The sequence below is a fragment of the Balaenoptera physalus genome, assembly GCF_965194825.1.
Source record: "Balaenoptera physalus genome assembly, chromosome: 16".
Taxonomy (NCBI): domain Eukaryota; kingdom Metazoa; phylum Chordata; class Mammalia; order Artiodactyla; family Balaenopteridae; genus Balaenoptera; species Balaenoptera physalus.
This window is the reverse complement of record NC_138898.1, coordinates 53,369,601-53,512,142: the sequence shown is the minus strand read 5'-3', so window position 1 is coordinate 53,512,142 and position 142,542 is coordinate 53,369,601. Positions and strand designations below refer to the sequence as shown.

The window sequence follows — 142,542 nt, the reverse complement described above, 5'->3', positions numbered from 1 at the left end:
AGTGCCAAAGGGTGACATTCTTTCTGGAGGAGGCAAAGAAGCTGTGACCCAGCCCTGACAAGTAGGGCTTGTAGGCAGAGGGAAGTTATCAAAAGAAGGAAGAGGGGTGGGTTCCAGGCTGAGAGAACTTCCCAGGCAAAGGCCTGGGTTTGTAGAGGGCCTTGGAGATTTGGCTGGAACAGGAGAGCTAAGAGGAGGGTGATGGGAGATGGATCTGGAAAAGCACTGGTGTTCTCACTGCTGAGGCTGAGTAGGAATGGTTAGTGTGGGGGCAAAGAGCAAGTCCTGACAGAATGGGATGGGGGAATGCTCTGTGTATTCTCCTGTTGTGAGCTCCACGTCTGCAGCAACACGACGTTTCAGCCACGTCGCCTATCTTCCTTCTGTGATCCAGCCAGGAAGGAATACTGATTCCCAGTATGGCTGAAGGCTCCTGACTCCATACCTGGCCCACGCTGCTCTTATGACCAAAATTCTCTTCAAACACACATATTCTCTCCATCTATCTATCTCTCTGTCTCTCTGTCTCTCACTCACACACACACACACACGCACACACACTCCATTTTGGAAATTTTATACAACTTTTATCATCTAGCTGGATGTCTTGATTCAAAGTCAGTCCCCTGAGATTCTTTTTTTAAAAAAATTTTTGGACAAACTCAAGAAATAAAACTGCCTTTGAACAGCTTTATGTTTGATACATTAAAATTTTCAATTTTTTTGATGTTTGCATTTTGTTTCTGTATTCTGGGGCTATAAATATATTCTATATTTTCTTCCAATATGTTTCTATAAGCATATCATCACATTTTTATGAATGATATGAAGTGCAGATATACTATTTTCCAAATATATTAGCTAATTATTTTCAAGGATGCTAACTGAATAACCTTTTCATTCCCCACTGATTTGACGTGACATTGACATAAGATACATTTATGTATATGTGTTAGGGTAAAATTCATACACATATCTGTTAAGTTTTGACCAGGGAAGCAGAACCTCCATGAGCAATATAAAATAAGGAATTAATTGTAGAGATCACGTTTTACAGGATTGTGGGAGTAAGGGGGAAAGTCTATGGAAGGCTGGCTGCCTCTTCATCTACAACTGCTAAAGTCAGAGAAATCAGAAAATCAGAAAAAGAGTTAAGGGGGAAGCAAGGGAGAGCGAGGACAAACTGGAACCACATCTGTCTCTCTCTGCCTCTACCCCTGATAACATAATGACTTGCAGAAGGAGCTGGTGTCCTTCACCTTGAATCTGCAAATGTGCCTGGCTCAGGACACTGAGAAGCTAGTGGAAGAGACTTGGTGAGAGCTGCAGGAGCCATGGACCTGCTGCTGACCAAAGGGGCTCAGCAGATCAGTGACCATGTGCATGAGCTAGTGAGGACTCATCCCTGCACTGACCTCAGAGCTTCATGGCTGCTGCTTCATTTAAACCTTCCTGATCACACATGGATTTCTTTTCAAGCCATACCAACATGGAAGGGAATTCTGGGGAACATCGTTCCCAATATATATATATAAAGAAGATATAACAATTATAAATATATATGCACCCAATATTGGAGCACTTAGATATATAAAATAAATATTAGCAGAACTAAAAGGAGAAATAGACAGTGATACAGTAATAGTAGAGGACTTCAATATCCTACTTTCAACAACTGATAGATCATTCAGACAGAAAAACAATAAGGAAATAGTGGACTTGAATAACACTATAGACCAATGGACCTAGCAGACATATACAGAACAGTCCATCCAAAACCAGAAGAAGACACATTCTTTTCAATGCACATGCAACATTCTTCAGGAGAGATTATACATTAGGTCACAAAACAAGTCTTAACAAATTTAATAAGATTGAAGTCATATCAAGTATCCTTCCTAACCACAATGGTATGAAACAAAATCAAAAATAGGAGAAAAATTTATAAATATGTGGAAATTAAACGATATACACCTGTACAACCAACCAATGGGTCAAAGAAGAAATCAAGAGGGAAATAAAAAACTATCTTGAGACAAACAAAAATAGAAACACAACATACCAAAACTTATGGGATTCATCAAAAACAATCCTAAGAGGAAAGCTGAGAGTGATAAACACCTACATTAAGAAAAAAGAAAGATCTCAAATAAACAATCTAACTTTACACCTCAGGGAATTAGAAAAAAGAAGGAAAAATAAGTCCAAAGTTAGCAGATGTAAGGAAATAAAGATTAGAGATAAATTTCAAAGACACTAGAAAGACAATTAAAAAGATCAACAAAACTAATAGTTGGGGTTTTTTAAAAAGATAAAACTGAAAAACCTTTAGCTAGACTAACAAAGAAAAAAGGGAGGAGACATTACAAGTGATACTACAGAAATACAAAGCATCATAAGAGACTGCTATGAAAAACTATACGCCAACAAATTGTATATAACCTATAGGAAGTGGATAAATTCCTAGAAACATACAACCTATCAAGACTGAATCATAAAGAAATAGAAAATCTGAATGGACCAATTGCAAGTAAGGTAATTGAAGCAGTAACCAAAGACCTACCAACAAAGAAAAGCCCAAGACCAGAAGCCTTCATGGGTGAATTCTACCAAACATTTAAAGAAGAACTAGCTACCACTCCTGTCATGGAAGGATGGTGTGTGAAAAATGTAAAAAGAAACTTGGTACTGTTATCACTCTAGATACATGGAAAGATGGTGCAAGGAATATCACAGGAAGTGGTAGAAGAGAGCTGGACAAAAATAAAGCTTTGACCTAAAAAAAAAGCAAGACTTGATCCACATGGAAAGAATAGGTCCTCCACTTGCAGAATTTGTAAAAGTTCTATGCACCAACTGGGTTCTCATTATTGCCAGTGCTGTGCCTACAAAAAGGGCGTCTGCACTATGTGGGGAAAAAAATTTGGATACCAAAAACTACAAGCAAACGTCTGTCTAGCTGTATTGAAGTTTCTGGCTTTCCATATGATTTACTTTTTGCTTTGAATTTTCAAGGCATAACATAGATGTTCAGGTTACAAAATATGTCTTAAAACAATTAGGTTTAATTCAGGGAAGTTGATTCGTATTCATTCTTCTGTTTTCAAGCAGTTCTGAACTGCAACAGTGTAACTAGTTTTCTGTCTTAAGTTGCTTTTTTTCCTTACAAACATCTTATTGAACTGGAATAAGTGGCGAATGTAATGAAAAAAGATTTTCCCAGTTCTATATGTACTTTTTATTTATCATTATATATTATTTTTATCCTTTCTCTCTACTTTATTTGTAGATATTGCAAAAGTGTGAAGGAGATTATTGATATTTGGCTCTGAACCTGGCATCCAGACATGTAATTCTTCCCTCATTCCCTGTTGGTTGCATAGTTCTCAGAATCAGCAGCCCCTTAATTAACTGCAGCTTCATAGGGAATTTAAATATCTGAGACCTTTATTACTGAATTGTTCCTTAAGTAATTAGCCCAGACCCAAATCAAACACAAGTTGTAGTTATGATATTTTTTATTTGTTCTTGAAGCCAAAGTGCCATTATCTTTCACATGAGAATGAAAACACAAGGGATACCCTGTATATGTCCACATGAATACACTGGATTTCAGAAAAATACATATTCCATACATTACCTTGAATTCAAACTGTCATGAAAGCCAGGATAACTATGTGCACCCATGATGATATGCAATGAATGAATCGCCACTCTTAGGGAAAGTGCTTTGATGCAGAAACCAAACTTTTTTTTTTTACCTCCTCTACTTCCCCCTCCCCTGCTAAAAATAAATAGAATTTAATTAATTAAAGAAGAACTAATGCCAATATTTCTCAACTTTCCAAACAACTGAAGAGGAGGGAACACTTCCAAACTCATTTTATAAGGTCAGCACTACCCTCATACCAAAGCCAGATAAAGACAGTATAAAAAAAGCCAATTATAGGCCAATATCTCTGATGAACATAAATGCAAAAACCCTCAACAAAATGAGAGAAAACTGAATTAAACAGCACATTAAAAGGATCATGCGGGCTTCCCTGGTGGCGCAGTGGTTAAGAATCTGCCTGCCAATGCAGGGGACACAGGTTCAAGCCCTGGTCCAGGAAGATCCCACATGCCGCGGAGCAACTAAGCCCGTGCTCTACAACTACTGAGCCTGCGCTCTAGAGCCTGTGAGCCACAACTGCTGAGCCCGCATGCCACAACTACTGAAGCCCGTGCACCCTAGAGCCCATGCTCTGCAACAAGAGAAGCCACCGCAATAAGTACTGCAATGAAGAGTAGCCCCCGCTCTCCGCAACTAGAGAAAGCCCACATGCAGCAATGAAGACCCAACACAGCCATAAATAAATAAATAAATAAGTTCACTATTAAAAAAAAAAAAGGATCATGCACCACAACCAAGTGAAATTTATCCATGGGATGCAAGGAAAATGAAACATATGCAAATCAATAAATGTGATATACTACATTAACAGACTGAAGAATAAGAATTATATGATCATCTCAGTAGATTCCAAAAAAGCATTGACAAAATTCAACATCCTTTTTATGATAAAAACTCTCAACAAATGAGGTATAGAAGGAATGTAGCCCAACATAATAAAGGCCATATATGACAAGCCCACAGCTAACATCATATTCAACAGTGAAAAGCTGAAAGCTTTTCCTCTAGATCAGGAACAAGATAAGGATGCCTACCTTCACCACTTTTTTTTTTTTTTTGGAGTAGAATTGCTTTACAATGTTGTGTTAGTTTCTGCTGTACAATGAAGTGAATCAGCTATATGTATACCTATATTCCCCTCCCTCTTGGACCTCCCTCCCACCTCCCCCATCCCACCCATCTAGGTCATCACAGAGCACTGAGCTGAGCTCCCTGTGCTATACAGCAGGTTCCCTCTAGCTATCTATTTTACACATGGTAGTGTATTTATGTCAAACCTAATCTCCCAATTCATCCCACCCTCCCCTTCCCCTGCTGTGTCCACATGTCCATTCTTTATGTCTATGTCTCCATTCCTGCCCTACAAATAGGTTCATTTGTACCATTTTTCTAGATTCCACATATATGTGTTAACATATGATATATGTTTTTCTCTTTCTAGCTTACTTCACTCTGTATGACACCACTTCTATTCAATACAGTGCTGGAAATCCTAGCCAGAGCAATTACACAAGAAAAAGAAATAAAAGGCATACAAATCAGAAAAGAAGTTAAATTCTCCCTGTTTGTAAATGACATAACCTTACATATAGAAAACTCTAAAGAGTTTGCCAAAAATATGTTAGAACTAATAAATGAATTCAGCAAAGTTGCAGGATGCAAAATGAACATGCAAAATTCATTTGCATTTCTATACCCTGACAATGAGCTATCTGAAAAAAGAAATTAAGAAACCACCCCATTTATAATAGCATCAAAAAGAATAAAGTTCTAAGGAATATACTTAACCAAGAACATGAAAGGTCTGTACATTGAAAACTACAAGACAGTGATGAAGGAAATTGGAAAAGGACATAAGTAAATGGAAAGATATGTGTTTATGGATTGGAAGACAATATTTTAAAAATATCCACACTACACAAAGGGATCTACACATTCAATGCAATCTCTATCATAATTCTAATGGCATTTTTCACAGAAATAGAAAAGGTAATTCTAAAATTCATATGAAATCACAAAAGACCTTGAAAATCCAAAGGATTCTTGAGAAAGAAGAACAAAGCTTAAGGTATCACACTCCCTGATTTCAAACTATATTACAAAGCTATTAGTAATCAAAACAGTATGGTACTGGCATAAAAACAGACACATAGACCAATGGAACAGAACAGAGAACCCAAAAGTAAACTCACACACATACAGTCAATTAATCTTTGACAAGGGTGCCAAGAATACACAATGGGAAAAAAATAGTTTATTCAATAAATGATGTTGGGAAAACTGTATATCCACAAGTGAAAGAATGAAATCAGACCCTTACACCATACAGAAAATTTAACTCAAAATGGATTAAAGACTTAAATGTAAAACCTGAAACCATAAAACTCCTAGAAGAAAACATAGGAGAAAACCTCCCTGACATTGGTTTTGGCAATGATTTTTTGGATTTGACACCAAAAGCACAGACCACAAAAGGAAAAATAAACAACTGGGACTATGCAAACTGAAAAGCTTCTGCACAGCAAAGGAAACAATCAACAAAATGAAAAGGCCACCTACTGAATGGGGGAAAATATTGGCAAAGCATATATATACTAAGAGGATAATATCCAAAGTGTGTAAGGAACTCACACAACTCAATAGCAAAAAAATAAATAAGTAACCCAATTTAAAAATGGGCAAAGGACCCAAGTCGATATTTTTCCAAAGAAGACATACGATATCCAACAGGTATGTGAAAAGATGCTTGACGTCACTAATCATTAGGAAAATGCAAATCAAAACCACAATGAAAAGAAAAAAAAAAACCACAATGAGATATCACCTCACACCTGTTAGGATGGCCAACAGGTCATCCTTTTTTTTTTGGCCTCTCTGCATGGCTTATGTGATCTTAGTTCCCTGACCAGGGATTGAACTCGGGCCCACGGCAGTGAAAGCACTGAATCCCCGAGGATGGCTAATATTAAAAAGACAAGAGCTAACAGGTGTTGGGGAGGATATGGAGAAAAGTGAACCCTCGTACATTGTTGGTGGGATGTAAATTGATACAGACATTATGGAAAACAGTATGGAGGTTTCTCAGAAAATTAAAAATAGTACTACCATATGATCCAGGAATTCCACTTCCGGGTAGATATCCAAAGGAAATAAAATCAGTATTTCAAAGATATATGCACTTCCGTGTTAATTGCAGCATTATTCACAATAGTCAAGATATGGAAACAACCCAAGTGTCCATCAATGGATGAATGGATAAAGAAAATGTGGTATAAATATACAATGGATTATTCAGCCATTAAAAAGAAGGAAATCCTACCATTTGGGACAATATGGATGAACCTGGAGGACATTATGCTAAGTGAAATAAGCCAGACACACTATGAACACAAATACTGTATAATCTCACTTACATGTGGAATATAAAAAAGTCAAACTCAGAGAAACAGAGAGTATGGTGGTGGTTGCCAGGGGCTGGGAGGTGGGGGAAATGAGGAGATGTTGGCCAAACGGTACAAATTTCTGGTTATAAGATGAATAAGCTCTAGGGATCAAATGCACAGCATGGTAACTATAGTTAATAATATTGTATACTTGAAATTTGCTAAAAGATTAGATATTAAGTGTTCTCAACACACACACACACACACACAAAATGGTAACTACAGGAGGTGATGGATGTGTTAATTAGCTTGATTGTGGTAACCATTTCACAACGTATACATATATCAAATCATCACATTGTACAAGTTAAATATATACAAATTTTATTTGTTAATTATACTTCCATAAAACTGGATGAGTCAATAAATAAATATTGTCAGGGAGAAAGAAGGGAGAAACAAACCAGATGGTCTGACAAAGATGAATCTGTTTTGCACATTTTGAGAGGTAAATTAATTAGCAGAGCAGTAAGTCTATTCATTCTGTCCCTGAGTAGGTCTACTTGAGGTATCAGAGAAAACAATTTCAGTTGTTTCTGGATTCTGAGAAAACCTGAGAGTCATGAGGTAGAGCATAGGTGATGGGACACACCTATGTGACGTCTGTCATTGTCCTTCCATCAGCACCTTCTTGGTTCATCCAGGTGTGCACCATTTCCCTCATCAGAATTTCTCCACAACCCCCTCAAAACAAGCTCCGACAGCACCACTTTTGACCATGAGGCTTTTTTTTGCCTGGTGTGATTAGCTGGATCCCAGTTCAGAATAATGGTTTTGTGGCAATATTTAACACTCTGAATCAAACAGTGGAGAGGGCAGAATGATCTGAAAACAATCACAAGTATTGTGAGAACATACCTTGCATTCAGTTTTTTAGTCAACTGAGGCCTAATTAGGAGAATAAGGGTCAAGGATCAGACTGGTCAACTCTCATTTATCAAGTGGCATTTAAAAATTGATGGTGTTTGTTTTATCTCTTATCTGGGTCAGAGTCAGAGGTGAGTTACAGGTACCCCATTTAAAAATATTTTTTAGCCAGGGTGGAAATTCTTGTACAAACCAGTGAAATCCAGAGTGTTAGGTGTCTCCTGAGAAGTCAACACATCATACTCTTAATAAGATATCAGTTACTGGGAGTTTGGTTTGATCACATGGGATGTCCCAATAACAAATGTAAAAAGTGGAAATTATTAACTTTTCACAGTCTACTTAAAGCTAATATTATACCAATCCATATAAAATGTAGGAAACTTGCAATTATATAGGCCATTTACCTCATCCTGTACTTTATATTATAGTTGTCGTATGTGTTATATCTACATAGTTGTCATATGTATTATATCTACATATATTACAGACCCCACAATATACATTTTGCTTTAAACGTTCATGTGTTTTAAAGAAATTGAGAAGAAAAAAGAGTATTTTATATTTATATACATATTTTCAGTGCTCCTAGTCCTTTCTGAAGATCTTTAATTTCACCTGGGATCATTTACCTCTAGCCTGAAAACTTCCTTTAGCTTCTCTTATAGTACAGACCTACTGGCAATAAATTCTCTTAGTTTTCACTTATCTGAAATTGTCTATTTCCCCTCCATTCTTGAAGAATATTTTCATTGGATGTAGAATTACGGGTTGGCAGGTATTACTACCATTGCCATTATTCCAGCACTTTAAAGTTGTTCCATTGTCTTCTGGTCTCCATTATTTATGATAAGTCAGCAAACTGTACAAGCTTGAACTGAAAGGGACAGTTCTTTAAATTCCCAACTTTCTACAGACAAGAAGCAGGTTGGCAGAGAACGCTATTCAGTTACAGACATGAACCATGTTTTATGGGAAAGCATGGATGATTCAGAAGCCAAAGCCAAAAGCCCAAGGGCAGAGCTAAGAGTCATGAAGAACTACTCCCAGGGCCTCTAGACAACACACACTCCCTGCTCCTGGAGCAGAAGGGGGCTGCACGTGTCCTTAGCGAGATTTCAGAAATGCTATGGACCAGTGCTTGCTATGTGTGGGGTTATCTATTGTGGTTATCCTGTCCCTTCCTCACCCTTGCATGTTGGGTGAGCAGGGTGAACTCTTTAGTTCACAGTTCTTCAGATCATGAGGAACTATGCCCAAGAAGCCTCGTCTGCATCTAAATCTGATTTAGTTGACCAGATCCTGGACCTCAAGTCTGGCTGATACCATAAGAGGATGAGACTTTGGGTGGGGAGTACTACGTTTGTTCCCTTTCTTAATTTTTTCCCCTGAAGTTAATAATAGCCTTTGTTATTGTTAATTGCCTTTGTACCTACCCAAACTTTCCAACTCTCCACCAGGTCAATCCCATTAGGGAACATATCAGTTCCTTTTTTTTTTTTTCTTCTCTTTTTCATCCCCCCTTGATATACCCATTTTCCTTTCTCAGGGATAGTTGCTCTCTAAGCACCACTGTCATCCTGGGATGTCCCTTTAACTGTCATCCTTGGAATTCCATTTGCCTCTCTCCTGGTTTGGATTCCCCGTCCTGGGTCTCACATCTTCCTCTTTCTTGATTTACATCTTGTTTTGGTGTAGCACATCCTCCAGTTGTTTCATCTGATTGAAAAGACAGCTCAGTGGCAGAGTGCATCATGATGACAATGTGACATTGTCAGCATTCCTGTCTCTTTTGTCACAGTGTTCCAGTGAAGGCTGCTCTCTCTATTTGGGGCACAGCTGCCATTCTGGAATCTCCCTTCACCAGCATACTGCAGATTCCCTTCTCTCCTCTTCTGAGTTTGATCTGTTTTCCACAGCCCATATTTCCTACTTTCTTGGTTTATTCCTTCTTTAGTCAGAGAACATCTTCCCCCCAGTGGCTTCCCAAAAATCATGCCTGGGGGGTAAATTTTCTGAGAACTTCCATGTTTGAAAATGTCTTTATTTCACTCTCACACTGGAGTCAGTGTCGTAGTTATTGCTTCTTGCTGACAAGTTTCCTTCCCTCCTCCTTTCTGCTAACAACCTCTGTCCTGTGGTCACATAGTGGCCACGTGACGAGCCTGGGCTACTTGTGGGACAGTTAATGTCCTTCCCTAGGATTGCTCACACTGAGTGGGGCAGAGGAGGAGCTGTAGCCCACTTAGCTGGCATTCCTTGAGGAAGGGACTCCAGTGTGCCTGGTTCCAGGAGTCATCTTGGAGACTGGAGAATGCATCACCACCAGAGAGTGGCAGCACATCCTGGGGCTAAGATGGAAGGCCATCTGCACCACCCTGGGTCCTGAAGCTCTTCCTTCAACTGGAGCATCACAGGAAGGTCCCATGAACTGGGTCCCATGAACCAGGACCAAAGGTCCCATGAATACCTGTTGTGTTCCATGAGTCTCAGTTGGAGATTAATCCTTTGTCAGTTGCTTCATTTGCAAATATTTTCTCCCCTTCTGAGGGTTGTCTTTTCCTCTTGTTTATGGTTTCCTTTGCTGTGCAAAAGCTTTTACGTTTCATTAGGTCCCATTTGTTTATTTTTGTTTTTATTTCCATTTCTCTAGGAGGTGGGTCAAAAAGGATCTTGCTGTGATTTATGTCATAGAGTGTTCTGCCTATGTTTTCCTCTAAGAGTTTGATGGTGTCTGGCCTTACATTTAGGTCTTTAATCCATTTTGAGTTTATTTTTGTGTATGGTGTTAGGGAATGTTCTAATTTCATTCTTTTACATGTAGCTGTCCCGTTTTCCCAGCACCACTTATTGAAGAGGCTGTCTTTTCTCCATTGTATATTCTTGCCTCCTTTCTCAAAGATAAGGTGACCATATGTGCATGGGTTTATCTCTGGGCTTTCTATCCTGTTCCATTGATCTATATTTCTGTTTTTGTGCCAGTACCATACTGTCTTGATTACTGTAGCTTTGTAGTATAGTCTGAAGTCAGGGTGCCTGATTTCTCCAGCTCCATTTCTTCTTTCTCAAGATTGCTTTGGCTATTCGGGGTCTTTTGTGTTTCCATAAAAACTGTAAAATTTTTTGTTCTAGTTCTGCTGTCACCTGCTTTTGAAAGAAATCCACATGACTGCAGAAGCCCTACTAGATGGTCACTCCTGAACATTCTGCAAGCTTTTCTTTTGGATGGTCACTCCTGAACATTCTGCAAGCTTTCCTTTTTAAATTTAAAAACAACAGCTTTTCTGCTGCTGTTTTGAAATTTAATTATTTTTTCAGTCATTATATTTTCTAAAAATCTTTATACACATTCTTTTAAAATTTCCCCTTATATCATGAGCATTTTCCACATTTACCCACTCTCCATGGAAATGTCATTTTTTATTAATCATATTCAAAGGAAGTTTTATTTACCATCATCCAACAAGTTTTGTTTTTGTTTTGTTTGTTTCTGCAATTATAAATAACCTGGCCACTGACATCTTCATGCTTTTTCTGTATTTAGGATTTTCCTCTTAGAATAGATTTCCAATGATGAATTCATTGAGTCAAAGGGAATAACTATTTTAAAAAGACTGACAAACCAATTTATGAAAGGGTTGTGCCAGTTACATGCCCACCAGCTGGGGCATTTCCCCACATCCTCAACTAACAGCATTCCAAGGTCAAGCTAACTCCACACAGCAGAACAGTATCTCCTTGCTGTGGCTTTGATTTGCATTTCTTTAATCACTGAGGCTGAACATTTCTCAAAAAGTCTATAAGCCAAATTGGTTTCCTCTTCCGAGACTTGTCTGTGTCCTTTGTTCTTTTCATCTTTAGGGGCTCAGGGTTTTTCTGATCAATTTCTTAAGCACTCTGGACAATAATGTTGTCATCATTTGGCCACATTTCCTGCAAATATTTTTCCTATTGTTTGCCATTTTATTTTGAAACCAACTTTGCTTGTATTTTTTTAGTTTATGGGCCATATCTCTTTTATTTTGTGTTGTCTACTGTGACTTCTAACATTAGAAAACGTGCCCCCTTCCAGGGTTGATAGATATCCACTTCTTTTTTTTTTTTTTTTTTTTTTTTTTTAGGAGAAACTGATAAAATATATTTAAGTCTCTGAATCCCTCTGGATTCCAATCTTCCTCACCTGTTTGGTGGCAGGAGTGAGGAAGGGACCTGGTTTCCTGCTCACCCTGCACCCCTGCCCCCAGCTTCCTGCTCAGTTGGGGGTCCACAGGCTCCGGGCCAGCGGTTGTCCAGGGGACACGGGTGCTCTTTCTCTAGTCACTGGAGTCATCAGGAGCCCAACCTTCCCCGGCGTCCCCACTTTCTGATCACCTCTCGACTTTTGTTGCTTGCTTGATTTCAAGGCAAGCCTTCTTAGAATTGGCTTTTAAAAACAAAGGCAGAGAAAACCGAGAAGGACCTGAGAGTAAGTGGTCGGCCCAAAAGAATCTGAAAGGCCTCTGAGATCCCGGGAATTAATCATCAGGTGCCTGGAGAAATGTGGTTACCCTGACGTTTTGAAACACTTTCCAAAGTTTATGATTAGACATTTTCGATTTAATTCTGTCTTGCCGTCTCCTGGACAGTGCTGGGCACCCAACGTGCTCAAAAAACACTTGCGGACTGAATGACCGAATGATTCTAGAATCCCTCTTCCCATACTCTGCTCCTCCCTCCCCGAGGGACCCCACTCGCCCAGACACCCCACCGGGAACTCCGGGACACAGCACGGAGGGGTCGCGGAGGAGGGACAGGGGAGGCAGGGGGGCGAGAGAAGGCGGGCCAGCGCTTGGGTGGCAGTCAGGAATTCAGGGTGACGACCCCTCCCCCTCACAGGGCTGATGGAGAAGCAAAGTGAGAATTGGGGGGAGGGGGTCAGGAGAGGAGGACAACGGACGGTGGGAGTGCTCGCGGTGTGTGTGTGGGGGAGCGGTGGGAGGAATGGGAAGAAGAGGGACAGTGAGGAGGTGAGAGACCTCCCCCGCCCCCCACCAGCATCCTGCCCGGCCCGCCCGGCGCTGCTGCCGGCGGCCACTAGAGGGCAGAACTGCGCTGACCAGGAGCTCCCGCGAAGGCCAAGGCAAGAGGGGCGGGGGTTGCCTGACACCCAACCCAGCCCCGGAGCCCGCGACCCCGGCCCCCACTACCCCCCGGGGCGCACCGTAGCACACTCAGGCCACGCTCGCACCCACTGCGCAGGCGGGGAGGCTGAAGCATGGCTCTGCCTCTTATCCTGCGCTCCCCACCCCAGTTCTGGAGGGGATCTGCCGGTCCTGGTCCCTTCCTCCGGCCCCAATCCGAACCCGCCGCCTGGGCGGGCAGTGGCCGCCGAGACCCGACTCCGCCTCTGACGTCAGCCCCGTGCCCCAAATAACTTCCTTCCGGAGCCGCTTCCGTGGCGGCCGCAAGTCCCGGACACGGCCAGCCGCGCCCAGGGCAGGGTCACCCGGGACGGTCATCCCGGCCCGGCCTTCCCAGAGCCAGCTTCCGCCCCGCCCACCCCGGCCCTCGGGCTCCGGGAAGCCCCACCCCCACCCCCCGCCCCCGGCCCAGGGGAGGAGGGTGCCGACCCGGGGACAGGAGGGAGGCAGGGGGAGGGAGGTCATGGCCACCTTGGGGCCGGTCCTGGGACTGCTGGGACCCAGTTCCTGGAGGGAGGGCCGGTGAGAGCGCTGGGGTCCGCTGGGGACCCCGCTCCGGACTCCCTCCCTGCTCTCCTTTGTTCCATAAGCACAGGTGACCTGGACTTTTCCGTGCCCATCCCCCCTCCCCCCAAAGTGTAAGCCCCAGTCCTGGACTCTGTTTCATTCACTGATGTCTGGTACATAGTAGATGCTCAATAAATATGAATGAACAAATGAATGAATGAAACAGGGAGGGTCTCATGGGCGGACTGTAGTCAGCTTATGTGGGGCCTGTGGTCAGTTGGGGGATGCGGTCAGCCATGGTGGGGGGTGGAACCCCATGCCACAAGCACCTAAATGGGGCAGATGCATCTTGGCCCCCAAACCCCAAGGTGTCTTAGGGTGAGGGGTCTGGCCCCTTGGGGTTCAGGGCCAGGTCATGGAGGAGTCGGGGTTCTGGGGTGCCTCCTTCCTGCTGAGAGGAACTGGGCGGGCCAGGCTGACAGGTCCAGCGGCATAGCCGAGCTGACACTCATCTCCAGCATATAACCCCACTTCATGGAGCCCCAAATGTTGTGCTAGTGTTCACGGAGCTCCTGCCACTGCTGTCCCCTGCCTGGCAGGCACTCCAGCCAGGCCAAGACCATGAGGCAGGTGCCGGCTGTGGCCCTGCTCCTGCTCCTGCTGCTGCTGCGGTTTGGTGAGTCTTAGAGGCTGCAGGGCCCCTCTCTCCTACCTGGAGCTGTAGCTAAGCACCCCACTCCCTGGCCAGGCCTGGGGCTGCAGCATGGGCCTCTCCTCCCTGCCCCAGGGGGGAAGGTTCCAGACGTCCCACCTCGGGGAGTGAAGTGGGGAAGGTTGAATGGGGGTGTGGATGCAGGCCCGGGAGGAGCCCGGAGGCAGTAACCATAACCCTGCTCCCCTTGCCTTGGGCAAGCACGGCCAAGCTCTGGGCTTGGAGCTTCTGCTTCCTCTCATCTGGGCCTCTCTCCCTTCTCCAAGGGCTGCATGGGTGCAGGATCTGAACTCGAAACCGCTGGCCTCCAATCCCTGGGCCACTGTTCGCTGGGCCCGGGAGGGGTAGCTGAGCTGCTGCCTGAGCCTGGGAGCCTCGGGAGGCTGGCGAGGGCTTAGCAGGCAGCAGGGGGACAGGGGTGCAGGCTCCAGCTCCCACCAGAGAGGGAGAGTATGGGAGGAGCAGGCCCTGAACCCCTGTCCCCTCTCCCAATCATGGGTCAGGGTTAGCAGGTGCCAGCCAGGGCGCCCCACCTGCAGGCCCCTCCCAGTGGGCGGGCTGCTCTCTGCCAGGGAAACTCTCCCGCATTCCTGGGCCACCTCACTTCCCTGTCCTTAAGTCACCTCCCAGGGCCAGGCCGGGTCACCCCAGGCTGCAACTCAGCCAGGGCTCCAGGCTTTCCACCAGGGGAGGAGGGCACCAGGGCGGCACCTTGGTGGGGAGGCCCCAGCCTCCCTGGGCTCCACAGGGCCTCCCCAGGTCTCTCTGCCTGGCCTACCTCTCCTGGCCTCCTGGTTCAAGAACCACAGCGTTCTTTGAGGGAGCCCATCTCCGCCAGGGTGTGTAACACCGTGATTGCTCCTGGTGGGTTGAGATACCAAGGTCATCGCCAAAATGGAAACAGCGGCCTGCACTTGGCTCTCAAACAGCTGTGACCAGAGGCCTGAACTCCTTCAACACTGTCCTTGCCCCTCATCCCTGGCTGTTCCCTCCTAGAGCCTTGGGTATCTCCTATCTATCCCCACTAGCAACTAGCTACAGGAGCATGAGGGCCCTGGGCCCAGAGGAGGGGCCTGACACCCCCACCAGCTCACTCAGCCCCTATAGGACGCCCACCCTGCAGAGCCCAGGTCTCCACATCACCCATTCCCGGTCAGCCATGCTCCCACAGCTGCTCCCATTCTCTCCCTCTTATACATTCCCCGGGCTCAGGCCCCATGGTTGTGGGCTCTGCCTTCACAGAGCTCCTGAGCCCATAGGTGAGATAAGACAACAATTCTACCCCCAGGGCAAGGTAAGCAGAGCTCTGTGAGGCCAGGCGGGAGGACAGAAAGCTCAGAAGAGGGAGCCAGGCTTCCCAGACAGTGCAAGCAAGAAAGGCTGCCTGGAGGAGGAAGCATTTCAGTTAGGCCTGATCTGGATTAGGACCATATAGAATCTGGATTTGTAGACACCAGGAGGAAAGGGGTGTTGTGGGCAAACATTCAGAGGCCGGAAGGCTCAGTCCGAATGAGAAGCAGGGTTGCATTAGGCTGGGGTGAGGAAGACTGCAGAGCTCCAACGGGGTGGGGGGAGGGTGTGCTGCCAGGCAGGGTGCGAGTGCCCTTGATCCTGGGAGCAGGCAGTGGAGGATCCATCTGCATGTGTGGGAGGGGGGATGGCTGTGGGGAGGATCTGGACAAGGCTCTGGAAAAGTCCCACAGGGAGGGAACAAGCCTGAAAGCACGTTAATGCCGCCGAGGACAAGGTGAATGGGAGCATCTTGCCAGCAGAAGCATCAGCCTTAGAAAGAGCACGGGGTCTGGTGTTATCAATCTAATTAAATCATATTATACTAAGATGAGGGGCTGGAGGGAACTGCCCTCCTGGGGGCATTTGCATTTTAAAAAGGCACCTCATTAACACAAATCAATGTCCAGGCAGAATTCCTGCTCCCCCTCACCCCCCGCTGGCCTGGGCTGACTACTTCCACCCTCACATTTCTGCTTGGCACCTCTACTTTGAAGAGTGGCCAGTCCTGCCTGTGCCTCCTCAGCCCCCTCCTCCTCCTCTTGCTCCAAGCACAGCTCCCCCCCACAACCGCTTCTTCATCCAGCACCCCCAGCATTGGGGAGTGCACCCCTTAGACTGCAAGAATGTGGGTCTCGTAAAAATCCCCAGGGTCCTTGGGCACCCCTTAGAGAGGCGTGGCTCAGCCTGGTCGTTTCCTGCCCCCAGGGCCCCTCAGCTGCCTGGGACTGGTTACCAAGAGGGGCTGGTGTATAGGGGGAATACTGAGGGCTGAGGTGGGGAGAGGCTGTCCTGAGCCCCCCATCCCAGCTCTGATCAGATCTGCCCCCAGTGAACCAGATATGCGAGTGGGGCTCTCTCTACAGGGCGGGTATTTCTGGAGTGTTGCTGGCACTGGGCTGGGGACTGTCGGCCTGGCTGGGGTTTCTGGGCTGGGGGGGTGGGTCCTGTCAAAGCCAAGTAGCAGGCCCTGTGCCTATGTCCAGAGACATGGGGGCAATGGATCCTGGGGAGATGGAGGCCATTACCGAACGGTCCCACCCTCACCCCTCCCCTGTCCCTCGCATGGGCAGGGGTGCCATGGCCCAACAGGGTGCCGTGGGCTCCAACTGCAAGCATGCTGGAATGTCTGAGAGACCGGTTGGCTCTTGGGAATCTGGAATCTTGGGAGGACTGACCCACGACCACTGGCTGGCCTCTCTCTACTCCCCAGAGACCCGAGTAGCTGGGCTGTCGCCCCAGGACTCCAGCCAGACATGGAGCCTCTCTCCCTCTATCTCGTCCATCCCAGCCCCAGGCTGGTGGAGAGGGGTAGGGAGGGAGACCCCACAGCACCAGGGCTGAAGGCTGGATGCTCCTCAGAGCTTCCGACCAGGACGAGTGTGGGGTGTGGAGGGAAGGCCCTGTGGGGACAAGAAGGAGTCCTCCTGCCCCAAACAGGAGAGTCAGCCCTGACAGGGTCCCCTCACTGGCATCTCCTGATTGTTTCCCCCTGTGGCAAGGGGCTTGTCTGCCCTTGCAGGTGAGCTCTGGCCCACAGGCCTGGCCTGTACACATCTCGGGGGCCAGACCTGTGGGGAACTGAAGGCCGCTGGCCTCTCCTGCCAGGTCCCCCTGTGGGCTGTCCTGCTGAGTCCTCAGGAGGTTGCGTGTGGAGCAGATGAGGGGCTACGCTGACCAGCAGTGGTGGGGGTGGCGGGGAGGAGCAGACCTCAGCTTCAGCTAAGTTGGCTGATCACCCTCTTTTTTCTCATTTCCAGGGACTCAGGAGGCTGAGGCATTAATTGGTAAGCATCCAAGTCCCCTGGGTCGGGGGATAGGAGTGGGCTTGTCTGAGAGCTGCAAGACTAATCAGAAAACCACACCCTCACACACCCCCGGAATGAGACCCAGAATGAATGGGCCGGGCACAGGGAATCCCACAGTGCGGGAAAGTTGTGGAGCCCAGGCAGGAGTGGAGGGGGAAGGTCTGACACACAGTGTAGGTGGCACAAGAGGGCCATCAAGGCAGGAAGCATGGAGAAGGGGGGTGGGGAAAGCAACAGAAAAGAAGCTAAATCTAAAGACAGATTTGGAAGACCACTCACCTACCCTACGTGGGACCCTCCCAACACCCACTGACCTTCTGGGAGCCCATTTGTCAGGCTCTGTGATAAGACCTTTACCCGTGTTATCTCACTCCCCGCCCCAGGTAGGTCTGATGTCACCATTTCACAGGTGAAAGGAGTGGGGCCCATGGGGGTGGGGGACTTTCCCACAGCTGGGAAGGGTCTGCCTGTGTCAGAGGCTGACCTGATGCCCAGGCCTCTGACTTGCCTAAGGTCCCCAAGCAGGTCAGGGGCAGGGAGGCCGGGAAGTGAACAGAATGTGAAAGTGTGGGTTTGGGGGTATGGAATCAGAGCCGATGGAACTGGCCCCAGTGAGCGCACCCCTGGCTGTGTTCCCCTAGCCTGCGGGAGCCCGAGGATGCTGAACCGGATGGTGGGCGGGCAGGACGCCTTGGAGGGCGAGTGGCCATGGCAGGTCAGCATTCAGCGAAATGGAAGCCACTTCTGCGGGGGCAGCCTCATCACAGAGCGGTGGGTCCTCACCGCAGCGCACTGCTTCTCCAAGTGAGTTGGCTGAGCCCCCACGCTCCCCCTCCCCACCCCTCGCCAGCACAGCCAGCCTCCCTCCCCACCAGGGGCGCAGATAATGCAGACAAAACAACACCTCCCACACCTACCCAACCCCGCAAAACGCCCAGCTTCAGCACCGCGGACAGCGCCGACCCGCTGCAGTGTGGGGCGCTCAGGCTGACCACCTATGGGGGGGGGGTTCGGTCTGCATTATCTGAGCTTTCCCTACCAGAGCTCCCTTTAGGTCCAACCTCGGGGCCAACTTCCAGCAGCAACCCCTGCTTCCCGGCTCTTGCTCCCCCCCAGCCCAGCTGGGAGGGGTCCACTCTCCTACTGCTGGTCTCACCAGTGAGGTGCTTTGCCAGACCTGGGGCCTGCCCCTGCCGATGCTGGCAGGCTCCTCCCATGCCCTGGCCCTCTTCCCCGTCCCCCTCCCACACCTCAAATATAAGACACTCCCTTTCTGGCTGGGACTCTGGGTACAGGTGGACTAGAGCAGAATGGCCTTAAGGTCACCTATGCCGTCCCTAACCAAAGGGCCAAGTCACCCAATCCCTACTACCATACTATGACCCACTTGGTCCTAGACCTTCAGGGTTTCCCAAGCATCTTGGCTCTTGCCTCACCACAGCTCTGCAATTCTTTTAAAACCTCACATCTTAAGTTCAGATGTTTGGGCTCAGAGGGAGCAGGCGGCTTGCCTAAGGCTAGGCCCAACCCCCAGATGCACCCTGGTGGGTGATCATCTCCTTCAACCCTCACAGCAAGCCTTTCAGGTGGGGACTGTAAGTGTCCCCATTTCACAGACAAGGAAACTGAGTCACAGAGAACTTGCTGGGTGACTTGCCCAAGGTCGCCGGGCTGGCCGGGGTATAGCTGGGAATTAAAGTCAGGAATTAAAGCTGCTTCAGCTTCTACCCCCTTACCCACCTCATCCTGATGTATGTCCCACTGGAGATTACTTTTTTGAAGACAATGTGCAGAGAGAGATGTTGGCACCATGGGGGGCCTAGAGGGAGCCCAACTCCTCCCTCTTTCCCGTCTCCATTTAACTTCCACCAACTCCATCTGTGAAGCCCTTGTGGGGCTGCCTCACACCAGCTCTCTGCTCTCCCACCAGCACCTCTGAAACATCCCTGTACCAGGTCCTGCTGGGGGTGCGGCAACTGGTGAAGCCAGGGCCGCACGCCATGTACGCCCGGGTGAAGCGGGTCAAGAGCAACCCCCTGTACCAAGGCATGGCCTCTAGTGCCGATGTGGCTCTGGTGGAGCTGGAGGCACCTGTGACCTTCAACAATTACATCCTCCCTGTGTGTGTGCCTGACCCCTCAGTCGTCTTTGAGACGGGCATGAACTGCTGGGTCGCCGGCTGGGGCAGCCCTAGTGAACAAGGTAATGGGGCAGGGCCAGGGCAGAATGCGGGACATGCCTAGAGAAGGCAGCGTGGGGGCCCCTCTGAACCAACAATCTTTTTCTGTTGATATTGGTGCACATGATCTCTACTCAAATGGGTGGAGTAGGTATGGGAAATGGGCAGCAGACTCAGGAAGAGGAGCCATGGGGAAGTGGAGAGTGGGGAATAGAAAGAGCCCAGGCTGGTGGGTGGGAGGAGGGAAGAAGGAATTCTGTCCCACAAAGCCCCCAGCCAGAAGAGAAGGTCTAAACGCAAGCGAGAAACGGGGAGGGACAGAGTTGTGGTTTTCGAGAACCCAGGGCCCCGGAGTCCTTAGTAAGACTGTCCACTGAGCCGCAGGCTGTGTCTCCCCTCCCTAGACCACCTGCCCAACCCCCGGATCCTGCAGAAACTCGCTGTGCCCATCATTGACACGCCCAAGTGCAACCTGCTCTACAGCAAGGATTCCGAGTCCAGCTTCCAGCCGAAAACCATCAAGGATGACATGCTGTGTGCTGGCTTCGCCGAGGGCAAGAAGGACGCCTGCAAGGTAGGGACCAGGGTGGGCCGTGCCAAGGCTGAGCCCTGCTCCCCAGGCCCCAGTCAAGGTGGAAGCCAGCCCACCTGGGACAAGGGATAAAGCCCCAGGAGGTGGGCCCATGGGGTCCAGACAGGGCTGTGCATTTGACCAGCTGGGAAAGCAGATTCCTGGACCCCACCCAGGGGGAGTCAGGCAGCAGGTCTGCAGTGGGACCCAGGAAACTGCATCTTCAACACACTCTCCTGAGGTGAATCAGGGTGGATAGTCTGGGGATGCTAGAGAACTGGGCACCCCAGGTCAGAGAGGAAGGACTGGGTGGCGGGGTGGGGGTGGGGGGGTGGGTCCTGGGCAGGGAAGAACAGATAAAGGGAGGCAGACAGGCATGTGTGCACCCATGTAGCTGCAAAGCCTGGCTCTTGGGCCTCCGTGGACTCTAACGGTACCTCTTCTTCACCTGCAGGGAGATTCGGGGGGCCCCCTGGTATGCCTTGTGGGTCAGTCATGGCTGCAGGCTGGGGTGATCAGCTGGGGTGAGGGCTGCGCCCGCCGGAACCGCCCAGGTGTCTATATCCGGGTCACCTCCCACCATAACTGGATCCATCGGATCATCCCAGAACTGCAGTTCCAGCGGGCTAGCTCGGGTGGCCAGAAGCGGGACTCCCGGGGCCAGCAGCCCCTCAGTCGGAACTTTGCACCCTTCCTGGCAGCCCATGCCATCCTCCTGGTCCTCATGGCCCTGCTCACCTTCCTCTGAGCTGCGCTCAGGCCAGTGGGCCAGTGGCGCCCCGGGGCCTATGGTGTACATTTGTAAATAGCTCTCCAATTCTCCCTACTCTCTAATGCCCACTTATTTCTATTTATGTTCACTCTCTAATAAAACCCCAACCTCAATGCCGGCTGCCTGGGTGTAGACCCTCCGGGAAGGAGGGGGCTGGTGCTGGGCAGGGGGTGTGGCAGACGAGGCTCCCCAGTGGAAGAAGCTACAGCAGGCACACTGGAGGCTAGACATCACCGAGTCCTGTGACACCTGTGGCCTGACCCCCTCACAGGGGCTTCCCTGCTCCCCCCCGCCTCAGCATCCTTGCCAACGTGGTCGTCACCATGAGTGTTGCCAAGGGGTGCCCTGTGCTGGGCACTGGGGGCAGCAACAGATACCGGCGGGGGCCCGGCAGAGGGTCCTGAAGGAGGGGGGCTCTGCGGGGCGTGGGGGAGCACAGCCCCCACTGCCTATGTCTGAATCACCCTGAACTTCTCTTGGCTGTCACACAGAGGAGGCAAGGCCCAGGCCACTCGGGGCCGTGGAGGTCGGCAGGACAGGCCCCCCAACCGAGATAGGCCAAGGCTTCAGCAGCTCCCTGGGCCAGGACCCCCTCCTTCTTCCTTCCGCAAAGTCTGGGGTTCAGGCCATCCCTGCAGCAGTCTTTAATGGTTTCTTCGAGGACCCCTGGGGAATTCAGGAATGAGCTGCGATCCTGCACAGAGAGCCTGGTGCTTGGCCCTGCCCCCAGGGGCCCCACCCCAGCTCTGCTGCCCCCTCTCGTCCTTTGTCCTGTCAGTAGCTCCACGCCATCCCCCTCCCAGTCCTCCTGTGATGGCCTGTGGCCACCAGGTATCTAGCAGGAATAGGTCTCAGAGCCCAGGCCCCAGCTCGCTCTGGCCCTGCCTGTCCTGGCCGCGATGGTGCGGCTGCCCACGGAGGTGGCCCCGGGTTCTCAGCCTGGCCCAGCGTGTCCACGGCAGGCCTTCTGCGGTTGGACGGTCAGCTCCCCAGTGTGGGCCGATTCCTGAAAGGCACCCAGCTTCCTGCCGTGCTCAGTGACCATGAACAGACGAGAGGCCTGAGAGGGCAGGGCCTCGCACACCACACACGCACACCCATGCTCACATGCTAGTACACGCACACACTTGCACACCCACACACAGAGAAACACACACGTACGTGAGCTCGTGCACAGGCCCAGCTGGCCCGGCAGGTGCTTGGAGAAAGCAGGCCTGGGTATTTATGGAACGTATCAATAAGCACTTAGCAGGCACCTGCTGTGGACCGGCCCCGGGGATGGAGTGGGGAACACACACTGAATTCGCCTCTGCTCTGCTTTGCCTGGGCATGTTCCTGCCAGGCAGGGAGCACTGCTTGGTGGCCCTCCAGGGACTGGGCCATCTGAGGGCTTCTTCTCCAGAGCAGAGATGGATTCTGAGTCCCGGCGGGGAAGGTGGGGGCGCGGGGCAGCAGGTGCACTGAGGCCTGATGGGGGGACGACCGGGCTGTGGGTGTCCTGAGAGTGGCCCCAGGGACAAGTTCTGGGTCATCTTGGCTGGGAGCAGGGGCTGGCCTGCGTCCTGCAGCTTTGGAGAGAGGCGACGCTGCTGTGGGGAATAGAAAGAGCTTCAGGTCCTGCAGTGATGGGGGTCAGAGGAGGTTAGGTGGCCCATCTGCCACGTCTGTGGTGAGAGGCCAGGATGGAGCCCAGGTGAGGGCCAGGCCCCCCTTGGAGGAGGACTTGCCACCCCGCCCCTGCCTCCTCTTCCTGCTGTCCTAGCTTTCTGAGTGCCCTGGGGTCCCCCATCACCCCACCATTCTCCTGCCTCTGCTACAGGGCAGGGGTCTGGTCAGGGTCCTGTGGGCCTAACAGGGAGGAGGGGCGAAGATGTCAGGGCAGCCCAGTGCTCCCCAGTGACGCCCCACCCAGCCGGGCTGGGAGGGCAAGGCTAGGGTCCTGGGTGGGTCCCAGGTGGTGGCCAGTGTGCGACCCTAGGGCACAGATCCCCCACGCCCTGGGCTCCCCAAACCCAGGGTGGACACTCAACGAGACAGCTGCAGGAGGGGAAGGGATACACTCGTGCAGAGACTAGGGGTTTAAAGGGAAGCAAGTTTATTCATGCTGTTCACAGTGCGCTCAGTGCTGTGAAGAAGGGGAAGGAGAGAAGTGCCCCCAGCTGTCACGGGTCCCCTCTCCCACCTGGGTGGGGCGCCGCTCAGACACAACTTTCTATGCTGCCCCCAAGCAGCGCCTCAGAGCCACCGCCTGGTGGGTGGGGGCCCCACCAGGGCCCCACCGGCTGCAGGGAGAAGGCTTTGGAGTGACAGCTGGCTGGCACAGACCACCAAGCCGTGGCAGGCGGAGGGAGCGGGGCCCAGCCCAGGGCAGGGCCCACCTTGCAGCAACCAGAGCGGCCGGCAGGTGAAGCCACAGGAGGGGGCCACAACCGAGCCTGGAAATCCATGTGCGCACACACCATACTGCACGCTCGGGAACATAAGGCTTAAGATCAGCCTGTGGGAGCCCCAAGAAGGAAAACCGCTGGGCCAGGACCCCAGGACCCCTGACCCCTTCTGGCCTCAAGGATCAGGGGTCAGCCATGGTCCTGACGCCAACACCTGGAGCAGGCAGGGGTGCAAATCAAAGCCCCCCCAAACCAGAGACACCATCCCAACCCAGGGGTTGTACACCAGTGTCCAGATTTGCAGTTTGTCTCAGGGAAGCACGGCTCAGTCCAAAAGTGCCAGAGTGGCACTGCCTCTGCGCATAGACACCAGCCCTGGAAACACGACAGACACTCCAAGAAGGCTGAGAGTTTGGGTTGCAGGAGACTCCGGCATCTTGGGGTCAAAGACATCCTACCCAACCTCTGGGAGCCAGAGCTCTCCAGGGAACACGGGGAACGGGAATTTCCTCAAAGCCTTGGCGTCCCGGGAGTTTCTGAAGAGCCACCACCAGGGGGAGCCAGAGTGGCTGTGGGGGATGGGGGCCCAGGGAATTTCAGAGAAATTTCTCTGAAGCTGGTGCTTCTGGCCAGGGAAAGAGACAAGACAGGTGCACACGCTTGACGCAACGAGGCATCAGTACTTTTTAAAAAGTCACTTGAAGATGATCTCCTTGGCCCAAGGATGGGGGCACGATACCACCAAGAGATGATGGGTGAGGGGCCGGGGGCTGGCCCGGCCGAGCGGGGAGACGGGCCTGTGCTGCTCTAACCTGCCAGTCCCAGGCTGGACAGTGACACAGGCGGCAGGCCCGGGGCTGCCGCGAGCCCAAGGCGGCGCTTCCGCAGTAGTGGCTCTTCCGTGCATTTTAAGACACTAACAGTTGTTCCGCTCATTCATAAATACACAATTTTATTTGCTATTTTCAGGGGAAACTTAGGCATTAAACTGTAAGCTGATAAAATACGGATACCTAAAAAAGTACAAAAGTATAAATATCCCCTTACAATAAATTTTAGTGAATTAAGTCTTAATATCTTTAAATTAAAAAAAAAAACCCCACAAGCCTATCTATTATGTCAAGGTCACAAATCAAACAACACTAAATGGCCAGCAGCGCCCCACTGGTACACCCCGAGGCCAAGGAGGGGCTGCCCAGCCCCCACACGCTCCACCGGGAGGACAGGTCACCAGGGCCAAGTGTGTCCTGCAGAAAGATTGCTATAAACGGATGAAGCCAAACATTTAACAACATACAACAGACCTTACAAAAGGAGGAGGTAAGTCCTAGGTGCTGGAGAACTTGGTTCATCAGGTAATATTGGCAAAGGAGAAGAGGGCACAGGCAAGAAGCCTCTGGAAGCGTCTGGAGCCAGACAGCGGTCGGTAGGCACAGCTCCCCTGGAAGCTGGAGGTCAGGAGGCAGAGCTGCCTGCCGGGCCAGGCCCCCCAGATGGACAGGCCCCACGACCAGCTGAGGAAGGTCTGTTCTCAAAGCATGCGGACAGCGGTTTTCAAAGGAATCCCGGTAGCTCCGTCACGTCAGGGGGCAGGGCCCGTGCAGCCTGTGTCCCCAGCGCCCCAGAAACGTCAGAGAGAACTGCATAGTTACACGAGAGAGCCGGCGAGAGAGAGATGTTTGTGATGTGCTGTAAACATCCAATTTCCAACGTGACCTGGAGTTTCAGCTCCAGAAGCCGGGTGGACAGGCCTCCCGCCCCGACCTCCACCCCAGGTGAGAACAAGGCACTGATGGGCGCCAGCTCCCCCTGAGCCCCAAGGTGGGTCAGACGAGGCAAAACTTGTACCTCCCTTTACATGACTTAACAGATCAGCCCAAAAGGCAGCAGCACTTTTAGGCATTTCTAAGAAGTGAAAGCACTGGGTAGTCTATCCACAATTGGAAAGAAAGGATGCAAAGGATGCAAAGGTCTCTCGCCTGGAAACTACAAATGGAGAAGCCTTGACTGTGCCAGGCCGGGTCAGGCCAGTGGAGCCCAGCTCTGAAGGAGGACCGGGAAGTAGTGAACACGCGGAGGCTGGGAGAAACCACCAACCGGTTATGTCTGGGAGGCACAGCAGACCCCCTGCCCTGAGGACCAGGGCCTGGTGCATGCCAGGGTGACCAGCAGGCACCCAGAGCCCAGGGCTGTGGCACTGCGGCCACTTCCTACCAGCAAGGCCCAGGCTCCGTTACAGACTGTTTATGTAGCACCAAGAACGCTGTCCTTTAAATGATCTTCGGTGATTAAAGGGTCAGTCAGGAGCGCCCTGCCTCAGGCCCGAGCGGCACTTGTGAAAACCAAGCGGAGGTCCCTACAGAGACGCCCGCCCAGGCAGCATGCCGCCTCTGAGTGGCGACGCCCGGCCTCGGACAGCTGGTCCTGTCTCTCACCACCCACCTCAGAGGCAAAAAAAGGATTCACACCCAGATCTCTAGAGAAATTGTCAAAAGCAGGTTTCTTCTCACGGCCAAGCTTCCTCGACATGGCAGATCATTGCATCTTGGGAAAAGGTAAAACGTCTCTTCAGTTGTCAACACTGTGTTCCTCACATCCTTGAACCCCGTTCTTGCAAAATCTGAAAATGCCAAATGCAGACAATGAGAACTCGGGCCTTGAATGGAAAGGCAGCCTGCAGCCGGGAGCTTCACGGCCCTGAGGCCAAGTGCCCTGCTTGGGGGTGGAGCCCACCGCAGGCCAGGGTCCGAGAACGGGGACCCTGCTGTGCAGGCCTAGCTTGCCCACTTCCAGGCCGCACACAAGGGGCAGGCCTCCCAGCTCTCCACCTCTCCACCCGAGCCTGACATCGCCATGCCTGGGAAGTAGTGAACCTGTGGAGGCTGCGAGAAACCACCGAGCGACCACGCCTGGGAGGCAGCAGCAGACCTGTCCTCAACCCGGCGCCTCTCAGGCCTCCTGAGACACGTGGCAGGGCTCCGGGGGGATGACTCCTCATTGAGGCCCCAAGGACCTCTGGGCAGCCTCTCTCTTGATGGCCTCCTGAGGATGGGAGGCTCCCTGCTCCCAAGGGTGCCAAAGCCCACCCGGCGGTTTAACTGCCCACCGACTCCTGATTTTCTCTCCAGCCCAGCTTGATCCCGGGCGGAAGACACATGTGTGCAACCAGGGCCCCCTGGGCCCCCAGCCCAACCTGCCCCTCTTCTTTCTTCCATGCCCCATTGTAAACCATGTCCCTTCCACCCTGCAGCCACACACCCAGAAACCTGGGCCCCTGGGATTGCCCTGTCACGCCCACATCCATACGTGCCAGCTTGCTCCCCACACTGCCTGGCTGGGGTCACATCTTCCGTAAATGGACCACCCCCCTTGAGGGTGCCAGCCCCCTCCTTGCTACAGCCAGACAGGACTCTCTGGGACACACACTTGACCCCACTGGGGAACCCTGCCAGCCCTCGGCCGCCATGCTTGAGCCTCTCCCTCCCACTCCTCCTCAGCACATCGGAGCCAGAGCAGCGCCCCCACCCAGCCTTCCTCGCCACTGGAACCATCCATGCATCCCATCTTCCCCCAAATCAAGCTGGGAGCTCCTCAAGGCCACAACCCCATGGGAGCCAGGGGAGACTTTGGAGTTGGCAAACTGTGCTATTTCGACACGTCAAGCATGGCTGCTAAGCACCAAGTAACCAGGACAGAAAGGCCACGCATCCCGGCCAAGCCCAACCGCGCCCAGGCCAGCACTGTAAGATGACCCTCCCTGCGATCCCACTGGCAGTGAGAGTGGCCTCCCGGGGGCATTTTCCACTTGAATTTCAGAGCTGAGAGAGATACGGCCCCGAGGACACTGTGTGTTGCTGAGCCCTGGACCCGGTGCAACGCGGGGACATGCCTGGAAGGGGCACGCCCTGCTCATGCCAGGCCCAGCTCACACGGATGCCCAGCCAGAGTGAGGCCCTGCGGGCACAGGCAGACTTCTCAGGCTCATGGCCAGTGACCACCGGCCCTGACTCCTGCTCACTGTCAGGGCGGCTGTCCAGAACCACAAGGCCCATCTCTCAAGTCCCCCGAGGGCTTGTTCAAATGACTCAAGAGAAGCCCAAGCTCTCCAGCCTGTCTCCTGATGCCCCCCCATCCCTGTGGTTCCCCAGGCCTGTCCCTCTGTCTCTGACAGCTCCGAGGCCGTCCAGGCAGCACTCCCTCTTGCCCGCTGCCCACTCCCCGGTAGGTGCACCTTCCACTGTGCTGGGGGAACAGCACCCCAGGCTGAAGGCCCCTCCTCAAGCCAGACAAGAACAAGCTCCTAAGCTCAGCAGGACTCGCCCGCTCACTGGGAAAGCCCAGGAGGCCCCTGTCGGAGGGACATGGTCTGAGGACGTGACTTGGGGTGAGGGTGGGTCCCCAGTCAGCCCTAGAGGACCCTGTGGCCCCCATGGCGCTAGTCCCAGCCCCAAGAGGGTCTGCCGCCCTATCATCGTGGCTGTTTGCAGGGAAAGCTGGAGTTTGGGGGGCCATGAAGCCGAGAGCTGCTCACTCAGTGGGAGCCCAGCAGAGCAGACGGCGTCCGAGTTCACAGGCCTCAGTGGTAGAAAGGACAAGGCCCACGTAACTACCACGCAGCCTGGCAGCGAGGTGACAGCACAGGAGGGGTCGCCCTGCCAGAGCCAGAGCCCCAGTGACTATCTCCTAACGAGGACAGAAGACCCCTCCCGGGACCTGTGACGGTCACGGCCCGTCTGCCCTGGAAGGAGCTCTCATTCGGGCTGCCGCCCACAAGAAGGCCTGAGCTGGGCCACAGGGACTGAGCAGGCTGTGCATGGCACAAGGCACCCCCGCCCCCCGCCCCAACCCAGCGGGCCCAGGGGCCAGGGCCACTCCAGGGCTGCCCTGCCATCAGCCCACCTCGCCCCTCCCACAGCCCAGACCCTGGCAGTCATGGCCACTGAAGCGGCTCCTGCCAGCAGATGTGAAGTCTGTAACTGGGGGCGGGGGGTGGGCAGTGCTGCTGAAAGAAGCCCCTCCTCCCTCCTGGAGGTTGGCTCCTCTATCCTTGCCCCCGCCCCAGCCCGTGCCCCTGGCTCCTACCACAGTTCACCATCAGGCCAGGCCAAAGTCAAGCTGAGCCCCTAAGGTGCAGTCACTCCAAATCGAGACGGGCCACAAACGCAAACTACCGCCTGATTTCAAAGACTTAGAGAAGAGCAAAGTAAGATGTGTCAGTGATTTTTTAGGTTGAAATGACAATATTATGCATGTAATGGGCTAACAGTATTAACATCAATTTCACGCATCTTTTTATTTTCTTAACGTGGCTGCTAGAAAGTTTAAAATGACAGATGGAGCTCGTGCTGCACATGCCCTGGACGGCAGTGGTCCAGACCAGGGCCCAGCAAACTTTTCCTTAAAGGGCCAGGTAGTAAATACTTCAGGATTTCCGAGTCAAGAAGTAAAGCTGAAGATATTATGCACTCATATAATCACCAGAAAAATAACCACTAAAAACGTAAAAGCCATTCTTGGTCTGCGTCCCCAGACCAGACTCACAGCCAGATGTTGGCCTCTCAGCACATGGCTGGCCACAGGCTCTTCCCGAGCTCCTCACCTGCAGGGCTTGGCGGGGAACCCCTGCATGACACCTGTGCCCTGCCCTCTCTGGGCCTCAACCTCCCCTGCGCAACGCGAGGGAGCAGACGAGGTGCTCCCTGCTGATGGGATCCTGGCTGAGCCACGGGTTTCGGACAACAAGAGGGGCCGGGAGGCAGCACGGACTTGAGGAGCAGCGAGGGGCTGAGGGGGCGTCCACGGAGCCTCCCATGACAGGGCAAACAGAAGGAGGGTCCCCCCAGACTCCTCTCCACCAGCACCCCTAGTCTGAGGCATGAGGGAGTAGGGGTGCCACGGGCTTTGGTGTCGGGATCAGGGCCCACTCTCTGTGGCACAAGCCCCGACTCCTTGGCCCTGAGCCCATGGGTGGACTGGTGACAAGGTGGGGAGACTGGCGGGCTGGGGGCTGCGTGTCCCTAGGAGGCGCAGGCCCGTGTCCCTGCTGCTGGCACCCATGGCAAGGAGGCCCTTCCCAAGCCTGACACACACAGCGCGCAGGTGCCTCAGCCAAGGTCCCAACCCCACCCACATGGGCATCCTCAAACGGGACAGACAGCCCCGCCCCGAGACAGACTGGCTCCAGTGCAGATCTATGCGCTGGCATCTAGCATGGAAGGTTCTCTGTCAACTACAGGCACGAGACAGACGCAGGGGAGGAGGGGCTGGGATCAAGGAGGCTAAGGTAGGTGGTCAGTTTCAAGGGCGCAGGCTCACCATGACATTTACACTTAATCTGAGTCATTCCCTTCGTGACCCGTGTCCTCGTCGTCACTCTGGCTCGGCACCGGCAGGCGGCAGGGAGGAGAAGAAGAGAGGGACCGTCAGTGCAGGGCGAGGCGGGAGGCAGCAGGGGGAAGCCCAACCAGACAGGCCAGGCCTCCATGGGGCAGCAGAGAGCACGGCGCTCAGGGCTGGACCTGAAGTTGTGCTGTGCGGCGAACTACAGGCCAGCCTCGTCCAGATCACACTGTGGGGGGAAGCACGACGTCCCTGGGCCCCGGCACTCCCAAAGTTCCAGAGTTTTCCTTCCCTCTGTGTTGTGAAAAACTGAACCTTGCCCAAACAGAGGTCTGGCCTTTGCCCTCAGCTCCTGGGAGGTCATGACCTCCAGGACACACCAGTCTGACCATGTGATGGGGGGAGGGGTCAGTTGGCCGGGGGACTGGAGACTGCAATCAGGCACATGGGTGATCAACTGTTGATCAATGGATCAATCATGCCTATGTGACTGAGCCCAGTAATATCTCTGCACACGGAGGCTGTCGGGGCACCCCTAGTGGGCGGTGCTCCATGCACGGTGCCACGCATCCTGACTGCACGAGGAGCACCTCTGCAACATGAGCTCCACGTCCGGCATACTTCCTGGACTCTGCCCCACACACCCTCCCCTGGCAAGTTTGAAACCCCCCCTCTTTCCGTACTTCCTGTAATAAACTGTAACTTTGAGCAGAACAGCCAGCAGTGAGTTCTGAGTCCTCCCAGCAGATCATGGAGTCGGAGAGTGGTTTGGGAAGCCCCTGAAGTTGGGGCTGCTGGTGGCCGCTCTCAGTGGACCGGTCCCCTCTCTGAGTTGCCCGACCCCCACCCGCTCTCTCCTGCCACTTCCACCTCAAAACGTGTGTGTGTGTGTGTGTCTGTGTGTGTGTCTGGCCCGTGCTGTGGGCACCCAGTGAGCAGGTCCACAGTAGTGGACTCACTGTCCTCAGAACATGAAGTACTGCTCCAACCAGGCTGTGCACAAGTGTCCCCAGATCCCGACCCCCAATCCAACCTCAACACTTTTCCATGGCTTACGGAGGCCCTGGCTGTGCTCCGCCTCCTGGGGAGCTCCTGCCACGTTAGAAGCCGCTGTGGCTGCCACACTCTAGAGCCAGGTATTTCTGGAGAGAGAAATAGGGCCGCACTTTCAATGGCAAAGGGATTTGGGGTCATGAGTGGAGTTCTGTCAGCACAAACGCATCCCTTCTGCAGCTGAAAAGCCACCCGAGGGACACGAGCTCAGGCAGTTGCCCTGGAGGACTTAGCTATGAGAATTTTTCAAGTTCAGAAATAAAAGTTTCTAAAAATAAGACAACTTGCAAAAGAGCCCTGCAAACGCTCAGAGAGGTATGGCTCCTCGTGAGGCTGGGGGCTCCGGGAGGTGGGGTTGCCTCCTACCCTGACTCAACAGGAAGCACGTCCCCAGGCATGGCACCGGGACCCGTTTGTTCCCGGCCCATTGCAGGGACCTGCACCAATCCCCACGACAGCCTGTCCTGGGCAGCGGCGGAACAGCCCAGACCCTGCACTTGCAGCTGCAGGCACCCTTGCAGGCCAGGGGTTGGGGGTGGGGTGGGGGCCAGGATGTGAGGACTCTGGAGGCCCCAGGGCCTGGACAACTGCCCAGTCGTGCTGGGGTGAAAGAGCTGCCTCGAGCACCAGTGGAGGACGGCCATTGCGGGAGGACCAGCAGGCGAGGTGAATCTGCCATCCATTCCCAAGCCCACGCCTCCAAGGAAGACCCTGAAAGGCTCACAGGGGCAGTTCTAGGCAGGTAGCAGCCAGGGTGGCACCAGCCAAGAGTGTGAGGAAGGCCTGGAGCTCCTGGTTTAATGTCGTCAGTTAAAACCCCTCTGGCCTTGCCCACACTCACTCAAAACACCCTCTGACAGCATGTCGGAGCCTTCCACCAGGGCCACCTGTGGGCCCAGGACACACAGGCTGGCCGCCACAGAGCCCCTGGGTCCCCTCAGAGCCGGCTGTGGGGCTGTCCAGGCACCACCTGGCTTGAAGGTCCAGAAGGCCTGCCCAGGCTGATGCTGGACTCTGCAAGGACAGACACATCTGGAGTCACCGACCTCAGGAACAAGCCCAGAGGAGTTGCCACTAGAACCTGTCACCTCCAGGCAAGGGTAGCAGCTGCTCCCTGCCACGAGGCTGCCCTTGCGCTCCTCGGGAGACAGAAGGGCCAGACGTCCAGCAGGGAGCCGGTGCAGTTCAACAGGAACTGGCCTGTGCCAGGCCAAGGCAACACTCCGTGGAGTCTCAAAATCACACAACCTGCCGTATCTGCTCCATTTACAAACCAGCACGACTCCCAAGCCTGGGATGGGTGTATCCGAGGCGGGTGCCACCAGGAGGCCCTGCCCTCCAGCCTCGACGTCCCCAGTCCCCAGGAAAACAGCCAACAGTGGCATCACTCAGAAACGTAGCCCCCACCGGCAGGACTGGAAGACAGCAACACTTCCAGGAGCAGGCTAGCGGGTTAGAAGAGGTGAGGGCGGAAGGCCTGGGCTGTGGGAGCCGCAGCGTGTTCAACAACCCCACGCTCCACCACTCGCATCCCGTGGACGTCCGTGTCCTCTGTTCCAGGACTCTGCTTCTGATATGCCAGGCAAGAATTACGTGATGATGGACAAGCAGCATGAGGCGAGCAGGCCGCCAGGAAGCCTGCACGGCCAGGAGCGCCGTGACGACAGTAAGAAACAACACAGCAAAGGAGAGAAACCCAGCCCTGCAGAGGGCACTCGGGCCGCAGCCTCACCCACCTTGGCCTTCTCACTGGGCTCACTGGTCGTGCCGTACGGGGAGTTGTGCAGCTCCTTGGAGACCACGCAGAGGAACTCGGCCTGGTCTTCACTCCCGTAGTTGTAGGAAGAGCCAATGCTGACCAGCTGGGAGGAGAGAAGGCCAGCGGGATGTGGGCAGAGAGCCTCACACACTTGGCTCAAGACCAGCCCCCCACCAGGAGGGAAATAGCCTGCGAAGACCCCCGGCAAAGACGGCCAATGCTCAGGGAAGCTAAGGGACAGGATTCAGCCAAGAGACTTTTAACAAACTTACTGAAAATAAAGTCCCTGAACACCCACGCTCAAGCTCGGACGCAACCGTACACACACACCACGTGCAGGACAGGCCTCCTGTGCCAGCACGTCCAAGCTCCTCTCAGGTTCCTGGCTGGGTCCCGGGGACGCTGAGCGACCCAGGGAGGGGAATGCGATGCTGGAGTGGGCACCAAGCGGGCCGGGCCCGAGAGCAGGCAGCGGGGCGGTGGCACTCTGCTCTGCCCATAAGTTGTGCCCTCCGCACGGGCTCTGAACACACAAGTGTGAGCACACGCCCGCACACATGTGAGGGCGAGCCCCTCCCCAGGGAAGCCAGGACCAAGCCTTCCTCCCACTGGGGCTACTGACTGCAAAGGGGCATAGGAGGGCCGCAGCAGCTCCGACAGGCTCAGGGAAGGGCCGGGGGCAAGAGAGATGCCGGGGCTGTGGCTTCCCACGCCTCAGCCGAAATCTCAGTCTGGGTGTGTCCACGCCCATGGCCCTGCATCCCCGGGCCTCCAGGTCACCACTACGGCCACACAGGAGCTGAGGGCCGACCTGCCTGCTCCAGCTTAGCCCCAGAGCCACCAGGGACTTTGTGTTTAATCAAAAGAAAAGCACTAAAATTGTAGTGAGCTATCAGTGGCACAATTATCGAGGCAGTGCCTGAAAGGCCCTCCATCTTTGCCTTCTCTACTGATGGAACTGCCCACGGAGGAGAGGCCAGGGGCGGGAGCACCACGTGCAGTGACAAGGACACGGTGAGCACCGCCGAGCGAGGGAAGTGTGCAGAGCGGTGCGGCCCGCTCTGGGAAAGGAGAGGAAAGCCCCAGGGCCAGCGTGCCCACCCTGCCTCTCTGGTGGAGTGAAGTGGATGGTTTCTAGAGGTCATGGAGGGAACTGATCAGACCCCCGAGAAACTCATCCCTCCCACCCTTCCCCCAAGGCTAGGTAGGGTGCCCACCTGTCAGCCTCTGCCAGAGATAACACTCTGGATGCTGGGGAATGGGGTCCAGGGAGTTTGTGTTTTGTGTACACATACAGGTATTTGTTTTCCGAAACATGGGATTGATCTTGCAGCAATGCTGTTTTGTAATTTCTTTGTAAACCTTAGGCTTTTCATTGGGGGTTAGATGGCTACCAAAGCGATAGTGAAATAAAGAGTTGAGGAAGGGGAGAAAAAAAAAAAAAAAAGGTCTGTTCTAGGAACAGACTGGAAGGCTGTTCTAGGTTCATAAATGCCTCTCGGAGACAGGCCCGCCACCTGCGGACCTCAGGGGTGCCTGGCCCTGGATGCAGACGGAGCAGCGCGTATGCAGCCACTCATAACCAGGTCTGCCCAGGGACCACATCCTCACGAGGTGTGCAAGCCTCTCAGAACCTGGCTCTGGCCTTGTCACTGACCACTAGGCGACTCTGGGTTCAGCCCCACCACCTCGTGGGGTCCCAGGCTCCGGCCCCTCTTCCCCTGCAGTTCCGGCTCCTGTTTCTGGGAAGTAGACAAGTGAACAAACATGACCCTGGTTCTGGAGTTTCTCCGGCATGAACAGGGGGAGCACGTCCCCAAGGGAGGAACTGGGCAAAGCGGGTGAGACTTGGGGAGAGAGGAGCTGCTCTTTGCTGTGGGTTTGGGATCCGCTCGGAGGAGCTCAGGACAAAGCCCCTGAGCTGGTCTCGGGGAGGAAGTGCCCATGCAGGAGGCACAGGAACCCCTCTCCCTTCCACAGGAGCCACAGCGAGGGTGACCTAGTTCACGGATCCTGAACCGGTGACCACAGCTCCCGTCTCCCCAGCCCTTTCCTAGGCTGCACACCAAGGGACAAAACGAGGGGCGGTGGGAGCCTTCCTTTCCTTTGTGAGCCTGGCGTGACTGTGCTGGGGTCAGGGAGTGAGGAATGCAAATGCAACCACGGGACCCCGCCTGGACACCCTCCACACCCCCGCCCCAGGGCAAGGGCAGGGCATCAGAGCAGCCCTGCTGGCTACGTCTCCGGGTGCAGAGTGGGACACAAGTGCCGACTGCACCTTTCATGACATTTCAAGAGGTTGCCAAGCATTCTACAGCCTGATTCATTATTTCAAAAGACCCATAACAAAGGGTAGCCTTAATTAGGAGGGATGCCAGGGAACCCCATGATTTCCCACCGTGGACAGAAAGCTGGCACCAGAGGACGCTCTCAGGAGCCAGAGGGGGCGGGCTGGGGTCACAGACCTGGTCTCCGCCCTTCACGACCAGCGCCCGGGGCTCGGGCCGGGCAGGGTCATAAGCCCAAACCTCAGAGTCTCTGCCTAAGACACACAAACAGCGACAATGAGCTTGTGGGCAAGGTATCACCCACTCAAGAGGACATCCTTGCCGTGTTCTCAGGCCCACAGGTAACGGGCTGCAGTTCCCCAGGACGAGAGGCAGCATGCCCACAGAAACACCAGAGCGCTGTGGACAGAGGGCAGTGGGTGGGCGGAAGAGACTTGGCTCTCACCCCTTCTCACAGCCATCCTAGCAAAAGCAGAGCTGAGGAAAATGAGGGGCATGGCTGAGCCAGAGTCAGCAGCACTTTCCAATCAAGGGCAGGACAGGGGGCTGGGGGGCTGCAGAGCAGCCCCAAGGGGAAGGGCATCTGTGCCAACGGCAGCACAAAGGAGCCGGAGCCCCATCTGCTCGGCCAGCACAGAAGGGCCAGGAGGGGCCAGGGCGGACACGGGAGGGGACGGGTGGTGGGGTCAGGCCAGGAGGCACTCAGGATATTGACTACACACACACACACACACACACACACACACACACACACACACACACACACACACACACGGACACACGGACACATGGAGATGTCAGAGAAAAGCACACAGAACAGTCCTCCCACAAAAGAATGGGCTAGACTAAGAAAAATAACTGCAGAGAGAAGACTTGGGAGGTGGGACCCTAAGAACAACTCTTGCCACTCCCCCCATCACCCGTGACCAATCCAGTCGGGACTGGTACAGCTGCTGCTTGTGAGAGGTGCTGGAAACATGATGGGGACCCATGCTTCCATGAACTGCAGGCCGCCCAACACCTCATTACTGGTCCCGGGGGCCAGCTGACCTGAGGACCCGAGCAGAGCCTTTATAATTAAAAGATCCACTGTGCTGCAGGCTCAGGGGGTACTCTACCTGCTCAAACTTCCAGCCGTCGGACATGGTGGAGACCATCTGCGTGAGCTCCTCCTCCTGACACTGGAGCACACGGTACACGTGCTTCACTGGCACCTGTGAGAAGGGCCACAGGTGAGGGCAATGCCTGTGCCCCGCCCCCTCGCAGCCCCACCCCACGTGCCAATCAGGGATGGCGAGGGGGGCCCTGGGAGGCTGACGGTTCCCTTCCACCTCTGGGGCCCAGGTCGTGATGCCTAAAGGAACCCCAAAGGCATCCACCGAAGAAGCAAAACAAACATGCTGGAACAGCTGCCGTTTTCTGCTTTCCCATCCACCTCCAAAAATATTTCCATTTCTGAATTCCAAAATAAAATGAGTCATGTTCCTGAAATCCCAAGAGCACCTGTGGCTAGATGTGAATACACGATGACAGCCATTCCTGTGCCTTGGGGGAACCACACAAAGTCTCTGAACTAAGGGGGTGCCTTGAGAGCCAGGCAGGACCAGCCTCAGCCCTGCTCCCAGAAAAAAGCTCTCAGACACGCACAGCAGCTCGGACAGGAGCCCGTGGATCTTCCGATCCACTCACCCACCCGACCTTCGCTGAGCTATGCTCCAAGCTCGGCTTCTGGCAACACCGCGGGGAGCACTGGCCAAAGGCCTGTCCCAATACAGCTGCCGCTCCAGCCGATACACAACGCGTCAGTGACAGGGTCACAGCTCAAAGTACACTGGTCACCACACAGCCCAAGTGCTTTCATCTGTGAAACAGTGGAGGACACTGAGCGCTGCTCAGCCTGAGCCTGCTAATCCCCTTGCCAGCCTGTGAGGGGGCCTCTCCCACATCCACCATGCAGAGGGGACACAGGCACAGAGGGCTGGTGCCAGCCCAGGTCACAGGGTTCGTAACCAGGGGGGCTGGGCGGAGGGGAAAGAGGCCTCAAACTGGCCAGAGATGACTGGGGAGCTCGTGGCCACATCTCCTGCCCCCTCCCCAGGCCCCTCCCGCTGTCCCGATGGTCCCGTGGCTCCTGCAACAGGGAGAGGGCGGGGGCTGTGTGGTGGGCGGTCCCAGCCTCCCATGCCATCGCCCCAGTGTGCCCTCCCCTGGCCCCTGACCAGCCACTCGGAGAGGCCAGGCTGTCAGCAAGCCTCTTCACAAAGGCCAAGAGCTCCAGCTCAGGGCCTGCCGGGCGCCCAGCGGGAAAGCCCGGGGTGGGTGGGGGGCAGTGAAAGGGTTTTAAGTGGACGGAGACTCTTCATGTAGTCTGGCATGAAGCTCTGAGAGAAAGTGCACTTCACAGCAGCCTCCTGGCAGAGGGAACCCACCGGGCAGGGCCTAGCGCTCTGCTAGCAAGTGCAGAGCCGGCACCGCAACAAAGACTAATGCCTAGACCCTCTGGCACCTCCCTTCGTGGGAGGTGCTAGACACAGCCCACCTCAAACAACACTGGCCTAATGGGTAGCAGAGTGGCCGTGCTGGCCCTGGCACTGCTGACTGTGGTCAAGTGCAAATGGGTCCCACATGGAGCTCTGCACCACTGGGGACACAGTCCAGCACAAAGAGTACCTACTGAGCCCTTCCTTCCTGGTAAAAGCCAAACTCTCATCATGCCTACACACACCTACAGGACCCCCACCTCATCCGTCTGTGCCCAGCTTGCCGCCAACTCCCCTGTGCTGTCCCTCCAGCCACGCTGGCCCCCTGAATGGGTTGAGTACTCAGCTACCACAGGCCCTTTGCACTTGCTGTGCCCTGTCTGCAATACCCTCCCCGAGACGGCCACACACTCGAGTCCCACAGAGGCCTCCTGCTCTCCCTCTGCCCCCTCCTCACCCTCACTGGACCGTCCTCCTCAGCAGCTGCTCATCGTTCCCCACTGGAGTGGGGCCCCCGAAGCACGTGCCCTGCGTGCCGGCCAGGGCGCCAGCTGGCAGCACCGTGGGAGGTGTCCAGAGGGCAGGCCACAGGCGCCAGGACAACTCCAGAGGAAGCCGGTCAGCAAGGAGGGAGGGAAGCGAGCCGCGCCTTTACGCCAGGCCTCGGAAGGTTCCTGCACCTTAGTCACCGGTCTCACCTGTGATGTTCTGCTGTCTCGTTCTCTAATTTTGTCCTTTACAAGTTTTATTAGTGAGGTGATATTGTAAAATTCTGCTTCCTCCAACACCCCTAGAATAAAGAAAAACAACTATAATTCCCACCAGATCAAAGAATAAACGTTGTGCCTCTGCCCCTCAGTGGACCGGTGGCCCATTCTCAGCCCAGCCCACTGGAAGCCCCCGGCCCCCGTCCTGCCATCCTACAGACTCTGCAGACACCGCTGGCTCTCAGGGCCCCAGGGCGCACACGGAGAAAGGGCATATTTGTGGACACACGTCTGGCCCGCGTCCTTCCAGGTGACCCTCTGGGTGCTGAGTTCACGCCGGGTGCCCGGGACGTTTCTCGAACAGACCCCCTGCAGAGCCTGCGGCCGTCTGTCCTGGGCTAGCGGCCGCCTCACATGGGTCCCTGCGTCAGTCAGAAGACGGCTGGTTGAGAGGCTGCTCAGCTGCGGGAGTCCTGCCAGCTTAGGAACCCTTTCCTGCCGTTTGCAACGTCCCCAATTTAGGGGCTCTGAACGGCCAGGAAACTCTGAAGAGCGGATCGGAGGGGCCCTGCCTCGGGGGCTCCTCGTGGGTATTCCAGAAGGTCAGGTGCATGCCTGCTGCCACCATGCCTGGTTGTCCCGATCAGTCTGCACTCTGCACAGCGGGTCCCTGCGCTAGCGGCACCGGGAGCTCAGAGCCGTGGACTCTGTCTGACCCTCGAGCTGCAGCCTAATGAGGTCTCAGGGACTCAGCAGAGCGGGGGGTGGGGCAGCCACCGCCCAGGCAGACATCTCTCTCTTCAAGGCCCCAAAGGGAGGTGCACCTGGCACGTCCCATCTCAGGATAATGCGGGGCAACGTCCTATCAACCCTTCCCTTTGGATCCAGGGGTGGGGACTGTGGGGCTGCGAATAAGCCCCGGAAGCCTCAGGATAAGCGCTTTGGCCTGAAGGGCCAGCCTTCTACCATCCAGATGCTCCAGGCGCCCCTCGTGCTCTGAGAGGCAGATGGGAAACGGCACCCGTGGGGGCCTTTCTCCCGAAAAAAAGCACTGCGTCTGAGGCTGATGGAAGATAGGTGAGCGAGGCCGGGCGGCAGGGGCTTGATCTGTGGCAAGTACCACATTTGCTTTCTAAGCAAATCACGCTGGGAACAGTTTGCCTAGAACTGTACAGCTGCACACACAGAACACACGTGTGTGCACGAAAAAGACGCTGCAAAAGAAGATGCAGACACGCAGTCGGAGGAGCAAGAGGGCCCAGAGAGAAGGAGGCAGCGGGCTCAGCTCAACAAGCAAAGGGGAGAGAGCCCTGGGCTCTCAGCACCACCCGGACCCTGAGCTGGGAGCCATAGTACGGCAGGCATCTGGAAACGCAGGAAGAACTCAGAGGGGGTTCTGCCAGGGCTGCCCCAGAAGGAGAGCAGACCCGGGGTGACCGAGACCGGGGACCCCCAGGAGGCGGCGGGCCCCAAGCTGTGTGAATCAAGGCAACCATAGAGCAGCGGGCACCAGCAACCAGACGCCTGAAGGAGGGAATGGGTTGCAGTCCCAACCGGCCCCCACCCAGCTCTGGATTGTCTCAGCTTCCTGGAGGAAAAAAAGGGGAAGAGGCAGGACCGAGCAGCCCTGTTGCCTCTGAGATAAGCATCTGTGAGGGATGGAGCTGGAGAGCAAGGGAGGGCCCCCCCCACCCGACCCCGGTCCCGCCTGCGACTCACCTTCCTCAGCAAGGTCTTTGTTAATGACCAGCTTTCCATGTCTCAGGTAGTTCAGCACAGGCCCAAAATAGGTGGGGTCTCTGTCGATTAAATAGGCACCTGTTTCATCCTACAAAGAACAACACACCAAGGTGAATCCCAGTCAAGAAAGCACAGTTCCCACAGCTGGCCCGCAGCCCAGCCACAGCTAAAGGGGGTTTTGGAGGCTTGTGGGCTCTACGCGTCTAACACACAACTGGAAGGATCAGCGTTTATGGCGCTTTAGGGAACCCCTAAGCAGCGTCGCCTGCTTCCAGCCACCTGCAGCTGTTGACCCTGATCTGTCACCACTGCAAGTGAAGCCAAGTTTAAGCTCTGTTGCATCAAGGTGACCTCCCTATTTACTCTGAGGCAAGGAGATTGTGTACAAGGCCTCTTTCCTCACAGCTCCAATAATTCCTGAGGGCGAGTTCATCCTTTTCTCATTTCAGCAACCGTCCCACAAGAGTAACCTGACACACCTTCCCCCATGGGATGCTCTCAAAGGCGGGACTGATGCCAACAGGTCAGCATCTGAAGGACACCGTGACCCGGGCCGCCGCTACTCCTTTCGGGGCTCCTCGCTGGGCAGGACTGGGTAGTCAGAGGCTCATGGAACACAGCTTCATTTTCTGCTGCCAAGTGACCCTAGAGCTCCCCTGAGACTGCTGACCACCGAGGAGGCCTCCCCCACAGCAGCGCCTCCCGGGGTCCATCTACAGAAGGCGCTCCCTCCACACCTGGGCAGGCCCTGCTTAGCCCCCATGGGCCAGGGCCTTTCTGAGTGTTAGGGACCCTCACTGCCCACGGCACACAGCGTCAGGCATCTTGGCAGGGAGGTGGCGAGGTGGAACCCCCTGAACCTCTTGGACGTGGTGAGCCCACGGTCCCCAGAGCTCACTCCCACTGGGAGGAATCTCAACCGTGAAGCGGAGTGCTGTGTTAGGGCCCCCTTCTCACTCATGAGCATCAAATCTGGAATTTCGTGTAATAAACCTGGTGGTTTCACGGGTTTCCTCCCGAGTCCACAAAGCTGTAAAAACCTGCTCTCCTCAGATCAAATCCGGATGTGGGGCCAGCGGGACCCGGAGCCTCGCTGATGGGTGGGCAGGCCCCGCTCAGCCTGGAGCACCTCTGCCCCTTCCTCTCTCCCACAGGCCCTGGGTGCTCAACCCAACCTCCTGCCTCGATAGGCCACCGCCTGGTCCCCCCATGGGCTTCCTAGCCCCCAGGGCAGCATCCAACCACACACAGACCCCCAACTTCATCTAAGGAAGCACTGGTCAGATGTTGTCCCAAGGGACCCTGCCTCCCGGCCTGGCTCCTCAGCCCTTTCTCCAGACTCCCTAGACCCCTCCTCTTCTCCAAGCAAGGCCAGAAGACCCCTGGGACAGGTTTCTGGAAGAATGATGCTTCAGCAGCCTCCCTACTGGTGAAAAACAGCCGCCATTTCCTACAAAGGGGCCGAGGTCTGGAAAGAAAAGGATGGAGCTGCCGCAACACGGAATCCAGGGGCTCTTCCCTGCACCTTGCCGATGAAAAGAGCCCAAGCGTGACAAGTGCAGATTGCCAAGCTCAGGAATTATTCATCGGCTCACTGCTACCTCCACAGACAGCTGGCAGAAGATCGAGAAGGAAAGATCAGACAGGGACTGGGCTCATCTCCGCCCTCAGGACACCCCAGGGAGCCTCCCTTGGCACACGGGGCTGAGGTCCCACGACAGGGCTCAAGGCCATGCCACCGACACACTGGGTATCTCGCTCAGCACTGGGAGTGGGCGGGAGAGGAAAAGGAAGTGACCCAGGCCTCCAAAGCCTGGAGGGATGGGGGATGGGACAGAGAAGGAGGGAAAGGAGGTGAGCCCACAAAACTGTGGTGGTGGCACGCCCAGGGCCAGGTGAGAGGGCCACCGCCCAGATGCAAAGGGACCCCTGACCAAGCACTGGAGGGCACTGGAGAGCCAGCGATGGGGCTGGGCCTCCACACACCAGGCTGACCCGGAGAAGGGCAGGGGCGGGAGGCCGCTGAACAGGGGTGGCTTTTTCACTAAAAGGCCACGTGGCCAATGCTCCGAAGGAACTCCTGCCGAGGCCCAGCCCTCAGCTCGGCGCACATCAGGCCAGGCTCGTGGCCCCATCTTAGGGTGCCTGAGGTGAGGCCCTCTAACCCCGGGGGGCTGAGGACTCCCCAGGAGAGACTGGGGACCCAGCACCCAGGCTGGCAAATGCAGAGGCAGCAGCAAGGGGTTGGGGGACAGCACGCCCCCACCAGCCTCCCCAACATGCTCCCGCCCATACCCTGTGCTCAAAGGCAAGTGGCCTCCATGCTCAACTACCCAGCCATCCAAGGGAGGGGCAGGCCCGTCGCTGTGTGGGGACCCCTGCCTTCATAAAAGGAGCAGCCTCACGGATACTTCCAGAACAAGGCCAAAGAGTCCAAGGCGTTTGCTGCTAACTGGGCTGGAGCCCAGGCCCAAGGGTGGAAGAGCAAAGAGGACCCCACCTGCGTCTCAGGGTCTGGAACCTAGGCTTCGTATCCACCAACAGACGTTCCTGGTGGCCCACCCGGAGAACAAGAGAGGCTCTGGTCCCTGGAGATGCCGGGAGCACAGCCGGGAGAGAGCTGGCACCACAGCGAGGGGGGCACAGAGCCACAGTTGGCGGGAGCACGGAGGTCGAACCCCTGGGGTCCAGGCTCACGCTCGGCTACTCAAGGCACATTGCTCCTCTCTCCAGGCCTCAGCTTCCCCATCTGTCAAATGAGATACTCAGCCAAGAGGAGGCCGGGGGCCCTTCTGGCTCTAACGGTCTGTGTCTAGTCCAACATCTCTTCAAGGTGACAGAGCTGGGCTCGTGACCTGTCCTGGGGGCTGGGACAAATTCCAAGGCAGAGGAAGCCACATGCTCTGGCCACAGAGATGGGGAAGCACAGAGCCAGGAGACTGAAGCACACACCTGGCCGGGCCCTCAGAGGCCTGCGCCTTCCACGCCTCCTCCCCGGGTAGGAAGCGAAGGCAGTGCCTCCAGTGACACCCTCCCCACCCCCCCACCCCCACCGCACAGTCCGTGGCTTATCTTAAAAACCCATGTGAAAACCTAGAGGAGGCCATCCTGGGCACTCAATCCACACATGGGTTTAGAAAGCTGGGGCCGAGAGCACCCCAGAAAGAGAGGCCTGGGTGCTGGGCATCCAGACCTGCACCAGAGCACTGGCTGCCCACAGCTGGGCACCAGCTCCCTGGGTGTCCCAGGACGCACTGCCTGAGCCGGCCTCCAGGGGACTGGGGAAGCTGGAATGGACTTCAGTTGGGACCCTTGTCACCCCATGCTTCTCCCACGTGGTGTCACCAGCTGAGGGCAGGAAGCTCAGTCCAGCAGCTGCCACGCTGGCCCCAGCAGTGTGGCCTTAGCACTCCCTCCCGGGAGGGAAGACCCACCCACCTAGACCTGGAAATGCAGGCCCATGGGGTGACCCTAAGATACTGAAGGTCAAGTGGCCATCCCCTAGCAGTGACAAGCCCGCCCCTCCAGCCCCGCCACTGCTAAGCAGACTTTAGGAGGCTTCATGGCAGCTTCCTCCATGGACCCCACAGGGCTCTCTGGTCCAGTTTCTTCCCGTGGATTTGTTTTGATCTGATGGGCTTCATTAAGAAACAAGGACGAGGACTTCCCTGGTGGTCCAGTGGTTAAGAATCCACCTGCCAATGAAGGGGACACGGGTTCAGTCCCCGGTCCGGGAAGATCCCACATGCTGCGGGGCAACTAAGCCCGTGCGCCACAACTACTGAGCCCGCGTGCTGCAACTACTGAAGCCTGCATGCCTAGAGCCCACGCTCTGCAACAAGAGAAGCCACTGCAATGAGAAGCCCGCACACCACAACGAAGAGTAGCCCCCACTCACTGCAACTAGAGAAAGCCCACACACAGTAACGAAGACCCAGCGCAGCCAAAATTAAAAAAAAAAAAAAAAAAAAGAAAGAAAGAAATTAAGAAAAAGAAACAAACAAGGCTGAGACTCTAGGGTTAGGAGAGACTGGGCAGCAGCATGTTGGGGCGGCGCTCTCATCCTACAAGGAGTGCCAGGGCCCCCAAATTCCACTGGGCTTTATCTTGGGCAACAGCCCAGAGGACCGCAGACTGACTCTCGTTTAGAGGCACCCAGGCAGGAGCTCTGGAGGAACGCCGTCTTCCAGCACCTAAGCCCGAGCAGAACTCGAGGGTGTACGCGTGCCGGCAAGGGCTGCCTGCACACTTGACTGTGACCAGGCTGCGACTGACACGGGCGCCAGGGCCCTCGGCATCTCATGTTGCTTGTGTTTGTAAGTGGCCCTGGGGCCTCCATCCTAAGGCAGAAATAAAGAAAACTACAGAACACAGAAAAAGAGAAAATACCAAAACATCCCAAATTCAGAAGTCTCAGGCTCGCTTATGCAAAAGCATAGAGAGAATGGTCTCTGTGACACCCACACCAGCAGCGGAAGGGGATGTCCGAGGCTCGGCCACCGGCAGCTGTGGTAACAGCACCCCATCCATCACCTGCTCACGGGAGAAGAACCTTGTGATGTGCACTTGGCATGGTCACACTTACAAAAGGCAGCAAGACACGAGGATCTCTCTCCTCCCTCCCTCCGTCCTCTCCTCAATTTATATAACAAGCGTGTGCTACATTTATATAGTGGCAAGGCTTGAGGTTTTTGGGTTTTTTTGTAAAACAGCCAGAATTAAGATTGCTTGCTTGACAAATCATTTTTCTCTATTGACTATCCCCACTTCTCACTGAGTCTGCATTTGACCTACTTGTGAGGTGCTGGCTTTTAAAATATACATCTATCCTAAAGGCATAAAAGAGAGAAGTGCTGGACTTGGCTCTTGAATATTTAATGGCGGTCATGCCCGTCAGGTTACACACTGTTTGCTGGGGGCTCACTGATGGCCAAGTTGGCCGAATCCCACTCCAAGGGGGCCCAGCCTCTGAGGCCGAGCTGCTGGGCTCCAGGGAACTGTGAATCCTGCATCCCTGAGCCTGTGCCGCAGAGGGAATGCCCTGGCCACGGCCAGGAGCACCCTGCCCGCAGTCACTTCTCTGAGAGGAGCCTGAAGGCAAGACAGGCCAGAGCCCATGTCACATGCTCTCTGAGGAGACCCCTGACCTGCAGTCCCAAAATGGACGGAGGCAGAGAAAACGATCCTGATTGGAAACCCGCGCAGCCCCACCCCGTCCACTCCCTTCTGAGCAGCCCAGCAGCCTCACCCCTCGGCGCTGGTTAGGAGGCAATGCTCTGACAGGGCCGCTGAGGTTCTCCCGCCCGCCTGTGCCTGGCCCTCACGTTCAAGACAGATTCGAATGCACTGCCCGGCGAAACATCGTGGGTCCAGGGCGGGCCGCCAGCCCCCTTGATAGAACCATGCACATGGCCTTGAAAACGGCCATAAGGAACGAGGGTCGAGGAAGTCAGGCTCTCAGGCAAGGCTGTAGACGGAAATGCATTCTGTGGTCAAGTCTCACTCCAGCTCCGTGCATTCTCTGGAGAGGCCTGCACCTGGCTCCTTTCTATCACCTTCCCAACTTCCACAAACACACGAGGAAATGGAACACAAGAAACGCACGGCCACTGGAGACTAGAAATGCAAAGGGTTGAGTATCCCAAGCTAAACGCAAGATGTATTCTGTCAGATTTCCCCATTTGAAATCTAAACGCAAAAGCATAGAATTTTCTGTACACAAACATTTGCAATCAACATAATTAGAAATAATTTTCACTCTGAAATTATACATTTAAGTGATTCTGTTTCACTTAAAACCTTCACCTCTGCCCTCTTTTCTCTTTTGTTTTCTACAGTTTGTCAAATCCTTGACCTAGAAGAGGCCTTAGACATCACCAATTACAAATGAGGAAACAGAGGCCCAGAGGCCCAGAGACTAGAGGCCTGTCCAAGCAGCAGATGTGCAGAAATGTGCTGACGTGTGTGGGAGTGCTGGCTGCTTCTGACTTAGCTTTCCCCATATAAGACCCTACGATGCCCTGTGTACACCTGGAGATAGGAAACCCTCCAGCACACACAGGGAATAAAGGAAAAGCAAGGGCTCTGGGTCATTCCCACCCTCAGATCTCAACCAGCACCGAGCTCTCAGGGCCCTGACTCCCGGGTGCCTCCCAGTCCTAGAATGTGGCTTAGAAACAGAATTTAGGGTGACATAGAGGACTCAAATGAGGCTAAGAAACAAATGCAAGAGGACGTGTGAAAGGACCCCAGCACATGAGGCTCCTGGTTATTCTCGTAGAACAAACGTGCTTCAAATTCACCTAAGGTGGCGGGGGGGGGGGGGGTCCCACCAAGCTCCACGAACAAACGGAGGTGGCTCACAGGGACCGTTCAGCTCAGCAGGACCAGGGCCTTCTTGGAGCAGATGCCACATCAACTGTGCAGACAGAAACAGGCATCGGGCCACCCCAGGGTGTGGGGCAGTCGTGGGCAGGATGTCGTGGGTGGACCTGCCAGCCAGAGAGCCACCCGTCCAGGTCACAGCGCTATGAACATCTCTATCACAAGGCAAGGGGGCAGCCATCTGTCCGGATTTCTCAGGTACTTCCCTCCCTACAGACACTCCAGTTACAGAACACCTGCACATAAATCCCCTACAGATGCCACACTACTCAGCTTGGTGGCAAGAGAGAGAGAGAGAGAGAAACTAGGAAGTCAACTTGACATGGAAACAGGCGGAAACCACGTCCGCCTGGGAGAGAAGCACCAGTAGGAAGAGCCCAAGGTCCCTGGCCGCAAACCTCCCCACAGTGGTTCTGCAAGCCTGGAGGCGAGGCCCCCTCCAGGCCCAGAGTCTCCAGTCCCCTGGACGCCAGTCACTCAGCTCAGGCAGGCAGGACATTCTGCAGCCAGGACGCCCCGCCAGGGGTTCACACCACGCCCGCTGCTCCCAGGGGTGCCCGAGCCCTCCCCAGCAGCTGCCCCACAGCCACCGCCCTGCTGGCTCCAAGGCAGCCTCTGTTCTCTTCCTACGCTCGGCCCTGCCGGCAGATCCGGTGCAGAGTTCCCCCTTCCTTCTCGCTGGGGCTGAAGAGCAGGCCCACAGCTCCTCTGCACCCTCGCCCACCTCCCCTCCTCACCGAGGACTGCCTGGCGCCCAGGACTGCCTGCCTCTCCGTTACCTGTTTCGAAAAACCTACCTTGGCCTATGTAGTGGCAGTGATGGGCTGGCCCAGCTCATCACCTCCAGAACCAGCCCCAACGGAGCCTGACTTGTAACACCAGGCCAGGATCCTGGAAGCCCAACCACTGAGGAAACTAAAACCCACAGAACATAATACGGATGACGAGGAGAGATGAACGGTATACACCCCCGCTCAGACGCCTCCCTGATGCCACAAGCCCATCGTAGACACACATGGAGGATGGTACTGAACTCTGGAGCTGTGTTCTCCAGGCTCGAGGGCATCAGGTTTCTTGTACAATAACTCGATGGCTGCCCAGGAAGCTGTGCCCCTCCCCCTTGGCACAGGCTCCAGTGCCCAGAGTTGGGAACCGGCCCTCCAGGGCCTGTCCTAAGAAGTGTCCGTCTGGGACGCAGGGGGCACTGAAGGGCCCGGCTTCCACACCCCACCCTCTGAGGCCGGCCCAGCAACCAGAGCTACCTGCCAGCAGCATGAGGTTTGCGGCAAATGAGGGAGCGTGTAATAAGTGACTAACAGGAACAAAAACAAATTCTGAGGGGGACAAAAAAGCATTCTTGGTACATTCTTTCTAAAAACAAAGTACAAAAGTAAAATAAAGACTACTCAGAGCCATCTCTAATTCCTGCAACGACCCAGCACCAGGCACTGTGTGGGGGAGGGCTCATATTCCTCAGCTTCCTTAATTCCCACAACTCCTCCTCTGTGACTCCGCTCAGAGAGGTACATTAACTAACCCCAAATCGCAGGGCAGGTTAAGTTGTGGGTGGAGTCAAAGTCAGGCCTGAGTCCAAAGTCTAACTTGCCCACCATGAAAAATGCCCCGTACCCCCAACACCCACATCCCACCAACTCCAGACCGGAATGTGCTGGGCGCTCTGCAGTCTGGGGAGAGCACCAGTGCTCAAGGTGGCCTGCTGGCACCCTGGCCACACAGACCCCTCCCTGGGTGCCACACAGAGTCAGCTCCTCTAAAGGACTTTAAAGACTCCTGGCCCAATGAAAGCTGTCCTTGAGCATCCCTGGAAAGCAGCCATGTGTACCCACTCCAGGGGAACGCAGCCACAGACAAGCCATAAGGAGCTGGCATCTCTGGGTTCCCATAAAACTCTATTTGCAAAACCAGGCAGGTGGACCGCAGCTTTCTGACTGCTGCTCAAAACCAAGACCAGTCACTGTCCCGCTGGCCAAGAGCGAGTGAAGGCTGCCCGTGCGGTCGGGGGAAAGAGGAACTGCTCTGCAGTTGACGACCACTTCCTCCCAGCCACCCTCAGACGGCTGACGGCTGTGTCCGATGCCCCAAACAGCTCTCCTCACTAAAGGCAAGCCCTTCCTCAGGGCTTCCCTGCTCAGGTCCGAGGGGCCCTGTGGAGAGGTGACCATGGCATCCACGGCGAGCGAACCCCCACTGCACTGGGCCACCACCTGCCCAGGGCCTGAGCCAGGCGTGGGGTCAGGGCTGAGAATACGCTCGGAGCCAATCCTCAAGCAAAGCGTGAGACGAAATGCACAGTGGCTCGGGACCCCCACTCCTGGCCTCAGACCGGAGACCCAGCCCTCTCACTGGAGCTCACGATGCTCTCAGCCTTTCGCCTCTGACTTAGTCACACGGAACATAATCTGCCGTTTCACTCTAAGTAATCCCCACTTCTCCTGCCAAGCAGCTTAAAAGATAGTCCTTCCACCCACACCCCCATCACTTAGCCCTGTCCATAAAACTCCTTTCACTCACTATCTTTCTAATCCTGAAACTCTAGCCAACACCAAGTACGCTGGGGGTTGGCACAGGCAAAGAACTGCAGAGGACATGGCATGTCATCGGAAGCACCTCGACGGCCCCACCCCTCAAAGACCCATCTGATGCCACCACATCTGCAACCCCAAAGCCAGGACAACGGCCCTGTTGAAGGGCAAAAGCTCATGTGAAACACAGTTTTCTCCAGGCCTGGCTCAGGTGCAGAGACTGAATGCCCCCCCACCCCAAATCCTACTTAATCTGAGTGGTTTCCAACCACCAAGTAGTATTTCCTGTTTCCCTTTTATTCCTAAAGTATCTCCACACTGAAACAGGGACTGATTCAGCTCTGAACAAACTCTAATCTGTTTTCAACAATGCCACTGGGCCAGGTACCATGGAATACAGAGAGATATAACCCAAATGAATCACATGTCGAGTATTTACAAAGCACTTCTGGGAAGGAGTGTTACACCTGGCCTGCCCCTGATGGAACAGGGGAGAGAAAAATGACCCAGGATAGCAGGTGAACAGATGCCGAAATGAATAACACAGACACAGCCTCACTGGGGAAGCACCAGGAGGAAGTGAGAATTCACACTTGGGCTATCTATAGAGAGAACTTCGTGGCAGCAAGGGCCCCGAGTCAGAACTGGAGACAAGAGGGTAAGGGTTTAGCGGCTTGGGGCACCGTGGGCAGTGGGTCCCAGTTACAGCCCAGCTCCCCACCCTCCCTAACAACCTGTCGGCTATTTAACAAAGCACTCCTCCAGAAAAATGTCCTGACACCACCACTCCCACAGGGCTTCATGACTGAGCTCCCCGCCAGACACTGTGCGTTTAACAGCAAGCTCCAGGTACTCTCCCAGTGAACTCCAAACCCATCAGGCTCCTGAAAGATTCCAGATCTTCCACTTCTTGGAACTCCTCCCCCTGATCTCCCCACCCAACCCCGACCCAAGCACTACTCTGCAAGCCCAGGTGCTCAATGAACAGGAGACAAATGCCCAGCAGGAAATCTTTCACCAGGTGTGTCCAGCCCTGTGAATATCTGTGAGGTATGCTTTCATCAATCTTAACTATGAGGTCAGGGCTTGGAGATTTTTACATGTGATTCCACATCCTGTTTCTCTTCCATCACATAATTGCTAGCATCCCACTCTTCCAAACACCCCTTTCCCTCCACCCTCATCCTCAGATTCCTCACTCAAGGTTTAATGATCTAGGAGTGAATCTCTGGGACATTCTTTCATCAGAACCAAAGGGGGAAAAAACTGAGAAGAATGAGTACCTTATACATTTTCTCATTTGAGGTAAAACACTCTACGACCATGACTAATGGGAATTAGCATTACTCTTTCTGGCAAATTCACATCTGTGGCTAAAACTAACCCATATTTACTATCAACTATTTTATGAGACAGAAACTGTATCTGCTGCATTACCTTTATGTTCTAAATTTCAATTTTACAATTGGGAAATCAATGTGGTTAAGTGGATGATGGTGAAAAAAAGCAACTTCAACATAGACATACTCTGATAAATTACCCTCCCCAAAGGACTACTATACAGTAAAGCATAATTTTTTTAAGTAGTCTTGAGACAGTAAAGACTTAACTGGGCAAACTATAGTTAATCAGCTCTGAATAACTGTCTCAGTGCTGAACAGACAGCCATTGCCTCAAAACAACCCAATGGACAAGAGCAATGTAAAATCGGACTCAATATACAAAAAAGAAACGCTCAAGTAGAAATGCAAGTGAATGACCACTAAGGTCCACTGTTTAAACAGAAAAACAAAACAGTAAAACATACACCCACGCTATAAAAGGAAAATCATAGCTAACAAAAGCTTATTTCTATCCTGGAGATGACTATCATTTTCTGGGAGGTCAATTCTCTAAGAGTGGAGAGCTTGGTCAAATGAGCAATGGAAACAGCTGGGGGGGTGGGGGAGGGTACCGGAGCGCTGGCATCTCAAACCCTGATTTCTACCCATGACTGGTGGTTTTGTGGTAACTCGAGTTCTCATTTCCCGATCATAAGGTCATGCCACACAGAGGATGGTCTGTGTCAGGCTTCTGGATCTTGAAGACGGATCTGAATCTTTCTGGGAAGCCTATGCCTGGCAAATGCTGGGCTGGCAAGGCACAAAGCCAAGTGCAATTATGTAGGCTCGAGTGAAAGACACAGGAAAGTTAGAATAAGGTTTGTGAACTGCCTAGGATAAATACAGGTAACAACTATTCTTCCAACAGAGCCTTTTATGAGTTTCAATGCTGTTCAGCTCCAGAGATATTCTTCAGCCACACAAGTCTTGTAAAGGTAATAATTAAAATAGTTTCTAGTACCATCTGCACAACAGTATGAGCATTTAATCTGATGAAAGGCAATCAGCAAACCAAGCTAGAGATTCCTATCCTTTTGAGAGGGCAATAGGAAAACTAGGTTAATTAGAAAGTAGATTGAAAAAGATTTCCTATTTTGCCCTTCCTTAACACCCCTAAGCCACCCCTTAATATGAGCAACATTCCGTTTGAAAAATCACTCTATGGACGGCACTTTCTGAGAGTGCTGAGTGGGTGCGTGTTGCGGCTGAAAACGATGGAGCACCAACTCTCTAAATGCAAGTCACTGGGAAAGGCAGGCCACCCGTGTCAACCCCCCACACCATCGTTAAGTCAAACGTCTGGAATGTGAGAAGATGAGAAGAACACCAGGGTTCTCGGATTCCAGAGCCACTAAGTACACTGGGACGGAGAAGAGGTGTTCTCACACCAGAGGCAAAACAATCTGCGGAGGAAAAGAAAGTAGATCCACAGCAGAGTCTGGGGTCTGCGAAACCTCCTCCACCGAAGAGCAGAGAGGGCGAGACAGAGAGACACCCCGACGTGGACTGGCTGGGGATCTTCGAGGGTGGTGGGCGCCAGGGCGCCATCCTCTCCTTCCCCGGCCCAGGACAGGGAGTCGGGGGGCTCGGGTCGAGCTGGAGACGAGGGGAGCGCGGGGCTCGGAGCCGGGGCGGGTCTCCTCAGCGTGGGGCAGGGGGCGTGCGGCGGGCCGCCGACCAGGGCGGCCCGAACCCTCCTGGCTGGCCCGCGCGGCCCTCACCTTGTCCGAGTCCAGGTCGGGGTCGGCCTGGCACAAACGGTACAGGAAGGATTTCGGATCCCGGCACAGCGTCTGCCGAGTGGTGAGGAAGTAGGTGCCGCCGACGTTGAGCCGGACCCACTTGGACACGCTGCCGGGGCGCTGGGCTAAGGCGCCGAGCCCCGCGCTACAGCGGCGGCACAGGCTGCCCGCCAGCCCCGCCCCGAGGCCGCCCGGGGCCAGCGGCAGCAGCTCGCAATGATTCTCCGCCATGATCCCAGCAAGCCCCGCCACAGCTCCTCTCTACCGGAAGCGTCCAGCCTTTAATACAGTCCTCCGAGCTCCGTCCCGCCCACAGGTCCGCCCTCGTAAAGCGCCCACCCCGACGTCACGCGGGAGGCGGAAGTTCAGGTCCGGAAAAGCGGCCGTCCGTGCCACCTTCCGGCCGGAGCCCGGCGCGGCGTGGTCCGATGAAGCCAGTGCGAGCGGGCCGCGGCGGAGCCGGGCGTCGGCCTCTAGAGGGGTTCGCTGGCCTCCGCCGGGCACCTGCGTGCCCGGACGCCCGGTTCCCAGCCGCGAATCCAGGTCATCCGACCCGAGCCCCGGCCAAAGGAAGAGCTACGTCAGCGAGCGTCTACACTCTACATGCTTTTTTATTACAAGACTACCGAGCATACGTGGAAAATTCATCATCCGGCAACTACATCTAAAGCACAAATATTTGAAAAAAAGAATAAACAGATTCATTAAATTATGATATGATTAAATCATCGACCAAATAGAAAATTTATATAATAAAGCCAGAAAAAAAGTTGTAAAATATAGTTTACAATAATTATTCACATTCAAGGCTGTACATCAATACATACAACAACGTGGCCCCGAACATGAATTCAATCCAAATAATTCATATATTAGATTTTAAATAACACAGACTGAACTAGAGGCCAACAATAGCCAGCAAATAACCTTATATAAGAATAAAAATACAAAAGTGTATATCCTAATATCATTGCATTATTTGTTTTCATAAGTTGTTTTTTTTTTAATTTTTGCTTTGCCTGTACATCACAGTTACAGCTACAGACCAGGTAGAGAATATTATACATGTTCTAACTGACTGCCACCAACCTGAAAGACAGCTAACATACTACTGATTCATCCTATTTTGTGTTGTTAAGGAACAGCTACAGCAGCTCTAAATATTGCAAAAATTTGATTGCAATGTCCAAACTTATCATGACAGAGGCTTTTCATCAGCAAAACGACCCTTATTCATAGTCACTCAGCCAGATGGGTTAGACTAGGGTGGATCACACAGCTAAAAAACATTTGCCTTTTGTAAAAAGTTCTCTGTACATAAAGTTTGGGATTTCTTCATATTGAAGAAATGAATTCTGGGGGAAATTCAGGTATACATTTAGGCTTGCCCACCACGCTGTCTGAGCTACAGATAAAACTGCCCTTTGCTGGAACAGCTTCCGCCCCAGACCAGTTCTCCACAGGCAGCCTAATTTACAACCCTGCAATCTTGGGCCAGCAGCCTGCACCCCTCAGAGGCTCTGGGAGTGACTCCTGCCCCGATTTAAGGCACTTGCCATGTAGTCTGCCTAAGAGGCAAGGGCCACACCCACTTGAGTCACCATCAGTTCATGTTAGGTTTGGATATGAAAAGAAACAATATGTAAAAACGCATATGGCACCATCTCCAAGAATAGTACCTTCACCATGTTCTCATAGTGGCTGCAGCCTCTGCCTCATTCTGTGGACCAACCTGGGGAGAAGGGGATTTGGGGTGTCAGAGGGAAGGTAGGAAACCTACTTCTGCACAATCTGGCCATAATCTCTGGCATAGCCAAGTGGCACTGAGCATGGCACCTAGAAAAATCTTTCATGCATGTTTCACCTCAGAATTGACAGACCCCAAACTGAAGTGGAGAAATTAAGAATGAAACCAAATTTGGGTGGTCTGTACTTCAAGACAACTAGGCAACCTGCAACACTGTGGGCGAGGAGAGGGGAGGAGAAATCATTAAATCCTTGTCAGCCAGGACAATCACATTCTACAATGAAAAAGCCTGGCCAGTGTGCTCTACTGAACTGCTAAGACCTTCTGACTAAGTCCCGTGATTTCAAGAACATGGGGGCAAACACACTTCTGTAAAATCTAGTTGTCTACATGGTTTCTTTTTCAAGTAGAGCCTTTGCTCTTTTACTGATTCCAAATGGCCCAATGTACTTTCTGAGTCTATAAACTTAATTACAACTCATCCACTAAGTATGTGGCAAGGTCAGTTCAACACTTTTTTATCTCTGCTGACTGTGCAGATGCAAATTCAGTACCATTGTGGACACAAAGTACAAGACTCTGTAAATATCACCAAGCACTTGAAAGCCATAGCAGCAGGGATGGGAAGGTAACATGCAAGCACAACCAGGTTCTTTCAATAAAATAAGGAAATCGGCTTTTGGAAAAATATGTCACAAATGGCCTGCAGTAATGACAACATTTTAGCATTAAAAAAAAAAAAAAAAGAGCAGTCTTATTCAAACATTCTTGGGAACACACAGCTTACCAGAAATTGATTTGTTCAGGATCTGTAGGACACAACTAAGAAAGTTCTGTACTGGAACTCTGAACATCTAAGCATCAGATCAAGACAGAGGAGAAGAGAGACTATACTAGCTTTAAAATGAACAAACTCTTTGACCCCAAAATACCACTTCTAAGAATCTGGGCAGGGTGGGGGCAAGGGAGATCAGAGTCAAAAATCAAAGATTTATAAGGATATTAATCACAGCATTATTTAAATAGTGAAAAACCAGAAACCATCTAAATGTTTTATAGCAATGAAATGGTCAGATAAATTATGATAAAAATTATTAACCATTAAACTCTACAATCATTAAAAACAAGGTTTTTGAACGACATTAAGATAAATACCAAGTGAAAAAAGCTGGGTGCAAAATGGTGCACGTTGCAATGTTCCCACTTCAGTTACAAAAGCAAACACACGTGTGCGGGTGGGGAGGAGGGGGCAGCAGGCTAGGCACCAAGATGCTCGCAGTGGTCTTTCCTGGGCGCTGAGCCTCCAGTTGATTCTTTTCAGAAAACGAATGTTTTAAGAAAGTACAAAATCACCTGGAACCCCATGCTGGCACCCTGTCCTCGGGGGTCTGTGCCACAGACTGTCTCCTACAATTCCTTCAGGCCTGCACCACAAATACCACAGAGTAGCCTCCAAGGGGGCTGGGGTAGGTGCAGCTCCCGTCAGCTGTGGCATGACCCCAAGATCCATCTTTCCCAAAGCAAGTCCGTAACCAGCCTCCCAAGAGTCAAGGTCCAGGATGGCAGGCACGCAGGGTGCCACTCACAGGGTGGGGCTTTGTGCTCCACATGGGGCTGCCCATTGCCCACTGGCCTGGTCAGGTCCACAGAGGGAAGGAAACCCCATCCAAACCCAGCTTCCTCACGTTCCCAGAGAGAGGCAAGGCACAGCAGGCTGTCTGGGCCAGCAGAGACTTGGCCCTCCTGGCCGTCCTCCCTCCACTCTGTGCCAAGAGAGGCTGCATGGTGTGAGACCATCGCTGCTTGACAGGTGCTGGCTTTGGTGCTTATCCCTGTCTTGTCCCCTCTCAGTAAGACACTCTTGGATCTATTAAACACCAGGGCATTTTCTTTCTCACCTTGGTTAAGACCACATTTATATATATTTCTAGGTATGTCTGCATGTGTACAGAGACTGACACCCGCGTCCACGTCTTAGAACATAAGGCACCTGCATGCCAGGACGATGGCTCAAAGGATGAGGTGGATAAAACTAAAGATGACATGAGTAAGCACAGGGTAAGACTGGAATATATAGGGGCCTTAAAAAAACAAAAAGGAAAGAGGACTCTGAGCAGAGAACGGTGACCTACAAAGAAGGGTTCAGCTGTCACTGGCTCAGGTTGGGCAGTCACTTCAGCTCTGCCAGCTTCGAGCTCAACCCTGAACCCCTTATTCTCTGGTTTCGGAGGTTAAGATGGAGCTTGTCGGTTAAGCCCAGGAGGTAGTGGCGCTATCCAGAGGAAAGAATGCAACGGAAGATTTGTCTCTCCCCGAGCAGCCCAGCCGAGTGCTCTTTTAAAAGCCAAATATCAGCTCTGCTTATTTCCCTGCAACCAGACACCCAGGAAAGACGCTGTGCAGGAGCGGGCTCCTCACCCTCCTAACTGCACACACACAGATGAGGACGCTCTGACGAGGGTAAATATAAACATGGGAGTGCGCCTGAAATCAAAGTCCTGAAAGAAAGGGTCAAGAAAGACTCACTTTCTGGAAAGCACGTGAACACAGGCAAGACTTTTCCAAAGTGAGGAGGAGGAAAGGGGGCTCAGTCTACGACCACACGCCCAGGGCACCCTGGGACGCCCCCAGGGCAGGCACCCCCTACACCTTGGTATCCTCGACACACACACACGCACACGCACACGCACACGCACACACACACACACACACACCCCCAAGCAGAAACCCCTGGCAAACCTGGCTCCCACCTCTGCTCCCATCCAACCCCTCTCCCTGTCCAAGCACCGTGGGATTCTCCACATCCGAACCTTTTTCCTAGTTTAAGAGCCACTGCTATCATATCACTAAAACAGTTTAAGACATCTTTCCTCTACATGTGGACCAGTGGTCACACAGGGTGATGGATGGTTCGTTCGAGATAGGAGATGGGGGCAGGGAAGTAGTCAGGGGACCTTTTCTGTGGGAGGTTCTGTTGGTGCCTTTGTGAAAGTCTAAAGGAAATGGCAAAGTCATCCCTCCCCTGGGGACAGAGCCGTGTCTGTGAGTGGCAGCCTGCAGGCCACAGCGCCTGCTCCTCTCCCACCTGGGACTGAGGACTGCCCCCCAGAGACACCCTGGGCAGGGAGAGGAATGGCTGAGCCCTGCCTGGCTGACAGGCATTCTCTGTTCAGGGGGCAGCAGCAAAGACAATCAATGGACCAGTAAGCCCTGGACCATCCTAAGTGCACAGCAGTGTGTAGCCTCTAAAGAGCTAAAGGAAATAAGCCTGAAACTGGAGGAGAGCAGGCTGGGGCTTGGGTTCAAGTGTGGTGTTCCTGCCCCTCATGCAAGGTGAGTGACACTTTCTTCCAGGCAAAGTCCACTTGATGGGGACCAGATGACCTGGCAACATGAGAAGGCTTTTCGATTTTCACTGTGCATATGTAAAAACGCTCTGAGTTAGACTATGAGACTGTTCAACTTTAGCAGGAAAAGTGTGCATGTGGCAGCTGGGAGCCTGCCCTCCTCCGCGAGGCCTGGGTGTGATGGAGGACCATCCAGTGTGCCGACTCCAGGCACCTCTCAGCCCTGACTTAGCCCTCCACCTTTCAAACAAAACTCTCAGGAGGGGCCACCAGCTCTTACTCCTCCACAGGGAGGCCTCCAGGCCCGTCTGCTGCACTGCCCTGGCCTCACACGGGGAGGGGAGGTCACTGAGCCCCGTCTCCTGGTGCACCTGGTGTTCCTCCCAGGCAGGTACTCAGTTCCCCACCTCAGAGGGCAACGCTGCTCCAAGGGATGAGACATCGGAATGCTTGGCTGGCACCTTCTAACACAAGAGCGAATCCATATTTCACCTGGACAACCTGTTCTACTTCTCAGTGCCCGAAGCCTGCCCGACCAACACAACTCACAGACAGACAGCAAGGACCGCAGAAATCTCGCAGCCAGGGTTACTTGAGGAGGCAAGCACGGGCCGTGGGGACCAGGCCATACACTAGGGACGCGAAGAAAGGAGCACACGGACAAAAGCCAAGAACTCTCCTGCCCCACAGAGCTCGGAGGCCACCCCAAGAGAGGTATGCCCGGCTCCCTGGTGAAAAGTTAGTTCCACGATGATCCGGGGGCAGAGAGAGCCCAGAGACATGCCTGGGTGGTCCCCTTGGCCACAGCAGGACCGGCAGGTGACAGGGCACATGGTGGAGAGGTGGTGCCGCGAGTCTGTCTACGAGTCCGGGCGGGAACCAGGCGGATGTGCACGATGCTGGTTCCCATGGCGAGCAGAGTGCGAGAAGCTCCACGTGGCACAGAGAGCAAGCAAAGCGACCCTGAATTCCTTTTCGTTATTGGTTTTGTTCTTTGTGTGGTTGGGTATTTTTCTTTTCTTTTAAATAAAAAAGCTGCAAGGTTCCGCCGTCTGCGTCCCCCTTGAGATGGCTGGCAGGTGGTCTGGAAGTGTCCAGGTGGCGGTGAGCCGTGCTGGGCACACGTCCTGCAGCGGGTGCAGGGCCGCGGGCGTCACTGCACGGCGGCATCCGGGTGGCTCTGGTATCTGTGCCTCCACACCTCCTGGATCTTTTTGCACCATTTGTGAGCATTCCCACTCGGGTCCATCAGGTAATACGTCCTATTCGGCTGCAGAGACAGAAACGTTTAACATTCTCCAGGGAGTCCCACCAAGACCAGCACTTCCACCCATCAGCGAGAAACTGTAAAAAGAAATCGCCGTCCACTGCAGCCACTGCCAAGTCCCTTCCGGAAGCACATGAGCATGTGAATTTTTTCTTTCCACATATGTGCAGAAATTAAACATACAGGTGATGACCTATAGCTCCCTGAGGTCACCCCCAAACTGAAAACAAGCACAGGCATCTCCCAGCCCAACTCTGAACTGAGCCATGAACATTGGGGTCCCTGGAAGGTGGGAAAGAGGGAGACCACTGCCCCTCGACTCCAGATGCCTCCTTGAGCCACAGCATTTGGATGCTCTGAATGGAGGCACAAAGGCCCAAAGGCCTCTGAAGTGCCCTGCAAGGGAGAACCCGTGGGGACAAACTCACCGTGTGGACAAAGAAGGTTTTAAAATTCTTGGCCTCTGGTCGGAGTTCTGGTGACCACGGAATTTCACCTTTCAAGACTTTGTTGACAGGATCCACATAATATAAGTGTGGCCCTTCTGTGAGCAGTAATTGTCGTCGCCGTGCAAATAAACCCTGATGCAAATTAAGAAGAAAAAGAAAGAAAGAAGACACTGCTTGTTAAGGCTCAGAAGTGGATGCTGACAGCACTTACTGCTGCCTTGGAGGTTGGACTGTCAGAGTAGCTCCTGGCACAGGGACCACTGCTGGCCACCTGCCCACTCGCCTGGGACAGAGGGGCGTGCACACCTCCTCCTCACCTGGACCCAGCTCCTAAGGTCAGAGAGAAGTGGGCAGCACTCACTGCCCGGCCTGTCTGCCTCTATGAGCTGGATACCGACGCCCCTGTGCCGGGCGTCATGTGGGGGAGTGGCCACACAGGCAGCACACCCGAGGCCAGCACACCGGCACACGGCCCTGTTGCTGAGTCGGCCAAGAGGGGCCTGCCCTTGGCAGTCAGGCCCCTGCCGCTTCTCCTGCCCTCTGCTCCACGCCGAGGCACAGTGTCCTTTCTGCTGGCGGTCCCGCCACAAGCCACCTTCACAGAGGTTCTCATGGCAGAGATGCCCCGGGGTATGGGAGGCTGAGTGCGGCCAGCAATGCAAGCTGGGAGCCCGAACTGAGAAAGGCCCGCCGCAGCAGAGAGAGAACATTTGTGGAGTCTGATATTTTTGGATACGTTAATCTATTTAATTAATCCATAAGACATAATAAGTAAGATTTCAAAAACAATTCTAATGAAGTAATAAACGACTTGCTGGGATTCAAACAGAACCTCCTCAACCAGACAGAAACCTTGACCTCAGTGAACCCAGCCTTGGGCGCAAATCGGAACCCTGGCTCCCCAGTCAGAAACGAGAGTCTGCATTTCTGTCTGCCACGGCCTCTGCGTGCTTTCAAATGCCTCCCCTGAACGGCTGAAATCTTCCTCAGCTATGAAATCTAGAGATGATCTCTTAAAGGGAACCAAGACAAAGATGCTATGGGCAATGAGTTATACAGGAGCCCGAGGAGCAAGGCCTGACCCTGAGTGAGAACTGGGAGGAAGATACAGACGCACAGCAAGGAGCCATAGTAATCTAACTTACCTTGCGCTTGTCTACTGGACCCATTTTTAGTATTAAATTATTTTCTACAAACTGGTGCCTATAAAAAGAAGAAAACATGAATCAGAGTCAGAGACAGAAATTCTCCAAACTCCTCCCTTCAAAACAAACTCCCCGATGGCACTGTGAACTTTGCTTCAATCCTCTCCCTTCAGAGATCCAAAATCACTTCAGTAACGTGAGAAAACCCAAATGTACCTTAGCATGCAAGCCCTACTGCTTTACAGAATTTGCAATCTGTATGTGGACCAGGGTCCACAGATCCTAGAAATATCACCTACCCTCACCTCTCCTCAGCAGGGGAAAGGCAGAGGGGAGGTGGTGGGAACACAAGTCCTCATTACTTTAAGCAAGGCTGGGGTGAGACGCAGAACCCCACCAGAGCCGGGAGGCCACTGTGAGGCAAGCTCAGGATGCAAACTATTGTTCTCAAGTCACTTCCCCAAGCTGGAACCCCAACTCAGCACTCAGAAACGACTGCACTGTTTAGAATCACAAATCCCTAAGAGAGCCAAGTGGGAAACTTGGTTTAAGAACATCTTATCTGGGGACTTCCCTGGCAGTTCAGTGGTTAAGACTTCACCTTCCAATGTAGGGGGTGCGGGTTCGAACCCTGGTGGGGAAGCTAAGATCCCACATGCCTCAAGGCCAAAACACCAAAATATAAAACAGAAGCAATACTGTAACAAATTCAATAAAAGACTTTAAAAATGGTCCACATCAAAAAAAAAATAGAACATCTTATCTGGTATTTCTACCATAGTAATAAAGCACTTGTATCCAAATACGGCAGGAATTCAGAAGGAAAAGCTTCAAATACTGGTTTTGACTTAATATACATTGTTAACAAGTATAGTCCACTTTGATTCACAGGAGTTTAATTTCTGCAGGTTCTCTCTTTTGGTTAAAGCTAACAGTTACTGCTTTATGTTCTGATTTTACTGAAATTCCTTATCTAAGGTTCTACTGTAGAAACAGTAAAAGGCATAAGACAACTGTCACCTCAAACAGTGACAATTTTACCATGTGAGTATCTGAGCACATCCACCTGCTTCCCCTGGCTCCTCTTGAGACGTTCTCCCACCGAGCTTAACTGGCCCCCAGGTTTGCCCAGCCTAACACACCAGACCAAGGCCTGCTCCCCAGAGCCCACTGGGCTTCTCCACCAAGGCCCCATCACGGAGGACCCAGGCCCAGGTAAACTGACACAGCGTCATATGGATTTTGAAAACAACTAAGAAAAATGTCAATAATAACAAAAAAAGTGTTGTGACCTTTGTGAGGAAAAGCGCGATGCTTCCTCTCAGATGTATTTAAAAACCAACCAAACAAAAACAAGACTTGAAACAAAGAAAAAAAATCAAGGAGATTTTGTGAGAAGGAGACGTAATGAGGGTCACTGCAGCACAAGAAATACAGGGCCGAAGGGAAAGCCCCTTAACCAGCAGGCCCTACTATGTCAGAATGTATGCGTAGTAAAGAACCACAAACTGATAATAAGCGGAAGACTTTAATTAAATTATCGGCCGGGGAGTGGGGGGTGGGGGGTGGGGTGGTGGGGAGTGGTGGGGCGAGTGCAGTCTAATCCCAGGCCGGTTAAGGACTGCACCACCAAGCCCTCCACTTAACTGGGCTGCTGGGGCCGGGTCGCCAGGGAAGCCTGACAGGCAAGGACAGAAGAAGCCTCAGGGAGCCTTTGCAGCCTCAGCTGGGTTAACACGAAGGATGGTTTAAAACAGTAAATTAAACAAGAGAATGAAAAAGAGAAGGGGCCAGTCATCTACGCTGAAAACAAAACAAGTCACCAAATACAGAGTAACAGACGTGACTACACAGGAACAAAAGGAATCTCTAACAACAAAAATAACCAAAATTCACATGAAAACAGGCTGGAGAAGATTTTCAGCAAATATTACCTATAAAGAGTAAACATTTGTACTCTAGAGAGCATACATAAAGCAACATAAAAGGCTTAAAACCTTGAGAGAAAACTGAGGAAGGACACAAACTGGAAATTCCCAAAAGGGAATTAAGTGACCACAAATTCTCAATGGCTCTAAACAAAGAAAGGAAATCGAGCCCCACTTTTCAGGCGTTCTACTGGGGTGCACTGGGGTGAGGTGAACGCAGGCGGGGGCTGTGGAGTAGCATTCTCACCCGCACCGCCACCACCGGCCCTGAAATGAGGAGGACTCGCTGAATACTGCAGTAATCCGGCTCCCAGGAATTTATTCTAAGGAAGAAAAGAAAAACAAAAAGGAGGAGCACAAATGTTCACAGCAGTACTAGTCACATGAGTGAACCTGAAGCCAGGGAAGCAGGCCAGCCCTTTCCCAGCCCTGCAGAGGGAGGGGCCCAGCTATCTCCTGACACAAGGCCGAAGCCTGCACCACACTCTCCCAGCTTCTCCCGAGACAGGAGAACCACGGGTGGCCCAAAGCGGGAAAGGCCAAAGCTGGGCTCCGACTGCACCCCGTGGCTGCGGTGAAATGAGCCCAGGAGGCAGGACGCAGAGTGGGTGGACGGAGCAGCCTGAGGCTCCACTGTCAGCATAAACACCCCAGTCCGTTCATTCAGTTAACTAACCAAGCAGCTTACAACAGGCTACCGGTTATTGACCTACTTTGAAAAGCTTAAGGACTTAAAGTAATCATTTTGATCTTTTACTTCAGAAAGTCAATTCCCACCCTCCTGAAGAAAGCTCCCCAGGCCCCCGCCCCGCACTGGCACCTTCTTCTCTCTGGCAGGTGGTAGATGCCCGTCTGCAGCTTAAGCGCCGAAACCAGACCTAAGTCAGAGACACGCCTGATTCTCAGCATGTAGGTAGCATGTAGTTAGTGTGCAGACAGGGCTTTAACACAGCCTTGCTTTCTCACACAGCCTCTGGCTCCCACCATTCAGGCGACAGTTGTCATTGCCTCTGTACAGATGTCAACACGGGGGCTGAGAGTCTCACGACTTCCCCACCATCATTTCACAAGGGGTAACAGTGCAAACACCCCCCACTTTTTTTGATTCCAAAGCCAGTTCTCTGCTCCTCACCCTCTCCCATCCCACCCAAACCCCGAGAAGACCAACCTCAAGGATATAAACCTGAGGCCACCAGCAAGTCTGGGCCATTTCAGGAGAGCGGAGTGAGTCTGCCAGGGCCCGATGGGCTCTACAACCACCTCGGGCAGGCTATCCACGCTGGGCTTCTAGGCAGGTGAGGGAGGACCACATGAGCACGGCCAGTTTGCTCTAAAATGCCATCTCTCAACCCTTCAGGTCTCAGGACCCCTTCATACTCTAAACTTTATGGAAGACCCCAAAGAGCTCTCCTTCATTTGGGTTAGATGCATCAATACTTACGTATAAGAAATTAAAACAGACATTTTCAAATATTTAATTCATTAAAAAACAAAATAAATCCATTCCACATTAACATAAATGATTTTTTAATTTTAAAAATAATTTCTTTTGAAAATGAAGGTAATTAATGAGAAGCATGACACTGCTGTACACTTTGCAAATCTCTTTAACATCTGGCTTCACAGAAGAGAGCTGGATTTTCACATCTGCCTCTGCCTTCACTCTACTGTGATATGCTGTCCAGGCTGAAGTACATGAAGAAGTCGTAAGAGTATTTTAATAGCCTTTTCAGATATTTCTGGGCATTCTTCTTTGATACTACACCAAAACTCCAGAAGTGCAGTTTCTTAAAGGTTAGCTGCCACGTGGAATCTGAATCCCCAAGAATGAATTTTTCATACTTTTGACATTAGAATCCACCAACCTACCTTGCACTTTGAATAGATCTTCCGCCCTTATATGAGTTTACAGCACCAAACATTGGTCATCTGGAAATAGTGGTTCGCTGAGTTATGGAGATCTTCCAAATGTTGACAAATTTCATTCTACGATATCAACAAATCAATTCATAAATATTGCTACCTTTCTCCCCAAAAAAGTCTTTAAATATTGGGAAGATGTCAAGCTCACAGTGATGAATAAAGTTTCCCATAATTCTAATTTTCACTTGAAGGTTTTGATTTTATCACTGGTAACAAACACCAGCAGTTGTTTTCCTTGAAGTGACAGGCTCATTCCAGTCATTTTCCAGAAAAATGTTGGTCAAATAGCCAAGTCTGAACAACCAGTTTGTCAGTCAAACCTTCCAGTGAAAATGGTCTTCCATGAAAAGAGCAGCTCGTTCAGCTCCCAGCACAAACCACCACACAGCGCTTTTCTTGAGGTAGCCGTCACCCTGGAGGTGCAGCAGAAGTGCTTTATGCGTACTTCCCATTTCGTTCTACAGCACATTAATTAAATCAATCATCTTCAATGACCACTCCTAAGTGAGGCTGGCTTGTTGTCTTTTCCTCTGCCCCTGTGATCGTGTGGCTGTGAAGAGCCGGCTCTTCTCGCACCGCCTGGTGCCATGGCCGGGATTCATGACCTGGCACTGACAGTTTTACCCACCGTTGCTCCTGCACCATCACTGCACATGTCAACATGTTTGTTCCAGAACTGTGAAATTCAAAAGAGGTGCTCAACACGGACTGTCTCAGCACAAATTGTGCTTTCTGCCAAGCACTTAGGTAAAAGGTAAAAGAACCATCTTTCTTTGATGGTAAGTTGGGGTGAGCACTGGACAAATACAAGTAAAGCAGTGAGTCTAGTCCCATCTGTAGATTCATCCACTTGGAAGGCAAAAAAACAATTTGGAGGTAGAGATACCAACTCACTCCCTGTGTCCTCCGCAGCCACATCTTTAATCCAGAGAGTTGCTGTGTCGTATCGTGGACCACCATTGTGGCCGGGATTCCTCTCAGTGGCTCTCATCTGCATCAATGGCATTCACTCAGCAGGGTCAATGGCTCGAGGCTCTTCAGCCTCCCAGCGCTTGTTAAGGCGCTCCAGAGGCTTTCTGATGTTTGGCTCTGAAAGAGCTCATCACGTGTACACTTACAATATTCAATTCTTGTATCTTTAAAATTCTGAATGACTGGTCTCTAAATGATGCTGCCACTTAACTGGCACCAAAATAGTATGCAAAGACATTCTGTTCATAGACACAACACAGCAAGGTATTCACATCTATAAAGCCAGGGAAAGACAGCCTTTTGTCCTATTTCTGTTTCATATTTATAGTTTTGCCTAGTTTCTCTGGAGTGGATTCCTTCCTTCCATGAGTCAGAGAACCCAGTGTCTTCTTTTTGCATCTTTAGACTGAGGTGATGCTACTGTGGGTGGGAAAGCAAGTCTTCTCCCTTTTTAAGTCAATGATCTATACTCAAATATGAAAAACATATAAATGTTCTTTTGTTTTAGAATATATCATTAAAATCTAAAATAAGTTTCAGATAGAAATTATTAAAGTTTTTGAGAAATTTTAAAATAATATTGCCAAACAACTCAAAGTATACTTACTTCTTCACTGTGTTTCCATGTGGGCACAGGAAAAATTTCAGGATTGCAAAGCGGTAAATTACTCGATGATAGGAAGTTACAATAATTATAGGAGGTACAGCGGAAAATAGCTAGTAAGAGCCCAGCAGAAATACTGAGAACTTATTAATGTCTAAAAGTGCACATATTTATACCATAAACCTACCTCTTTAGAAGATTCAAAAGATAGAAAACACAAATTCCATTAGCTGTCAAAGCAATGTCATCCTACAGTGTGTAGCTTCTGAAAAACTCCACTGTACATTCAAAGAAAATAAAAGTAGAAAAGCAAACACCATCTTAGTATTATTACAGAATGATTATTATGGTCTATGGGCCAGACATTGAGAATCACCGTTCTAAAGAATGTGCCTGAGGGATCTCCACTGACCAAATGAGAGATGCCTTAAACTTTCCACAGTCGTCAGCTTCCAAATGGGATTGAATTGGGAGGAAAGGGAGGAGAGCGCGAAAAAAAGAAAGAGTGGGTGAGAGGTTGCAGGGCCTGACCGGCCACCAGTTACTCTGCCCTGCCCGGAACCGCAGGCTGAAGGGCCCAGGCTGCCCAGGGCCTCTGAAAACGCCCCGGGCGGGGCACATGGTCCTTCTGAGTAGCCACCCCCATGTCGGCAACAGTGCTTCTCGGCCGTGCTCTGCACCCGGCCAAGCCTGTGGGGTGGACACAGCAGGCCCTTCTCAGGGATCACAACCTGGCACATGGACCTGCTCAGAGCAGGGCGCCCAGCAGGAGCCCTTCCCTCCTGCTCGGTACACATTAGGGCTCCTCGGAACACCACTGCAGGGAACGTAAGCCCCCAAGAACTGGAGATTGTTTCAGCTGGCCAAGAGGTACACTCACTTTTCTAGAGATGATAAATTTTTTTTTTTTTTTTGATGTGGACCATTTTTAAAGTCTTTATTGAATTTGTTACAGTATTGCTTCTATTTTATGTTTTCGTTTTTTGGTCAGGAGGCATGTGGCATCTTAGCTCCCCGACCAGGGATCGAACCCACACGCCCTGCATTGAAAGGTGAAGTCTTAACCACTGGACCACCAGGGAAGTCCCTAGAGACAATCATTTCTAATTGTACAAAATCCTAGCCTCATCCACCTGCCACTTTTCCTCTGCGTCCCCCACCCCCATTCCTCTGCACAACGGCGCCCATGTCCAGGTGGCCTCTCTTCCTCTAAGCCTCCTTCCCCACCCCCACCCAGGCTCCTCTCTGCCTGCGCAAAAGGTGAAACCATAAAAATCCTTGAAGAAAATGTCTAGGTGGAGAAGCTCTTCTCAACAGGACCAAGATGGAAAGCAGAAAATAAACACACAAACAGGTTCAACTTTGTAAGAATCTGCAACTCCCCCCACCAAAAAATGCACAAATAGAATGAAGAGATAAACTGGAAAAAAATGTTTGCAAAATAAACAGAGAAATAGTCTTCGTATCTATGGCTCTGAAAAGTCAATTTTAGAAAGATGCAAAACATACAAGAAAAAAAGAGTCAAAGGATACAAATGAACCTCAAAATATAAATACAAATGGCCAATGAACATGGAAGATGTTTGCCTCGATAAGAACACAAACGCCAATCACACGGGTCCATTTCTAGAGCATCTGAACGCTCCAGGGCAGGAAAGGCTGTTGGGCAGCGGTTATTTAAATAATGGTGAATCCAGGTCCCAATACGGTTGCTGGCGTGCCTGGCCCGCCAAGTCCCAAGGGCCAGAGCCCGGAGGGTCCCAAACCCTCTCACCCCCCAGCCGGCCCTCCAAACACCCACTTCCAGTTGGACACTTTGAGGGTCCTCATCTGCAGAAAGGCAGCTATGTGAGGCGGAAGGGAGCGGAGCCTTTAGAGCAGTGGTGTCGAAGGTAGGACGCCCAAGCTCTGTCAGTTACCACGGCTGGCGTTCATCCCCGTGCGTTCCACCCTGCGTTTCTAAATGGGGCGCTGCTTACAGCTGTACGTTCTTACCAAGGGTTTCCGCTGGCCTGCTTCTCCAATAACAACCTCTTCTCATCTTCAGAAAACTGTAAGTCCAGTTCAAAAGAATTAGTGTCCAGGTCGTGGATATACTGCTCGATGTTGCTTCCCACCCTCTGGGGCAGCCCCGCGTCCGCGGCAGACAGGGAGTGGGAGGAGGAGGACGACGACACCTGCATGCAGCCGAACTGGCTCAGGAGATTGTCGTACTGCACAGAGAAGAGGGAAAAGTGAGAACAGCGCCTGGACTTCCCTCTGGTCCAAAGATCCAGACACACTCTGACCTATCGTACACCCAGCAAGCTCTCACCCCGAAGGCCGTGGGAGACGAGTCACCGACACGCAGCCCAGCTTTCTCCTCTACTACACAGCTGACCACCAGCCTCAGGCTGGATCCAGCCTGCCCTGCGTCCCCCTTCTGATGGCAATGTCAGAAGCTGTTCGCCCCAGAGAGGAGCTTATCCTCAGTCTTAACCTACAGGAAGGGGAGGCCCGGGACTTGCGGCCTGCTGGCCTCTTTGATCCTGGAGGATCAGGATTAAGATGGCGACACTTGAGTACCGAGAAGCCAGAGCTCTCAACATGGCAAACATGATGGAATAGCAGACAGAGAGCCTGCAACAGACACTCAAGAGTGCGCACACGCCCATGAAGCCAGGCTCCCTGGGCACTGAGACCTGAGACAACCGGGGCCCCAGTGGCTCCCTCAGAGTCTGGCCAGCAGAGCGTGCTGCTCCCCTGGCACACCCCTGCCAAAGGCCCTGGGGACCCCACCCGTGCCTGCCGGCCATGACCCAAGAACGACATCAGGGCCCAAGGGCCTGGTCGGCAACTAGGGCCGAGGGAGGGAGCCCTTTGCAGTCTGCACACGCAGAGGCTGTGGACAGCTGTGACCACTGAGGTAGGGAAGCAAGTCATGGGGGAGCACAGACGGCACTCCACATCTGGCTCAATTCAAGTCTGGGCATAAAGGATATTTTAGGGCAAAAAAGGGAGGGATGTGTTGCTTAAAACAGTAGATAGGAGACATAGGGGGCTCTTGATCTCCAAGAGGTGATGCCAGTTGTAATTTTAACTTAGCCTTGGATGACTTTTACGTGAACTCTAGAATTCCTCAGTCAATTGAGGCGGAACTCTATATATGATAACTGGTTACAATAAGCCACAATAACAGAAATCAAATCAGAAATATGGACTATGGCTGATAATCAAAACACCTGACATTACATGTAAATATGGGGGTCCTGGTGGAGGGTGACCTGAAGGTGGTGACGGACACACTGCAGCTCACCATCCTCCTCGGCCCATTTCTGCATGTTTCACACCGTCCATAAGGAAAGTTTAAAGGACAAAGTATACTGAAGACCCTATGTCTGAGCTTGCCTCGGACCCCAGGGTGCCTCATCCCTCGGGCCTGCGCCACTGTCCCGCTTGTACCAGGCACTAAGAGCTGACAGTGACCAGTGTCCATCCTCAACACTACATCCCCCAAAAGTTCAAAGCAGCAGCAGCACCCTGGGATTCTCTGGGAAATACCAGAGGCATTCCGGAATGTCTTCAGATACAAAATTATAAGGACATCAGCCAAAACCGGAAGACAGAAGCCCACCAGGAGAATCAGCGCCCAGGCTCTGGTTCGACCCCTTTGGGCAAAAATTAACTAGAGGAAATGAGAAAGGGATGCACGTACCTGGCGATCTGCACTCGGGGCAGACGTTAAGCCTCTTCGGCCCCAGTCTCAGTGAGGGACTCAGACTCGGGCCACAGAGTGTTCACTGCCCCTCCACCTCCACGGATCTACACTGGCTCCCCCTTTAGCCATTCATCCCACCACCTGGGGTCCCTGGCCCTGCCCAGAGGAGCCACTTCCCAGGCGGGCCAGCAGGACCCATCTCGGCCCTGGCGCGCTGGCTTACATTGCCGTAGCAGTCCTCATCATCTTCCGACATGGCCGGTAAGTAAGCTGTGAGCTTCGGAGGCGTCTGGTGATGCAGGTTCTCCCACGTGATGGACTCAAAGAACGGATGAGCTTTCAGAGGGCCGTACCCTTCCATTTCTTCACAACCTAATCGCTTTGTGGCATCTAAAACCTTAAACAGAAGTCAAGTCAGTGTCGGGGTTAAAAAGTAATTCTGACAAAAAAAATTATTTCTGAGTAGTTCTTTTCAATTCTTGGGATCTCCTGGAAGTAGGAAGGGCACAGTGTGCTGGGGACAACTGAGTCACCGTGGGGGGTTGGGGGGGGTGGCCAAGCGCAGCTTTCACTTCTCCTGAGTCTCTGCCCCTCCCCCCACAGATGAAAATGAATCACTACATCAAAAGTTAATGAATAGCAGCAAGTATTCTCTTAAAATCCTAAAACAGGAAAAAGAGGAACTCACTGGCTTTAATAAGAGAATGAAGAGTTTACGTGAACAGGAAGCTATCACAGATGGGGAGTAAAGTGCCTTGGGTCCCCCACCTGCACGTGGTCTCAAAGGGCCCCACAGCCAGCTCCTCCAGAATTCGGCTGCCCCCCCCAGACCCACAGAGGATCCAACGCACTCCCCCAGAGGGGACAGACACACAAGGGACAGGTAGGAAGAGGCTGACTGACCCTGCTCCCCCAAATCAAGTGAATGGAAGGTCTGGAGCCAAAACACACCAGGGGAAGGGACACTACAGTTTCCAGAACATAAACAGACACTCCTTTCCTGGGTAAATCTGTTCACCTTTGCTATATAACTTGGGTTGATCTTTAGCACCTTCATGTAGCTGACTCTATAAAGTTGATACTCACAGATGTCGCTAAGTAGAATTTACAGCCACCTGCCACTGCAGCACGCCAAGCTGCTCCAGCGTCTGGTAACTTAAAATGGTGTGTGTGTTGATGAGCAAATGCAAAGTGATACAGTAATTTCCTATCTTATTAAGCTCAAGAATCAGGCACTTGAAAACTGAAAAGGCCTGATGGGATGAGACTGAAGATATGCATCTACCTACAATCACTATCAACCCTAAAATGCCCATTTATTAAACATAGGTGCCTCCAAGGAAAGGCCCTCTGATCACAAGTTCAGAGGGACTCAGGGTGTGGCTACTGGATCATCCTACCAGAAGAAAATTCGAAATATTTACCAGAAGTTTTTCCACAAGATCTCTTGCCTTAGGAAAGAATTTTTCAGGAAAGTCATATTCCAACTTAATGATCTTCTGAAATATAAGATATTCATTTCTGTAAAATAAGAAAAGCCATCATTCTGGGCAGGGTCACACAAACCTCCCCAGTACAGAGCTGTACTTTCCTGGGACAGCCGTCTCCCTCTCTCCCCAGAGAGCCACCAGGTTCACTAAAGAGCCGTCATAAAAGTTCCCCCCACCCAGCCCTAACCCTGGGACTGCCCCCTCCCACTTCTCTGTCAGGCTGCTGCGAAGGGCTAGGAGGGGGGTGTGGGGTGTGGGTCTCTTACCCAGCTCGGAACGGTGGCAGTCCTGCCACAAGCTGGTATATTATGCATCCAAGAGCCCAAAGGTCTGAACTTTAAGGGAGGAGAAAAACAAAGAAGAATGACATTTGTAACATTTCAGTGGGGAGCATGGTTCATTTCCATCCTGTCTGTTCACACCACCCATTTCAGCCTCTGATCTGTTTCTCACCTTTAAAACCAGGTCAGTGTGAGGGTGGAAACCTGCTCTGGGCTCTCCTTGAGGGGGCCTCTCTGCGGATCCAGGACCAGAGGATCCCACACACACACAGCAGGCACTGCTGGGCCAGGCTGGGCGCCTAGCTCAGGGGCAACCAACGACCTCACAGGCCCGGTCTGGTCCTGGCCAGGGAGCAGCGGTCACTCCTGACTACAGCAAACACTGGCCAAAAAGCCCCTTCTTCCAGTCCCAGGGGCGGGGGCAGGGGCACTGGCAGGTTGGTACAGCTGAGTCTCAGATTCTCTCACAGCTCACTGTTTACCCCCAGGACACAGACGCGAGCTCATGTATGCCAAGGAGCCAAATCACAGTCCACAGGATGCACACAAAGCAAGCTTTCTCTTTCCCTTCTTGGACTCACTGTGCAAAGCCCTGCCCCTCCTTTATGAACATTTTAATTATACATTTTTTAAAAATTTATTTTTATTTATTTTTGGCTGCATTGGGTCTTCGTTGTTGTGTGTGGGCTTTTCTCTAGTTGCAGCGAGTGGGGGCTACTCTTCATTGCGGTGCACGGGCTTCTCGTTGCGGTGACCTCTCTTGTTGCAGAGCACAGGCTCTAGGAGCGCAGGCTTCAGTAGTTGTGGCACGCGGGCTCAGCTGTTGTGGCACGTGGGCTCAGCAGTTGTGGCTTGCGGCTCTAGAGCACAGGCTCAGTAGTTGTGGCGCGTGGGCTTAGTTGCCTCGCGGCATGTGGGATCTTCCCAGATCAGAGCTCAAACCCGTGTCCCCTGCATTGGCAGGCGGATTCTTAACCACTGCGCCACCAGGGAAGCCCTTAATTATACATTTTAAAGGAAACACACTACGGTTCTGAATTTCCCTAAGTCTTTTCCAGAACCAGCTGGCAGGGACCCTGGAGGGGCTGTTCTGCTCACCACCCTCCTTCCCTCCTGCTCCTGTTTTTTCTCTCCCCTCAGTGCATCTCAGAGTTCACGGCTGAGAACTACTTTGCATATTTTATTTCCTCTGTAAATCTTGCATTCTATTCCCAGCTCAGCCCTATGAAAGCATCAAGATGCAACTTGCCCTGCATGGCCAACTACCTCCCCGCAAGCCCTAAATATACGTAGGGCTCATGCGTTGCTGGATACAGTCAGTTTCTGGAAGAGGCCACAGCTTGGCATTCTGGAAGATGAAATCGTAGGTCGTGGGTGGAGACAAGAGGCCAATTACAGTGCTGGGGGCCTTGGGTGAAGGCTCTGTCCTCGGACCCATATCACAGCACCGTTGGCCCGGGGTAGATGAAGCACTTGATGTGGGTGAAAAATGCCACAGATCAGAAATCTGAGTCACAACACACAGATGGAGTGAAGGGCATGTTAAAAATGAACGTACATTCTACTCAGTAACTAGTTCTTACACTTGGTTTTCTCTGCTGTTTAGTGTAGTTAAAATGGGGAGCTACAAGAGAAAAACGCCAACAGAAAAGCATCGGCCTTTCCATGTGGCAGTGGCCAGAGAGGAGGGGCAGGGCTGTGGGGTGGGGCTGCCTGTGCTGCTTTCACGGGTCATCTCCAGGGAGTGGGACTGCCAGCAGAACGGCTTCGGGGCTAACTTTCCACAGGTATCTTGCCATTTAAAATGTTTTTCAATACAATGAAAACTAAAGGGGGAAGCCAGTGTAACATTTCTGGAAAGCAGTATGCACTGATGATTTTTTAAATGCTCAGTTAAACCAAGTCACTCTACTTCTTGAAATTCAAAGAGGAACATGGGGCATCCCTGGCAGACTCTCCAGCTGAACAGGCAGGAAGGCCCTTCTTCCCCAGCGCAGGGCATGCCGCACGTAAAGGCACACCAGGCTGTGCCCAATATATGAAAACTACTTCAACGTCTAACAGTAAAGGAAAAGCTCAATGAACTGCAATGAATTCATATGTTGGAAAATCATACAGCTGTTAAAAGACTTCTGCCAATAATGTTAGTGGTATGGGGAAATGTTCATCATATAATCACAGGGAGCAGGATTCAAAAGTGGTTATTCAGTATGATTCCAGTTGTATAAAAATTATGTAAACACATTTAAAACACACAGAAAAAAGTAGCTGGAAAGAAAGACATACCAAATCATTATCTGTGACTACTAGTGGGTTGGAGACTATGAGTGTTTCCTTGGCTTTTTTTGTTTGTTTGTTTGATTTTGGCCACCCGGACTGTGGGATCTCAGCTCCCCACCAGGAACTGAACCCAGGCCTCAGCAGTGAAAGTGCCGAATCCTAACCGCTAGACCACCAGGAAACTCCCTACTTTTTTTTTTTTAATTCTCCATATTTTCTAAAAATTCTTTATAATGAATAAGTATCATTTTTAGAATCAGGAAAAAAATTCTTAACTATTTTTTAAGTATCACATGACTTTAAAAATTAAAAGCATAAAAAGGCACCCAGTGAGGTCTCACTCACAGCCCTAACCCTTACCCTCACCACAGATAACCAGTTATCCGTGGCTTGTATATCCTTCTTGAGGTTTAAATGCACAGACAAGTGACTCTGGGAGGCCACTCTGTGTCTTCCTTCTCTCACTCAGTAGAGCCTGGAGACCTTCCTCCATTAGTGCGAAAGGAATTCCTCTTGCTGAAAGTAAACCCCAACTCGAGGAAAAGCTAGTTCTTAGGCAGCAGTGACACACACTTGGAGAATCTGGCCCAGTGCACCCACCACCTGGAGGAGGGTTTCTCAGCCTGGGCCCTGTGGGCATCTGGGACCCGTCATCCTCGCTGGGGGGCCGTTTCGACACTGTAGGATGTTGGGCAGTGCCCCTGGCTCCACCCATTCCCTCCTCACCCCCGCCAAGTTGTGACACCAAAACTGTGTCTAGACATGGCCAGATGTCCCCTGGCGGGCAGAACTGTCCCAGCTGGGAAGCCCTGACCTACAACAGCATCTGGCCCACAGTGAGAGCTCAAAGTTTGTTGGTTCAATAAGAGTAGAAAACAAAAAGCAAAACAAAAACAAAAAAAACCCAAAGAGCCCAGAGACTGCTAAGATGCCCAAGCTTAATTTTTCTGAATATCCTTCCAACCATCATGTTTGTGCCCTGTGGCTCCACTCGCTAAAGAGGTTTTAAAAAGCCGTCAGGCTCAGAAACACAGAGCTGCTGTGCCCAGAACCATCACTCCTCTGCTGCCCTGGCAGTCACTTGTCACTTTAGGAAGGCAGCCCCTTGCAGCATGCCAGTGCACGACACTGATTGTGTGGGCCTCTGTCAGCTCCAGCAATGGTCCCAGTGGGCTGAGTGTCTGGCCCAGGGCAGGAAAAATCCAAAGAAAAGCTTCAACCACAGAACTTGTCATCCCCAAACTCTGAAAGCCTAGGTTCTCCTGCCGCCTCTCCGTCTTCTACCTGCCTCATGTCCACCCAAGACAGCACCCCAGACTTCTCCCAGCTCCTGGCCATCGGCACCCCCACCTGCTTCACCTCCACTGCCCAACTGCCCTGCCACTGACCCTCTCCACTCTCTGGACCTCCACTCTTGTGAACACAATATCCCACCCCCTACACTTCTCATTTTCACAACTGAGGACTCCACCAAGGCCCTCAATTCTGTGGCCACTACTGGGCCTGCCCCCTGTAGTGCTGGCTGGGCCCCTGCTGGGAAACTGGCCCAGTCCTGTCTCCTCCCACAGACGCTGCCTTCTGGGCCTGTCCTGCACTCTGCAGAGCACGTTACACTGAACAGTTGACCTGCAGCTGCTGCCACAGCCAGGGTGCCTGAGCCGGAGGTGGCACCAAGGGTCCCGGGGCTCTGGGACACAGCAGGAAGCCTCATGTCACTAATACAGACCTGTCGGCCACAGTACTCCCCACTGAATAGTTAGTTGTTTAGTTGTTCCTGAAGGAACAAGATCAAATCTCGAAGCATAAAAGCAACAACCACGCCAGAAAGTATAAGTAGTAACAAAGTAGCACATAGGTTATCAAAGTAAAGATGCTGGTTAAAAGACAAAAGGCTAACTTCTTCCAAAGTAGGCTTGGCTATGTAAAGGCCATGAAAGGCACTCCCTTAACTATTAATTTCACCTGAAAAAAATACCAACTACTTTAGAGAAAAGAGAATTATGGATCAGATGAAAACAGGTTACCTTTTACAGGCCGATTTCTCTGTGAGCAGCTCTGGAGAAACATACTGGGCTGTTCCTACAAACGAGTTGGCCCTGGCTGATGAGAAGAGGGAAAAGGGTAAAGTTCATGCTGAGACACAGAGCATTTTCCACCGTGGACGCTGCACAGTCGGTGTTCATCTCTTGGGAAGCCACAGTCACCTGAGATCAGACTGTACGCTCCCGAGAACAGGACTTGTCAGGGGCCCTCCCATCACACCCCCTTCTTGGACCCGCCCCTTCGAGGGCTGGCTTCAAGGTCACCTGCTCAGCAACACCAGCCCTGACTGCCAGGGCAGCCCCTCCTGGACCCCTCCCTGCCTTTCGCCAACACACCGGAGTGACCTCGCCCAGCGTGTTGTCAGCTGGGAGCATCTTGAGGACAGGGGCCTTGTCTGTTCACTGCTGGACCTGTGGTGTCTAAAACAGCCCCGGACACACGCAGAATGTGGAAAGGACTGGATCTCCCACAGGCTGCACGCAGGGCAGGGATACCCTCTCCTCATAACAAACAGCTCAGGCAGGTTAGGGACTACGAGAGGAATAAGACTCGGGCGTCACGGCCAGAGACCCTTTGCAACAGTCTGCCACCTCTAGTACTGGATTGTGCCAAGTTCAACTGCAGACTTGTGGGGTCTGGCTGCTGGACCCACCCATAACTGCCGCAAGGAGGCATGACACCCACGTCACCCTAGTAGGTCCTCAGGGGCTCATCAGTGTCCAGGCAGCCCTGACAGAGCAGCACTGTGGGCACAAGCCGGCCTGCCCACCCCCCACCCCCCCGGCGCCACTCCAGAGGTATCCCCCGCGGGGCATCCTCTGGCATCGGGGACAGAACAGCTGCTTTCAGCCTTGCCCACGACCAGAGGACACAGGATTGGGGATTCCCGTGTGAGAGCTGCCCACCATCTGAGGACAAATCACTTCTCTAAGGAGCACGTGAAGTGCTGGGTCACCTCCACCGACTGATTCCACTGGGGACACCCATGGCACTGGCAGCCAACTGCCTCCCACGACCTTCCACGCCTGCGCCGCATACCAGACTCGGTAACCCGCTTTGAACGGCTGCCAGCGAGGCTCTGGCCCTGCTCAGACCGCGCTTCTCACTACCAGGTCCCTGCACGGCAACCCGGGGCACAAGCAGGACACAATACCACACAGCTCAACACCATTGTGCTCCAGACAAACAAGACCCTTTCACCTAGCCTGACCTTCTACAGATCAAGCTGTCCCTTTCCTCAACATGTTTAATAATCTGGGCTAGAAATTACTTGTCTCCGTGGACAAATTTTCCTGAACTAACTTAGAAAGTGTACCGGGTAAAACATTACACCAATATACCTACCACTGAGAGGTCTCTGGCCCTTCAGGATGACTTCTGAAATCAGGCAACACTAAAAACTGTAACAGGCCCCCGGTGAAGGGGCCTGCCTGTTGGCCCCACTGTCTCAGCTGTGGACAACTGGGCCCCCGGGACATCTGGCAATGCCTGGCGACATCTCTCGCTGCCACAATGGGGGCGGGAAGGGGCTGCTGTCACCTAGTGGGTAGAAGCCAGGGATACAGCTAAGTATCCTGCAGGCACCAGACAGCCCCACAGCCAAGAATTCTCCAACCCCAAACGCCCCCAAGGGCTTGGCTGTGAAGCCCTGGGCGGCTTCCATGGGACAGCGCTCTGCCCAGGCATGAGTACCCGCCCTCCAAAGACCTGGCTCTAAACACAGCAGGAGCAACTCACTCAGTTCTGGGATGTTCTAGAGGAGGGAGAGCTGGGGAAGGGAGGATGGCTGAAAGTTCCTTCTTTTTCGTCTTTCCTTCTCAAAGTCAACCACCCTGCTACACAAAGTGCTCCAGTTTGGGGAAAGTACCCTTCTCTTCCTGCACTGACTGAAGGCTCTGTACTGGGCACCTCAACTTAGGCCTGACTCAGAAATAACTTGACAGGGTACAGCCACCTGCAGTAAAACACAACAGACCCATGCTTTGTCTGTCTATAGCTGTATTCTTTACAGTGTATGGCTATAAACAACACAACACCAGAATTAAAATGCACAAGAAACCCAGGGCCCATGGCCACACCAATTCAGCATGCAATGGTCTGCTGTGAGGCATGCCCACTGGCCATGGTGGCCATTGGCTCCCCACCTGCCATCCCTGGGGTGGTCAGCCAGCAGGGCTCCCCATACAGGAGACTTCCTAACTGCGGGTCCAGCAGCCTCCAAAGGCAGATGCCTAAAAAACACAGACAAGGCCGACATGCTGCATATCTTCCCCATGTGTTCCCAGATGCGGTCTCTGTCCTTCTCTGTGCCCTGGAGCCAGCAGGAACCCCCAGTGGGAGACAGGAGAGAGATGGAGATTATTCCTCCTGGCCAACCCCCAGGCCACAGCCCTCTCCCACCACAGAGGGCCCCCCCCCTCAGGTGCTGGTCCCTCCCACCTGCCCTCCCAGGGCCGAGGGGCTCTCTATCCCGCTGCGGGAGTCCAGCTTCCTTGGGCCCTGCTGTCTGTAACTGGTCCCCTAGAGGTCAGCTACTCTCCTGTAGAGACTTCTCAGCCACATTTACATCCTTCCAGGACCCTGACAGCCAAGAACACCGAAGTGATTCAACAGAGGAAGAAAACAAATCAAGAGCTAAAACCAAGTGAAACCATTCAACCTTACAATGAATCAAAGAAATGTTAATGAACACGATAGCCTATCAAATCAGCAAAGATAAAAAAGAAGGAAAATGCACTGTATTGGCAAGGATTTGAAGAGGAAAACCTCACAGTGCTACTGGTGGGAATGTGAAATGCTGTGACTTTGGGGGAGCAATTTTCCAACAAACATCAAAAGTCATACAGGACAGGCTTGCTCTCTGACCCAGCAATTCATTTCTGGCACCTGATCCTCCAGGACAGAGCCAGCACAGATGGCAGGGCCATGACACAATCCTTCGGGGGCCAGGCTTCAACTCGATGCTTCACCTGTTTAGTGTTTCTGTTCTTCATAATAATCGTGCATTACTTTCGTGATTTATATTTTTAAATGTTATTATTAAAAAGTTCTAGAAATATATTTTTATATGGAAAGATATGTATTACACATAATTAAATAATTCAGACTATCATACAGTATACAGAGGTATTTGTGCTTTTAAATAGCTACATTATGCACAAAACAAAGTGGACAGGAGACACACACACACGACATGGCTGGGCTTTAAAGAGCAAATCGTGACGGCATTAGGACCGTGTGCTGCTGCTGCTGCTGCTGCTGTAAGCTTTCTGGGCCTGCGTCTGCTTGTCCCCCACAACACCTGCTGCTTACTCTTCCCCAGGAGCCTATGTCCACCTGCTTAAAGAGACTCCAAGTCCCTGGGGATACAGAGTCACCCCCTTAGAAAGGAGCTCTTTCGCTAGTCTAGAGATGAATGAATCCTCTGGAGTGTGGAAAAGAATAACTGTCCTCAGAATGATGTTCTGAAGACATAAAATAATATCTACAAGACTATACATAATGAAAGTATCAAAATATTAAAGTAATAAATATGCAATATACTAATATGTTTTTTTTAATTAATGCACCAACAAGATCTGGCAGCAGGTCTATTAATAGAGTAATTCTGAAGTAGCGATCAGCATAAACAATAGATCAAGAATCTGTGACAACTGTGACAGGACATGAAAACATCTGTGATTTCTAATGACACAGATGTTTGTTGCCTACCTTCATAACTGAACGAGATGCTCGATTTCACTGAGGGGTTAGTGAAAACAAGTAATTTTCTCCTCTCCCACTTCACGAATGGCAGATTTCTATCTGTGACACCAGGGTAAGAGCCCAAGAGTGCATTAGAAAGCCACAGAGATAATCTAGTTACCTCCCCCTGTAAGCTCAGAGATTAGCCAGAGGTCAAAATTCTCCAGCTATTGGAAAACCAAGGTCCACAAGCCACTGTTCGCTTATGCTGCCTCCTTTAGGCCACTGACCCACTCAACAGGAGGCCAAAGGGTCAGGGTAAAGAAGGGTTTGGGCTGGGTTGTTACCTCCACCCTCAAAGTGGTTCAAATAAACGGACCAGCACCCTGGGCTGTGGACCACCCTGGCCACCACAGATCTGCAGGTCAGACTGTGAGGTGCCAGTGGGGACGGAGGGACCTGACATGCTCCTGATGTCAGAACACTCTCTTCAAAGCCAAAAGTGCAGACCGCTATTGTCTTATCCATGAACCCACATGTGAAGCACAGCAAACACACTCCACAAAATGTGCTTATTAGCTCTTGGACAGAACACAAGCAAACTGAATCCAGCAACACGTAAAAAGGAGTGTGCACCATGACCAAGTGGGATTTAATCTCAGGAATGCAAAGGTGGTTCAGCACATAAAAACCAATCAATATATTACATCACATCATTAGAATAAAGGACAAAAACCACATGACCATCTTGATCAAGAGATGCAGAAAAACCATCTAACAAAAATTCAACACTCCTTCATGGTAAAGTATAAGACAAACTAGAAACAGAAGGGAACTTCCTCAACCTGATAAAGGCACCTATGAAAAACCCACAACGAACATCATATTCAATGGTGAAAGACAAAGCTTTTCCCCTAAGATCAGGAACAAGACAAGGATGCCTGCTCTCGCCATTTCTATTCAATGGGGAGGTTCTAGCCAGGGCAATTAGGCAAGAAAATGAAGCAAAACGCATCCAGGCTGGAAAGGAAGAGGTAAACTATCTCTTGATAGTAAACTATCTCTTGATGACATGATCCTGTATGTAAAAAGTCCCGAGGAAGTCACTAAAAAACTATTACAACTAATGAACAAGTCCATCCAGGTTGCAGGACGTAAGATCAGTGTACCAAAAAAAATCAACTATATTTCTATATACTCTCAATGAACAATCTGAAAATTAAGAAAACAATTACATTTACAATAGCCTCAAAAATAAAATAAAATACTTAGGAATAAATTTAACAAAAGAAGTGCAAAGCTGGGACTTCCCTGGTGGCGCAGTGGTTAAGAATCCGCCTGCCAGGGCGTCTCTGGTGGCGCAGTGGTTGAGAATCTGCCTGCCGATGCAGGGGACACGGGTTCGAGCCCTGGTCTGGGAAGATCCCACATGCCGCGGAGCAACTAGGCCCGTGAGCCACAACTACTGAGCCTGTGCTCCGCAACAAGAGAAGCCGCGATAGTGAGAGGCCCGCGCACCGCGCTGAAGAGTGGCCCCCGCTCACTGCAACTAGAGAAAGCCCTCGCACAGAAACGAAGACCCAACACAGCCAAAATAAATAAATAAATAAATAAATAAATTTTTTAAAATGTCAGTTGAAAATTTAAAAAAAAAAAGAATCCGCCTGCCAATGCAGGGGACACGGGTTCGATCCCTGGTCCGGGAAGATCCCGCATGCCACAGAGCAACTAAGCCCGCGCGCCACAACTACTGAAGCCCACGCACCCTACAGCCCGGGCTCCGCAACAAGAGAAGCCAACCGCAATGAGAAGCCCGCGCACCGCAACGAAGAGTAGCCCCCACTCACTGCAACTAGAGAAAGCCCGTGCAGAGCAACGAAGACCCACCACAGCCAAAAAGAAAGTGCAAAGCTTATAACACTGAAAACTACAAAAAAATTTTGAAAGAAATTACAAAAGATATAAATAAACAGAAAGACATTCCACGTTGAAGGATCAGAAGACAGTATTGTTAAGAGAGCAATACTCCCCAAACTGATCTATACATTCAACAAAATCCCTATCCCAATCCCAGCTGGCTTTCACTTAGCACAATGTTTTCAAGGTTCATCAATGCTGGAGCCTATATCAGAACTTCATTCCTTTTAAGGCTGAATAATATTCCACTACACATAGACCACACTCTGTTTATCCATTCATCAGTTGATGGACACCTGAGTTGTTTCCACTCCTTGGCTATTACAAATAAAGCTGCTATGAACACTGGCGTACAACTTTTATGTAAACATTTGTTTTTCAATTCTCTTGGACATATACCTAGAAGCTGAATGGCTGATTATAAGGTAACTATGCTTAACCTTCTGAGGAATTGCCAGCCTTTTCCAAAGCGGCTGCATCATTTGACAATCCCACCTGCAGAGTACGAGGGCTTTGATTTCTCAACAGCCTTGCTAATACTTCTTATCGGATGTCTTTTTGATTAGTCATCCTAGTGGGTGTGGAGTGGTGTCTCAGTGTGGTTTTGATTTGCATTTCCCTAATGATATTGAGCATCTTTTCATGTGTTGATTAGCCATTTGCTTATCTTCTTTAGAAGAATGTCTATTCAGACCCTTTGTCCATTAAAAAAAGACTTTTTTTGTTATGAGTTCTTTATATATTCGGATACAAGCCCCTTATCAGATATATGATTTGAAATTTTTTTTTCTATTCAACCCCATAGGTTGTCTTTTTCACTTTCTTAATGGTATCACAGCACCAAAGTTTTAAAACTTGTTCTGCTGCTTGTACTTCTGGTATTGTATCTAAGAAACCAGAGCCTAACCCAAGGTCATGAATGTTTACTCCCATGATTTCTTCCAAGAGTGTAATAGTTTTAGCTCCTACATTCAGATCTCTGATCTGTCCAAGTTAACTTTTGTGTATGTTGTGAGGTGGGGTAATAATGTTTTTGATGAATTGGTCATCGTTGGAGGATGACAGTGAACCAATTCATGCTTTCCAAAAGCTGCAAATAAAGGGGAATGAAGCAAGCATTTATCCTGTTTTTCCTCCACAATCAATATCACTAGTTAAACAAATAGTGGCTAAGGGGAAGTTTCTCTTTAAATAAGAATTCCAGGGATTTTTCCCTGGTGGTGCAGTGGTTAAGAATCCACCTGCCAATGCAGGGGACACGGGTTCGAGCCCTGGTCCGGAAGATCCCACATGCCGCAGAGCAACTAAGCCCGTGCGCCACAACTACTGAGCCTGTGCTCACGAACCTGCGAGCCACAACTACTGAAGCCTGTGCACCTAGAGCCCGTGCTCTGCAACAAGAGAAGCCACCTCAATGGGAAGCCCAGCACCACAACAAAGAGCGGCCCCCACTCACCGCAGCTAGAGAAAGCCTGCGTGCAGCAACGAAGACCCAACGCACCCAAAAATAAAATATATAAATAAATTTATTAAAAAAAAAAAAAAGAATCCGCCTGCCAAGGCAGGGGACACAGGTTCAATCCCTGACCCGGGAAGATCCTGCATGCCACAGAGCAACTAAGCCCATGCACTACAACTACTGAGCCTGCGCTCTAGAGCCCACGAGCCACAACTACTGAGCCCGCGCACCCTACAGCCCGTGCTCCGCAACGAGAGAAGCCCGCGCACCACAACAGAGAGTAGCCCCCGCTCGCTGCAACTAGAGAAAGCCCGTGTGCAGTAACGAAGACTCAACGCAGCCAATAAATAAATAATTTAAAAAAATTTTTTTTAATTAAAAAAAAAAGAATTCCAGCTCAAGAATGAAAGAACTGGGCTATGATCACTCTGCATTCTCTAATGAATTGATGGATCTAGGCCATCATGGCTATAAAGGGCTGTTGACAGGGAGAGACAACTGGATGCTACACGCTTCCTAATGAAGAACACACCACACACACCAGCCTCTGGTGTGAAAGGACTGAACCTGAATGTGATCAAGCAGCCACAACCAACTCCCAATTTTCAAGACATACAGAGGGGAGAGGAGCATGTTACATGACTCCACAGAGATGCAATCAGCAAACTCTGGGAAACTCTATAAGACAAATGACCTGGTTTCTTCAACAGACTGCAAGGGAAAAAACAGAGATGGAGAAGAAGCTATAGATAACAGAAATTTAAGAGAAAAATTAGCTAAGCTCAATGTGAGAATTTTATTTGAAACCTGATTCAAGTAAGCAACAACCAAAAAATTATGATGTGGAATTATGGCGACTGGAAGCTTAACACAGACTGAATATTTTAAGATATTAAGCTATTACTGCTAATTTTTTAATGTATAAAAATGGCATGGTATTATGGTTATGTTTTTTAAAAAGACACTTTGTATTTAGTAATAAATACTAAAATATTTACAGGGAAAACAAATCGATGATGGTGGAAATCAGGTCACAAGGATGGTCTGAATTTTTACAAAAAGCAAGTACTCTTGTGTTTTAAAAACAACACCACTCCATGCATCACAGCTATGACTAAACAAATACCAATACTGTAAAGACCAGAGTAATCGCTTCTCGATGGCTGGGAGGTGTGCTTGGTGGTGGGAGTATAGGGGGGCAGGTGGCCCTGCACGTGCTAGAGTGGCGGCAGGGCAGAGGCTGTGAGAGGGTCTCCAGCCCACAGCACAGCAGGATGGGGGTCAACACTGGTCTGAGGGTCTGGACAAAGGCTGTCTACAGAGGGGCACTGCACAGGTACAGGTGCAGTGACAGTGATGCTGGCTCTGAGGCTTCCCTGCTGCGTCCCCTCTCCAGCAGTCCCCACACCTGCCGCCCCCCCTGCACCCCCGTGTGTGGTGAGAGGAGCCTCCACGCCCAACTGTACCAGAAAGGCCTGCACAGCTCAGGACAGGCCTCCAGACACAAACCTCAAGTCTCAACCTCCAGGGCACCCTGAACTCCCCAAGCTTCTTGCAAAGAGGGCCACGGCCAGGCACACGGCCACAGATGAGGGGCTGACTCCATGTAATTAAGCCGCCCTCAGTGTAAAGCTCTGTGGGACCCCTAAGGTTCTAACCCCAAGGTTAGAAGGCCTAAGTCCTCTGTGCCAGAAAGGCCTCATCGACCCATGTGCCCACCCACCCTCACAGCACGGGGGTCACTCCCTGGACCCGACAGGCAGCAGTAAGAGAGGGATGCGGGGCTCACCCCCTCCTAGGAGCCACCCACTTGGACGGAGGTCTGTGAAGACAGACAGCTTGTCTCTCACGAGGTGGAGGGCGAAACATGCTCACTGCACAGCTAAGGAACCTGGGCCTCGCTCCCACGAAGAGTTCCCTTCTGGAAGCTTTAAGATGTTTTGAGGAAACCATCTCTGTACAAAAGTTTATAAAGCTAATGCAGGTGCTCGCTTCGGCAGCACATATACCAAAATTGGAACAATACAGAGAAGATTAGCATGGCCCCTGCGCAAGGATGACAAGCAAATTCATGAAGCGTTCCATATATTTTAGTTGATTCACTTTGTTATACAGCAGCAACTAACACAACAATGTAAAGCAATTATACTCCAATAAAGATGTTAAAAAAAAAAAGCTAATGCAGGAATAAACTCTAAGATTCTAAACTACGTCAAACAGAAAATGAGAGTATGTCACCAAAATTATTCATTCACGTAATTATACATGTTTTCTACATTTCCTCTAAGAAGAAAAAAAAAAAGCCAACTCAACTGTGTATATATAAGTATCGATAGTTCTGCCTGGTTTACAATGTTAAGGACTTTTTAGCCTCCTGCTTCCAGAAAGATTTTAAAAATCAGGTTTATTTCACTATTTCACCAATGCATTTAAGTTCTTACATTTTTTTAATGGCTACATGGCAGTAGGACGAGCCTGTGCCAAATATCAGATCTGAAGGAAATCTAAGTGAAGAAAAAAAGGACCAAGCAGACTCTGAGGGGGTGACTCCCATGGCTGACTGGCAGGCGATGGCTGGTCTCAGCGGCAAGTCACACACGAGATGCCCAGCAGCCCAGCAAGAACATTCAGGTTCCTGTTTGGTTCACCTCTGTCATGGACATTGCTTAGGTTACGAGTTATACCATGTCTATCAAAACATGATTACTTGCCAACAAAATGTTACTATACAATAGGAATGAGTCAAATAGATCAAGGTTTGGGGCATGTCACAGGTGCCAGGAGGACTTCCTGGGGGTTGGGAAGTGCATCTCCAGGCAGGAGCCCTGGGTGGGAAGTGCAATACAAAGGTAGGTAAGCATCGCCAGGACTAAGCCTCATTGAGAAGTAAGAGCATCTGCCTTGACTGCAAGTTTTGTTTCAAACACAAAAGGGTGGTGCTTTAAGATTCGCAGACAAGTTCCCGAATTCAAGATGCCATCTTGTGACTCAAAGAGTGTCTGTGCACAGATGAAAGCACTGACAGACTTGACAAGAACCCTCAGTTTGAAAACACAGGGCTGGGAAAAGGCCTGGAAAGGAAAGATCACGCACCCTGCTGAAGGGAACCCATGGAGGCCCAGCCAGGCCCTTCCAGCAGCACAGAGTCAAGACTCTGCCCACCGTGCCTGGGAGGAGCAAAACCCCAGGTGTTAGCCCCGCAGCTGCTGTGAAACAGGCCTCAGTTCAAGCCCGAGGCAGAGCAGGCCAGCGCAGCTGAGCTAGAGGGCTCTTCGGAGGGGCTCAGCTCCTCCCCACCACTGCCCTGCGCTCACAGCTCCCCCTTTTCCACGCGAGAGCAGCTGCAGCGAAGTGGATGCTTCTGTCTGAATCTTTCTTCCACCAACAAACCCTCTACCCTCCCCTAGCATGTCCGTCCCCCCAGGGGTCTCCATCAAGGTCCTTCTTTCAGGGGTACCCACAAGCCTGGCAGAGAAGCACATGCCCTGAGTGGAGGTCCCTGCAGCAGCCTCCCAGGTCAGGGTAGCTCTGACAGTCACACCTGTTCCTACACCCAAGTTTCATTTTCAAGGTCACTTATTAACTCACACAGGGGCTTTGAGTTTCCCCCAACCCTCAACATAAAGGGCTTTATCTTCTCTCTACCCCAATACTTGAACACAGTTTTCAGGAGTTAAACTGCCATGTTTTTACCCTCGGAGTTTATGATTTCCATTCAACAAACACCTGAAGGACAGCAAGATGTCCCCACCCCCACCATGGCCGAGATGCCCCTGGGTAGCTAAGATACCCAGGGCTCTCTTCTGACCCAGGTGGACTGCCAGCAACTGTCACAGTACATAATCCGGCTAGGAAATACCCTAGAGGAACAGTGGTTAGATGGGTCTGCAATGATTAACATGCACTTGACCAGCAGAAAAAAACCAGCCCCCAACTCATTCTGTGATCTTACAGAACCTCACTATAATCAGCGTGCCTGGGCCACCACCCCTGGCAGCTGCGCACAGGAGACAGGTAGACAGTGGGCACTGGGATACAAGGTCAGTCGTGTGTGTGTGTGTGTGTGTGTGTGTGTGTGTGTGTGTGTGTGTGTGTGTGTGTGTGTGTGTGTGTGTGTGTGTGTGTGTGTGTGTGTGTGTGTGTGTGTGTGTGTGTGTGTGTGCGCGCGCGCGCGCGCGCGCGCACGTGTGTGTGCACGTGTGTGTGAGGGCGCGCATACCACCCCCCAACCCCAGAGAAACCACAGTGCCGACAGGAAGAGCTGGGAGCTGACCACACTGACCTCGCACCCCTGCATGGGAGACCAGGAACAAATGTGGCACCCCAGCATCTTCTAGGAAGATGACTAGGGAGGGTGAGCCACAGTGGGCATCCGAGGGCCTATGACAACATGCAGAAAGCGCCTGGTGACCTACTACCACTTGAGGCCAGGAGGACCAACCATGGGCAGCCTGAGAAGCCCCTCCCTGCACCCACCAGACCAGGCACACACCACCCAGACCCTCAGCTAAAGCTGCCCAAAGGCAGAGGCTTCCCCTGTGAAAACTCAAGCATCCATTTTATAATAACAAAGGTACTACAAACAACTGTCATTAATGATGAGCATAAAGCAATTCAACCTGTTTCTAAGAAGTTGGTTTTGATTTAAGCACTGAGCAGGGATCTACTAGAAATAAAACACACACCTTGTTTACTCTCTGGGGATAATACTTTTGCTGTTCCAAAATCTGTGATCTGGATGTGCATATCTTCATTTAACAAAATATTTTCTGGTTTCAGGTCCCTGTGAAAGCAGATTTTTTTACGTTTGAGAGGAAATATTTAAAACAGTAACATTATTACAAACTCTAAATTTTGCTAAAACCAAAATGAACTGATTAATACCTATAATCTTTACAGACTAACAACCAAGAATGCAAGTCTAAGGTTAGCACTGAACAAATATCAACTGCATATAATGAGGACATTCAAATTACATCATTTCATAACTGCATCTACCATTTCAATAAACTTTTAATTGAAGTACAATCTATCATGCCTAACCTATAAAGCGCCTTTAAACCTCCTGTGGTATCATTACGCAATAAATGTACACCTTAAATTTATATATATATATGTCAACTATTTCTCAATAAAACTGGGAGGGAGAAAATGGTTAAATGGTAAATTTTACTTTATTTTCGGCTTTTTTCTTTTTTTTTTTTGTCTGCACCGCGCAGCTTGGCAGGATCTTAGTTCTGACCAGGGATTGAACCCATGCCCCTTGCAGTGGAAGCTCGGAGTCCTAACCACTGGACCACCAGGGAATTCCCGGTAAATTTTACATTATGGGTATTTTAGCACCACCAAAAAAAAAAAATCAGTAAGAAAAAAAAAGCTTAAATGAACACTTTCAATTTGACTTTATCGGAAAATCATGGAAAATGGTAAGTACACACAGAATCTACAACTGACAAAATAAAAGCACCAGTCAACGTGGCTAAGAGAATCGTTAGTCTGGCAAAAAAGACATCTGACCAATTTCATCTGATATTAAAGGTCCACAGTCTCTCAACATCAGAGTAATGTGAACTCTTCTTAATTCTCACAATGAGGCATCCCACCCTCCATAAAAGAGACCAGAGCTGACCCCCAGGCCTGGGGAGCAAAGCCTGCAGCCCCCTGGCTTGGTACCTGTGAATGATGCCCTTGCCATGCAAGTACTCTAGGGCAGACACCATCTCAGCTGTGTAAAATCGGGTGCATGTCTCATCGAACGAACCAATTTTCCGAATGTATTTAAGTAGTTCTCCATTTTTGGCATAACTAAGGCCAAAGTCTAAACATTGAATAGTTAAGGAAGAGAGCAAAAATCTTTCTTTTAAACTGACCTTAACAGCCCAGTAGCAATTTTTTTAATTAATTAAAACTGAAGGTACCTGTGGCCCGAGACAGCTGCCCCTCTTCCAGCCAGACCCTACCGCAAGCACTGGGTCTGCAGGGAATCCCTGGCTCCAGGACAGGGTCCCAGAGTGAGTTTCTCACCAACAACACAAAAACACGTGCCTCTCAGGCCAACTGCCCCTTCTGGACCCCCCATCCCCAGAAGACACCTGTGGGCTCAGTGAAGGGAAGCCGCTAGAGATGGCGGTCAGGGTCTGTGGCCCCAACGCCCTCATCAGCACACAGCCTCCAACCTGCACCAACCACACGCCACATGCCGTGCTGAGTCCATTCACGTCAAGGTTCCTCAAATGAATGCTCCTTCCCAAGTATAAAGTGACAAGTTTTGTAAGAGAAATGCCATTAATAGATAAACTCAATCTATTTATTGGGCCCCCACTGGGGAGAGACTCGAGCAACACAGTCATCTTTCCCTCAGACACCACTGCAGTGTAATTTGTTTTACTTCTGTTCTCCCTTTTTCTAAGAGGAGAAACTATAAATGGATCCCATATAACTGCTTCCTCCTGGAAGCACCGAACATATGCACCTCTTAATGGAAATCTACAGGTACTCCGCCACTCCCTGGCAGCCAAGGACAGGGTGACCCAAGTCCTCACCCGCCCTGAGCATCGGCTCCGAGGGGGTAAGGGGTGACCTGTGCTCAAGGTGTCCCATCTGGCTTCTGTTTGCCAAGGCACTTGCCATCTCCCACCAAAGAAGATGCCTGAAGCTGCGGCCCAGGAGGGAAGAGACCACCAACCGAAGCTGCTCGAACCTGCCTGTGATCGAGCCCCACCTGTGGCCTCCCAAGCCCTTCCAACTAGAACAACGTTTAACAGGAAGCTGAAGCCCAAAACCAACCTTACTTCTAGGGAATGCAAAGGGTCTCTGCCAGGGCCCCTTCCCTCCTCTCCTTGCTCTGATCCCTCCTCGGGGAAGGCTGGTATCCGTGGCCTCCTCACCAGCAGCCTGCAGACTCTGGCCCACCCAACCCCAAGCAGGGGCCCCGCCTGGACCTGGACCGGCCGCAGAGCCTCCCCACTCAGGAGCACAGTCTCCCAGAAACCAGCAGCCCACGTGAGAGGCTCGGCCATGGCCACAGTGCCTCTTCTGGCTTCACAGGTTTTGTCCCTTATCTGACCACTCCCTGAGTTCCTGTTTCCTGTGTAAGGGACACTTCTAGTTCTCTGCTCGGCTGTGGCGCTAAGTGACCGACAGGTTTTGAACATGACATGTCGAGGATCATGGCTCCAAGCCCGTGTTCTCTCTGACCACACACGTTCCTCATTCCCCAGAAACACTCTTTCAGACCTCAGTGGTCCATTTCACACCCTAGAACATTTCTACCTCGCTCAGCACAGCTAAGGCCCCAGGGCAGTGAGAGGAGGCTGCTCTCTCACAGGGAGCGAGTGAATTCCTGGGACGATGAGCACAGATCAGGCCTGTGGCAGAGCCTGAGAGCCTGCTGAGCCCAACGCCTGCGCTTTGCAGAGGAACCCAGCCCAGAGAGGTTAAGCAACTGACTCAAGGTCACAAAGCCAAGGAAGGACAGGACTGGAGCCCAGCTTCCTGAGGTCTAGTGTGCTGTTCCTGTCCCCAAGCTGCAAGAGAGGACACACAAGGACAGGCAGGTGGGAGGTGGAGGAAGAACGCAGGTTAGCAGAGCAACAGCCTCTGAAACCCCTCAGCCTTCATCCCTGCTGGAGGGAAAGGCACCCTGGCTGGCTGGCTGCGGTGCCCAGCCCTGCATTGCACCTAAGGAGGGAGGGAGGGCTTCTCTGAGCTCAGCCCTCTCTGGGGAGCAGGGATTGAGTCTGGTCAAACTGAACCTCCAGAGGGCAAAGAGGCTGCCAGTGCCCAGGAGGCCCCTCATGGATCTACCTGCCTGTTTTCAGTCTGCTGCAGGGGTGTCACCAGGCTCTGCCTCACCTGTCCTGAGAGTGTGCTTAGCCCTGTAGTCGCTGGAGGAGCTGCTCCCCTCTCTCCCCAATGTGTAAATTATGGCTAAAAGGAGGATAGTGTGCACACTGGGGCTTTTATTCAGGCAGAGTGTTTCCTTTTCTTTATCTTTCAACACACTGTATACTACAAAGGATTTTCAGTGGAGCGGAAGTCCCCAGGTCTCGCTCCTGTCAGAGATAAGTGAGCCCTTGCAATCTCCACAGGCTTTCAAATTTGTCTTAAAATGTCAAAAGCAACAGACACCATTGGATAGAGACCTAGAGTCCCCTCCACCTGCATTACTCTGGCCAATCCCGTCTGAAATCAGACAGCGAGCTCACTCATCTAGCCTCTGAGTGCCTGATCCTACTGAACATGACCTTGGGAGAAGATGAAGTCAAGTGTGTGTGACCTGCTGGAGCCTCCCAACCAACAAGACTTATTCTCCCCAGGCCCCGTAGGAAGCCCAGGCCTGGGACTCCAGGAAATCTGGCAGCCAGAGAGCCCCACAGGCTCAAGGAGAAGCACAATCACATGGGTGCCATGGAGCACAAGCAGCAAGAGGTCTAGGTGGCCTCAGAGGTGAGATACAGAACAGATAGGTCACTGATGGCTGCTGCATGAGCAGTGACAGCAGACGGGGACATGGGGTGATGCTGAAGCCAGGTGGAGAGGCAAACACTTTAAAAGACCTAAAACAAACCAACAAGGAACCCCCCTCCCTGCCCCACATGCTCTTGGCTACTAGACCACTTTACTGCTCCCCTTTACGGTGAAACCACTGGGAAAAACCCACTCTGTTTGCCTTTCCTTGCCTCTCTCTCAATTGAGCCCTCCGCCCCACCCCCAGACTGCCACTCTCAACAACACTTTGCATGGGAAGCAATCCACAGGTCAGGTCAGGGCCCAGCTACTTGACCACTTGGCACTATCTGGCAGGGCAGCCAGCACCCTCCACCGGAAACCATCTGGTCCATGGCCCCTGGAACTCTGTTCTCTCCACTCATTGGAACTCTTCCTTGCTGGGCACCCTCCGGCCCACCGACACCCCAGCCCACCCCCCACCAATCTGCACACCAACCTGACTCCTCAGGCTCTGCAGGCAGCCACCCAGTAGCCCACTCAGGCCTCAAGTAGCAAGGATCAACGGATGCATCAATTACAGGACCATTGTGCACCCAGCTCTGAGGCCCCACACCCACAAGCCAGCTTGACTCCATCCTCCCAGCTCACTTACAAGAGCCTTCCCTGCAGCAGCAGCCCAAGTGAGAGCAAACAGCTACCCTGCTCCAGACCCTCCTCCTGGACTCTGTGCCACACTTAGAAGAAAATCCAAAATTCTTGCCGGGACTCCAAGGCCCAAGGAGCTGACCCCTGCCCAGCCTTTTTGTACCCCCCACACATACGCACACCTGCCCCTGCTCTGCCCAGGCCTCGTGCTGACGTCGTCTCCTCAGACCACCGAGTTAAAACAGCTGATCCAACTCTCCACCGACCAACTCCTACCTGGCCTTACTACTCTTGTTCCCTCAGTGTCTATCACACAGCCATTAATCACCTGTGTAGATCTAACTCCTGTGCAGAAATGCAAGCCCCATGAGCGCAGAGCCTTCACCTCATTTACCAGCATGTTCCCATCACCTGGCACTCAACCAGGACTTCTCAATAAACAAAAGGAAACATTCAGCTGACAGCTGAAGGAGCCAGAAAATGGTGTTAAAGGGGAAACAGGATCGAGCAAAGTTTTAACCCAGAAGAATATGTGTGGAGAGAGGAGAGAGGGGGAGGGAAGGGGGTTAAGATCAGGCCCCCACCCACAGGTGGGATGGGGAAGCCAAGCTTTGCAGGTGGTGGGGTGAGGGGAAGGGGCTCTGGAGACCTAAGGGCAGGAGGAAAAGAACAGATGCACAGACTGAGGTTTACACTTGAACAAGCTCTCAACTCCATTTGGCAGCTCGACCTCCCTCATCGAGAAGAAGCTAAGAGCAGCTGCTGGGATTGAAGACAGAGTCTCTGGGCAAACGGGGGCTGAGGGAGTCCCGGTTTGGAAGAACAACTGCAGGAGAGGGGCTGGGGAGTGAGGAGACCTGGCGGGCCTGGCTGTATGATGAATGGCCCAGAGACAAGCTGACGACACAGATATGGCCCACCCTGACTGCCACGGTGCCCTGTCTCCTTGAACCCTGAGCAAAGAAGAAAGAAAAAAAGTGCTCCAGGGATTAGAGGAGAAGTCAGGGAACATGAGATGCCCTGAAATAAAACAAAGAATCAGCAGGGTGTGACGTCCCTGCAGGAGAAGCAGCTGGAGAAGCAGTGTGCACAGCCCTGGAGAGCCAGGCACTGGATGATCAGAGACATCCATAGGGGCGGGAGTGGGGGAGGCTGGAGGGCCCTGGGGAGGGGCTGTATTTGGGAGGACAAGTCCTGGATACAGAAAGAAAGGGTTGGGCTCCTGTGGGTCACTCCCTAGACTTTCTACCTGGCAGCTGAGCCTGAGAAAGATGTTCCTTCCAACCAAACCCCACAACCCAGGGCCAAAGAGGGCAGAAAGGTGCCCACCTCCCGGGAGCCCCGGATGCCCAAGATCCTTCTTCCTCTCTCTCACTTCCCTGCTTTGAGCACTGGATTTGACACCTGACAGATACTCCAAGGATGCTGATTAAAAAGGAATGAGGGCACGCCTTTAAATAAATGTCTAGCAAGAACAGCATTAAAATAATGATCCTTTAGATATGAAGCTTACCAACAAAAACCCTCAAAAATGACTGTGATGATCTCCCTTGAAGTAATGTTCTACTTCAGTGAATGTCAGCAATCCCAGGGGGTCCCAAAGCAAAGTGATGTGAATTCGTCTGTATTTAGAATAAGCTACCCTTTTCCCTTCCAGGGAAGGGGCTACTTGTGAAAACAAAAACGGGGTCATGGTTCCAAAACGATAAGGGGTCACTGGCGTGATATCAGAAGGCTTTGACTGTTCAAAGGATACAGAGCTTTTCATCATCCTGAAATGTGAAGTAAAGTTTAACAAAGAAGGGGTGATCCAGCCGCGACATCACGTCTCTCTCTCTGGTTACATACGGGACTTTGTTCTCTTTGATAATGTGACGTTTCTCTAGAATTTTAACTTAAGAGAGAAGCAAGTTACTACAATTGGAAATGGTAAGAAAACACTAAAGACACAACTCATAAAGTAACAGATAAAAATTAAAGTTTTTCACAAAACGCACCCACCAGATTTATGATCTCTAAGACCAACAGTGTCCTGTCCCCTGAAATCAGCACAGAAACCTCCAGGGGCTGGGCAGCCAGGTGGCCGCGTACCCAGAGGTGCGCTGTTCCTGCATCCTAGACACTGGAGCATCCTAGCTCGCTGGAGTTAGTTACTTACTAGCATATTCCCTTGAGGTTGCCAGTTCTCGGGCCAGGACAACCTGGTTTGGGAAGAAAAGGGGGAAAAAGAAGAGAAAAAAACACCCAATGTAACCAGGGCACTGAGTCTCACAAGTCACCCTGCAACCAACCACACAGGCTACCCCGCCCCCACCACGAAATTACATTTTAAATATTTTTGGTCCTGTGCTAACAAACATAGCTGAGTGTCAATGACTAAGTTAATGTGTTCTAATAGTTAAAGGAAACACATGTATCTCTCAAATGTTTCCAGAAGGTTCCTCATCAGATGCCAACAGTTCCCCCTCATGCAGTGAAATATATATTCAGGAACATCTTACGACCAGCATAACCCTCACACAAACAGTAGGAAGAAGCAGCAAATAATATCTCCACAAGGTGCGTACTGGGAATTTCTTCAGAAAATAACTCTATGGATAGGTCCCCAGTACATGTTCATTGCAAAAGGCCACCCTGAATTTGGGCTTTTACAAATAATAGTTGCATTTCACTTGATGCCACTCTCAGATGCTGTAAATCCCATCCCTGCTACTGAGGGCACAGGAACCGCGGCCGGCAGACAGCGCCTCCCTCCAGCGTGCAGTCACACACATACACCCGCCCCCCACCCCCTGTGCCCTCTCCACAGCACAGCCCGGTCTTACACTCGACTTCGGGGACAGAGCACCAGTGGGGCCTCACACACACTGAAAAGAACTTTCTACACGAACACACCCTGGGCACAACCTGAGTAACGACTTCCAAATGCCTGATGAGCCCAGTCTGGCAGTGAGCTGGGGTGGTCCCCACCACCGCCAGCTGGTGCAAATTCCTCTCCTGAGACACCTACAGGAAACAGCCGAGGACCAGAGAGCAGATGAAAACCTGCTGACTCCCGGGAAATACCAGAGCCTCCGGGAAGACCTCTGGAGGCCCCTGGTTGTAAGTTATATCCCGTTAGGGAATTCTTCACCAAGTTCATCAGAAGTGACCCTGGAAAAGCACTGTGTGTAACCCTGCAGTTTTTAAGAAGAACAAGGTCGGATTATATGTGTTCAAGTGGAAAGATCTTAAAGATCTCTGTGGAGGAAGGAACCTGTGTGGACTGTTCTCAGGCGCTGGTGAGTCCAGGAGAGTGGGCTGGGGAAGGGCTGGCCTTCTCTAGGTTATGTACCGGTGTAACGCTAAATTTCTTCACAGCAGCATGCACTAGCTACGTAAGTAGGAAAAAGGAAGAAAAACACTGAGTACTAATATTTAATGGAATCCTATCTGAAGAAGATATTTATGTCATCTTTCTGTTGTGTGAACTCTGCATATTCTATGCAGTTTCCTTATGTCCCTCCACACGGCCCGGGCCAACTGCAGGGGCAGGAGACGTCAGGATCACCCTCAGGTAGCTGGTGGCAGTGGACCAGGCTTCCCCCTCTCCAGCGCAGGCTCCATCACATGAAGGTCCTGCCTGGGGATCCAGCCTGGGAGCTGCCTCCCCTGGAAACCTCATTTTAAGTTGTCTCTATTTCAGGAATGGTGAGAAGGAACTGAGGGTAGCACATATAATTTGAGACCCAAGGCTGCAGGATTCCAAACAGTACCAGAAAGGAGGCTCCAGGCTCACAGCACTTTCCTGGGCACCACCCTGGTGCAGGGATGACAAGAATCTCAGCTGGGGCTTTTCTACATCAGGAGTCTGTCACCCAGAACAGATGGCACCTACTTTTACCCACGGTGGAAACCCAGGGACACAGGGGAATTTCATAAATACAACCTCATTTTCCAGTCAATATAAATGTTCAATGAAGTACAGCTGAGAAAAGGAGAGAGAACACTTCTTCTTTTACTGGACTCGTGTAAGTAACTGTGCAGAACACCCCAGATTCTTTTCAAAATAGTTTTTTCTTTCTGAAAGGACCTGTGAGTACCAGACCTACCGGGGATTATCCTCAAAGTTGAAGGTTTTTATCATGAGAGCCCAACTCTTTCATTAACTTAAAAACTGCCAATAAAAAAATCTAAATTAAAAATGTAAAAGGAGCAAAAGTTAACACTTAAAACGATGTTGGGAACATGGGTGAGCCCCAGTATGTCATGTTCTTTGTATTTTGAAATATTTCATAAATGGAAAAAAAGAAAAGGAAAACAAATTTCACACGAGGTTTCTTCACAAAGGCCAGGCAAGAAAGTCTCATTATTCAGGAACCCTGCTGGCGTGAGGAGCTGCAGCTCATGCTGGGCCCAGCTCAGAGACCACGGCGGCAAGGATCTGTCTCTTCTGAAGGCACGGACTAAGACTGCGCGCCCTGGCCAGGGGACAGCGGCTCTGGCCTTCCCGAGCCTGCAGCAAGCCTCTGGCCCAGCCATAGCCACATGAGGCCTCCAACTCAGCAAAGGGCAGCTCTGAACCTTCATATCTTTGCTTTAAGAGGAAAAATACCACAAGATAGGTAAAACTCTCTCAGGTAACAAAAAGAATTACCCTGAGTGTGACGTGACAGTGCTGTGATAGTAATTCTGTCCATGAAACTGAGGACACAAAAATCTGGAAGCTAGCAAATGTCAATGGTGTACTGTTTTATATTTTAAAAATAACAGAGAAATAACAAAGGTCGTTAAATGTTTACCCAAAACTATGAAGAGATACACCAACACTAATGTTTACTCTAAGGAACAGGAAAGCTTCCCAGGGCCTTGCTAACAGGACACAATGATATGAAATGTAACTTGCTGACGCCTGGTTAGAATACAATCTAACTGCATTTTTTGAGAAAATTAAAAATAAGATCATGAAATGCCTTTTAAAGCTTTCCCCTACAAAATCATGAGCTAGATATTTAAACCACATGATCTGCCTGGTGGTAGCCAGCCCCAAGTCACCTTCACAACAGGAGAGGAATCCTCAAGGGTTTGAGACCCTCCTCTGGGGTAGAACACCACTGTGGTGTCTTAGTCCCCCAGCTCCAAGTCCCGAGGAAGGCCAGTATTCCCAAGGAAAACACCCTCATTCGATATACAGCAGCAGCTTATACTCACTGTTGAAAAAGAGCCTTCACCAAGAATTTTCCCAAATTTAAAGTCTTCTGGCCGTTTCTTCCGAGGCTGTGGTGGCGGCTGTGTGGCGTGTTGCAGCGAGTTGGCACTTGGCCGGGATTCGGCCGCGGTGCTGTCCATGGTGGGGCCCTGCCTGCTACCACAGCTGGGAACGCCAGGGGCCGTGCTGGACTCAGTCTGGGTCCTCACCATTGATGGGGACGGGCAGGAACATAATACCACGCTGGACTGAATAGGAACGGTGTCATACTGGTGGACACAGGAAAAAAGAGGTAAGATTCAAAGTGGCTCACCCTTCCTAAACGTATAAACTAAAGTGTTGACATCGTTGAAACACCACCAAGCACAGGGCAGGCCATCTGATGTTCTGCCATGCAGTTTGGGCCACTGCCCTCCTCTCTCAAGTCCCTTCCCCGCTCAAATCCCACCCTGCCCTGTCCTGCGTGCCCACGGACCCCACCACCCAGAACCTACCTGCCCTCACCCTCTCCCTCAGCACTGCGTAATTCTCCAACACCTCCCCCACCCCCACCCAGCCATGGCCAGCTGGCCTTCCCATCACACTGCCTGGCCTAAACATCATCTGTGGCCCTGTCCACAGAGAAAGCTGGTCCAACCCTGTGACCACGGTGTTTCCCATCCCAGAACCCCTCCCCTGCTCACCCACTCACATTTAATATAAGGCTAGACACACAGAAGGCACTCAGGGTTTGAACAAACAGACTAGCTTAAGACTGTATCCCAGACTTCCCTGGTGGCGCAATGGTTAAGAATCCGCCTGCCAATGCAGGGGACACAGGTTAGATCCCTGGTCCGAGAAGATCCCATATGCCACGGAGCAACTAAGCCCGTGCGCCACAACTACTGAGCCTGCGCTCTAGAGCCTGTGAGCGGCAACTACTGAGCAGGCGAGCCACAACTACTGAAGCCCACGTGCCTAGAGCCCATGCTCCACAACAAGAGAAGCCACTGCAATGACAAGCCCGCGTACCACAACGAAGAGTAGCCCCCGCTCACCACAACTAGAGGAAGCCCACACGTGGCAATGAAGATCCAAAGCAGAAATAAACAAACAAACAAATAAATAAATAACTATATCCCACAACTAAATAGAATTTTAACCTAGCAATCCTGGAACACAGAAGTATAACTTAATGGAAAAAAGAGCCCAAGAATTGCCAACTACACATAAAAGATATAGTTGATAAGAAATAAGCTGCTCAAAAAAAAGACAGTAGTGGAATAACTGCTTAACAATTTGAAAAATAACTGATTTAGAGCCCAACTGCTCACTACACACCAAACTTACCTCTAAACAAATTAAAGAATTATGTTTTTTAGTTATTTAAACAAATTCAAAAACCTAACAAGTTTTTAAATTTTTTCAATGCAATCGCTATTAAAAGAAGCTGGCTTCCTTGCAGAAATCGACAAGATGATCTTAAAATTCATATGGAAATTCAAGGAACCCAGAATAGCCAAACAATCTCAAAAAAGAACACTGGAGGACTCACACTACCTAATTTCCAAATTCATTACAAAGCTATAATAATCAAGATAGTGCAGGTCTTCCCTGGTGGCACAGTGGTTAAGAATCCGCTTGCCAATGCAGGGGACACGGGTTCAAGCCCTGGTCCGGGAAGATCCCACATGCCACAGAGCAACTAAGTCCGTGCACCGCAACTACTGAGCCTGCGCGCCACAACTACTGAAGCCCACGTGCCTAGAGCCTGTGCTCCGCAACAAGAGAAGCCACCGCAATGAGAAGTCCGCACACAGCAACGAAGAGTAGCCCCTGCTTGTCACAACTAGAGAAAGGCCACGCAGCAACGAAGACCCAACGCAGCCATAAATAGATAAGATAGATAAAGAGGAAAGGAAAGGAAAGGAAAGAAAAGAAAAGGAAAGAAAGAAAGAAAGAAAACAATGAGGTACTGGCATAAGGATACACACATGGGTGACTGGAACAGAGTCCAGGAATAAACCCGTATGTCTACGGCCAATCAATTTTTGACAAAAGTGCCAAGACCCTTCAATGGGAAAGGACAGTCTTTTCAACAAATGATGCTGGGACAACTGGATATCTACATGCAGAAGAATGAAGTTGGATGCCTTTCCCACAACAAAATTTAACTCAAATGGATCAAAGATCTACATGTAAGAAATAAAACTAGAAAACTCTCAGAAGAAAATGTAGGAGTAAATCTTTATGATCTTGGCAATGGTTTCTTAGATATGAAACCGAAAGCACAGGAACAAAAGAAAAAAACAGTTCAAAGGGACTTCATCAAAATTTAAAAACTTTTGTGCTTCAAAGGCACCACCAACAAAGTGAAAGGACAACCTAATTAAGGGAGAAAATATTTGCAAATCATATATCTGATAAGGGACTTGTATTCAGACTATATAAAGAACTCTTACAACTAAATTACAAAAAAACAAAAACCACACAGTTAAAAAATAGGCAACAAATCTGAATAAACATTTCTCAAAAAAAGACATACAAATGGCCAATAAGTACATGAAAAGATGCTCAACATCATTAGTTACTATGGAAATGCAAATCAAAGCCACAATGGGATTCCATTTCACACATACCAGAATGGCTAGAATCAAAAAGATAATAACAAGTGCTGATGAAGACGTAGAGAAATTGGAACCGTCATATTGGTGGTAGGAATGTCAAATGGTGCAACCACGTTGAAAAACATTACAACAGTTCCTCAAAAGGAAACAGGTATCACATAACCCTGCAATTCCACTCCTAGAAATGAAAACATAGGTCCACACAAATCTTGTACAAGCATGTTCATAGCAGCATTATACATAGCAACTAAAAGGTGGAAACAACGCAAATGACAATCAATGGATAAATGGATAAACAAAATGTAATCTAGCTATAAAATTGAACAGTCAGCCATAAAAAGGAAATACTGACACATTCTAAAAAACAAATGAACATGCAAAACATTATGCTATGTGAAAAAGGCCAGACACAAAAGCCCCATACTGTATGATTCCATTTATATGAAATGTCCAGAAAAGGCAAATCTATAGAGGAAGAAAAATTAGTGGTTGTCAGGGGCTGGAGGGGAGAACGGGGAGTGACTGCTAATGGGTTTGTTTTTGGAATGATGAGGATGTCCTGGAATTGGATGGGGATATACAACCTCATGAATACACTAAAAGCCATTGAAATACACTGTAAATGGGTGAATTGTATGGTATATGAATTATATCTCAATAAACTGTTATAAAAATAGCTATATCATATATGACCCCATTAATTTATATATAAGATCTCATTCAAATCTGTAAATCCTAAAGACTTTCTTTAACGAAGAAATGCACAAAGGATAGACACCAAAAAAACTCAAGTAACTAGATGGAGAGATACACCATGTCCTTGGATTGGAAAAATCAACATTGTGAAAATGACTATACTACCCAAAGCAATCTACAGATTCAATGCAATCCTTATCAAACTATCAATGGCATTTCTCACAGAACTAGAACAAAAAATTTCACAATTTGTATGGAAACACAAAAGATCCCGAATAGCCAAAGCAATCTTGAGAAAGAAAAACGGAGCTGGAGGAATCAGGCTCCCTGACTTCAGACTATACTACAAAGCTACAGTAATCAAGACAGTATGGTACTGGCACAAAAACAGAAATATAGATCAATGGAACAGGATAGAAAGCCCAGAGATAAACTCACGCACATGTGGTCACCTTATCTTTGATAAAGGAGACAAGAATATACAATGGGGAAAAGACAGCCTCTTCAATAAGTGGTGTTCGGAAAACTGGACAGCTACATGTAAAAGAATGAAATTAGAACACTCCCTAACACCATACACAAAAATAAACTCAAAATGGATTAAAGACCTAAATGTAAGGCCAGACACTATCAAAACTCTTAGAGGAAAACATAGGCAGAACACTCTATGACATAAATCACAGCAAGATCCTTTTTGACCCACCTCCTAGAGAAATGGAAATAAAAACAAAAATAAACAAATGGGACCTAATGAAACGTAAAAGCTTTTGCACAGCAAAGGAAACCATAAACAAGAGGAAAAGACAGGGCTTCCCTGGTGGCGCAGTGGCTGAGAATCTGCCTGCCAATGCAGGGGACACGCGTTCGAGCCCTGGTCTGGGAAGATCCCACATGCCACGGAGCAACTAGGCCCGTGAGCCACAACTACTGAGCCTGCGCGTCTGGAGCCTGTGCTCCGCAACAAGAGAGGCCGCGATAGTGAGAGGTCCGCACACCGTGATGAAGAGTGGCCCCCGCTCGCCACAACTAGAGAAAGCCCTCGCACAGAAACGAAGACCCAACACAGCCATAAATAAAAATAAATAAATTAATTAAAAAAAAAAAAAGAGGAAAAGACAACCCTCAGAATGGGAGAAAATATTTGCAAATGAAGCAACTGACAAAGGATTAATCTCCAAAATTTACAAGCAGCTCATGCAGCTCAATATCAAAAAAACAAACAACCCAATCCAAAAATGGGCAGAAGACCTAAATAGACATTTCTCCAAAGAAGATATACAGATTGCCAACAAACACATGAAAGGATGCTCAACATCACTAATCATTAGAGAAATGCAAATCAAAACTACAATGAGATATCATCTCACATCAGTCAGAATGGCCATAATCAAAAAATCTACAAACAATAAATGCTGGAGAGGGTGTGGAGAAAAGGGAACCCTCTTGCACTGTTGGTGGGAATGTAAATTGATACAGCCACTATGGAGAACAGTATGGAGGTTCCTTAAAAAACTAAAAATAGAACTACTATATAACGCAGCAATCCCGCTACTGGGCATATACCCTGAGAAAACCATGGTTCAAAAAGAGTCATGTACCACAATGTTCACTGCAACTCTATTTACAATAGCCAGGACATGGAAGCAACCTAAGTGTCCATCGACAGATGAATGGATAAAGAAGATGTGGCACATATATACAATGGAATATTACTCAACCATAAAAAGAAACGAAATTGAGTTATTTGTAGTGAGGTGGATGGACCTAGAATCTGTCATACGGAGTGAAGTAAGTCAGAAAGAGAAAAACAAATACTGTATGCTAACACATATATATGGAATCTAAAAAAAAAAAAAGGGTCATGAAGAACCTAGGGGCAGGATGGGAATAAAGACGCAGACCTATTAGAGAATGGACTTGAGGACACAGGGAGGGGGAACGGTAAGCTGGGACAAAGTGAGAGAGTGGCATGGACATATACACACTACCAAATGTAAAACCGATAGCTAGTGGGAAGCAGCCGCATAGCACAGGGAGATCAGCTCCGTGCTCTGTGACCACCTAGAGGGGTGGGAGGGAAGGAGGGAGACGCAAGAGGGAAGAGATGTGGGGATATATGTATATGTATAGCTGATTCACTTTGTTATAAAGCAGAAACCAACACACCATTGTAAAGCAATTATACTCCAATAAAGATGTTAAAAAAAAAAAAAACAAGTAACTAAGAGCCGAAAATGTGTGTTGTATTCAAAGAAAGTTAAAACACCAGAGATAGTGCCGTACATTTTTAATTACAGGAGGAGGCTGGGGGGGTGAATTAATAGATAAGAATTATGATTAAGTATGTGGGCAACACACAGAGACACCAAATGCTGGCAAGACTGTGATAAAGCAAGTATACTCATACAACTGTGGCTGGCACCATAAACCCGTGCTGCTGTTAAAACGTTTTTGGAAAGCAATATGGTAATTTGCCAACAAAGCGACAACACAACAGTTGTCAGTGAGATACACAAAAATACTAAAGTGGATAGATATACAGTTGAATATTCAGATGGACATTAAGAAAGGAGAATGTCAACGTTAAATCAGAAATACATAAAAGTTGTGCCCGCAACCATTAAAAAAAAAACTCTTTTGCAGTCTGAGTCTAAATTGTTCTAGCAGTGACATCATTAGCCTACTCATCACCAGACTGTTGTAGAACAACATGAAATAAACTCGGAGCACCCAGATTTGCTTCTAATAGTACTGCCCATTAAAAGAATCCAGGAGAGGACTTCCCTGGTGGCACAGTGGTTAAGAATCCACCTGCCAATGCAGGGGATACGGGTTCGAGCCCTGGTCCAGGAACATCCCACATGCCACGGAGCAACTAAACCTGTGCGTCACAACTACTGAGCCTGTGCTCTAGAGCCCGTGAGCCACAACTACTGAGTCCGCAGGACTACAGCCCGTGCTCCGCGACAAGAGAAGCCACCGCAATGAGAAGCTCGCACACCACAACGAAGAGTAGCCCCTGCTCACCACAACTAGAGAAAGCCTGCCCACAGCAACGAAGACCCAACGCAGCCAAAAAAAGGAAAAAAAAAAACCCAAAAACACCCCATTACTCATTTAAAAAAAAAAAAAAAAAGGTACAATTGAGTACTAAAGATATTAGAAAAAAAAAGAATCCAGGAGAGCACTTGACTCCACATCTTGGAACAGGAATAAGACAATCAACACGGGCCTGGAATCCCTTGCTACATCTGAAAAGGAGGCTGTCTGTGGTAGGAGGAAAAGGCAGGAAAGCTAACCTGTAGGGGTCGTTACTGGCCATGTTGTGACCCTGCAAACATAAGTACAGCTAATTAGAATGAGCTGAAACTGGGAAAAATCATGAGTCTGCAACAATACACAAGGTGATAAGTATATCAACATGGCAACATAAAAGCAGATTGAAAACAACTGAACACTCAATATTATAAATTTAAATAGCTAAGGGACTGTGGCCATACAAAGCTGTTTCTTATACTGTGTATATGTTTGTTCATAAAGGATAAAAATTTTCTCTCTCCATTAAAATAGGGAAGGGAGGGGCTTCCCTGGTGGCGCAGTGGTTGAGAATCTGCCTGCCAATGCAGGGGACACGGGTTCGAGCCCTGGTCTGGGAGGATCCCACATGCCACGGAGCAACTGGGCCCGTGAGCCACAACTACTACTGAGCCTGCGCGTCTGGAGCTTGTGCTCCACAACAAGAGAGGCCGCGACAGTGAGAGGCCCGCGCACTGCGATGAAGAGTGGCCCCCGCTCGCTGCAACTAGAGAAAGCCCTTGCACAGAAACGGAAGACCCAACACAGCCAAAAATAAATAAATATAAATAAATAAATAATTTTAAAAAAAAATAGGGAAGGGAGACTTCAGAGAACTATGAATAAGCCTGTAGAAAGTGCACCAAGAACAGGCAAGACAGGCGAGCACACAGTAACCAATGGTTTGCAGAGGGTGACAGCTCAACCACAAGAGAAAAGTTGATGGAGACAGAGACGCTCATCTTAAGATAAGTAAAAAACAAATCTAGACGGAACATCCTGTGACCCAAACATGATGAGCACGGAGGTGGAGAAGTGAGGCAGCAGATGGCAAGAACAGGCAGGAGTCTGGGCAGTCCCCGAAAGGCCATATAAACCTCGGCTCCACACGGCAGGCCAGCCCCGGGAAGGCCAGCTCAGGCAGGGTCACCCCAGAAGACACACCACATGCCAGCTCCCAACCAAGGAGCCACCACCAACTCTGGAGCTGCACCACAGCTGGGAGAGGGCAAGCTTCTTTTACTTATCGGTCTGTCAAGATCATTATCACTTCAGGTAAGGTATACAAATATGAAGGAATTAACCCAAGGCACAGTGTCAGTGAAATACTAGGAGAATATGACTAATTGGCTTTGTAAAAAATATCTAAGAGAATCTGACTTTTTAAATGTGGCACACAGCACAAACATGACCAGCAGTATAGGCTCTCTAGCTGGAATGGGAGTCCAAGGCGCACCATTTAGTTACGGCAAACTGCTGTTTTCTTGAATGCTCTATGGGTCCCAATAAGTCAAGCGTGCCTTATGCATTTCATAAACACTCTATCTCATGAGAGGTACCAAGGGCTGGACCAAGCTCTCTGGTCAGTCAGTACCTTAATAATTTGTCCCTATAAACAAAGCATACAATCTTAACAGAAGTGTAATCAAATTCAATAACTTCTCATGGAGATTAGCTGGAACTTTCTGTCCTCGAAGGCAGTGGTAAGTGAGGAAGAGGTCACAGTCACCACGCTGAGGCCCATCAAGAACCAAGATAGGCCTGGACTGTCCTCACCAGCCAGGCCAGATGCACGATGACCGAGAGCTGTGCCCAGGGAGCACCGAGAACCTCACAGGGTTCCCAGACACAGCCAAGGGGTAAGCACTCCCTGGGCCTGCAGGGTCATTCCAAGTGCAGACCCTCAGGCCCGGGACTGAGGAGCAGCAGGACTGTGTGACCCAAAGGGACACACACGAGAGAGGGGAAGCAGAAAGAGCCAGCACTTCACACAGCGCCGTCCCAGGCACTACAGCACTGCTTCCAACTGGCCTGGTCGCAGGCCCACCGGGGGCCATCGCTGCCCAACGGGATAGGGGAGGGGAGAGCACCGCCTGTCTCTGTCGTGCCCCACCCCCACCGCACCTGTCCCACCAAGTACGGGCCTGTTTATCGACCTCATCTAAGCTCACCTGTGCGCCCAGCCTCCTGCCAAGTGAGGCTCAAGGAGACAACCGGAGATGCACAGAACAGTGGCAAATGTTGCTTTTAATTCAAAACTGACAAGTGAACTACTGAATAAAATCTCAAACATGAAGTTTTTTGTTTTTTTTTTTTAAACCCCACATTTGTTTATTTATTTATTTCTGGCTGTGTTGGGTCTTCCATTTCTGTGCAAGGGCTTTCTCTAGTTGTGGCAAGCGGGGGCCACTCTTCATCACGGTGCGCGGGCCTCTCACTATCGCAGCCTCTCTTCTTGCGGAGCACAGGCTCCAGACACGCAGGCTCAGTAGTTGTGGCTCACGGGCCCAGTTGCTCCGTGGCATGTGGGATCTTCCCAGACCAGGGCTCGAACCCGTGTTCCCTGCATTAGCAGGCAGATTCTCAACCACTGCGCCACCAGGGAAGCCCAAACATGAAGTTTTTAAATAACAAAACGTGATGAGGTGACTCATGGACCTGGAAAAATGTAATCTTACATAGACATGCTTCTGGACCCAATGACAATTCTAGCAAAGGCGCCAACGTATGTGTCACATGAAGGTTTCTGGCACAGGCGAGGGACAACCCACTGCTTCTTCACGGAGGGCAGAAGCTCAACTCTGGGAGGGGAGGTGCTGGAAGTGACATCCAAGAGCAGCAAGGATGAGGAGGCAGGGCCTGCAGGCAGCAGGCATCCACAGCCACGGAAAGCAAGACCCGGCGTGACAACCACCATCAAACTGGCTACTCCAGGGACAGATGACCCAGATGTCAAACACCCTGGGAAGGCCCAGCACAGTGAAGAATTCTTATGCTGGCTTCAGGAATACTTACCGAGGAAAGCAGTCTTCAGCTCCAACTTCCATAATGATAACTGAACACGCGTCCAGCCCACGGAGAGTGGTCTCCAAAGACAGTAAAAGGTACGTCTAATGAAACACTGGTTGACAAGTACATGTTTCTGAGAGCTTTCTTTCCTTTTCATCAAAGTAGTTTCTATGGTTATTAAAAAAAGAAAAAAAAAAGGTCTCCAGAACAGGTCCTCAAAGGAGAGCACTGTCCCTTAGAAAATACAGGTTTGCTCCTGACCTCAGCTGGACCGACCCCACACACAGGTACCAACCAGGCGGCAGCCCTCGGCTCGCAACTCTGTCCATTTCTGGTGGACATGCAGAAATCAACCACGAGGTGCGCTGAAAATCAACATGCTGTCTCAACAGAGCTGGACCTGCCTCCAGATCTATGACACCGAGCAGCATCTGGCTGGGCAATGACAAGGTAGGAGGTAGAGCATCGTGCTGGATAAAACCTGCTCACGTCCTCCCTGACACCCGTCCATGATAAGCGCCACAGAAAATGCCCAGGCCACCTGTATACTTCCCAGAACCTGTCACAAGGTAAAGGTTGGAGCACAGGATTTTCCCATCTGTAAACATTAATGCACCTGATGCCAACTCTTACTTTTACAAGATGCCTGGCAAGTTCATCCAGCCCAAAAGCACAACTTCAATGAGAGGTTTGAAGGCAGCTGATAAGCCTCTCTTTAAGGGATACACACCACCTTAGTATAAATTAACATAAACTAGTAAGCCGTCTTTCTTTGTCATCCGCAGCTGGCTGAAACTGTCAGCATGCTCTGGACAGGTGTAGAATGTTCTGGAGCCTGAGCTAAACCATGCCCGCTTCAGTTTGGTGGGCACTGAAGTAAAAAGCTTGACTACAGTCAGAGGAGAGAAACAGTGTGTGTGCTCTGGAGACGCCGGCAGGTGGAAACGTGACCCTGGGGCCAGGCTGAGAGGGGGCAGGGAGAGAATGTTGTATGTCTACACACATATACCAGCCGGCCTCACCCCCAGAGCACAACCACCATCCCCCTCCACCTCAAACGCCCAGGACTCCGCCACTGCCCCCAGGAACCTCTCCGCCCCTTCATCCCCGCCACACACAGCAGGCACATTTTGCTGTTTGCCACAGCTTATAGCGCATCCCGCAGCGCAGTGCGCACAGTCCCAGGAGGGTCAAGGGGAGCGCCAAGACCTTTAACTCACTAGCACAGACAGCTCTGGAGTGACTAGATGTGGAGTGACTTCTGTAAAGTACACCCTGTTCTCCAAAGCCATGCTTTTCTGTTATGTCATAAAAATATATGCACTCATTTTGCTCATCAGTGTTTCTCAAAAAAGGTAAATTAACTACATTTTTAACCCAGTTACTCAACAAACATGGCTGCTGTGCTAGCGACGGTCCAGGGACTTGGCTGTAAGGCAGACGTGGTCCCTACCCCTAGGAAGCTACATCCCAACAGAGTGACAGACCCAGTATCATTTACAGAACTAGCAAATTAAAGCTGTGAGGGCAGCCATGGCAGAAGTGGATGAGTGCTGTGAGGCCGGAGCATGGGTTGGGGAGGGGCTGGGAGAGGGTGCTGGGGGGGTAGGGGGGAGCGGCCAGAGGGCTGCAGCAGGTCCAGGGGAGGGTGACAGCGGCTTAGATGTGCTGCAGTGGCAGGAAGGGGAATACTCATATACAGAATATGAAATATAATAATAGCTAATCATGCATCACGTGTTTCAAAATTTCACTTTCCCCTAATGTTTCAGATTCAAAATTCAGATTCAGCAGCCTTTATGAGTCAGAAGGAAAAACCAGTCATTCTGAAATCAACATCCAAGTGAAGTGTAGAATGAACTCCGGATTTTTGAAATGGCAATAACAGATGATGTAATACAGACAGACATACACACATACCTGCTTTTCCACCACATGCTTTATAAGAAACGGCAGGGCCACCACCAGCAGTTCATAGCAGCTTCAGTGATTTAAGGTAAATGCAGTACCCTCAAGACCACACTGTTTTATCCACTTCATCAACAAATATTCACTGAGCACCTACTGTGTGCCATGCACTGTTCTAGACACTGAAGATACAGCAAAAAACAAAACTGAGCCCATGCCCTCAAGAAGCCCACATTCTAGTAGGAGAAGACAGACTCCCCCCAAAAAACAAAAACCAGGTAAAATCTACAGTGTGTCAAATGGTGATAAATAACTGTGAGAAAAATACAGCAGGGAAGGAAGATGGGAGTGGTACAAACTTAAATAATCAGAGAAGCCCTTACTAGGAAGGTGACATCTGAACAAAGACCCGAGGAGGTGGGGAAAGCCTTCCCAGGAGAGGACTGGGCAATGAGAAAGCCCAGAGGCAGGAGCAGCTCTAGACTCACAACAGTCCAGCTTGGCCCTCTGGACGGGCCACCTCCAGACAGAACCTCTGGATGCCAGGCAGGACCTCAGGGTCCCTGAAACACTCCTCCTGGGGTCACTTCTGGGCACCTCAAACCACAAGGGTGGAAGCCTGAGCAATGGGACTTCCCATAAGAGTCCTGGTGCCTCCTGAACCAGAGTCGGATGCCAGCCTAACCCTGGCTGTACTGTCCCTCATCAGACCTGGGCCGGAAGATGCTGGACACCAGACCACTGCCGCTCTGGAAGCGCCACAGCAGCATCCGCTCTGCTCCAGCTTTATGGGCATGATGACACAGGGACTTGTCATGGGCAGCCTTTCTCCTTTGTGGAATTCCGCAATTTCCTTCCTGCCTCGGCCATAGCACGCCAGCCAAGTACCTCAGTGCAGGACCAGCTCTCATGGCCCCTGACGGAGAGATGTTCATAGTGACAACTCAGTGCTCATGCTTTCTCTTCCTGTAGTGATAAGTCGCTGGCATGGGTATGTTTTAATGAACAGTTTCACTTCTGCAGTTAAAATGATGCTCAAAATATTACCTTTTAAAGCACTTTAAAAGCATCAATTATAAAATGAAAAACCTAAGAAAAGAGCCCTCTTCCAGTGTGAAAAGCCCAAATGTTTATTTGTACTACAGCTATTATTCTAAAGGACTGATTTTTTTCACATTTGAGGTGGTAATTAAGCTACATAAACAGCACTCTCAGACGGTCTGCCATGATCTGGAGGACACTCACTATATGGTGGCCCAGGGGCAGAGGCGGGGGTCAGGCTCCCAAGGAGCTCCTTCCAGCCCTCCAGCCCTGGGCCCTGCGGAGGCAGTGCAGCCCTGTGTGCCCAGGCAACCCAGGGCCTTGGGAGAGTCACTCCCTCCCAGCAGAGCCCAATCAGCTTACCACCCACTTGGTGACCCAAAATTATGGTAAGTAAATACATCTGGTTACTCAACAGCTTCTGAAATTTAAGTCTCTGGAGAAATTTAAAGCAACAATACCCTGTCCCCCATCCTCGCCCTCCCTAATAAAATGGAGCTGGTCACAAGTTCTCAAGAACGCGGCTCTCTACCTGGTCCTGTAGGCACTGTGTCACCACAAGTCATGACTGCTGGCCTTTCCTACACACTCAGGTACACCCCAAATGCAAGCACCTCACACCCAAGAGAAGGCTGGGAGTTGCAGCCTGCCTCACCAACAGCTTCACACCAGTGGCTCCCTGTGGCCAAGGCCTCGCACTGACCAGGCCAGGCCCCAACCCCCACCCTTTCTCCCCCACTTCCCGGTACCAGCATCCTTTAAATCCCCCCACAGGACAGGACCCCTTCTGTGCTCCTCTCTCCTGCTTCCTGTGTGGCTGTCAGAACAAGCTTCCATAACTGCATGAAGTGGGAGCCATGTCTGTGGCTCAGCTCTACTGCGAACAAGGAAGGACAGCTGTTCTCAACTGCACTTGGCCAGGAAAACCAGCGCCACGAACATCCAGCACCTGGGATGTCTCCGGAAAAGTGGGTCACACCCCCCCAACTGCACTCAACATGAACCTTGTCCTGCACCTGTCACTGTGTCGCGTGACTGAGCAAGCAGGAGGGCGCCTGTGTGCTCACAGCCTCCCCAGAGCAGGACCACGACACCCTTCCGCAAGAGCATCTCTTGTAAGGAAGACAAACCCAAGTCTTAAACAACTGACTTCCAAATGAACTTGTAAAAATACTGCCCATAAACTGGGCGTTTTCTGTAGACTTCAACTGGTTTCACACCAATGTGTATATAAAAGCTTAGGATTTTCAACTTCTTTGACTTTTTGAGTGTTGAGTTCAGCAGTCTCCTCTTAGAGGTAGAAACCCTCAAGGGAAAATTAATTTGCGATGGAATTACATTTTCGTATCCACCAAAAACACATCAAGGTTCAATTTAACTATGCAATACATTGCTCAACCACTAAGAGAATTTCGGAAAATATGAACATCAAAATATCCAGTATCCAACATTCAAAACTGCTAAATGTGACAAATATTTGATTGACAAACAGATTAAAATGCAAATGAATTTGGGGCAAAGGAAAACAATGACCCACAGATTTCTTTTCTACCTCCATCAAGTCTCCTATACTAGACACCTCACCTCTTCCAAAGCTGCAGACAACAACTTCACTAACCCTTAGGAGACTAAACTGCCAGGTAAATGGAAGCTTATTTTTAAAATACAGAGTCATATATTTTTAAAGCGCACCTCAGACCTTAATTACCTGGTGGCAAGACAGTATTGCGAGGGTCAGATGAGGAAGTGGAGAGAGGAGGCAACTCAGCAGGTTTCAGAAGGCACTGCAAGTGTGTAGGGGAGAAGCCACAGCCAGTGGCCTCGGTGGCTTCCCAAGGCTCCTGCTGTGTCTAAACATGGGGTAGGGTTCAGCTGAAGAGATGATTTCTTCTCCAAAATGGTTCAGAGAGGTTGTGTTAGGAAGGAAGACTCATGGTTTCTCCTCCTCTGTTTTGAAATATAGTTTAAAACACTTTACAATGAAAAGTGATTTATCTGTTCATTCTATTAACAGATATTCACTTAGCACCTACCAGGAGCCCAATCTTACTTGAGCCCTAGGGACTAGAAGGAGAAAAGAAAACAGCAAACAGCCCCTGAGTCAGCACCAGGAAGCAGACGAGTTGACTTCAGGGGAAAAGGGTTGACTGATGTTCCTCAGATCCCTCTGGATCTTTCTTTATGTCTTTATCTCTTTAGGAAGGATAAAGTGCAAATTAAGCAAGGATTTCATATGAAGAAGAAGCTTGGGAGTTTGAAGCTAGACTCAGGGTTGGTGTGAAGAGAAACAGTCTTTCATCCTGAGGAGGGAGCCTGTCATTCCGCACCAGAGCCAAGGATTCAAACCTCGGGGCCTACACACCCCGTATTTAAGCAATCGCAACTAGATGCTTTAAACATGTCTTGGCTCTTAAGAGTTTAAAACTTCTACCTACAAACCTGCTGAGGAAGAATCTGACGTCACAAGAATAAATAGTTGCAAATGCTTAATCATTAGTTACTAAACTGTCCAAACCTTTTGCATATGAATAGTTGCTGCCTCCGACAAACAAGTTACAGGTACAAGTACAGAAGTTACCACCAGACTGTGAGAACTTGCACTCTGCCAGGTTGGGACCCCAGCTCTGCTCCTGACCGGCCATCTGACCTTGAATACACTAAGTCACCTCTCTGTGGCTCAGACTTCACCTAATGGTCAGGGATAAGGAGAACCGGACCTTCCAGGCTTGCTATGAGGATTTAATGAGTTAATCTACACAAAGCACTCAAGCTGACTCGGAGGGAGCACACTATAAACAGTTTTTTTGGTTTGTTTGTTTTTTAATCAATTTATTTATTTTATTTATTTATTTTTCGCTGTGTTAGGTCTTCGTTGCTCCACGCAGGCTTTCTCTAGTTGCGGCGAGCGGGGGCTACTCTTCGTTGCGGTGCGCGGGCTTCTCATTGTGGTGGCTTCTTCTGTTGCGGAGCACGGGCTCTAGGCGCGCTGGCTTCAGTAGTTGTGGCATGCGGGCTGAGTAGTTGTGGCTCACAGGCTCAGTAGTTGTGGCTCGCGGGCTCTAGAGCACAGGCTCAGTAGCTGTGGAGCACGGGCTTAGTTGCTCTGCGGCATGTGGGATCTTCCCGGACCAGGGCTTGAACCCATGTCCCCTACATTGTCAGGTGGATTCTTAACCACTGTGCCACCAGGGAAGCCCCTATAAGCAGTTTTATGATTAAATAACACAGAAGACAAACACACACACACACACACACACACACACACACACACACACACACACACACAGGTTTTCCCAACCAAGGGTCATCAGATCATAAAATAAGCTCTTCAAGACCAAAATGAAACCCATCCCCCTTCCACATACTATATTTATCTGTGAGTAAACTGAGTTAACTATATACTGAATTAGGAGGCCCAATTCTAACTGTGAGGCAGACAAAATGATACAGGAAGGCTGAGCTCCCTAACACACTGGGAGAGGAATCAAGATCAAAATCAGGGCCTTCTATGGTCAAGATGCTGTCACGCAGCTTAAGACTCCAGCCAGCAAGAGAAAGGATCCCAAACTCAAAAGGCTAAGCTGCCTTTAAATGCTGCCTGGGCGGAGTGTGCTCTGAAAGGCCCTCGACCGGTACAGCCAACACACCGCACAGAGGAACACCTCCCTCTAGGTCCCTGCATAAAGGGGGGTGGTAGACTGCCACAAAATCTGACCAGCTCATCCCCAAAGGGACACTGCTCTCAAGTCAGTTGTGCTCACTGGCAAAGAACATTATGGTAAGAACCTCCTCTCACCTCAAGAAAGTCCACAAAGCTAGGCCCAGCACAGAAAACCTGGCAGAGGCAGGGACAGCAATCACTGCCACCTTCCCCAAACCCCAGACCTCTACCATGAAGAACTAGAGTGAAGGAGCAAAATCGAGGACCCAAGGTAACTTAGCTGAAATCATGGGTAACCATGGGTAAGCCACACTCTCTCTGAGCCATAATTTACTAGTCTGTGAAGTGAGTTGTATAACACTAACCCACCCCTTGAGGGCTGCTGGGTGCCCACAACAGTCAGGAGCTCAAAGTTACTTTGTGAAATACATCTGTCTTGTGTTCACAGGGCAGACCAGGCATGGCTACTGCCTAAAGTGGTGGGAGGGGATTGCGGGGCATGGGTGCTTGTAACACAGACCATGCCACATGCTCCGCCCACATTAACCTTCAACCACAGGCAGACCGGGAGCTGGCCCACATGACACAAATGGTCACCAATGCTCTTGTGCAGCTCGACACACAGCAAAATGCACCTCATCCTAACCAGCATGGAACTACACTTAGGAGCTCCAGGTGGATGGCTGACTGGATTTAAATGAAGACCCGAGTAAGACTTTCTATTGTTCCATGGAGCAGCGTGGAGAAAGTGCACCAGGGGAGGGAGAAGCGTCTAGTGGGTGATCCCCGAGGGTGACCACTTAATCTGTCCTCCCACTCTCTTCTGCAGCCCCTTGGAGCCTCTCACCCAGCGAGAGGCAGGTGGAAGAACACAAGGTCACAGCTGCCAGCCGCCTAGCCAGCCGCCTAACGTCTAGTCCTCAGGCTTAACAGACCCCAAGACTCAGTAAACAATGTCTGAATTTTGCTAATAAACCGGTACCTTCAACATTAACTTTGTGCATACCACAAACATACTATGAAACACTGAAATACAGGATTTCTTTGCTCTTCTAACTTCCTTCGGATACTTTGGAATTGCATAAAGGTACACTTTACATGCCATTAACTTGATTAACATGAACATCAGGATGCAGGTGACTTCTGGGTTGGAAGGGAGGAGATTACAATCAGCAGAACCACTCAGAGGGCTTCTAAGAGCCTAGTAAAATCCTACGTTTAAAACAGGGTGGTGGACAGCGCTTCTCCACACGCTCAGCAAGCTGAGGAGTTCTGAAGAGCCGGGTGTGAGGCCTCTACACGCGACCCCCTGTGAGCAAGTGCAACTAGACTGAGCACAAAGGATAAAAAGGTGGCGTGTTTTTGACCCATCAAAAGGTATATATAGTTCTTTTCAAGGAACATGAACAACAAGTCGCAGCGAAAGTAGTGTTATGATTTCTTAACCCTGGATGTTTAGTTTCAAACCAGAAGCTGAAAGAACCGCTAAATAACTCAACCCCAAAGGAGAAAATAATCCATTCACCATTCCTGCATTTTAAGGAAGACACTTCCCCACTTCCACAGTGTCTGAAGGAGCTCCTAGTTCCTGGTTGCTGTCTGTCAGTACCTGATGGAACTGGTTTCAAAACTGCATCAAGAATCACAACTGGCTGCTGGACAATCATCGACAGGAAGACACTGGACTTCACGAAGGAGGATACCCCACATTCAAAGACAAGGGAGAAGCCACAATGAGACGGTAGGAGGAGCGCAATCAGAGTAAAATCATATCCCATAACTGGTGGGTGGGTGGGTGACTCACAGACTGGCGAACACTTATACCACAGAAGTCCACCCACTGGAGTGAAGGTTATGAGCCCCATGTCAGGCTTCCCAACCTGGGGGTCTGGCAACAGGAGGAGGAATTCATAGAGAATCAGACTTTGAAGCCTAGTGGGAATTGATTGCAGGACTTCGACAGGACTGGGGGAAACAGAGACCCCACTCTTGGAGGGCACACACGGAATAGTGTGCGCATCGGGACCCGGGGGAAGGAGCAGTGACCCTGGGGGAGATTGAACCAGACCTACCTGCTGGTGTTGGAGGGTCTCCTGCAGAGGCGGGGGCTGGCTCTGCTTCACCGTGAGGACAAGGACACTGGCAGGAGAGGTTCTGGGAAGTACTCCTTGGCATGAGCCCTCCCAGAGTCTGCCATTAGCCCCACCAAAGAGCCCAGGTAGGCTCCAGTGTTGGGTTGCCTCAGGCAAAACAACCAACAGGGAGGGAACACAGCCCCACCCATCAACAGTCAAGTGGATTAAAGTTTTACGGAACTCTGACCGCCACAGCAACAGTCAGCTCTACCCACCACCAGAGCCTCCCATCACGCCTCTTAGATAGCCTCAACCACCAGAGGGCAGACAGCAGAAGCAAGAAAAACTACAATCCTGCAGCCTGTGGAACAAAAACCACATTTACAGAAAGATAGACAAGATGAAAAGACAGAGGGCTATATACCAGATGAAGGAACAAGAAAAAATCCCAGAAAAACAACTAAATGAAGTGGAGATAGGCAACCTTCCAGAAAAAGAATTCAGAATAATGAGAGTAAAGATGATCCAGGACCTCGGAATAAGAATGGAGGCAAAGGGGCTTCCCTGGTGGCGCAGTGGTTGAGAATCTGCCTGCCAATGCAGGGGCCACGGGTTCGAGCCCTGGTCTGGGAAGATCCCACATGCCGCGGAGCGGCTGGGCCCGTGAGCCACGGTTGCTGAGCCTGTGCGTCTGGAGCCTGTGCTCCGCAACAGGAGGGGCCGGGATAGTGAGAGGCCCGCGCACCGTGATGAGGAGTGGCCCCCGCTTGCCGCAACTGGAGAAAGCCCTCGCACAGAAACGAAGATCCAACACAGCCATAAATAAATAAAAAATAAAAAATAAAAAAAAATAAAAAAAAAAAGAATGGAGGCAAAGATTGAGAAGATGCAAGAAATGATTAACAAAGACCTAGAAGAATTAAAGAACAAACAAACAGAGATGACCAATACAATAACTGAAATGAAAACTACACTAGAAGGAATCAATAGCAGAATAACTGAGGCAGAGGAACGGATAAGTGACCTGGAAGACAGAATGGTGGAATTCACTGCTGCAGAACAGACTAAAGAAAAAAGAATGAAAAAAAATGAAGACAGCCTAAGAGACCTCTGGGACAACGTTAAGCGCAACAACATGCGCATTATAGGGGTCCCAGAAGGAGAAGAGAGAGAGAAAGGACCAGAGAAAATATTTGAAGAGATTATAGTCAAAAACTTCCCTAACATGGGAAAGGAAATAGCTACCCAAGTCCAGGAAGTGCAGAGAGTCCCATACAGGATAAACCCAAGGAGAAACACACCGAGACACACAGTAATCAAAGTGGCAAAAATTAAAGACAAAGAAAAATTATTGAAAGCAGCAAGGGAAAATGACAAATAACATACAAGGGAACTCCCATAAGGTTAACAGCTGATTTCTCAGCAGAAACTCTACAAGCCAGAAGGGAGTGGCATGATATACTTAAAGTGATGAAAGGGAAGAACCTACAACCAAGATTACTATACCCGGCAAGGATCTCATTTAGATTTGATGGAGAAATCAAAAACTTTACAGACAAGCTAAAGCTAAGAGAATTCACCACCACCAAACCAGCTCTACAACAAATGCTAAAGGAACTTCTCTAAGTGGGAAACACAAGAGAAGAAAAGGACCTACAAAAACAAACCCAAAACAATTAAGAAAATGGTCATAGGAACATACATATCGATAATTACCTTACACGTGAATGGATTAAATGCTCCAACCAAAAGACACAGGCTTGCTGAATGGATACAAAAACAAGACCCATATATATGCTGTCTACAAGAGACCCACTTTAGACCGAGGGACACATACAGACTGAAAGTGAGGGGATGGAAAAAGATATTCCATGCAAATGGAAATCAAAAGAAAGCTGGAGTAGCTATACTCATATCAGATAAAATAGACTTTAAAATAAAAAATGTTACAAGAGACAAGGAAGGACACTACATAATGATCACGGGATCAATCCAAGAAGAAGATATAACCATTATAAATATATATGCACCCAACATAGGAGCACCTCAATACATAAGGCAACTGCTAACAGCTATAAAAGAGGAAATTGACAGTAACACAATAATAGTGGGGGACTTTAACACCTCACTTACACCAATGGACAGATCATCCAAAATGAAAATAAATAAGGAAACAGAAGCTTTAAATGATACAATAGACCAGATAGATTTAACTGATATTTATAGGACATTCCATCCAAAAACAGCAGATTACACATTCTTCTCAAGTGCGCATGGAACATTCTCCAGGATAGATCACATCTTGGGTCACAAATCAAGCCTCAGTAAATTTAAGAAAACTGAAATCATATCAAGCATCTTTTCTGACCACAGTGCTATGAGATTAGAAATGAATTACAGGGAAAAAAACGTAAAAAACACAAACACATGGAGGCTAAACAATACATTACTAAATAACCAAGAGATCACTGAAAAAATCAAAGAGGAAATCAAAAAATACCTAGAGACAAATGACAATGAAAACACGACGACCCAAAACCTATGGGATGCAGCAAAAGCAGTTCTAAGAGGGAAGTTTAGAGCTATACAAGCCTACCTAAAGAAACAAGAAAAATCTCTAGTAAACAATCTAACCTTACACCTAAAGAAACTAGAGAAAGAAGAACAAACAAAACCCAAAGTTAGCAGAAGCAAAGAAATCATAAAGATCAGAGCGGAAATAAATGAAATAGAAACAAAGAAAACAGTAGCAAAGATCAATAAAACTAAAAGCTGGTTCTTTGAGAAGATAAACAAAATTGATAAACCATTAGCCAGACTCATCAAGAAAAAGAGGGACAGGACTCAAATCAATAAAATCAGAAATGAAAAAGGAGAAGTTACAACAGACACTGCAGAAATACAAAGCATCCTAAGAGACTACTACAAGCAACTTTATGCCAATAAAATAGACAACCTGGAAGAAATGGACAAATTCTTAGAAAGGTATAACCTTCCAAGACTGAACCAGGAAGAAACAGAAAATATGAACAGACCAATCACAAGTAATGAAATTGAAACTGTGATTAAAAATCTTCCAACAAACAAAAGTCCAGGACCAGATGGCTTCACAGGTGAATTCTATCAAACATTTAGAGAAGAGCTAACACTTACCTATCCTTCTCAAACTCTTCCAAAAAATTGCAGAGGAAGGAACACTCCCAAACTCATTCTATGAGGCCACCATCACCCTGATACCAAAACCAGACAAAAACACTACAAAAAAAGAAAATTACAGACCAACATCACTGATGATATAGATGCAAAAATCCTCAACAAAATACTAGCAAACAGAATCCAACAACACATTAAAAGGATCATACACCACGATCAAGTGGGATTTATCCCAGGGATGCAAGGATTCTTCAATATACGCAAATCAATCAATGTGATACACCATATTAACAAACTGAAGAAGAAAAACCATATGATCATCTCAATAGATGCAGAAAAAGCTTCTGACAAAATTCAACACCCATTTATGATAAAAACTCTCCAGAAAGTGGGCATAGAGGGAACCTACCTCAACATAATAAAGGCCATATATGACAAACCCACAGCCAACATCATTCTCAATGGTGAAAAACTGAAAGCATTTCCTCTAAGATCAGGAACGAGACAAGGATGTCCACTCTCACCACTATTATTCAACATAGTTCTGGAAGTCCTAGCCACGGCAATCAGAGAAGAAAAAGAAATAAAAGGAATACAAATTGGAAAACAAGAAGTAAAACTGTCACTGTTTGCAGATGACATGATACTATACATAGAGGATCCTAAAACTGCCACCAGAAAACTGCTAGAGCTAATTAATGAATATGGTAAAGTTGCAGGATACAAAATTAATGCACAGAAATCTCTTGCATTCCTATACACTAATGATGAAAAATCTGAAAGAGAAATTATGGAAACACTCCCATTTACCATTGCAACAAAAAGAACAAAATACCTAGGAATAAACCTACCTAGGGAGACAAAAGACCTGTATGCAGAAAACTATAAGACACTGATGAAAGAAATTAAAGATGATACCAACAGATGGAAAGATATACCATGTTCTTGGATTGGAACAATCAACATTGTGAAAATGACTATACTACCCAAAGCAATCTACAGATTCAATGCAATCCCTATCAAATTACCAATGGCATTTTTTACGGAGTTAGAACAAATCATCTTAAAATTTGTATGGAGACACAAAAGACCCCAAATAGCCAAAGCAGTCTTCAGGGAAAAAAACGGAGCTGGAGGAATCAGACTCCCTGACTTCAGACTATACTACAAAGCTACAGTAATCAAGACAATATGGTACTGGCACAAAAACAGAAACATAGATCAATGGAACAAGATAGAAAGCCCAGAGATAAACCCACGCACCTACGGTCAACTAATCTATGACAAAGGAGGCAAAGATACACAATGGAGAAAAGACAGTCTCTTCAATAAGTGGTGCTGGGAAAACTGGACAGCTACATGTAAAAGAATGAAATTAGAACACTCCCTAACACCATACACAAAAATAAACTCAAAATGGATTCGAGACCTAAATGTAAGACTGGACACTATAAAACTCTTAGAGGAAAACATAGGAAGAACACTCTTTGACATAAGTCACAGCAAGATCTTTTTTGATCCACCTCCTAGAGTAATGGAAATAAAGACAAAAATAAACAAATGGGACCTAATGAAACTTCAAAGCTTTTGCACAGCAAAGGAAACCATAAACAAGAGGAAAAGACAACCCTCAGAATGGGAGAAAATATTTGCAAACGAATCAACGGACAAAGGATTAATCTTCAAAATATATAAACAGCTCATGCAGCTCAATATTAAAGAAACAAACACCCCAATCCAAAAATGGGCAGAAGACCTAAATAGACATTTCTCCAAAGAAGACATACAGATGGCCATGAAGCACATGAAAAGATGCTCACCATCATTAATTATTAGAGAAATGCAAATCAAAACTACAATGAGGTATCACCTCACACCAGTTAGAATGGGCATCATCAGAAAATCTACAAACAACAAATGCTGGAGAGGGTGTGGAGAAAAGGGAACCCTCTTGCACTGTTGGTGGGAATGTAAATTGATACAGCCACTATGGAGAACAGTATGGAGGTTCCTTAAAAAACTAAAAATAGAATTACCATATGACCCAGCAATCCCACTACTGGGCATATACCCAGAGAAAACCGTAATTCAAAAAGACACATGCACCCCAATGTTCACTGCAGCACTATTTACAATAGCCAGGTCATGGAAGCAACCTAAATGCCCATCGACAGACGAATGGATAAAGAAGCTGTGGTACATATATACAATGGAATATTACTCAGCCATAAAAAGGAATGAAATTGAGTCATTTGTTGAGACATGGATGGATCTAGAGACTGTTATACAGAGTGAAGTAAGTCAGAAAGAGAAAAACAAATATCGTATATTAACTCATGTATGCGGAACCTAGAAAAATGGTACAGATGAGCTGGTTTGCAGGGCAGAAGTTGAGACACAGATGTAGAGAACGGACATATGGACACCAAGGGGGGAAAACTGTGGTGGGGTGGGGATGGTGGTGTGCTGAATTGGGCGATTGGGATTTACATGTATACACTGATGTATATAAAATTGATGACGAGTAAGAACCTGCAGTATAAAAACACAAACAAGCAAAACAACTAATACTAAACTTTCATTGGGTTATTTGTAAGGAAATATGTTAATATAAATGTTTCAGACATTACATGAAATTTCTAAAAATCTTATATGTTCTGGTATAATGTTATAAGTCATAATCCTAGTTATTACTTTAAAATGTATATCTCAGAAATAACTAAAAAAAAAAAAACAGGGTGGTGGCACACGCAAGTTTGTTTTAAATTCTCAATATACACCCCTTATAGATACAACTGTAAATAATATTGCTTAAAAGGAACTTAATGAACTGTCATTTTTCTCTACTTCTAAAAATAACTTTTATTAAGCACTTACTGTTGTCACGCACACTTCTGAGCATTTCACACATATTATCACAGTCCTCAAAACAACTCTTGGGGGTAAGGACCACTGGCATCCCTTTTCACAGATGGAGGCACTGAGGCACACATCAGGTCCCTGTTCAAAGTCAAAAGCCCAACAGTGAAGCCAGATTCAAACCCGCTCTCAACCCTCCCCAGCTGGTAGAGGGTATGTCTGATGCTGATACTCCATGTGACCCAGGGAACAAGAAAGTAGGGCCCCAAATTGGCAGGACCTTCCTGGGAAGCATTCAGTAACCACTCCCATATCACATCTTAGGCTCAAGTCCTTCTGACCTGCCAACTTCTGCTACACTGAATCTAGTTGAAACAGTCAAATTCATACTAAGATTTATATTATGAAAACATTCATTAAGAAATTACTCCAAACAGCTGGAAACGGCCTATGTAAACGTCCACAACAGGACAATGGCTACTCATGGTTGACCCACAGTGGGGAGTACCACACAACCACTGGAAGTGGCTCATGCAAAACACTCAGTGAAAAACAGCAGGAGACAAAACTGTCTCAGATATACGGTCAGGGTCCCAATTTGATTTTTTTAAAAATACAGAAAGGAAACGATGACCCCTGGGTGAAGAAAAGATAGATCTTCCAGTTGGTTCCTGGTAACTATTAACCTTGATGGCTGCAGGGATGAAATTTGACCTAGGAGGGTCAGCAGATGCAGCACAGGGGCTCCAGGCGGTGGGGGCCTCTGAGGGACCTCATCAATGGCGCACCGACCACAGGGGCCACTAAGTCCTCAACAGACACTGGTGATACCACATGGGGCCCAGAGACCTTCTGCACTTCCTTCCAGGTCCATCAGTTCATTCATCCAGAAAAGACATGCGATGTATAAAAAGTATTTGCTAATGAGTAGATGAATAAATTAGGATCTTTTAGATACAGATCCTATGTGTGAGGAAGAAATCATTAACTACCACTGGGGGCCCAGTGTGGAAATCCTATTTCTGCTTTTAACGCCTGTCATCCTAGAGCAGTATCAGCAAAACAGCAGCACTTCAAAGACACTCCAATCCATATACTTAAGATTCTGTTTCACAGCCAAATAACTTGGATGAAATCTAGAAAGAATATGCATTAAAAGCTTTAGTAAAAAAGCTTTTCAGTAAAACCTATTATTAGTCAGAAAACAATAATATCAACAAGCTCTCGCCTTCTGTTTTACTAAAATAATATAACATATTAAACTTGACAACTAAGAAAAACTGAGTTTCTAAGCTCAAGTCACATTAATTATACACCACTTAAATATGAATCTTTCCTTGGGAATTAAACTCATTCAGCAAACGTTTTTCCCCTGCAATCTAGTTCGTGAATCTGAGTGATACCTAACTTGATCCAAAGCAATTTATCTTGAAAGTTAAGTGATGTGGTGAGGCCAGCAGGTACTGAGCTGTTTCCCCTTCTACCCAGAGGAGCTGAACCCTGGGGCTCCTCTTTCCCACTCTCCAGCTTCCAACCCCAGCTCCTTAAAGGAAACCTCCCTCAGCCTCCAAGACTGAAAGGTCAACGGCTAAAATAAAATCTAGAGCACATGGGCACTTTCAATGAAATGAGAACCGTTCTCTAGGGTTCCAGCCCTCCCAACCCCTCCCCTCCAGCCCCCCCTTCCCCTCTTCTGCGCTGGGGATCCTCAGCAGCCCCGTTACGTTCCCCTTGCTGACACTGACCCACTAGCCATGCCCTCTCCTCCTCCTGTGTCCTTCAACCTCAGTGGGGATTGCACTGTAATCTGTCCTTGCCGGCCCACAGCTTGTGCACCTCCCCCAGCAAGGTGCACGATCCTTGAAAGCAGCAAACGGACCTGTTGGAACTTCCCTAAAATGCCCTAGATTTTGTTTACCCTCCATTGGTGTTTCCCACACATAAACATACAACCACAGTGATATGGATAACTGTTCTAATCACCCAAACAGATTATCCTGTTTAAAAAAAAAAAAAAAGCCAGATTAATGTGGTCAGACTTTTGGTTTTTAATCCTCTGAAGCTCCTCTCTCTTTGAAATAGGAGAAAAACAAACCAGTGCCCAGAATGCCACTGGCCATATGTATCAACATCATCTGGCAGGAACACCCTTCCAGCAGTGTAAACTTACATGGTTTTGCAACGGAACGAGAGAGACCCAGCTTATTTCTAACTAAGAATGCCTATCCTGACACCTGAAAAGGCTCCTTTAACAGATGCTTTCCTTTCCTGGGCCTTTATCTGCAAATTCTGAATAACGAGTTTCTTATTGGGAACAATAATGGCCAACTGAGACAGAGAGAGACTTTGTCCCACTGTTAACGGCTAACTCCTACAGAAGAGCTTCACAACATCATCAGTGTGCAGAGAAAGATCTATTTTGTCTAGCATGACATTCATCCACACCTCCACCAATCACCAACTTAGAATTCAGTTACCAGAAACAAAGAGAGGAGGAGGAAGGAAAGAAGAGCAGGCCAGGCCAGTCCAGTCTCTATTTCACCTTCTCTTAGCCAACCCCAAACACGTAAACAGCCTCCGGACTCCTAGAGTCAGTCCTAGGGAGGGACTTCAATGCCTTCAGGCCTCTCCGATGCTGCCAGGAGCCCTCTCCGTCATTTTCTTCATAGTGCTTTGCCCTTATACCAGCGCCCTGGTCCTTCTTCCCACCAATTCCTACCTTCATAACTGTCTTGTTTTTGCTGTGGTCATGTGGAAACGACGTTGGAGGGGCAAATCCATAGATGGGTGGGAAAACAAACCAAACTCATGACTTTCCTGAATATGCCTATCTTCAGAGTTCTGGGCTAGAAGAAACTCCAAACTCTGTGCTTGTTTCAATCTAAAAGTCTCAAAGTAACAGCCCACAAGTCAGGCCGTGACTCAAGATCTTTAGACAGTAAACAACACCATAGCTTCACTTGAAAGAAAAAAAGCTAGAGAACATACCAAAGCTAACCACCTACTTTCACAAGGACCAGGTGATACAGATCTATCCTCCTACCTGCAAAGAAAGCACAAAGAGACTGAGCACACAGGACCTGAGCAGATGACGGCAAATGTTAATTAGATCACAAATAGCAGCCTCCAAATACTCCGGAGGGACACGGGCCTTCCCCGATTAGAAAGCGTTTCTATCAGTGGGTTCAGGTTCACTCGGCACCTGGGGACATCTCTGTCCCTGCACAGTGTCCTGGGAGCGTCCATGCCTGCAGAAAGTGGCCAGAGCAGGCAGGCACCTGGACCCCATGCCAGCTCTGACCTGGTACATAAGTCAGAAGCCCTCCAAGTCCCAAGTGTCTTCATCTGGAAACCAGAAGGATCCAACTGGGTAAGCATGAAGCTCCCTCCCAAAATAAAAATACTGTGGTCATCCTATGACACACAAACAGCAAGTATCAGAGAGCAGAGCAGGGCCATAGGCCTAATTCCAGTCAATCAGAACTAATCTTGTTTCATCTTTCCAGTGATAAGTCACATGGACATGAGGCACTCCTGATATACGCACTAGGGGCACCCAACTTCCTTGGGATTCTTCCTGAGTCCATAACCGCAGTTTCATCAACAAAAGACATCAGACAAACCCAAACTGAGGGACAGTCTATGAAATACCTGACCAGTACTCTTCAAAAGCGTCAAGTTCATGACAAACAAGGAAGGACTGAGAAACTGTCATAGAGCAGAGGAGACCAAGGAGACACAACAACCAAATGCAACGTGGTACCCTGGATGGGACCCTGCAACAGAAGAGGACATTGGGGGGAAACTGAGGAAATCCCAATAGGTTTGCAGTACAGTCAATAGTGTGGCACCAATGTTGAAGTCTTAGGTTTGACAGATGTGGCAGCGTTGTATAGATGTTAACATTAGGGGAAGTGGGATGATGGGTATTATGGGAAATCTGTGTTGTGTTTGCAACCTTTCTATGTATCTAAAGTTATTCCAAAAATCAAGTTTATTTTTTTAATATTTATTTATTTATTTTGGCTGCTCCAGGTCGTAGTTGTGGCATGCGCAATCTTCGTGCGGCACATTTACTCGCAGCATGTGGACTCTTAGTTGTCGCATGCAGGATCTAGTTCCCTGACCAGGGATCAAAACCGGGCCTCCTGCATTGGGAATGTGGAGTCTTACCCACTGGACCACCAGGGAAGTCCCTCAAGTTTATTTTAAAAATAAGTTTGTTTGGAGGCTATTTTGATAGCTTCAAGCAAACTTAAAGGATCTGAAAACATCCTGTGTCATTAAAAACTTGACTCAGGGGAATTCCCTGGTGGTCCAGTGGTTAGGACTCTGCGATTCCACTGCAGGTGGCACGGGTTCGATCCCTGCTCAGGGAAGCAGTGCAGCGCGGCCAAAAACAAAACGAAACAACAACAAAAAACAACTTGACTCAGAGTCCATACTGAATACTAATTTGAAAAATATAGGGCTACTGAAGGAAAATAATACACTTGAAAGGAAGGGAAAAAAACCTGACACTGAATAAATTCAGTATAAATTTCCAAATACCACCACCTTCATCATGCACTGTCCAAAAGACATCCGTGTTTGGAAGCACAGCAGGTCTCCCCGAGAAAGCACTAGGCAAGCACAGCCACCTGGTCTTCCCAGCACACAAGACGGCGCTCCCTCCTTGAACTTCCTCCACACTCAGCCACTTCCCTTCTCCCCTGCCCTCCGGGCTGCCCCTGCCATGAAAGCCCCCCTGCTCGGTGCACCCTGGGGCCAGGTTCTTCTGTGTTCCTCACTGCAGCAGCCCTACAAAGGCCGGCCACCCCCTCCTGGCAGAGCACTGCCCTCCCTTCTGGCCGCACTGTTGACCATTTCCCCTCAGCCCCTGAAGCGGGGCCATGGTTAAGGGGGTCACAGAGGGGTGAGAGTGCGCACGTAGGCTGCCCCCCACCCACTGAGCTGCACATCAGGTCCTTTTCACCCAAGGATTCCTTCAGGGCATAAGCATGGAGCCCTGTTCTGTTGATGCCTCTTCTCCTAACTCACCACCTGACCATCCTCACCCCCCACTCCCCCGAAACACAAAGCTCAGTGCCAGCGCTTCTGGGTAAAAGAGTTTTCTAAGATTTAAAAAAAAAAAAAAAAAAAAAAAAAGCACTTAGATTGTATGAGTTTTGTTTTTCTAGGAATGAAAATAAATGTGTTCGCAAATAAAATCTATATTTAGATGCACAACTTTAAAACTGTATATCTGATAATAACAGCTATGTACATACAATCAGCAGACTATAATTTTGACCAACGAAAAAAACCCATGAAAGAAAAATGCCAAACTGCAGGAAGAAAAAAATGAGTTAACAATGGAAAAAGAGGGTAGTATGGGCTGAGCTTCTGAGACTGTGCACTGAGGAAACAGTTTATTCTCTCAGTCTCCAGTCCAGGCTAAGTCACAGGCCACTCTGAGAGAAAAATGCAGAATGGATAAGGGCTCACCCTCTGGAAGGAAGCCGGTTAATAATGACAGGACCCCGGAAATGAGCAGTTATCAAGCTTCCTGGCTTGCTAACTTACCTGCTTCCCCAGGGCCTAGCTGCCACGGATCAGACTTTCCTAAGAACATGCCTGAGCAGAGCCAGTATTCGGGCAATTTTCCCAAAGACTGGGCTGTTCCCACCATTTCCCAAAGGAGAAGCACTGCTCACGGCCAGTGCTGGCACACACTTAGGTCTGAAGTTCCCATCCACTCCCGCCCTCCTCCTAGGTTGGTGGCTCTCTCACTCACACTCGTTCACCCCACATCCGTGCACAGGTGCATGGCAGGAAAACCCAAGACAAGGTGGGCTGCTCAGACACTGAGTGTTGGGATCCCCCAGGACCACCAGCCGCACAACCATCTCAGGAAGGTGGAGCCCCTCACAGCCAGGGGCACAGCTGTGGCACTGCACACACCCACAGAGCATGTGCTTCTCTTAAGACAGGACACTCTTAGAAATTAGAGCAAAGCCAAGGGCTGGGAAAAGCTCTCTCTGATCTTACCCAAAGCAGCAAAGAGAGGTGTGCCAAAGGGACCGCAGAGCAGGGTGGCTGCTTCCGTCATGAGGGGAAAGCAGCTTGGCTTCTGGTCAGAGAATCTGCTAGGGTCATCCTGATCCTCAGGGCCCACCTGCAGGGTCCACAAAGCCGACGCTGGCTCTTCTACAAGTTAGATACTCAGGGTCTGACCACATGAGGACAGTGGTCCATGGCAGGGCTCACCCCTGCCTGTTGGCACAGCAGGGCAGCAGTGCCAACATGGAGAGCCTCAGCCCAGAATACTGTATGCTTGACACTAACACTTACTAATCCAGATTTAACCTGACATTTGATCACCAAAACTTCCCAGGAAGGACTATAGTATAAAAAGGAACCAATGGCTTTCAAATACAACCTTTCAAGGGCTGAAAAGTGGTAAAAGGGTAGGTGGTATAATATATATAGAGAAAAAAGAGCCATCCATTTTTTGAATTATATTTCCTTAGACAATGAAGAAATGGTACATGGGACCATGTTTTTAACCATCTGACTTCTTCCTAGTTTGGAATGCTTTCATATTAAGCAACAAACAGTTTATGATGAGACCCTCCATCCCTCAAACATATACAGCTCTGAACACAGGGAGTCAGAATACACATGCAGGATTCAGAGATGTCTTTGTTAATAAGTAGCAAAAATGGTAAGACAAGCTTGTCACAAATATGCCGGGTATGAGAACCACGAAGAGAAAGCGTGAAAAAGAGTAACAGAAACCATCTAGACTCCAAGTTTAGAGAGATATATACATAACAAGGTACAGAACCTGTTTTCGAGAATCAAAACATTGAATATATAACAAAAGCTGATGCAGACCAAAGGGCCGTAGGGGGGACACAAAGAAGCTGATTGGCCAGAAAAGGCTTCACAGCCAGGGGGTGGGGAGGCCGGTGTGTTTCCACTGAGGGGAATTTCTTCAGGCAAAGAGGAAGGGCCTAAAGAGGAGAACCTGGCAGCCAAGAACATCCTGGACACTGTCCTGGGCTTTATAGGCTGGGAAGAGAGGCCACATGGCACGGGCAACTGAATGACGCTCGCGGAGGAGGAGCTAAGTGACACGCCAAGAAAAGCAGGGGAAGTCACAGGAGCATTGGAATTTGGGGACCCCCACTAGCAACTCACTTCCTCACCAGGAAAGGGAAAACTAGGGAAAAAATGTGTCAATGTTTTCAGCCCCACAGGCGAGAGCGTGTGATGAGCACGCAGTGCGGCCATCCCCCTCCAGACATAACTACTTCCTTCACTGCAGGAGGGCGTCCACAGCCACGCCACCATCGAGCACAAGAACCGACTGCACTTCAGACCCGATGCAAGAGCAAGGTCTGCAAGGTAAACCTCCCCCTGGACGGGGCAGAGTTCCCAGGTCCACTGCAGCCCCTGTTATCCCAAATCTTCCAGAAACAGGGAGGGAAGATAGAAAAGTTAACTCCAAGCCCCTTTTCCCACAGGTTTCCACTGCAGGTCAAAGCACTAAGGAGAACTTCAATGCGGCTTCAAGCCTCCCGGCGAATCTTATCAACCATATTTGACAGCATCCAATATTAGGCTGTCACTTTGAGATACAACTCCTGCTGCAGTAAAATTAATTCCAAAAAAGAAAAACAGGTTGAAGAATGAGACTTTAACAATGAATTCATTGTTAAATAAGCTTTTACCCAGATAGATTCTGACTGAAATACTGCCAGGAGAGACACACACACAGCCTCTCATCAGCCCTCTCCAGTGTGGGCAGACCTGCCACCAGCTCCACAAACAGGCGGAAGACAGGGACCTCCAGACATACCTTCAAACCACATCTTTAAATATTTCGAAGGCTGCAAGTGGCTGGTACAGAGGGCACACAATCCTATCTGTAGGATAGGGGAGGTCACCAGGCCACCAGGAACTATGTGCTCACCTTCATCAGGCCCCTCGACTACACTCCAGATGGAAACCACACTTGTTTGTTCTTCTGTGGGCCATGCACCCAGTCATGAGCTGCTAAGGTCAGATTTGTCCCTCTTTTTCACACACAGAGTTTGCAGTGCTGTCAGTTCTCGCTTCTGTGAGCCTATGTGTAATTCAACTATTTAAACAGAAACCTGAATCAGTTGCTCTGATAAGGGATTTGAAGCCCACAAATGTAAGTGCTTTATAATGAACTCTCTCTCTTAACACATTCAAAACAACTTGGAATTTCTTGGGATAAAAATTCCATTTTAGGGACTTCCCTGGCGGTCCAGTGGTTAAGACTCTGCACTTCCACTGCAGGGGGCGCGGGTTCAATCCCTGGTCGGGGAACTAAGATCCCGCATGCCATGCGGTGTGGCCAAATAAAAAATAATAAATAATAAAATTCCATTTTAAATTAGAAAAATTTTCTAGACCAAGAGGATGGAAGCAGACTTCATGCAACTATATAAATGCAACCAGCGTCGAGCACAGAAAACAGACCCCCACCCACCCCCCGCCAAGAACCACCATGAACCCAACAGGTCTTTCTCCTCTAAGACATCATCATCAGAACATGTTCCCCACTGCTCTTGAGAAAATGCACTCTGGCTGTTGTTTCATCTAGAGACTGGATACACGACTGGTTCTCAATATTTAAGTTAATTTTTTAAAGGGTTTGGTATCACAGTGAACAAGAATGCAATCCAGTTACGGAAGAATGCACTACTGAAAAGGTCTTAACAACACATGTCCAAAACTTACAGTTTCCACACCAGCACTTCCTCCCCGGTGATCTGTCCTTTGAACCTGCCTTCAAAACAACTGTGCTCCGCACCCCTATGGCCAGCTGTCATCACAAGGGCAGGCGCAGAGCACGCACACGTTGGCCCCAACCCTCACACCTGCTGAGGGAATCATTTCTGCATCAAGTGTTCCTCAGCAGTGGCTCCTTGCTCCATAGTCACAGAAGTGAAGTATCACGTGGGATTCCATCAAAGTCCGTTTCCAAAGAAGATACTCCTCAGGAAGGGACAAAATGTAGGGCCAGTGGAGGCTCTCCTCACACCATCAACTCAGAAGGGACCAACGTTGTTCACCCCCTCATTTCTGCAGCGCTTCCCAGTTCATTACACACTTGCCCTACATGCACCCAAACCCCGCGTTAGGTGGCTCAGCAGACAAAGGCACAGATTGAAGAGGGGGACCCACCCAGGAGCTGCCTTTTCCTCCTCCCCAAACCTGTGCTAAAGGCAGCCTAGACTGTGTATACTGACTCAAGTCTCAAGTGCCACCGCCAGTCCACCCTGCCCCCCACCCCCGTCATTGTAACCCATTATCCTGTAGTATGTTCTTCATTACACTTATCATTATATAAATGTATCTTACATATCTAAAAAAAAAAAAGGCAGCCTAGAGGCCAAGTCCTGCTTTGAAGAGCTGCCCAAGGCCTCTTTTCAGATCCCATATCGCCACAAGCTGCTGCTGTCATCCTTCTTATAAAACGCATGTCAGAAGACTGAACAAACCTACACTTCCACCTTTTATTAGTATAGGGACCTCACCTTGCCACCTCTGGACTCGGCTCAGTAAGTGCTGTAGGGGCGTCACAAATACATCATACTGCACGAGGCCACATGAGAAGCTCCCCAAAAGGGTGTGTGAAAATCAGAACCCACTTCTTTCCAAGTTCTCTGCCTTCCCCACTGGCTTCCCACACAGATGCAGCCACCCTTGCAAAAGCCACCCTAGAGTGTGCAAGGAACCACTCTCCCTAATCAACAGTTTTACCTTTAACAAAATCGTTGCACAATTTTTTAAGAAGCAAGGATTCCAAACCTCACCCATTCAGAATATCAGCCCTCAAATAAGGAGGAACCAGAGCCTCTTTCCAAACAGCTGCTTTCTGACAGCGTGAGGCTGAAACAGGGTCCAGGGGTCACAGAGTTCAACCATCTGCCCAAAGAAATAGCTAAGTGTGCTGTCCTTCCACGAGAAGATGTCCCTCCTGCCTCCCACACGGCAGTCCGAGGACACACACAACCCCCAGGAAGACGTCCTGGGCAGTGGCACTGAGGACTTCCCCAGACAGAGGGCTGCGACCCTCCCTCAGGGCGCCCCTCCCAGGAGGGGCAGGGTGGCACCCAGGCCTCTGCCATCGCTCAGACGTGGGTTCAAACTGCACTCTATATATCAGGCAGGTCCTTAACCTCTCTGCACTGTGGAAACTGAAGTTTCTGCACCTGTAAAATGGGAGCGACACCTATCTCACAACACTTTTGACAGAAGTCAAGCAACACGGTGTGAGCTATCTTGCAAAGTGCCTGCCTTGACGTAAGTGCTCAATAAATGGTTCTGACAGCCTCTGGCTCACCGTAGTACCAAACTGGGCTGGGCCATTTCCAGACTTCCCAACTCATACTGCTCCCCCGCTGCCCGTACACACGTAAAGAAGTGGGAAAGTAACTGGGATCGGGGCCTCTCCTAAAGTGCCACCTTAAAAATCCAGGTGCAAACTCACTTGAACAGTGCAAATCTATCTGTCCCCAGATGAAAAATCCACTACTGGGGGCATCTTTGCCGTTATTGATGGGAAATACAGCATATTCTCACATACATGTGGACAAATGTAGCTGATGAAAACACAAAAGCCTAGTTCCTCTCACTTCCTGATGGGGAGGTCCATCCTTTATTCTGTAATTCATTTCTTCTCACCGGATTCCAGTCTTTTTGTACTAAAAAGCTGCCTTCTGCAAAGAAACTCCAGATGTCAAGTGTTCATCACATGGAACTACCAAGACTATGACACGATATGCTCTTCCTCTTCCCCTGGACGCCATCAGAGCGCACACCTTGTACTGCAATAGCATCACTGTGTGAAAGTTCGTCTTACAAACTTCCATGATCACTGTCAGCCCCAGCCGCCACTGAGGTCCGCCAAGCAGCCTAACTCGTGTTTTTGCGCTTTAGCCCAGGCACCCCGCGGTACAACCACACATGTCCCAAGAGTCAAAGACATCCCTTGGCCTTTCACCATTTTTCTCAACTGAACAGGTCCTCCTCCTCTCAGACTTCAGAGTATCACCCATCTCTACAAAGCAGCGTTCTCAACCTCAAGTCCACGGACCAGCTCCAGAAGGATCAAGAGCCTCCTGAAGTAACTACAAAATTCAGTAAAGCCGTGCGGTTTTCTCAGGAGGGGACTCAGATCTTGGGTCAGATTCTCAGAAGGGCCCATGACCCCTCAGAAAGATTAACAGCCGCTACCGTGGAAAATAAGGGGTAATGTAAATTTCTTGGGTTTTCCCTCATTTAAGGGATTTGCCTTTTGAACCAGACTTTGCAAGCTGTCTCGACATTCTTCCATTCTTCACATTCGCATACAAGGTATAAATCCGTAAACCATCTTCCCAAGACTCCCGAACTTAACCGAGGGCAAACATAAAAACACTAGGGATACTTTTAGCAACAGAGAGAAAACACAGAAACACTAACGATACTTGCAGCAAAACATTTAACCCAACAAGTGCTTTATCTCTTTCCTTCCCCCTAAAATCCTTCCGCCCGGTCACGCTCACTTGCCCGCGGTGGTGGTTTCAAGGCCGGCCTCGAGGAGGCTTCCCATCACACCGATGCCGGTGCCGGAGCGGAGCCCCGAGGCATGAGAAGCACCGAAACGCCGCCCCACCGGGCCGGGAAAGGAGCATATCCGAGTGTATCAGACTCCACCCCAACCGAGAATTCGTAGGGGCCCGAGCATCAGGTGCTTCGAGCAAGAACTCTCACATCCCGCTTTCGCTGCAAGCGGAGGCACAGGGACCCCGTCCCAGGTGAAGGCCCGGGGCGGTTCCTCTGCAGACAGAACGAAAGGTAACCCCGGAGGCCTGCCTCAGGCCGCGCCGCGCCGAAAACAAACTTTCCAAGCACTTCCACCGCGACGGGCCGGTGACACCTCCCCGGCCTCCCCCGCCCTCCGCGCGCCTGTCAGCGCCCCCGCCGGGCCGGCGCCCGCCTCACCCGGGCCAGAGCTTCCTGCAGCAGCCAAGCGGCGTCCCCACGGCGCCCACGGTCCCCGGCCCAGCCGCTCGCCGCAGGTGAGGCGCCGCCCGGCCCCCGGGACCGCGGGCCGCCCCGCCGGGCCCCGGCGACCGCCGCGCTTGGCGGGGTGACGGGCCGGCGCGCCCGGGCGGCTGCCGCGCACTCACCAGCTGGCTGGTGGTCCTGGCCATGGGCCCCGCGTCTGCACGGGCGACTCCCCCGCAGCGCTGCGCGGCTCGGCGCCTCCTCAGCGTCCTCCTCCCCGCAGCGGAGCCCAAGCAATGGCCGCCCGCATCCTGCGCCCGCCCCGCGGCCTGCCACCCCCAGCGCCGCCCCGCCCCCGCGCGACGCCAGGCGGGAATTCCGCCGCACCGCCGCCGCCGCCGGCGCCCATTGGTCACACTCACCGTCGCTCTGCCGCTGCCCCGGCCAGCCCAGCCGGCGCCTCCGAGCTGCATTTCCGGGTTGGGGCCCGGCAGGCGGGAGAGGTTCGGCCCCGCCTCGGGCGCGGGGTGTTGGGGGGGAACCCCGCGCGAGCCAATCCCAGGGCCGCAGGGTGGGGCCGGGCGCGGGACCGGGCGAGCTGTCATCCCCGCTGCCAGACAGGAAAACTGAGGCTCGCTGGGGTCGGCCCCGAGGGGGGAGTGGGGCTGGGCTCCAACCGTGCAGCTTCGACTCCGGAGCGGGGCTCTGAGTAAACATCGAGAGGAGCAACTTCACTAGTTGCAAAACTAAGAAGTGTTCGCGGAAGGAAATCTAAGCTCTAAAGCCATAGCTATAAGGCAGAAAGCAATCCCATCTCATCACTGCTAATAGTCCCAGGGACACCTTCAGAACTTTCTACTCTGCTTATAAATTTTTTTGGAGCTGTTGTTGTTGACGATGATGATGTTGAATTTTTTGGTAGTTGTTATTGTTGTTGATGACGGTGATATTGTTGCTTTTTAAAATTGTGGTAAAATACACATACAATTTACGATCTCAACCATTTTGGAGTTCAGTGGCATTAAGTTCATTCATTCACTTTGTTCTAAGATGATGTTGTTTCAAACAAAATTAGAATCGCCTTGCTACCTGAAGGTTTGCATATTTTAAAATAACTTTTTTTCTATTTCCAAAAGAAATACATGTTCATTTTTTAAAATAATGATTTAGACAATACAGAGAAGTAACAGTAAGATAAGTGAATCCCTCATCCCACTGGCCAGAATTAATTGTTGCATAGCACTGATGGCTGCGAACATTCACTTGGTGCTTACTCTTATTAAGGAATTTTCATGTCTAGGGCTTCCCTGGTGGCACAGTGGTTAAGAATCCACCTGCCGCTCTTTTCTCATCCCCCATCCTATGTGTGGTTGAATTTGCTCCTCGCCATGTCTTCTCACAAGACCTTCAGGATCAAGCGATTCCTGGCCAAGAAACAAAAGGAGAATCGTCCCATTCCCCAATGGATTCGAATGAAAACTGGTAATAAAATCAGGTACAACTCCAAGAGAAGACATTGGAGAAGAACCAAGCTGGGTCTATAAGGAGCCTCACATATGAAGTGGCACACATTTATGCTATCAATGTCAATTGCATCTTACTGTATCATAACATCACTAGTGTCTGGAACAGCTGCCTGTGTTTGATGGGAGAAATGGAATGGCTCTCTCCTCTTTTTTTGATCTTTCCTCACCACTGTTCACTGTGTAACTCAGTAATAAATATAAAACCTTTTGTTGGAAAAAAACAAAAAAGAATCCGCCTGCCAATGCAGGGGACACGGGTTCGATACCTGGTCCGGGAAGATTCCACATGCCGCAGAGCAACTAAGCCTCTGCACCACAACTACTGAGCCTACGCTCTAGAGCCCGCGAGCCATAGCTACTGAGCCCGCGTGCCACAACTACTGAAGCCCACATGCCTAGAGCCCGTGCTCTGCAACAAAGAGAAACCAACCATAATGAGAAGCCCGCACACTGCAACAAAGAGTAGCCCCCGCTCACCCCAACTAGAGAAAGCCCGTGCCCAGCAACAAAGACCCAACGCAGCCAAAAATTAATTAATTAATTAATAATAAATAAATAACCAATAAAAAGGCAAATGTAACCCATATCCCTCAGAAGGCTCCCACTGTTTTTTTTTTTTAATTTATTCATTTATTTATTTTTGGCTGCGTTGGGTCTTTGTTGCTGCCCACGGGCTTTCTCTAGTTGCGGCAAACGGGCTACTCTTCGTAGTGGTGCGCGGGATTCTCATTGCGGTGGCTTCTCTTGTTGCGGAGCATGGGCTCTAGGCACTCAGGCTTCAGTAGTTGTGGCACACGGGCTTAGTTGCTCCGTGGCATGTGGGATCTCCCCGGACCAGGGATCGAACCCGTGTTCCCAGCCTTGGCAGGCGGATTCTTAACCACTGCGCCACCAGGGGAGGCCCAGGCTGCCGCTGTTTTGATACTCACTTTTTTCACTTACCAGTGTATCATCGTGTACCCTGTCTAGCTCTCCTGATATCTGATTGCTGCCTTCCTCAGTTGTAAGGGCTACAGAGGACCCCACTGGAGGAAGCCTAGAGTCTATAGATCCATGTATTGATCAAGCTCCCTCCTGACACTGAAGTGGTTCCCAGACTTCTACCTCATGAACAAGGCCCTGCATGTCAATCCAGGCACACGCTTACTTCTTCCCTTAGGATAAATTCTTAGTAGACGTAACTGCTGGGTCAAAATGCCAGTATCCCCCTCAGGACTTTTGCTGCAAATTGCTAATTGCCTACCCCACTCTGAGAGTGAGACACTCTCACCCTCAGGAGACACAAAGACAAGTCCAAGGTAGACACTGCTCTGGCTCCCATACCAAGCCACATCCAACATTATACTACGTCAATAACCACTACTGCATATTAAGAGCAGTGTATTGGATTTTGCCTCAAACAATAGGTACTACGACCATTTCCATTCATTACATGAGGAAACCAAGGCTTCAGTGACTTTGTTACTCTTGGTCACAGAGTTACTAGGTTACAGAGCACAGGACTCAAAACCAGCCCCGAACAACACTGACGCCCTGCTCTTGGCCACTGGGCTCAACTGCCTCCCAACAACTCTTATTTTCTATTTATTTCAATCCTCACAAAGTAATAATACCTTATCCTCAAAGAATGCTAACCACTTTATCTTCTCGCCACAACCTTGAGATACTCAATGTTTATTACCATCTTACAACTGAAGAAATTTGCCAGACACAACGTTAAATGTGAATGTAAATATATATATAGCTATAGAGTCTAAAAATATATATCTTGGGACTTCCCTGGCCGTCCAGTGGTTAAGACTCTGCACTTCCAATGCAGGGGACGTGGGTTCGATCCCTGATCAGGGAACTAAGATCCCGCAAGCCACGTGGCATGACCAAAAAATGTGTGTGTGTGTGGGTGTGTGTGTGTGTGTGTGTGTGTGTGTGTATCCCACAAGCACCCTTTCTCAGAAAGTTACTGAAGCATGAGCTCCACCAAATGAGGGGGTAAGCACACAGGTGGGCAATAAAGGGAAGTCCCAGGAACTGTCCATTCAACAAGCATGTATTGCACCTCCCCTCCATGCCAAGCACTGTGGTAGACATTGGCAATTCATTGGTGAACAACACACAAAAATCTCTGCCCTCGTGGCACTCTGATACCACCGGTGGGGGGCAGGGGGGGCAGCAACCATAATAAATAAGCACATCTTATGGGATGTTGGAAGGTAATAAGTACTGTGGGGAAGAAAGAAAATCAGGTAAGTTGGGGCACAGGAGTGCCCAGGGAGAAGGTGCAATTGATATGGATAAAGGGGAGAAATCCCAAGATTCCTCAGACCCAAGGGAAGCGAGCAGGCTTCAGAGGGCTCCCCCAAAATACTGAAAATGATAGATTCTATGATAGGTTTCACCACATTAAAAAATTGAATTAAGAAGCTGACAGACAGATGAGAAAAACTTCAGAAAAACAGCCACACCAAAGACAAAGCACACGGGACTTCCCTGGTAGCACAGTGGTTAAGAATCTGCCTGCCAGTGCAGGGGACACGGGTTCAATCCCCGGTCTGGGAAGATCCCACATGCCGCAGAGCAACTAAGCCCATGCACCACAACTACTGAAGCCCGCGAGCCTGGAGCCAGTGCTCTGCCTAGAGCCAGTGCTCTGCAATAAGAGAAGCCACCGCAGTGAGAAGCCCGTGCACCACAACAAAGAGTAGCCCCTGCTCGCCACAACTAGAGAAAGCCCGCGCGCAGCACCGAAGACCCAACAGAGCCAAAAATAAATAAATATTAAAATAAATTAAAAAAAAAAAAAAGAAAGAAAGCACAATCGCAGTTCACGAGGCAGCTCACTCATCTCACCACTGAGTGATGTTTACAGGCATAACACAGATGCACTGATTCAACCGGTAATTACTATACTCCACCCTGGCAGGACCCGGAGAGGAAGTGGGGCATGAGAGAGCTGAATTCTCACCTCTTTTAACAGAAAGGCAATAGATAATGACTACAAGTGATAAAGCAAATCATAAAGTACAAAGGTATTATTTAGAAAGATGGACAGAAATGATAGGAAGAACACTTAAACCAGTGGTAACTGGGCTGTGAGTAGGGAGCTATGTGGCGGGGGCTGCTGTTTTTCATTACAAGCCTTTCTAGGGCTGTTTGGCCTCTTAAACATTGATGCAAATAATGATTAATAAATTGGTATATCTTCTTCATGGAAATTCTAAGAAGCTCTCACTTGCTAATGTAAAGCTGTGTGAGGATGTCTATGACCACATGGCTTTAATAAGAAGCAAAAAGCATAAAAGAAAAAGAAACAACCAAAATATCAAGAGAGTGGTAAAGTAAATTAGGTACATTCCTCCTGAATTCTCTGCAGCTGCTGAAAAGCACAGGGCAAAGCTCTAACACAGAAAAAGAGTAAGGGCAGAGAAGCAAGTTACAGAATATGAACTGGAGTCTTAGCTTTTTTTAAATTAGAGTCTATGACACCAAAGCATGGCCAATGGGGATCTTGAGTTATGCAAGGAAAAACAGGGAGGTGAACAAAGCTTGAGGAAAACGTCTGTGGTCGACACTAGAGCCTGCTGGAGAGCAGGTGGAGGGGATCACACACAGCCAGCTTCAGGGGAAGGGGTGAGGGGAGAGGGGGAGGCCATGGCCCTGAAGAAGTCAGCTGAGCAGGAAGCAGGGGCAGGGCAGGGAGGGGCAGCTGAAAGAAGAACGAAGGACAATTCTCAGTCTTCATGGGGCCCGAAAGGCAGCCAGCGTGCAAAGCCCAAGCCACGCCAGGCCACTCCTCTCACCTTGCGAGAGGCAGGGCACCCCCTCCATGGGCTGGGTTTGGCTGCCCATCCCAGGACAGTGGGCAGGAAGGGAGATGGACTCACCTGGCCCAGCACAGTTCATTGGCACCCCAGCTGGAGAAAGGGGAGGGACGGTCCACGGCTCTGATCTGTCCCTTCCTTGCCCAGAGCCTCTATCCCTGGCTGGCTTGAGAGTGACCTCAGGCCAAAAGTGCAATGGCTCGGCCTGATGTTGTGAGGTCATGTTCCGCCCAGGGAGGGGCAGGAGGATGACTGTAACCATCCTGGGAGGGGGCTGGGAGGCTGCTTTAAGCACATGGCCCATGTGTGTGGAGCACTTGTTGCAAACCAGGCCCTGTGTTTGCACTTGGCCTGTGCTGTTTCCTATGTTTCACTCACTTCTATAACCCTCATGGCGCAAGGGAGGAAACTGGGGTTCAGAGGCTACAGAACCTGCCTAACATCACACAGCTAGTGTTAATTATCTAGTACTGTGCAACAAATGATCTCAAAACTTAGAGGCATAAATCAGCACACATTGATGATCTCATGGTTCCTGTGGATAAGGAATACGGGAGCAGTTTGTCTAGATGGTCCTGTCTCAGGGTCTCTCATGAGGTTGTGGGCAAGTTGTCAGCTCAGGCTGTCATTGAAAGGCTCGACTGAGGCTGGAGGATCCACTTCCAAGATGACCCATTCACCCAGCTGTTGCTGGAAGCCTCAGTTCCTCATCATGGGGGCCCCTCCACGGGGCTGTCTGTCTTCATGCCACAGCAGCTGGCTTTCCCCAGAGTGAATGAGTCTAGAGAACACCCAAGATTGAAGCTGCAGTGACTTTTATAACCTAATCTCGGAAGCGATATAGCATCACTTCTGACACGGTCTGTGGGTCACAGGGTACCCCTGGTACCATGCGGGAGGAACTGCAGGAGGGTGTGAGTTCCAGAAGGTGGGATCGCTGGGGGCCATCTTCAAGGCTGGCCACCACAGCTGGTCAAGGGCAGAGCCAGGACTCCAATCCTGCTAGGACGCAGGGAGAGACAAGGTAAGAGAAGCAGGCCAGGCCCGCACCCCCGGAGGTTTAGTGAGCCTGGGAAGAAAGTGCTCTACCTGGAAAAGGGGAGGTAGGGAGACCAGTTAGGACGCATCCAGTTAGGGAGAGACACGGGGACTCTCAAAAGATAATGGGGGGGACTTCCCTGGTGGCGCAGTGGTTAAGAATCTGCCTGCCAATGCAGCAGACATAGGTTCGATCCCTGGTCCAGGAAGATCCCCCATGCTGCGGAGCAACCAAGCCCGTGTGCCATAACTACTGAGCCTGAGTGCTGCAACTACTGAAGCCCACGCACCTAGAGCCCATGCTCCGCAACAAGAAGCCACCACAATAAGAAGCCTGTGCACCACAAGGGAAGAGTAGCCCCTGCTCGCTGCAACCAGAGAAAGCCCACGTGCAGCAACGAAGACCCAACGCAACCAAAAAAAAAGATATTGGCGTGGTCTCTGCCTCTGCCTACTAAATCCCTGGTCACCATGCCTGAGGTTTGCTCGTGGCTGCTGGTGGATGGATGAAAGATGCCAAATTCAGCCAACGATTTCCTAGCCACCTGGGTAAATATCCTCCCATATGAATCATGCTATGTGAGGAAAAAACCTAGACTGGAAGTCTGGAAACGGAAAGTTGCATGAGGTCTCAGGCAAGTAAGCTTCCCTCTCTGAAACTCAGCTTCCCCAACTTTAAAATGGGTTGACTCCCCAAATTGGTCAAAATTCCAAAGACTGAAAACATCCAGTGTCGATAAGCATGTAGGGCAACTAGCACCTTCATACACTGATGGTAGTAATGTAGTGTCCCCTTTAGACCCAGGCAGTGCGGAGCCCTGGCCTAGGCCCTTCTCTCTAGAAGGTATGGTGGGGAGAATAACAGAATAACAGTGCTTCCAAAGATGTCCACATCCTAATCCCCCAACCTGTGAATATGTTATCTTACATGGAAAGGGGGAATTAAGGTTGCTAGGGAGCTGACCTTAAAATCAGGAGATTAGGGACTTCCCTGGTGGTCCAGTGGTTAAGAATCCGCCTTCCAATGCAGGGAACACGGGTTCAATCCCTGGTCGGGGAACTGGGATCCCACATGCTGCAGGGCAACTAAGCCCACGTGCTGCAAAGAAGAGCCTGCCGCAACAAAGAGCATGCGTGCCACAACTAAGACGCGACACAGCCAAAAAATAAAATAAATAAATAAATTTTAAAAATCAGGGGGTCATCCAGGTAGGGCCAATATAATCACAAGAGTCCTTAAAAGATGGAAGAGACAGAAAGAGTCATGGTCAGAGTGATGTAATGTGAGAAACTGGACTGCCATTGCTGGCTTTGCCAATGGAAGGGGGTCATGAGCCAAGGAATGCCAGCAGCATGTACCAGCTGGAAAAGGTAAGAAAACAGATTCTCCCCTAGAGCTGCCACAACCTCGATGTTAGCCCATTGAGGTTTATTTTTGACTCTGACCTTCAGAATTGTAAAATAACCAATTTATGTCTTTTTAAACCACTAAGTTTGTGGTAATTTGTTCCAGCAGCACTAAGAAACTAATACAGAAGACCCTTCTGTGGCCCTCCTGTGGCCACAGGATGGAGGAGGAACCCACAGGGCCCAAAGGAGTGCCCAGGCAGGGCCCCCTTCAGCCTTCTACATACACTTGAGCATCAGAATCCGCAGAGTTCCCTGTGCATCACTCCAGGGTCCATCCTCCCCAGGGCAGCTGGGGTAGGTGGGGAGGAACCCAGCTGGTCCATGGTGGGATCTGGTTATTAGGTCAAGGAACATGCATCTTAGAGGAACATCCATCCTTGTTAAAACAGTGAGACAGATCCACGCATCCCCACCTGGGAAGCTCTCCACTTCACGTTGTTCAATTTAAAAAAATAGTGAATGGCAGAGCAGTATTAAAAGTGCATAGGACTTCCCTGGCAGCCCAGTGGTTAAGACTCTGCGCTTCCACTGCAGAGGGCGTCGGTTTGATCCCTGATCAGGGAACTAAGATCCCACAAGCCACACAGCGGGCCAAAACAAAAACAAAACAGTGCAATCCCAGGTTGTAAAACAAAGACATAAATGTGGAAACAAGTCCAGGGTCACGTTGTAAAGAACCACACCAAGCTGTTAACGGTGGGGGAGTGGGGCGCAGAGGGGCGTGGAAAAGAGGGTTGTGGTGCAGGAGGGTCCATAGGCGGGCGATGGAACGGAGAGGGAAGAAGCGCAGAGAAGCGGGGCCGGGTGGGTCTGGGCGCTGGGCCTCCCTTAAACTGGGTCAGAGGGCTCCGCGCACCCCTATTGCTCGGCGGAGGCACGGCTCTCCGCAGCGCGGCCCCGATTGGCCGGAGCCAGAAGCCCGCCCACAGCAAGGAGCCCCGCACAGGGCGAGCGAGTCAGCGGATGCCGCACCCTTTCCCGGACCTGCAGGTCCTCCTAGCCCTGGCGCGCGGCGTAGCGGGTTGGACCAGGTTCATTGTGGACGACCCGCCTCTCGGACACAGCCCGGTTCGGCGTGGCCCTTAAGTCGGTCCCCAACCCCCAAACGAGCTTCTCCGGCCGGGACCACCCGGAACCCCTGCACGAATCCTCGTGCGACCCCGAGCGCATTAATGGCCCACCACGGTGCCCGGTGAGCTCGGGGCCTAGGAGACCCGTCATCCCGATGACAAGCCCGAGGCTTCGGGAGGGACACCTCAGCGCCGAGACTCCAACTCGAACCGCAGGCGCTCGGCACAGTCCAGAAGCGTCCAGTGGAAGCCTCGCAGAGCCCAGGCTCGGCAGCCAGGTGTCCCCCGCCCCCACCCAGGGGAGTCGTGACGCAGCGGCCGCGTGGGCCGAGCACCTCCCTGCAGAGACTCTCTTACCAACGCTGGGCCCTCGAGTCCTCCCACCCACACCCAAACAAGCCACGAAGAAGCTGGGAGCCCCCAGGTCCCCTCCCCGGATCCCACTCCAGTTTCTCCAAATAGTGAAAGTCGCCCGCACCCACCAGTGACTCAGACACACACCTGGTGTCACCTCCCCCGCCCCCCCAGTCCACACTCACACCAGAGCAAGCCTGTCCCCGTACTTTGTCTCTGGCCCCACTGCCACCCGACAGCCAGTCCCTCAGGGTCTCCTTGTTACCGCCACGCCCCCAGCAACCGGAAGGAGCACTTAAAACACCAGGGCATCCTTGTGTTTAAAACCCAGCAGCCTCAAACTCAGAACCAAAGCGAGCGAGGTGGGTGCGGGGCTGGGGGAGGCGGGGTGGGAGTGAAAGTGTCCTTGGTGCAGTTCCACTTTGGGGAGATCTGGAGATGATGATGGTGATGGTTGCACAACAATGTGAATGTACTTAATGCCACTGATCTTTGCACTTAAAAATGGTTAAAATGGTGAATGTTACGTATATTTTACAAAACAAACTCCAGTGGCTGCCCCCACACCTCAAATAAAATCCAAACTCCCAGGCCAACTGCAAGGCCCAGCTCCCCACGCTGTGGTTCCACTTCAGCCCCCAGGTCAACTCCCCCTCCAGCCCTAGCAGCCATCTGTGTTCCATCAA

At 50.2% G+C, this 142,542-nt stretch overlaps 3 protein-coding genes and 2 pseudogenes across 11 annotated transcripts in view; 3 read left to right on the top strand and 2 right to left on the bottom strand.

Annotated features, from left to right (window-relative positions):
* Positions 1 to 13,482, top strand: part of LOC309644814 (cysteine-rich PDZ-binding protein pseudogene) — a 14,343-nt pseudogene extending 861 nt beyond the window's left edge. The window contains exon 1 of the transcript in view: positions 1 to 13,482. This exon is cut by the window's left edge and continues 861 nt beyond it. The product of the transcript in view is annotated as a cysteine-rich PDZ-binding protein pseudogene (transcript).
* A 153-nt stretch (positions 13,483 to 13,635) lies between these two features.
* On the top strand, positions 13,636 to 21,334 carry PRSS27 (serine protease 27). Of its 2 annotated transcripts, XM_082428794.1 has the most exons (6): positions 13,636 to 14,346; positions 17,652 to 17,678; positions 18,341 to 18,503; positions 19,630 to 19,901; positions 20,283 to 20,452; positions 20,904 to 21,334. In XM_082428794.1, exons 1-6 carry the CDS (start codon positions 14,292 to 14,294, stop codon positions 21,195 to 21,197), a joined length of 981 nt encoding a protein of 326 aa, XP_082284920.1. In that variant the 5' UTR covers positions 13,636 to 14,291; the 3' UTR covers positions 21,198 to 21,334. The 2 variants fall into 2 exon arrangements, with proteins under 2 accessions (XP_082284920.1, XP_082284919.1); XM_082428793.1 differs by lacking the exons at positions 13,636 to 14,346; positions 17,652 to 17,678 and having other exon boundaries at positions 18,021 to 18,503.
* Positions 21,335 to 24,531: 3,197 nt separating this feature from the next.
* Positions 24,532 to 52,312, bottom strand: KCTD5 (potassium channel tetramerization domain containing 5). 2 transcript variants are annotated; one of them, XM_082428824.1, is made up of 7 exons: positions 52,005 to 52,312; positions 39,954 to 40,062; positions 38,226 to 38,317; positions 36,166 to 36,261; positions 32,737 to 32,862; positions 29,924 to 29,982; positions 24,532 to 26,228 (listed from the first exon to the last, which is right to left on the bottom strand). In XM_082428824.1, the coding sequence occupies exons 1-6, from the start codon at positions 52,254 to 52,256 to the stop codon at positions 29,938 to 29,940; spliced, it is 720 nt and encodes a 239-aa protein (XP_082284950.1). In that variant the 5' UTR covers positions 52,257 to 52,312; the 3' UTR covers positions 24,532 to 26,228; positions 29,924 to 29,937. The 2 variants fall into 2 exon arrangements, with proteins under 2 accessions (XP_082284950.1, XP_082284951.1); XM_082428825.1 differs by lacking the exon at positions 29,924 to 29,982 and having other exon boundaries at positions 52,005 to 52,310.
* A 306-nt stretch (positions 52,313 to 52,618) lies between these two features.
* Positions 52,619 to 133,541, bottom strand: PDPK1 (3-phosphoinositide dependent protein kinase 1). Of its 5 annotated transcripts, XM_082428713.1 has the most exons (15): positions 132,823 to 132,962; positions 105,935 to 106,096; positions 96,545 to 96,811; positions 93,513 to 93,555; positions 93,111 to 93,248; positions 87,932 to 88,076; positions 86,944 to 87,041; positions 75,180 to 75,255; positions 70,861 to 70,929; positions 70,529 to 70,625; positions 69,328 to 69,501; positions 67,403 to 67,620; positions 59,981 to 60,038; positions 58,815 to 58,967; positions 52,619 to 58,389 (listed from the first exon to the last, which is right to left on the bottom strand). In XM_082428713.1, exons 3-15 carry the CDS (start codon positions 96,752 to 96,754, stop codon positions 58,273 to 58,275), a joined length of 1,596 nt encoding a protein of 531 aa, XP_082284839.1. In that variant the 5' UTR covers positions 96,755 to 96,811; positions 105,935 to 106,096; positions 132,823 to 132,962; the 3' UTR covers positions 52,619 to 58,272. The 5 variants fall into 5 exon arrangements, 4 of the variants coding, with proteins under 4 accessions (XP_082284839.1, XP_082284838.1, XP_082284841.1 ...); XM_082428712.1 differs by lacking the exon at positions 105,935 to 106,096 and having other exon boundaries at positions 132,823 to 132,997; XM_082428715.1 differs by lacking the exons at positions 93,513 to 93,555; positions 96,545 to 96,811; positions 105,935 to 106,096; positions 132,823 to 132,962 and adding an exon at positions 93,356 to 93,504.
* A 269-nt stretch (positions 133,542 to 133,810) lies between these two features.
* On the top strand, positions 133,811 to 140,828 carry LOC309644778 (large ribosomal subunit protein eL39 pseudogene; annotated as a pseudogene). The gene has a single exon. The product of its transcript is annotated as a large ribosomal subunit protein eL39 pseudogene (transcript).
* The last annotated feature ends 1,714 nt before the right edge of the window (positions 140,829 to 142,542 follow it).

Bases quoted from the DNA above. Each gene is read 5' to 3' on its own strand.
- PDPK1 (XM_082428712.1), bottom strand. From the start codon at position 132,846: ATGGCCAGGACCACCAGCCAGCTG. The intron at 70,626-70,860 runs GTAAGAGACCCA...CTTATTTTACAG, and splicing joins CTGCCACCGTTCCGAGCTGG to AAATGAATATCTTATATTTC. The intron at 67,621-69,327 runs GTAAGCCAGCGC...TTCTCTGTGCAG, and splicing joins ATGAGGACTGCTACGGCAAT to TACGACAATCTCCTGAGCCA.
- KCTD5 (XM_082428824.1), bottom strand. From the start codon at position 52,256: ATGGCGGAGAATCATTGCGAGCTGCTGCCGCTGGCCCCGGGCGGCCTC. The intron at 40,063-52,004 runs GTGAGGGCCGCG...TGTTCTTTGTAG, and splicing joins CCGACCTGGACTCGGACAAG to GATGAAACAGGTGCCTATTT. The intron at 38,318-39,953 runs GTGAGTCGCAGG...TCTTTATTCTAG, and splicing joins CAAAGACCTTGCTGAGGAAG to GGGTGTTGGAGGAAGCAGAA.
- PRSS27 (XM_082428793.1), top strand. From the start codon at position 18,127: ATGGGGGTGGGGGACTTTCCCACAGCTGGGAAGGGTCTGCCTGTGTCA. The intron at 18,504-19,629 runs GTGAGTTGGCTG...CTCTCCCACCAG, and splicing joins GCAGCGCACTGCTTCTCCAA to CACCTCTGAAACATCCCTGT. The intron at 20,453-20,903 runs GTAGGGACCAGG...CTTCACCTGCAG, and splicing joins GCAAGAAGGACGCCTGCAAG to GGAGATTCGGGGGGCCCCCT.